Source organism: Lactuca saligna, chromosome 1 (assembly GCF_052625555.1).
Source record: "Lactuca saligna cultivar CGN05327 chromosome 1, ASM5262555v1, whole genome shotgun sequence".
NCBI lineage: Eukaryota > Viridiplantae > Streptophyta > Magnoliopsida > Asterales > Asteraceae > Lactuca > Lactuca saligna.
Window position 1 is genome coordinate 2,985,353 of NC_136417.1, and position 134,450 is coordinate 3,119,802.

The window sequence follows — 134,450 nt, forward strand, 5'->3', positions numbered from 1 at the left end:
CCTACATGATAGCAATGTTAGACGTGATGCGTGACAAGATGGATTAAGGCAAACAAAGGCGTATTATGTCTCAAAAAAATTTCAAAGTATATTGTAATTTTTTATTTCGAATCGGCTATGAAACAATTGAGGGGTTTTTTTTTCTTTTTTTTTTTATAATTTGCATTTTGATATTATCGGGTGATACAACACTTTTAAAACTTAATATATTTTATATAAATCTATAATCATTTGATTTCTTTATATATATATATATATATATATATATATATATATATATATATATATATATATATATATATATATATATATCTTAAATACTACTAAAAGAGAAACTTTATGATATCATTTTAAATAATCTGCACCATTGATTGTATTTCAATCTTATTTTTTTCACCAATTGCTGACATCATCTTCCACGTATGGAATGTATTTAATTTCAATAAATGTTTTCCAATCATAAATCAATAACTTACATTCGTTGAAATGAAATATATTTAATTCCAATAAAAGATTTCCATATTTTACATCTTGAATTTTCAGTTATGAAGATTTTAATATGATCAATTTTAAAAATATATTACTAACAAAACATTTCAATCAAAGCCTTAATATCAACCATTAATATAAATCCGTTTATATTAGTAAACCAGTAATATAAAATCTTTTTTTATTAGGAAATCATTAATACCGAAAAATCATATTCAAATTATCACATACATATACGATTCATCATTGAATCTGCGACTCACATTTATTTTCAATCGTTTGTTTTCTTCAAACATTTTCCTACAACATCGTTAATATTGCTTGTAACTTCCATTATCATTCTCTGCTATCAACATTCGCTCTTGTGCTAAAAGGTCAGTACCTTCTTTCGCTTTTTATATTTTTTCGATCATTTTTTGTTCCTATATCAAATGTATGTATTCATAGATTTCGATTTTCTTTGTCACAAATTAGATGAAATCAGTTAACTACTTTTCTGAAAATTTTCAAATAAACATGAAAATGTATTATGTACCTTTAACAAAACAAAAATTAACTATCCTGGGAACTGACATTAATTACGAAAATGTTACATTTATATATTAGAAATGATTATGATTTTTTTTTAATTTTTATGTCATAAGAATCCGGTTAATTTTGGCATGATTTTAAAATATCATTGAAATTATTATGTTTTTATATATCATATCAACCTACTTTTTTATCTTCGTATAGTAACAATAAAATTTATTAATTTACACAACAAATATAGATATTTCAAATTTTGTAATGTTATTATACCTTACAAAATACAACTTCTTCCAAAATAAATTTTCGTCGGTAATTCCATCCATAATTTCAACAAATTAAAATTTTTATTTTCTTTATATAAATTTTTTTTTTTCTCCAAAAGTATATCAAACATTTATGTTTTGGATAATACTGCGCTATTATAATTATTATTTTCCAAAAGTATATCCGTTTAATGAGGAATTTGATATAATAAAGGAAGTGAATGTTAATTAAAAGGAGATATATATTTCATAATTATTACATGAGTTTATTAAAAAAATTAATATCAAGGTGTAAACATTAAACATTTTTAAAGTGAAATTTCAGAATACATACAAACGATAATGTTGTACAATGAAATATAAAATTGAATAGACTGGAAAAAAAAAAAAAAAAAAAAAAAAAAAACACTATTAAAGCAATCAATCTTGAAAATACCATATTTATGAAATATTATAAAGTAAGATTAAAATTATAAGATATTAAGGGATTTGTAAAAAGTACATTTAGTAAAAGCGTTACGGTTATTAGAAAAAATAAGACCGTTAAGATTAGTGAAAATACAATATATAAACTAAATTATCACAATAGTAATGAAATGTCATTATTTGATATTTCATATAATTGACAGATATATCAAATTAAATTGATATACTAAAATTATTCAAAGTTGTGCCAAAACTAATGCAAAATTTTTGCGAACACTAAATAAATAAAACAAACATAAAAGCTAGCATTTATATTTATAATCAATTTAAAATATACCAATCATGATTTAGAAAAGAATCTCCATTGATGATATACTAAAATTAAATCTATATAACATTTAACATTTTATAAATTATATTACATAACTTTATTTGAATAAATGAAAAAGTTTTTAATATTTAATGTAATAGAAAAAACGGTATATTGATTGTTAATATATGTTTAATTTAGGTAACATTATTATGCAATGAACGTCTAATTAAAATGTTTATAATTATATAAATATCATAACTATATAAGACGAGGAAAATCGTTCAACTAATAAAACAAAAAATGATGTCTATAAATAGATCTTTCAATGATTATATATATTTATCGTTTTCAATGTATTTTCTACATATTTCAATAATACCAATAACCATATATATTTTTTATAATCATTATACAATATTTATAAACGATTATATGTTTTTTATGCGTTTCCCGCGTTTAACGCGGGGTATAATCTAATATATATATATATATATATATATATATATATATATATATATATATATATAGAGAGAGAGAGAGAGAGAGAGAGAGAGAGTTAGGTTCAAATGTATTTAGCAAGTATTGTGTGCCTAAATGCACCAATGAGAATTCAGGAATTAATAAATCATTAAATAAATTAAAAAGGGTATAATGGTAAACTTGGTTTATCTAATTATGGTAAAAGATATTTCAATTAATCTCTCCTTAAGTAGTTAAACCCTACCAAACTAACATCCCTTTATCAGTCGGCCGTCGATCACAAAATCATCTCGTCTCAAAATAATTTCTCGAGAATTTCTTGTAGGAGAATGGAAGTTTTAATCGAAGATTTACGATGGAGAAGACAGTGGTGTATGGCAGGGAGCCACCCTTGAAGCCTTAAACCCGACAGGAAAACGAGTAGGGGATGAGAGAACTTGGTGGTGGTCGATGATTCTATGGGTGTTTGGTTGTTGTTGATTTACAGAAAGAACGAGGGAGGAAGGATTTGCAGCCAACATCTCCAATGAGGGTGGTTTGGCAGTGAGGATCGACGGGAAGTAAGGGAAAGGGTCTTCGGTCTTTGACTGGCCGCAGGAGGTGTTATCATTCGTCAATCAAGGGGTGTTTGGCTGGTTTACCGGTCGTCGATCATCAATCAGGTAAAAAAATTCTTTTTTCTTATTTGATGTTTAATAGAAATCATTGGGATGTTTGGGTTTTCCTGGAAAATTGATATAATGAAGGGGATATGGGTTTGAGTTTTGAAGGAAATCCATGGGTGTTTTGATTGGGTGTTTGAGCTTTGGTGTTTTGACAGGGAAAATGAAAGAGAAGCAATGAAGGTGTGATGTCCCATTTTCTTGATTGATTTGTCAAGAACAACACCGTGTTCTTGACTGGAACGTGATACTCAGAAGAAGAAATAAGGTAACTGGATGTTGCTTCTTTAGTGATTCATTGACTGTTAATCAAAAGGAAACACATGTTGAAACATAATAAAAGTTAATTTAAAACTCAATCAGGTGTCTTATTTTCTTTATTGATTACAATATTCTATTATCTGAGATTTAATCAGTGTGCTTCGATTTTATTGCAATTGGATGGTTTTGTTAGGACCAAATTAACAGTTGCCCTAAAAGTGTTTGATGAAATGCCAAAGAGAAATATTACCGTATTGATCGCTCAACATGCCATGGCTTCAAATTGTATTCATGGTTAGTGATTGAATTTTTATCGAATGTTTATCGATTCTGCATATCATCTCCATTGTTCTACTGATTTATGCATTTTTCACTTTGATATTTTTCCAATATAATGCATACGGTAACTGAATCTTGAATTCAAATTCTATCGGAATGGAATCAAGAATTCCAATTCTGTTGGAATGGAATATGGATATTTTTTATAGTTTTTATTCTCTTAGAAACCGAACAAAGGAGGTATAACCTCCTGTGTAACTCATTTACTTTGCAAACTTTATTAATTAAAATGAACCATCATCTATGAACTTTTCATCCAATTGCTTTTTGATTTTGATTTTAAAGCACGAATTCCAGTTCTGTTGGAATGGAATATGGATTAATTGTTTTATCCTATTTAATGCACTAAAATTTTTATTATTTTGAAAATTGATTATGTTTTCCTTGTGAATTTAGGTTTTGAAGATGTTGCCATTAATGTGGAAAATGAAGAAAACATGGAGAACGATATTTGTATTCTAACAGAATGTATTTTGTCAGAATTTATAAATTGTTTCTTAGCAATAATATTCTTTCGGAATAGAGTAGTGGTTTTGTTAGATTTTGATGGTTTTTTTCTTTTTCTTAACCATTTTTAGTTTTAATCTTTACGAATAAATGTAATCATTAAACCATTATTAGTCATAATTTTTTTAGAATGATTGTAATAACTGTTTATAGTATTTTTTTTCTTTACCGATGAATGTAAATAGTGATTCTTAAAAAATAAAATCCGTATTTTTTAGAAAATGTTATTCTAGATAATATGTTGTATAATTCTTTAAGCATGTTTAATATAAAAAATATATTAAATGAAACAATATTCTGCAAGAATAAAACCACAATAGTTTATTAGTTTATTCTTGACTTTTCTGTCATTCTGACAGAATAAAATCGGTTGTTATTAAAAGTAATACTAAAATTTGAATTAGAATTAATTTAAAAAAAATTCAGATTTTTTAAAAATAAGGGAATTAATGATCCCTTAAAATCCGAAAATTTCCTTTTTTAAAATAGGTTAATTGACCAAAATACCCTTTTGTTGAAATTTGTGTAATTATAGGATACATGATACCCTATTGTAATATTATAGACCATCAGATCATGATTGTTGATTCTATTCATCCGGTGGTCCAGATCTGTGCATTCTGGCACACAATACTTACTAGAAACAATATAACCTAACCCTATATATATATATATATATATATATATATATATATATATATATATATATATATATATATATATATATATATATATATATATATATATATATATATATATATATATATATATATATATTGTAACTCACAAATAGTATAAGTCATTAATCGTGTAACCTGATTTGGATTAGTGCATGAAAATAATGAATGACAACGATCATATGTGTACTTTATTAAAATGAAATAACATGATATAAAATAGTATTATTGCCATTTAATTTTTAATTATTTATAAAATATTCAATAATTATGTGATAAATTTTTTGACTATTTTTTTGAATAATTATTTGATGGCCTTTTTTAGTATTTTTGGAATTGTTATTTATTTTTTTGCAAAAAAAACATAAATATTTTGGGATAAATCTTTTTGGAAAAAAAAAAACATATTATTTACAGAATGCGTTTTCATCCTTGATTTAAAACGCGTTACGCTTATAAGAAATTCTTAGTTCTCATTCCTAGTTGATGTGGAATCAAGTGCAACTCACATTAAATTGTAACATTAAATTGTAACATTTGAAAAGAATATGTTTCCTTTTAGCCATTCGTAATTAAAAAAATGTGCATTTTGGTCATTAGGGTTAGTACGCAGGGCGCATCATGGGGTATGCTTAACGTACTAGCTGAGAAGCTAGTACGCGGGGCGTACCACATGTTACGCTTAGCGTACTAAGGCAGAAGTGGATCACGGGTTTGAGTCTCATAGGCAGGGCACACGAGGGTTAAGATGGGCATAGGAGGGGTTTAATGAAACCCTAATTTTTGGGTGTTGCACCCTATATATTCACCTTAATTCCTATGGTTTGGCCTCTTTATCAGCCTCCATTGTCCTAAAACCCTAATATTGAACCGTAATAGCATCTTTGAGTGTTCTTGAGCCTTGATCTTGATTTTTGGTGGTTTGTGCTCCTTGAAGTGATTGAAAAAGAAGTTGGAAGATTCATTCATTGGAGGGAAGCTTAGAGATCCAGATTTATCTCCATCTTTTGGTGACTTTTAAGGTATAAAGTCAATACGTTGTGAAACGTCCCACAAATATAGGCCAAAATTTTTATTTTTATTTAAGTAAAACAGTATTCCAGCATCATCCATAAATCCCAAATAAAACAAGTGTATCAAATATCATAAAATCATAGTGAAATATCAAATATCAAGTGCAGAATCCATGTGGTGTGTCCAATGTAGTCATCCCGAGCTCTTCCTATTGGAACTGGAAGTACCTGAAACATAAAATGAAAAATGTAAGCACAAAGCTTAATGAGCTCCCCAAACTACCCCATACCATATATAATAAATCACATAGTGGGTCTCCGCCCTACATCATGCCCAACCCGGCATCGGGCCCCGCACAACATCGACCCCCACTCGGTTTATAGATCTGTTATTCTCAGGCTTCGCCCACTACACATATAATCTATATCAATCATGCTAATACATATAATGATCATAAACACTAGCATATGTTCCATTCATCGGGCCTCTCCCGGCATCGAGCCCCACCGGGTATACATAGCAACACAAAACACATGCAAGGGTCATGCAGACCCCTAGCATCCTAACATAATCAATAAGGGATGACATTGGTGCCTTTGACCCACTAAACCCAGTAAGGAAACTCACCACGAATGTTGAATCTCACTGAAAGAAATCCTTAGCTGCTACCCTGACGACTCCCCGAGCTAAACAATCCAAACAGCACCCAATTAACAATTGGGTTCCAAACCGTAACCATAACCCAACCTTGGGGTAAATTGAACACCTAGTTTGATCCAAGACCAAGGCCCAAATCCACAATCTAAAAGGCCCAAATCCACAATCTAAAAGGCCCAAATCCAAATAGTCATCCACGACCCACTTGTGGCATAATTTTCCAAATTGGACCCAAACCCCTCATATGGGACTTACCATAAAGCCCAATAATTTCCTTAGTCCAAAAGCTTGATTTCATATGACCCAATAAGGCCGAAAGCAACAAGGTCTAAAGAAGTGGTCCAATCAAGGCCTAAAAGATACGAAGTCCGATAAAACTGAGTACGTGGGGCGTACTCAGCCGTATGCTAAGCGTACTTCTTGTATGGCTTGTACAATGTGCGTACTAACTTGTACGCCAACTTACTCCTCCATTAAGCCAAATTCTCATATTAAGCTCTTAATGGTTAAGCCCAAAGGCCCAAAACACAGGTTTGAGTTCCAAAGAGTATCTAGAACCATAAAGTCACTGATTTGGTGACTTTGCTTGCCCCAAAAGATCCCAACTTTGATTTATAACATTCTACTTTCATAAAAATGGCCATTACTCATGCATGAATGGATCAAAGCTTCAAAGGTGGCAACTTTATGAATCTAGGACCAAAGGAACACCAAGAGTGGCAACTCTAAGCTTCCGAAGTTATATTAAACCACAAGATCTCATCTATGGGACCAAAAAGGGTCCAAAACCTTAAACAAGAAGACCTAAGCTTCTAAACAACAAGATCAAAACTATATACCTTACACAAGCTAGAAATAAAGCAAATAATATGGATCTACAAGCTCCTCCTTGAACCACCACCTTGCTCCAACCTTCTCTTTCTTGAAAATGGGACAAAACACACCAAAATAGGCACTATAAGCTCAAAATGCAAGAGAGAAACTTAGGGTTTCGAATATGGTGCTTAAGGGTCTGAGAAGGCTGAGAAATAAGGGTTTCAAAAGCCATAAGGATGCTTAAATAATGCCCACACTTGAAAATTAGGGTTTTCATTAAGCCTTTCGTATGCCCCGTGTATGCATCCGGAACACCGACCAAGCCTTTGCATGAGTATGCTAAGTGTACCATTTGATACTCTCTGCGTACTCGTTTTAAAGCTTGTACGCTAAGCATACCTTGTGGTACGCCCCGCGTACAACTTAAAGGGCTAAAATGCATAAATAAATTCAATAAGGGCAAAAAGGGAAACTTACTAGGATTTAAGTTTTATAATTCTTCCCCACCTGAATCAGACTTCATCCTCAAACTGCGCTACCCAAACAAATCTGGATAGTGCTCTCTCATCGCACTCATGCCCCTTGCAGTGAAGCCACTTCACCTTCACTAGCTCTACAACCTTGTTCCTCAAGGTCGTTGTCTTCCAATCCAAAATCGCCACCGGTCTCTCAATATAATTTAGGCGGTCATCCACCTGAATATCCTCCAATGGAACCATTACGGAGTCATCCTCTAAACACTTCCACAGTTAGGAGAAGTGAAACGTACTATGAATCTGACTGAGCTCATCTGGAAGATCTAAGCGATAAGAAACCTGACCCACCTAATCCAAAACCCTGAAATATACATGGGACCCAACTTGCCCTACTTCCTGAACTGGATGACACCTTTTCAAAGCAACAATGAGCATCACTCAAGCACTATCTGCTTTGGAGTTGGGGGTCGTTGTTTTCACTCTCAAGATTTGGTGGCATTACCTCTATGGGATTTATTGTACTATTTACATGGATCACACCAGTTTTGTCTCATGAGACACATTTGTTTGTCATATTTAGTCATGTTAATTGTAGTTTTCCTTTATCTGGATGTCGGTGTTGTCATTGGAAGGCTTCATATTGGTGGTTTTTTTGAACTTTGGCTTTGACACAAATACATAAAAATTGCCAATTCACATATCACACAATCGCTTTAATAATTTCTCCATATGTGATCTAGACAAAACATAAATTTAAATATATTTCCCAATTTAGAAAGCTTGTGCCCAATAAAAGTATCAATCATTATTCCATGTTTTGCATAATTTTCCTATAACTCATTAATTTCAAGATGATTTGAGAGTCGTTACTTAGCTTCATTGTGAAATCCTCTGCAAATTGATTCATTTGAAATTCTCCATTGGATCCCTGTTTTTGGACTTGATAGCTTGAATACACCCTTCCTATTTTCCTATACATGTTCACCCATTCATTGTTGTTTGTCATGTTTCAAAAGAAAGGAAAAGAATCTCGTTAATGAACACGATCGAATACACTTGATCAAAATGTGTCATGCACTTTCCAATTGAAGTCGATTACATCAAGTCAAGAATCTGCTCCACTCACCCACGGTCCCCTGCACGTGATCCCCAATCGTTGTTAGCATGTAAATCGTATTACACACAATCCTGGTCATACATTTAACATTTCTTTTAGAATGGTTAACACGCATACCCACTAATCTACTTCTAAATCTACATATTTTGTCTCTAGCGAGACTTGAACTCTCAACCTTTGGATACTGATCATATTTCCATTAACTCTTGATACCGCTAGGCTTATGTCCGACATCTTAGTTAAGCATTTATATAATTCATTATAACCAAACGTTATTTCTTTTCAACTAGCATATCAGTTGGTATCAAATGGCCTGCGGCCAACAATATCAGGAGTAGACGAAAATATATGCATATGATGATCGATGAAATGTGTAGAAGCAAGGTTATGGGTACGTGGTTAACCATTCTTAGAAATAAAATAGCGTGTTTTGTCGTTTACTATAGATTTAGAAATCATATTGAAGGGATTCCCTATATATCATCCACACGTTTAGGATATTATATTGAAGATCTCGATAAACAAGCAGCGTTTTATTTCTGTGACATGGAAAAGATGGTGACAGAAACAAGAAGAATAAAAGATCCGTGCGGTGTATTTTAGTGTGACAGGAATAAAATATTAATAATATAAAACTTGAAGGGCCATGACAACAAAACGAAACAACGAAGAAACGAAGTCCACAAGAAAGAAGCCTACCTGTTCCTATAAAATTGGCATCTCGAGTGTTTGGTTTATTTTATCACCAAATCTCTCCCAACTCGTTATGCATAAACATTATTGAAGCCAGGTGTCGAGAGAGTATAAATTTGGTTAAAGAGTTTGTGAATAACTAGTGGCATTTTTTTATTATTAATTACCAAAGTGTATTATTAGTTATAAGGGTAAAAGTTATCTAATTCACCGTTTCATTCTCGTGCTTTCCTTCGATTGTATGGATTTTTATAATTATTAAATAAATAAATATTATTTTCAATCTAGAATAGATTATTCTTATTTTTTAATCTAGGAATTCTTTAGTATAATTATGTAAATTATATAAAAAGCATTGAATTTTTCGGAATGCGGTGTCTAAGATTATTTATTTAAAAATGTTTATGTTTTTAATAAAATGTTTATTAATTTATAAATGAAATTTTGTAAGAACAAAAATATTTGGAACTTATGCAATTTCAAAACGCAATAAATTAATAAATCAGTTTATAATGTTTGACACATATAAAATGACCAAAAACATCCTTTTATATTATTATATTTTTTGTCTTTTCATCTATAACAAGTTATATTTATCATTTGTAATAATATATTTAATAAAAAATTTATATCAAAACGTTAAAAAAGTTTTTTATATAACATACATTGTTTTAATATACATAAAGAACGGATGAAGTTGTTTACACATAAGGTTGGTGGATATGAACAACATATTATCACATGTTATCACACTAAAAAATCGTCATCTCACCAGCCATGCCAATATGGTGTTATAACACCAATTGAAATAATGTGCAACATGTTACAACACTTTATATTTTCCATGTCAATCATTTTTTTCTATTTCTTTTTTTACGATTTATTTATTTTATATTTTTCCAATTAGTCTTTATTTTCAATCACTATATTTGCGAAAAAAAATATCCAAATCTTCAAGGACCATTCCTGTAATTTGTAGGATTGTACTTTGTTTTTTCTTTTTATATTTTAATTTAAGAAAAACACTCAGGGTTGTTTTTGAAATTTGCAATCAACTTGTAAAACAATTCGGTGTGCCTAGGAAAATGTGGGTTGCCCTGTACTTGAATCTGCTATCTTCCCAACACGAAAAATACGATTTCACTTTCTGCCATTTTTAAGAATTTCAAGCTTGTTTTAAAACGGTCAAATGAGCCACAAGTTTCGAAAAAGTCCCGTTTTCCTTCGTTACCATCACAACACCTCGTAACATGATTGTAACGATCCAAAAATCAAGGGTAAAATTTTTATTTTTAACATGGCAAAAACATTGATATCATTTGTTTCAAACATTCCAAAACATTGTTAAGTAACACATTTATCAGAGTTCATCTCAAAATCATTTATTGCAAAAATCATGTGTATGTGCACTACGATCAATCTAAGCCCTTCATTTCCAAATCGATGATTTATGAAACAATAAACAAAACTATAAACACGAAGCTTAGTGAGTTTCCCAGAGCATACCCCACATAATCCACATAACCACATAAATCATATCAATCACATAGGTCATAACAATCATGTAAGGGAGCCATGGAAACCCTCCAAGGTCTTATACAAATAATCACATACATCATATCAACTACACAAACCATGCATATAAACATACAAGGAAGCCTTGGAAACCTTCCAAGGTCTTACACCAAGTGACACGTGAAACCTCCACGTGGTCTTTATTAGCCACCACTGGAACCCCCACGTAGTCTTGGCTAATCGTTGCGGGAACCTCCACACGGTCTATACTAATCATGGAAATATCATGAGCTAAACCAGTAAACATCTAGCAAAATCCTTAAGTCATGCATGGGGTAAAATGACCATTCTACCCCTGACCCAGTATGATCCAAAACTAAGGCCCAAACCCAAAGCAAAAGCCCAACACTATAATATCCATAAAACCATCAATGGCCCAATTTTCCAAATTGGCCCGCGAAGGCCCACAGCAACCTAGTCCAATAATTTGCCTAAATCGAGGCCCTCAAATGTGAAGTCCATTTCTATATTGGGCCACAAGGCCCAATAAGCCCAAATATTCCAATATTGGCCCAAGGTACATTCAGGCCTAACAATCAGCAAATCCAGGCCCAAAACCATTAGGGCCCAAAGGTCCGAAGTCTACTAAGGCCCAAGTCCTCTTGAGGGCATACGCCCAACATACCTCTTCTATACACTTAGTGTACTGGGCAAATAGACTGTACGCGCAACGTACTTAACGTCTAAACCCATAAAGTCACTAACTTGGCGACTTTGCATGCCCCAAATAAACCCAAACTCCAAAAATGGCATTCTACTTCCATAAAAGTGACCATAACTCATGCATGAACCCATTAAACCTTCAAGATGGGAACTTTCTGTCTTAGGGACTCAAATAGCACCAAGGGTGGCAACCCTAAGCCTAAGAATCGGATTTGACCCATAAAGCTTCATCCTTGGGACCAAAAAGGTCCAAAAACTCAACATAAGAAATCTTAAGGAGGTAACCACCACGTTTAAGACTTTACACCTCAAATGAGAGCCAAAAGTTGGTGTAGTTCTGGATCTAAAAGCTCTATCTTCTTCAATGAGTCTTCAAGAATGAGCACCTTCTTCAAAAGCACCAAAATATTCCTCTAATGGCTATCAAAGCTCCAAAATCACTCACATGAGGGCTAAGGGTCGATTTATAAGGTTTAGAGGGATGGAGGCTAAAGATATTAGGGTTAGGTTATGAGATAAGGAGCTTAAATAGGGTCTAAGACCCTAAAATAGGGTTCTGATTTGACTGGCGTACGCTCAACGTACATACAGTACGCCCAGCGTACTTCGAGGAACATTCTTGACCATCCTGGTCAGTACGCCCAACGTACTCCAAGGTACGCCCTATATACTACCTTCTTCACTAGTACGTCCCGCGTACGCTTTGTGTATGCCCCGTGTAATCGGCTAAACCTGAAAATCACGAAACTTTCGAAGGCCATTACTTCTTCGTTATAAACCCGATTCCAACGATCCTTATATCCACAGAAAGGTGATGAAAAGTCCTACACTTTTATCAACTCATACCTTTCTTAAGACCTTCCGAACAAAAGTCCATTTTCCACAAAAGCCCGAACTGACACTTTACCGAAATACCCCTAGGCTCTAAAACACGAACCGAACACCCGAATCACTTTTAGTACATCACCCGCACCCAAATGGGCCTAGATCTTACCTTTTCAAAAGCCCTAATCCTTATGGTGACCGATCTTCAGTCCACAGCCTCAGACTAGGAATCGATTCGGAACATGGTGTTACAATGACACCAAAAAAACACTGGGGCGAGGCAGTGTTCCATACTCATAACGCCGTTACCGGCTTGTCCACGTCACAAAAATATCGGTGTGTGTTGCCCATATCAGATAGCCTAAGGAAAATTCTTAGCCATTTAAGGTATATTTAATAGTTGGAAAGCTAATTGTTAACTTATAAGAGATGATGTTTGGTAAAAGTAGCTGATATGATAGTCAAATATTTAAATGACAAAAAAAAGTATATAGATTATTGAGTGTTATTATAAGTAATAAATGATATATACGAGAGAATTTTAAAAAACTCAATAAGTTAATTGAAACGCTAGTCTGAACATTTTTTTTAAAGCTAACTTATAAGCAATTTTTAAGTTGGCAAATATGACAATCTAGAAAGCTCAACAAAAATAAACTACATATGCCAAACATAGTGTTACATTTTTTTTAACAGAAAATACATACATACATATATATATATATATATATATATATATATATATATATATATATATATATATATATATATATATATATACTACTCATAAATTATTCAATCTATATTGACAATGAGACTCGAACCCTCGACTTCAATGAGGGAGAACAACACCGGATACTGCTGAGCTAGAAGCCTTTCGGTAGAAGCTAGCCAAACATATATTCCATTCTCTTTTAAATAAATGATGACTTGAAATAAATAGTTCATTATGTAGAAGCCATTTTAGAAATATGAGCTTACACTAAAATAAAAATAGAATATCCATTTATAAGGCAGGTATGGATTTTTTAAATAAATAGAAATCAGCTTATCAAACATTAAAATTGCTTATTAGTGATATAAACCTGCAATAAATTAATAAGCATTTTAAATAATTAATTAGCTTGTAAACATTTTAAATAAACAATCACAGATGCCCCTTATTATCCACTTATTGTTATTAAGAAATGATTTGGTACTCATTTTGCATAATAGTATGTGATACCAAATATGTGTTAAACTGTTAACGATTATGCAGTTCATGAATCAACATTATTCCATGAAAAAAAACGTTAAAAATACAATTCTTATTAAATAATATAATATACTTTAAGATAATTAATTACTCATCCTCTTTAATAAATGAAAATAATTTTGCCACATGTCACTTTTTCATTAACTTTGATACATGTCATTTTTTGGTATTTTTGAATAAATGTTTTTTCCATATGTCATTTTCTCATTGTTTATCTTTTTTTAATTAACACATCATATTTACACCTCAATTAATAATTGCCTTATTTAAAAATAACCATTAAATTACAATATTACAACTTATATATTATTGAATATGTTTCCTTTTAAATTTAAATTTTAAATTTTAAATTTCAAATTTAAATAAATTTTTATTTAAGCTTTCATATTTAATTTTTTTTGTTTTATCAAACCCGTATAACATACGGGTTTCACAACTAGTCCTCTTTAATAAATGAAAATAATTTTGTCACATGTCACTTTTTCATTAACTTTGACACATGTTATTTTTTGGTATTTTTGAATAAATGTTTTTTCCATATGTCATTTTCTCATTGTTTATCTTTTTTTAATTAACACATCATATTTACACCTCAATTAATAATTGCCTTATTTAAAAATAACCATTAAATTACAATATTACAACTTATATATTATTGAATATGTTTCCTTTTAAATTTAAATTTTAAATTTTAAATTTCAAATTTAAATAAATTTTTATTTAAGCTTTCATATTTAATTTTTTTGTTTTATCCAACCCGTATAACATACGGGTCTTACAACTAGTTTATAATATAACAACTTCATGCAATATAACACGGACATATGAATTTTCTTAGTATACATCAAAGTCACTCAATTTTGACAATGATTTATTTATAATCAATTTAACCTGCTATAAAATATCAAAATGATCACAGGAAAAAAAATATATCAAAAGTATATGAGTTTATTGGGATATTTTGATTCACGGTGATTAAACCAACAAAATACGAAATTATAATTGGTTTTATGTACTTTGTCCTGTATTAATATTGAATTACAAGTGAAAGTAACAATATAAATTAAATAAATAAATAAATAAACAGTTCCAAATGTTAATACTTTTTCGTAAGATTCGTGGAACCTCATGTAAGCCGATGGATGTACAAAAAGCTCACAATAATTTGAATTTATTTAAGGGTCATAAAAGTGAAAGAAACAGACTTAAACATGGTGAATTTAAGAGACGCTGATCTATAGTATTTTAGCCCGTTTAGATTTCATTTGAGCCCATTAAGCCTTGTAAATTATCCAGTCCATTAAAAGATATTATGGCCCATGTTATTCTTGATTTATAAATTATACATTTTATTTCTTAACCTGATCCAGTCCATTAAGATTTTATTTGAGCCCATTAAGCCTTGTAAATGATCCCGTCCATTAAAATATATTATGGCCCATGTTATTGTTGATTTATAAATTATACATTTTATTTCTTAAACTGCAATTATGATATTTTTTGGAAAATAAAACTAACACAAAAATTACAAGACAGACATCAACAACAACAAAGATTTAATAGTGCTCCAATCCAAAAGCTTATTATTTCTTTACTAAATCATTCTTCCACTTATAAGCTTTCTCCTTCATTTCCAACTACTCCATTAGTTTCTTATAGATCGCAATTAATTGTTAAATATATTGGATTTAATGACTATTTGATTATAAATTAAATAATTTTCTTATTTCTGTATTTTCAGAGATAAAGTATTATATAATAATCAATCACAATCAGAATTCTCATTAATTTATGATTATTGATAATGGAGGAGAAAATCGTCAACAATTATTAAACATTTTTTTGCAATCATACATAAAATAACTGTTAAAAGTTTTTGTAATATGCATATGAGTAAAGTAATACATTTATTATCTTATATTTTTTTGAACTGTACCTGACAATTTAGTATTCTCGTATTCAAAAGATCATCATTAGATCATCTTGATATTAATCATTTATCATCATTGATTTTTTCTTTTTAATAATTGACCTACACCGAAACATTTGGAAATTAATTCTACATTTTTTAACCGGTCAAAAAATAGAGAGCATATACTCGATATCCTATAAGGCTATAACCACAAGTTTAAAGTTGATAATTATCGACTTAAATACTTAAATCAAGCAAAAACAAAAAGTGTAGATTTGTTGATGTTTGATGCCATGAAAGTAAAGCGTCATTGGTTATATTGTCTATATCGATTGCAACATCTACTTACTCTGGTCCAATTCAATTTCATTCCTAAATATCTAAGTTTCTTCATCTTATAATAGCTTTTTTGTTTTATTTTATTATAGTACGGCATTATGACTAATTTAATTTTTAAATTATTGCCATATAGCATTTATAAATTCAAAATATTATAATAAGTTTTAAATATTTTTATTTTGATTAAAGTTATGAAAATAAATTATCTGCATGAATGGATATTAAAATATTTATTTTTATTTTGTATAAAAAGAATATATTGACTAGTGTGAGGATTGTTCTTTTGATATTTCACATATCATTCACAATGAAATAGGGATTATTCATAGTAAATGTTTGATGTACTAGTTAAAAAGCTAGCTGATAGATGAAAATGTAATTATTAAATAAAAAATTAGTTGATAGCTGATAAGCTAGCTGGAATATATAAAATTACATAAAATAACATTTAAGAATATTTGTTTCTATAATTAATTAAGGTGCATATTTGAAAAAAAAATTAGAAAAAACTTCTAAAACACTAGTTTAAGTAGTTTTTCAAAAAGTTAAATTATAAGCTATGTTTTGACTTGCCAATACGACAAAATAAAAAACTTGAAAAATAAACTAGTTTATCAGCTAATTGTGACGCGACAAACACAATCTAAACTAACATTTACAAATATGTTCTTTGTCGATAAAAAGAAAAAAAATACATATATATATATATATATATATATATATATATATATATATATATATATATATATATATATATATATATTGTTGTATGATGTGTGAACTTATGCTTTTGACTACAAATATCATTCATGATGCTAGATGGCATTGATATAAGAGATAAATTGATATGATTTTAATTTTTTAATGCAAAGGATAGAGTTTATAATTTATTTATTTCAACTACTTGTCATTGTTTATTAGTATAATCAAATACTTGCTTTAATTATTTCAAGATCTTATTTTATATTTTTGTTTGTCACCGTCAACACCGAATCACTATTACAACTATTATAATTAGTTATCACAACAATCGTTGTCAAATGTATTGTCATTTTCACTATTATCGTTTTTACCCATTTCCAAAGCAACTTACCGCAATCGCTAGAAATAATTATAATCATAAAGAATATAAGATAACTAGATCGTAATGAATCTAAAAATAACTCAAATCATTGATGAAACGGTTCAACATTCAATAATGGACATCAAAATTTTAGATCATTTTGATGTAAGATCAAAACAACAACATGAAGAATAGAAGCTCAAAACACTAAATACATGTTCCGCAAACTAGTTGAAAGCTATAAAGTGTAACTTTTATTTGTATATAAATGTTCGGCAAAATAACTAGTAGCTTTTAAAACATGTAAAATTACATAAAATGATATTTTTATAAAATATATAATTAAAAATATGATTAGGTCAATTTGTACAAATATAAGAGTTTTTTCTTAAAACGTTATTTAAAATAGTTTTTTAGATTTAATTTGGAGTTTTTGTGTAAACTAAAAGCTAGAAGTTTCTACTCCGAATTAAACTTTTTTTTTTCCGAGCTTCTCCTTAAAAACTAAAAGTTATAAGCTTCCAAAAACTATAATAAAAGAAATTGTCAACTGGTAGCGGGTAGCAGGTATATGGCAGCTGAAAGTTGTAACTTCTATTTGTTATATGAGTATTTTGCAAAAATAGTTGGAAGCTTTTGAAAGACAAAATTGCAAAAATGATTCATGTGGTTGTCTAAGATTATGTAATTTTGGTCAAAAAATGTTTTGTGGTGCAAAAGAGGTCAAATTTTTTTATACCTTTGGCGTTTTTGTCGAAAAATATTAACTTTAAAAGCTTAACCGTTAAGCTTTTAAAAATGACAATTTTACACTCAATGATTGTTTCTACAATCAAACTACGCCATTTATGCGTCTCTACTTTTTAATTTAATTCAAATATTGTACATTAATTCTTTTAATTAATTATTTTTTAATTTATTTTTATTGGATTACTTTTTTATTGTAATATTATATTTTAATTTCTTTTTTATTGCATTTTTAATCGTAAAATCGTACGATTCTACCTACATTTGAATATTGATCCCGATCTTATTAAACTCGTTTTCTGGTAGAATCTTCGTGGGATCGTAAAATCAAGTCGTACAATCATAAATTCGAGTCGTAGATTCGTTCCAATCCAAACATTTCCCCTATTTTTCTCATTTGAGCAATGTACTTTACCTTCCAACTTCAGATGAACATAACTTCTTCATATGTACTCCAATTTGAATGATCTTTATATCAATAAATTCGTATTCAATTCAACTACAACTTTATTTTATATTAATTCGGCTAAAAACTACTATATTTTTACTTTTAATGTCATAAACAAAGTTTTAAATATTTTAAAACTTATGTATACATCATTTATTAAGTTAGATTAGATTCGAAATGATATAATTAACTATCAGATCAATTACCACTAACTAATTGGCATTAGCATGCAAGTCTACCAGCTTCTACGATATATATATATATATATATATATATATATATATATATATATATATATATATATATATATATATATGTATATATGTATTTCTCCTAGCATTCTATCATGCAAAAAATCAGGAGATCCTTAGCCCTAAATAGCATGCGATTCACAGGTTCATAAATCAAGTCATATCAAATAACACATATGAGTATTTTTGGAAAACTTACTTGGGCTCAGCTGATTGCATGCATCATACCTTTTCTTATCTTAGAAAACTCTTTTCTTAAAATATTTTTCATTTTGAAAACTTTACCAATTCCTCAGTTTAAGTTCAGACACACCCGAAAGTATGTCTGAATCTCTCAAACCAATGATCTGATACCAACTTGTAACACCCTAAAAATCATGATATAAAAAAATTTGTTTTTAAATTAATGAATCGTTAATACATGTCTTTCCCACAAAATCAGAGTGATTAAGTTATAACAAAACATTGACAAATCATAGTACAGAAAGCGGAAACATGTGGTGTGTGCTCTGCAATCATCCCGAGCCCTTCCATTTGAGAACCAGATTACGTGAAACATAAATTGAAAACCGTAAGCACAAAGCTTAGTGAGTTCCCCAAAATATCACATAACATACAACCATAAAATATCATCCACATTGTATCATGCAACATGCATATAGTTGCCATGGGCTCCCCCATGGTCTTTACTAGGAATGTCATGGGCTCCCCCATGATCTTATATCCAAATGACTACGGGCTCCCCCATGGTCTTATATTTAAATGTCATGGGCTCCCCCATGGTCTTTCATGCAAGTATCACAGAGATAACTAGCATTCCATATAACAAGTAATGGGTCAACATTGGTGCCTTTGACCCATAGATATAGTGAGAAGACTCGCCTTACACTGCTGAATCACATAGACAAACCCCTGACTGTTGGCTAACAGATCCCCGAACTGAAAAATCAAAACAACACCCAATTAACAATTGGGTGCCAATGCATAACCATGAATCCATACTTAGGGTAAAAAGACTATTTTAACCCTAACCCAACTTGGTCCAAAACCAAGACCCAAACTCAATCTACGTAGGCCCCAAAGCCAAATAATCAATCAAGGCCCATATATGGCCCAATTTTCCAAATTAGGCCCAAACCCCTTACATGGGCCTTACCCTAAAGCCAATTCAATTTTACTAGTCCATACACTTGCTCTCAAATGGCTCAACGATAACCCAAACACCTAAGCCCAAAAGAAAGGCCCAACTCGGAGCCTAAACATGATTAGGGTTTTCACATAAAATGATGATTAGAGTTAAGTAAAAACACTTAACCCATTAAGTCCCTCGCTCTACTAGGTCAATCATACAATGTGGTCGGGCATAACTCATAATTCCAATATCACGATCCAACAATGCGGGTCCCGACAGGTCCAAAGCAAAAGTCTCCAAGATTAGGGTTTTCTAAACCCTAATTAGGGCTTTTAAGCCAAGCACATGCCAATTAGCTCCAAAAGGTAAGGGTGTTAACGGAGCGGTTCGGTTCGGATAGTAATAAAATTGTGAACCATCACCACGGGGTTGATACCTCATGTGCACTAATCGAAACCGAACGGAATTGGCAAAAAAACTGAACTGGACCATATAAAGGCCGGTAACCACGGTTAAATATAAAAATAAAATCTAATCAAATTACAAACTTCATTCCAACGATCTCTTTCTTAAAGTGTAAGTCCAAGAGTTATAAAAACATAATAAAGTTCAAATAACATACCTTATAATTGGTATAATAAATATAAAAATAAAAATACAAGAAAACTTCATGTAGAAGTGTAAAACTGGAATTGTCGATCATTATGTTTGCTTGGGATATGACTAAAGTTCAATGGAAATGAGAGTGTGTGTGTGTGTGTGTGTGTATATATATATATATATATATATATATATATATATAGAGAGAGAGAGAGAGAGAGAGAGACACACACACACACACATCAAGCGGTTCAGTTCGGTTATCCGCGAATACCTAAGTATCCAAACCAAAACTGACCAGTTGATATCTGATTTCTTCGGTTTCGTTTTTTTTTTTTTTTTTTTCAGTTCCAGTTTTTTTGGTTTCGGTTTTTTCGGTTTCGGAATAGCCGGTTCGGCTTGGATTTTTGGTTTTGCGGTTTTTTTGCACATCCTTACTAAAAGGTTAAGTTTTTAAGGTAACTAAAGCTTCACTAGGTCGAGCACCACCTACTGCCACCTCGGGTAATGGTGGTAGACTGTGGTTCACGGCTGCTGCTCAAGGGACAATTCCATTAACCAAACACACATGCAAGCTAAACATTATTAACACACACACACACAAAATCACACACACAACCACCTCCTCACGGTGGCTGGTGGCGGCAAAAAAAGAAGGAAGCTTAGTGGCAGCCACCATGGTTGGCTGCCATGGTGGTTCGCCTCACCTCCGGGCAACATAATCCTCCTCCAAATGCTTCATGGATTTTAGCAGCAACACACACATACATGACATGAGACCACAAGCTCTCAACCACCGACTAGGCTGCTGATGACACTGGAACAAATAGAAACGGCGACCAAGGGCCATCGGCGACAGCAAACAACGTACACGACGTCAAACACACCGAGAGGAATGAAGGAGATGAGAGAGGGTGGTCATCCCGGACTATTCACGATGTCACTATCAACGAACACAACCCATTCTTCGGCCTTCGGCAGTCATCCGGCTGCTTACGACGTCACCATCAACGAACACAACCCATTCTTCGGCCTTCGGCGGTCATCCGGCTGCTCACGACGTCATCAATAGCGGAACTATGGGGGTGGCGTTCATCGACAAAAGTAGCGGGTGATAAGGTGGCGGTCGAGCTCGGCAATGCAGCGATGGCTGAGCAGGCTCATAAGGTGGTGGCGACTGGAGAAAAATATGCTAAGGTTAGGGTTTGATATCCATTAAAATGATAGGGAAGGGCATCGAGTTTAATTCCCGTGTTCTCTTTCAAACATAAGCTCCATTTCCAAGTTTGGTCCCTCCCCATAATATATTTTTTTCCAGATTAACTCCCAAACGTAACAAAACCCCCTTCCTTCTGAATTTCTTTGCAAAACCACCTTGAAACTTATACTTTATCCCCAATATCCAAAATTACGACATTTAACTCCTCGAAGCCAACACCTTGCTAAACTATTATTGATTTTTAGCTACAGTAGTATAAAATAAAATATAATTTACATCTTGGGGTTTAGGGTTTATTATTTAATTACTTAATGTCAAACAGAATGTTACAGATTTACACTAGAAAATGGCCTGAAACGGGTAGACATCCTATGGGACATCTTTGACACCATGTAGGACGTCATTCACAAATCCGAGCGCTTCCGGAAATCACCATTCCAACATGAGACACCCCAATAATGCCTCGGCATCCTTGGTTATGTCTTTGACACCGTGTAGGATGCCGACAAGGTCTTTTCTTTTTCCTGCTCCGCAATCTACTTGGATGTTGACTTTTTTGACCTTGACGTCCTTCACGGTGTCATTAACACTTGGGGATGTCCTTCATCTTCCATGAACATTTTGGCGATGAAAATAATAGAATCAATGGAAACTCAAAACATGAAATTCATAGGAAATTGCCTCTGGTTTCCGAAACTTCTTGAATCAGGTCAATCAGAGCTCTAGAGTTTGAGATATGACCACAACATTAAGAGTGGTCAACTTTTACAGTGACATTTTCTTCGTTACTTTAGCAATTAGTCTTCGATGTTATTAGGTTCCTTTTTCTCCTTTTCCTTGTAGGTTATGCCCACTTTTAGATTGTATCATTACATGCACATAGTGTTGAACATTCTATCAAAGTAGTGCTATTATAGGTAATCACACATCAATTTAACAAATTTAATATGATTTATTGTGTTATAAAAATAAACTGTTTAGTTTCAGGAAACCAAATTAAATTGTCATTATCATGGGATTTATCTCTGCCTCAACCTTAGGTTTATGAATGAGATTTTTTTAATTCCTTTTAATGAATAATGGAAGTGGTGATATATGGATTTATCGAGAGCATATTCTTAAAAAGGGTAAAACAATATTTTTTTCAAACTGTTCAGGGACTAATACCACGAGAATTTATTGAATTTAGACCTTTCATGCAAGTTGAATTTTTTTTTTGGACTATATCCACAAGATTTTGAAAACCATAGTAACTAATTTTGCAGTTTTATAAAAAAAATATTACATCGAATTAAAAGAAACCAGAAACCACAAAGATCAAATCTCATAGTAGATAAACATATTGTTTAGTATGGCTGAAAGTGCTATGGGTGTGAACCATACTCATCAATTTAAATGGTTGAAAGTTCAAATCTCGTAGTAGATAAACATATCGTTTAGTAGTACATTTAAAATTGTATATGTGAGATGTTTAAAATAAAAAGAAAGTGGGAGAGAGGCCCTATTTTAATTTCTAAAAATTTTAAATATTAAACAAATGAAGAATCGGACAACAAATAAAAAAATATATAATAACTATTTGGGAACAAAGTCATAAAAATAATCAAATTCTAAACTAGTGTAAGTTGAAATGATTTTATATTGAATAAAAAAAACAGACAAGGATCATTGGAGTTTTCTCTATTCTTAAGTTAAATTGATGCTATTATTTCTATATTGTTTTACTGTTGTACACCATTTTGATTTAATAATAACATCAAATTAGTGTATAAAAATTAATTAAGAATATATATATTTCATAAAGTAAATATTAACAACTTAAAATAAAAATTTATATTTAATAATGGAATATATGAATAGCATAAATCAATTAACATAGAAACAAAACAAAATATTGGAGATGAAACTAAATCCTCACACAAGAATCCAAAATTGCACCGAATTTTCTGTTTTCCTATTTAAATTAGCACATAGTCATCCTCATAATAAATGTACAAAATTCTTTGCTGAAAACTTACCAAGCCCTACTCGAAAAGGGCCAGAAGCATTAGACGTCGACGAAAGTATCAAAAAAAACTACACGTATATATACGTCGTGTAGATATAGAGAGAGAAAGAAAGAAAGGAACCCATCTGGCAAAATCATTCCTTTTGAAGATCTTGATCGACAAAAAAAGAGGAGTCTGTTCTTGGTGTTGTGTGTGTAACTGGTGTCTTCATTGATTTCAGCAAAGTAAAATAGAAATATTATAGAGATGCAAAAAAAGAGATGGAGGAAGTTAGGGTTAATGCGGCGACTGCTAACGTGCGCAATAGCTTCAATTTCATTGGTGGCTTTGCTTTCTGCTCATTTGCATCTGTTCTTCCCTCCTTCACAAGTTTCTATGCTTCCTGATCCTTACAAGCTCCCAACGGTGATTTTTCTTTACCTGTTTCTGAATACGGGTTTTAAATCTTGAACTAGGGTTTTAGTTTTCGTGTTATATTTGTTGGTAAATAAATCAGTTTACTCTTCTTGAATTGATTCTAATTTAGTGGTAAGAATGTGATTATTTTTTTCAATAGCTTACTGCTCTAAACCAAGATTTGAAGATTCATCTTCTAAAAAGTAAAGTTTGAAGGTTTCTTTTGCTTGCAAATCTTTATTTTTTTCAAAACTTCAAACACTAAAAGTTTCTAAACTGGGCAAATCATTGCTAACGTTATGGGTATTTGGTTAATTTTTTCTTGTGATCAAATGGGGATTTTAAGGGTTTTCGTACCTTTTTTTAAATCTCTGTTTTTTGCTCTTTTGTTTTTGTGGGTATTACTCAAATCATTGAATGCGATTTTCACCGATCGTGATTCGTTTCTAAATCTGTTGCAACATGAATCTGGACACTAAAAAGTTATATTTCTTGATTTTTCTTCTGATTTTGATTTCTTAATGATCTTTTGTCATCTTATGATCACCGAAAGTACTATTTCTTGTAACTCTGTGTGTTTTTTTAATCGGATTTCAACTTAAAAATGTCTGATTTTGTTTGTAGCAACATGAAATTCGATACCAAAAGTTGAGCAAAGAGCGAAGCTGGATTCAACCCCATTTCTCAAAAGCTCCTCTCCCTGCTCTCAAGGTTAATGTGATTCACTCAACAGATAACTTTTATAATTTTCCAGTTTCTACCTTTTTATCTTTTAAATCCAATTAAAATCTTTCATCTACCATTTCACAAATGATCTCTCTCGAAATCATTGTACCCGAGTCATTAAGGAAGAGTCAATGCGTTTTTTGAGCCACTCTAACTTGAAAAATATCAAAAAAACATAAAAAAAAAATACCATTAAGTTTGAAAAAATGATCTTTCATGTTTTCACTCCTTTAGACTTGACAGTTGGATGGTGCCAACAGCTCATTGGACTCCCACAAGTTATGGAAGCCGCCACCTAATCGTGACTTTGCTCCTTGTGTTGATCCAAGTTCATCTTATATAGGTTAGCAACTCGCGATTTTGCTTCTTAAATTTATAAAAAAAAAATGATTTATTTTTATTTTATCATTTTATGATGTTATGTTAATAAATCTTACTTAGTTCCACAAGAAACTCGAGGCTACTTGCTTGTTCATACAAATGGTGGTCTCAATCAAATGCGTGCTGGGGTATGTTTTCTGTTCTTTCCTTATCAAATCATTGTACTTTTAAAATTTTCTTGTTTAAATTTGTAAACAAATCAATGAAAGTACATTAAATGTGACTTGTTTTCACAGATATGTGATATGGTAGCAGTTGCACGTATTATAAATGCAACACTTGTGGTTCCAGAGCTTGATAAACGCTCATTTTGGCAGGACACAAGGTACCATTTTTTATTTAAATAAATAAAATAATTGAAATTTGAAGTTTTGGGTTTCTTGATATAATAAAGTTTATATATGCAGCAACTTCTCAGATGTATTTGATGAAGATTATTTCATTACTTCATTGGCTGATGATGTGAAAATAATCAGAAAACTTCCAAAAGAATTGATGAGTGCTACTAGAGCTGTGAAGCACTTTAGAAGCTGGTCTGGGATTGATTACTATGAGCAAGAAATAGCAAGCTTGTGGGATGATTATCAGGTACAAAGTTATATATCATTTTGCAAAAAAATGATTAATTTGAAAATTGAATCAACCACTGTTTTTGTTTTTAATTGTGACAATTTCAAATTCCTATTTTTTTTTTTTAGGTTATTCGGGCAGCTAAATCTGATTCCAGACTAGCCAATAATAACCTTCCACCTGATATTCAGAAGCTACGTTGTCGTGCATGTTACAAAGCCCTACGTTTTTCACCTCGTATAGAAGCAATGGGAAAAGTAATTAAAAAAAATAATAATTTTATTTAAATTTTGAATCGTATGTTTTGTTTAATATATATCTAATAAGTTAAATGCATTGTTTGTAGTTGTTGGTGGATCGGATGCGAGCTTATGGACCTTACATTGCATTGCATTTGAGATACGAAAAGGACATGCTTGCTTTTAGTGGATGCACACATGATTTATCCATTGAAGAAGCTAATGAGCTTACTTCCATTAGGTAAAAAAAAAAACATATTTTACAGCAATAAATAAATAATATTTATCACGCACATTTGTTGACATTAAATGTAATGTTTTATTTTTTTTGGTAGAGAGAATACGTCGTATTGGAAAGTGAAAGACATTGATTCGATGGAACAAAGAGCAAAAGGGTATTGTCCATTGACTCCAAAAGAAGTTGGAATCTTCCTAAGAGCCCTTGGATTCCCTTCAACAACTCCTATATACATTGCTGCTGGAGAAATCTATGGTGGGGATTCACGTATGGAGGCTCTTCAATCCCGCTTTCCCACGTTAATGAGAAAGGTGTGTAGTTTGTAATAATTGTGGTGATTTGAATTTGAAGCAAAATTTATTCATATGTGTTTGTTTTTGAAGGAGAAACTGGCGAGTGTTGAGGAGCTTGATCCATTTATTGAGCATGCATCTCAAATGGCAGCTTTGGATTATATTGTTTCAGTGGAGAGTGATATTTTCATTCCCTCTTATTCTGGGAACATGGCAAGGGCTGTTGAAGGTCATAGGCGGTTTTTAGGCCACAGAAAAACTATTTCTCCTGACAGGTAAATCATTTAAATACTGACTCACATCCTTAACTTTTGCTATTAATGTTGTTTTACTAGCTTGTAATTGTTATTTATTTTTTTGGATCAGAAAACTTCTAGTTCGTATTTTTGATAAAATTAGTAATGGCACAATGAAAGAAGGCAAGAAACTTTCGAGCCGGATAATTGAGATCCATAAAAGACGGTATGCTCCTTGTCTCACAAGGGTTAAAATGGTGATCTAGTGATGTTTTTTTTTGATTTGATTTGGTTTTATCTTATTACTGGCAGGCAAGGGTCACCACGGAAGAGAAAAGGTCCAATCACAGGGACAAAGGGGACGGATAGATTTCGTTCAGAAGAGGCCTTTTATGTCAACCCTTTGCCTGACTGCTTGTGTCAAATGGAAATGGAATCAACAGAGAATGAAATCATCAAAAAGTCGTAAACATAATAAGCTCTTGTTGTTTTTGAGAAGCAGAGACTTTTTGGGTAAAATCACAGGCAATGTATATCCATATCCATCCTGCGGGAAAGTAGATAGGCTTTTAGAGGGGGATCAACAAAAATATGAGATTTGTGGAGATGGTTTATTGGGTGGGAGAAACAAAAGAAAGGGATACATTACTTGATATAGAATTAGTACTAGTGCTGGTCTTGTTAGAGTAGAGTTTTGTGTATTCTTCAACCCATTCTTAGACAATGTTATTAATAGAGTGCAATAAAAATTTGAGAAAGATAGAAGAAGAAAGTTATCACGTATAATCTTTCTTCTGTGCAACATTTCACAAATCCGCTAGGTTTCAAATTTAATCTAACTAATTATCTTATTAATTTCTGTAGACTGCAATTGGAGTATGGAGACGTTTCATGTATAAGTCGTGAATCATGATGTTACACCTTAGACTTGTACCTTTGATGCCACTTTCATCCACTTTAATGCTAATCAAATGCAATACAAGACAACGATAACATTACCCCGGTTCTATACTAAATAGGGTAAAGGGGATGTAGACAAGGAAACCACTTGCATAAAAGACCTTTGGCTAGAAAAAAGAATTTTGTAATCATAGATGTCTAGACTGTCCCACAGAGTGAAGGAAAGATCCCTTCGGCTAGAAAAAAGAAAATAAAAATAACAATTTTGCAATTTCATCTATGAAAGATCACTACATACAAAGCGTTGGCCCATGATGAATAAAAAGCGGTGTGAATCGGGGAAAATAAGTTGAAAAAACATAATACATCTGTACGAGAAGAGGGGTAGAGGGGTGAGGGTAAGCAAGAGAGCATGCATAAATACCCAAGTGGTAGAAACATTCACCCAAAGAAAACCTTTTACAATACTAGCTACACATGCTTAAAGTAAATAGGGAAGCAAAACTAGGTAAGGCCAAAGGGTGATGATGTTTTTACCTACCAAAATTTGGTGTTATATAGGATCACATGAGTGTTTTGCAATTCTTACCATTTTTTGCCTACCAATGGGTGTGTTGCCATCCTTGCCTACCAACTTTTTTTAATTAAAAAATATAATGCTTAAATCCCATGCAATGTATTTTATATGATGCACTCTTCAACCAACAACAGTGAACGACAATAGTGTGTAGATGGAGAGTGTTGATGTCAAAAAAAAAAAAAAAAAATCTAGTCAAGGGGTGGTGTTTACCGGCAAAGTAGTCCACGTCAGCATGCCATCAACAAAAACCCCATGACATCGTGTAAGCTAAGAGAGTGTCCGAGAGGCATAAACAAAGAAGAGGAATCTAAGACCTAAGCACATCAATAATACTCCATAACCCAAATTCTAAACCTCTCCAATTTCCTATCTTAGTCATATCCTCCGTAAGTCCTAACTTCTTCATGGCTGACCTAACACTATCTTCGCATTTCCTTCTCAACCTACATCTCCTCCTTACGTCAGACACTATAGTAGTCTAAACTCTCTTAACAAAACTGTAGTAGTCTAAACTCTCTTAACAACCGTTGTTTGTTGCCTCCTATTAAACATCATTGAACCACCCGAATTCCTAATTTTCGTGTTTGGTATCATGTCCAACAAATGACTTGCCACATGTCCACCGCAACATTCTCATTTCTTCAACCTTTATCTTCTTTTAATGTTTTTCTTTATCGGCCAACTTTCAGATCCATATAATAAAGCCAACCTAATGGACACCCTATAAAACTCACTTAAATTTCAATAGTACCTTCTTGTCGCACATAACTCCTATTGTTGCCCTCCACTTTAACCGGTCACCTTTCTAGGGTGTGTAACATCGTCCTCCACCCCATTCCTTACGGATCATAAACCAACCACTTGAAACTCTCATTTGGGCATAAAACCTAGTCATTGAGGCACACTTTTATTCCATCATTGTTTTGCTCCTTGCTAAAATTGTACCATTAGACATAAACCTAAACCCTAAAGGTCTCAATAATCCCTTTGAAAATGCACATTTAAATGTCCAATTCCTAATAACCAACATTTTAGTTATTGTACAAAAAAAAAAAGAGAGCATGATAGAAAGATCAATAAACACCACAATGCTAAACAAACGATTAATCTCCAAAATATCATCCAGCAACATGAATCTCAAGAACAATAGAACTTGATACTAGCACTAAGGAGGTACAAACTAGAAAGCTTAATATCAAACATAACATAACATCTAGATTTAGATTTAAGCAACACAAACATAAATGAGAAGACAAATCAAGCCCTCTCCCCTCTGATACGCCTAGCAAGCTGAATGTCTTTGGGCATGATGGTAACACGCTTGGCATGAATTGCACACAGGTTGGTGTCCTCAAACAGTCCCACAAGGTAAGCTTCTGCTGCCTCTTGGAGTGCCAGCACTGCATGGCTTTGGAAACGCAGATCTGTCTGCAAATCCCAAAAATAGCAACACACTTTAAGAATCAATCACCAACAATTTTCATATCTTTAAGATTGTGTTGTGTTATAACAGTTAATATTACAATGTGAACTACTAACCTTGAAATCCTGAGCAATCTCACGAACAAGCCTCTGGAAAGGCAGTTTCCTGATTAAAAGTTCAGTACTTTTCTGATACTTGCGGATTTCACTGCATCATAATACCATTCAATCAAACATCATCAATCAACAGTAGATAAGATTGGGTGAAATGAACTTAAAAAGGTACAAACCGAAGGGCAACAGTTCCAGGTCTGTATCTATGAGGCTTCTTCACACCTCCAGTTGTTGGAGCAGACTTGCGAGCAGCCTAATATGCCACAATATCAAAATCATAACTTTGTTTTAGAACTAATTAAGATCTCTGTTTCTCAATTCTCATCAAGCAACTGGGACCCACAATGTAGAAATTTCAAATGGTAAAAAAGGGTGGATTAGGAAAAAAAAAAAAAAAAAAAAGTGAGAGAATGATACCTTGGTTGCGAGTTGCTTCCTAGGGGCCTTTCCTCCAGTAGACTTACGAGCAGTTTGCTTAGTACGAGCCATCTACAATAATTGTAATAGTTGTTTAAAAGACAATCAGAAACCAAATACACAAGAAAATCAAAATCAGAATAAGAAAATATGTTGATTGAAGATTTGAAGATGATGATAGCTTTGGTAATTTCATATTTCTGTTCTTGAAATCTGAATTTTTTCCTAAATAATCATCTAATCGAAATTACAGTAAATTCTTCAACTAACCCTAAAAAAACTGAAGCCGCAATAATATGTTTAAAGGCACATGCAAGCACCCCCCATACCCATTAATCCGTTCGTCATATTTTGCACTAAACTGAAGAATTTTAAAATCTTTTACAAGCTGCTGACAATTACATTATAATTATTCCATAGGATAACACCCTCAAAAGGTATATGCAAACACAGAAAAATTGGGGACGAAGGGGATGAGCAACATAAATTCAATTAGGGCTTTACAAGGTGTACGACTACACGAAGCAAACTAATTCATGCTTAAATCAAACAATACGCCAACACGCGAATCACTTTCTCCAACCATTACCAGCCTAATATCAAATTGATCAAGGAAAGATTTGGGGAACCCCTAATCAAAACACAAGAGCGAAATAAACAGAAACATGGAAAATCGTTATATCCTAAACCCTAATTTGTAAGACAAGCAGATCGAATATTATACGAGAAATATAGAGAGATGCATACCTTTCACCAGTTATTATCCCCAAAAGCTTCACAATATTTGGTACAATTTCTCTATTCCCTGCAAGATCCTTGTATTTATAGAGCTTTTCCTTGGAGGGGACTGGATAGATCCGATTCGGAAATATTATTGGGTTTGGATCTTTTTTAAATACGAAACCAAACGAATTATTGTGTGTATTTATTTTTGGATCTTTTTGCCCTGTCTTTTTTTTACTGGTCAGCATTTTGTAGTTTTTGTTTCTTTTTCCCTGTGTTTTTCTCTTTGGTAATGGTTTGCTTTTATAAAATTTCCGCCGTTTAAAAAGATATTGTTTAAAACATTTAATAAACTACAGTGGATTTATAGATTATCTTATATTTAGATTTTTCTTTGAAGTTTCTAATAATTAAGACCTGGAATTTGTCAATCGTTAAAAAAAAAAATTCTAAGTTCTAGCTTTAAATAAAAAAGAAATTTTTGATATATATATATATATATATATATATATATATATATATATATATATATATATATATATATATATATATATATATATATATATATAAAATAAAATCCCTACAATTTAAAATATTTAAAATTATAATCTATGATAATTTACAAAAAAAAATGTAAATTAAATTTAGCGAACTTGAAAAAAAAATAGTATCCATAGGATTAAAATCGGGATCTTACGTAAGATCATTTTTGGGTTTGTAAAATCGGGAGTGAAATCCTAAGATCCTATAAAATAAAATATAATTTTAACTTATAATTTTAAAACATAAAAATATTAATATTCAGTATTTCATTCAAAAATTATAAAAACTTCAAAACATTAGTTACAGCTCACAACACAAAATGATAAGATGTAAACTAATAAAAAAGGTAAAAGATATAAAATGGTAAATTCATTTTTTTCAAAATAAATAAATAAATAAAAGGAAGTTAGGTTCAAATCAGATCCCGATTCTATGATCCTTCGACCCTACCCCACATGTGATTCGTATACGACCCAACTCATTTTCCTTACCTATGATCGTAGTACGATCAAATTGCGATTTTGACAGCCTTACATAGGATTGTAATGTTAGCTTTTTGAAATAGACCAATTTTGTAAGATCATTCGGAGTATCCACCACTAACGTGATGGGTGTCGCTTCATCACCACACACAACCACTAAAAGGTTGGTAATACCACCATTATAGCCCTCTTATTTTTTTGATTATATATATATATATATATATATATATATATATATATATATATATATATATATATATATATAGAGAGAGAGAGAGAGAGAGAGAGAGAGAAAGAAACTCATTGGTTGTAATGGTTCGTCCTCCCCACCATAATTTATAACGACCATTAACCATCACTAACCATTGGGGTGGTGTTCACATTTGTGGTTCGTAGCCAACTGGACCACACTCTCCTTCGTTATATGTATACCAATTGGTCTAAAAACAAAATTGAGGGGCACTTTAAAAAATGATAAATAAAGGCTAAGTTATAAAGATGTAAAACTTTTTGGTATTTTCCCCATGTTATCCATGCCAAGGGACGTGGAAAGCTTCCATGTCAACAAACAACACCGCTACAAAACCACCAACGTGGTGGCCGATATACTCTCATTGTGAAGAAGAGAAAAAAAGAAGAAAAAGAAGAATAAAGGTGATTGGGTGTGGTTTGCCTTGGTGTTTACAACGACTCATAACGACTGACGGTAGGATGCGGGTGGTTTGCACGCTTATGATGACCTTATCACTTGGCCAAGAGCCCGAGTCGTGAATGGTATACCCTCTGATATAATATTTTGTGTTAATATGTTATTATTAACATTAAAACATAATAAAAATCTATCAAAGTTATTCAATATTTTAAATAACTTTGATAGATAATTACTTTCTCAGACGTTAAATGATAAAATAAATATTTTATGTTAAATGATAAAATAAATATTTTATGTTAATATGTTATTGTTTTGTTTTTTAAATTAATATAATTGATCATGTGGACAAATACATGTATGTTATCATTTTGTAAGTTTTTAGTTTATTACAGAAAGAAAAAAGTACATTGTTATTAATAGTAAAGCTTTATGTATTACAATTTACAATAAAAAACGGAAGTTACTATATTATGTAATTTCCATAGAGTAAATTACAAATTTCACAATTTTTTTTTTTAATGTGTAGGTCTATTCTATACATCTTATTTGCAACAACCGATGTATTTTTTATGAAAGTGTTTATCAATTATATGCTATTAAGATGAAGTTTTAAAAAATGCTTGAATAAACCTATGTGATATTAAATCAATAAATTGTTTTTGAATAGGTAGAAAATTTTGTTTATATACATAAAATGACTATTGTCAAACAGGTTGGATCAGGTGAGAATACACTTTTTTGATATGACAAGTGGATCGGAAATGACGCACTGAAAGATGTATTTCCAGAGCCCTTCAAACTTGAAAGGCATAAACGATGTAAAATTGAAGAGAGAGTGCAAATTGGAGCTCTAAATTGGGACTGGCGAACTTCCACTTCGCTGGCTAGACATGACAATGAAATCAACAGATTATCTTCAATGCTTAGAACCTTCCAACCGACTTCTAGACAAGATACATGGGTTTGTGGAATTTCGAGTGACGGGAATTACTATTGGACATCTTGAGAATGTTTTTTTGATAAACCTCTGATTACATCTAATGAAACCATTATCAATTGGACCCATGATGTTCCTGTCAAGGTCATGTGCTTTATTTGGAGAGCGGATCTTAATCGTATACCGACGGCTTGTGCCTTAGTCTTACTCAGACGGGGAATCACGATAAATTCTATCACTTGCGGATATTGTGAAACTGAAGATGAAGACGGAGATCATATATTTTTTCGTTGCCCTTACACACCCGCTCTGTGGAATTGGATATACGGATGGGTCAACATGCATACCCCAGATATCTCAAATGTTGGAGAACTATTGGATTTTGTATACAATTGGGGTAACTGTCGATCACAAAGGGAGAATGTGGTGGTATGGCACATTGTGGTGGTCATGGAAAGCACTATGTGATAGAGTATTCAAGAACAAACGGATACCTCCAATGAAAGTGGTTGATTGGTGTATGTGTCCTACTCGTGTAACATGAGACCCAAACAGGAGATTGTAAAACTTGTTATTTTTCTTTGTTTGTTCTGGCTTCTCATCTAGCTACTTGCTTTGTTAGCTGCTTTTTGTTGTTTTTTTTCTTATTTATAATATTATTTGTCGATTATAAAAAAAAACATAAAATGACTGACATAAGTAAAAGAGTAATTAACATGTGTGCATGCACTTGTCATGAAAAATACATGAGGTGTCGATCCATAAGGTTTTTAGGATTGTAACAAACTAACAATGGTAAAATGGTAAATTAGTTTCTATGCATAACAAACAATTTCTAATAGTAGGAAACCTTATCAAATAATAGTTAAAAAAACAATATGACATTTTTATTTTATATAATCCAAAAAACTTAGATATTTGATTTTTGTAGAATATTTATGTTTTTACATAAACCTCTTTTCATTTTATATCCAACATGGATGGAAATCGCAACAATAAAATTATCTAAGGACGGTCGCAAAAATAAAAAAAAATTGTTAATGTAATTTCAATAATTACTTTTATTACAAATTGGTCCACGTGGATTCGGGTCGGATAAATTCTGTTAATGATCCGGGACATGTCACTAATAAGATCACAGAGCCACAGAGGTAGGACTAGAAAATTCCCGATGGATAGGATAAAATCCACGCACACCCATCCACTTGGATTGCGCATAATAATCTCAAATTCAAACAGACCAAGAGCTCGAAGAAGAAATCAGCAACAATGGGGTTGATTTCCTTCCTCTCAACACTCCCAACTTTGCTTCCAGTAGCTCCATTACCCTCCTACAGTTCCTCCAGATGCCCAATTCATTCTGTAAGTACAGTACTTGAATAATCATCACTCCATTATTGTGTGTTGATATGATGGTTTCCTGACTTAATTCCATGAACAGGGTACCATTAGTTGTAAAATTGACGATGCTGGTAGCCATGAGATTAATGGTGTTCGAAGGAGGGACGTTCTTAACTGCTTTGGGGCTGCCGTTAGCATGGTGATTATGCTTCTCTTTTACTCCCCTTTCGGTTTTTACTTTCCATTATCGATCAACCCTCGATTTCACTAATTCTAATAATCTTAGCAACTGATTACACAAAATCAATGTACGTTAATGCAATAACTACAGTAATCATAAAAGTAATTCCAACCTTCTTAATCTCATAACTCAAAGCTACAATAATACAATGGGAAAAATACGATGTTAATTAAGATATGAAGAAACTTAAAACTTATAGTTCTTTGATGAATTTGAGTGATATGATCATTGAGTTTCCGCCAGTTGTTCTCTCTTCATAGGAATTGGTGGCAAGCTCCAGCCCAATCTCGAGCCCATTCATTGAGGCAGCTAATGCTGCTGATTTGATACAAAGAAGACAACGTTCAGACTTTCAATGTAAGCTCTTCAATTGCTTTTGTTTTAACTCATGCTTTACAATATGATTGTTAAAAAAATTTGAAATCTTGAAAACTCAATTTTGAAAAGTTCAAACTGCAAGCAATAACACAGTATATACCTACTATAGCAACGATAACCAGTTAATTAATCCATTTTTTTAAACTTTGCTGATGTGGATGCCAAGTCACAATTACATATCAACTACATTTATGTGAATTACAGTTTACAAACACCAGTAATTATATTTACAAATACTTGAACTTGAACTTTTTCTTTTTTTATTTTGCAGCAAGTATAAAGATGACCCTCTATAAAGCCATTAAGGTAAACCATGAAGTTTATATTTCTGTTATAAGATATTAAGATAAAGAAATGTAAGCACATTGAGTATTGATATTTCCTGCATTTTACCCTTTACAATTTCCCTTTTGGAGAAATCTGAATTGTTGTTTGAATTTCAGGCAAATCCAGAGCTGATTTCACCCCTCTTAACATTAGCACTTAATGATTCTATGACATATGATAAGGTCTGAATCATAACATTTAATTGTTACACTTTAGCTTACTTAATGAGAGTTGTTTTATTAGTTAAAATTAATTTCTTTATTGTTAAGCTTTTAGCCAACAAAAACTGGAGGCCCCAATGGATCCATACGCTTCAGGTACTTCCCATCTCCCACATGTTACAAAGCTCTTAAAATGTTTGAATTTATACTTTGTGTGTGTGTGTGTGTGTGAAGCTCTGAGATTGAGAGACCAGAAAACAAAGGACTTTCTGGTGCTTTATCAATGGTGGAAGAAGCAAAAAAAGAGATCGATTCTTACTCTAAAGGTGGACCAATTTCATACTCCGATCTCATCCAATTAGCAGGTTTGATGTTTAGGAAAAATGAATGAGGGCAAATCTGTAAAATATCAAGTCTTGATGGTTTGAATTTAATGTAGCTCAAAGTGCTGTTAAATCAACATTTTTGGCATCGGCCATTAGAAAATGTGGTGGTAATGAAGAAAAGGGGAACTTGTTATACTCTGCTTACGGATCAAATGGACAGGTTTTTCTTTTTCCCTACATTAATAAATAAATCTAATCTATTCTTTATTATTAGTATTATTTTATTCAAAAAATATATATCTTTAAATTTTACAGTGGGGATTATTCGATAGAAATTTTGGAAGGTCAGATGCTCAAGAACCCGACCCGGAAGGAAGAGTACCCAATTGGGCAACCGCAAGTGTTCAAGAAATGAAAGACAAATTCATAGCCATTGGTTTAGGTCCTCGACAGGTGGCTGAATTTTTTTTAGATTCTTTTTAAAGGATGATTTTTTTTTTTTTTTTTAACTAAAAAAAAAGTGTTAATTACAAAAACTATATTACAGCTAGCAGTGATGTCAGCATTCTTGGGCCCTGACCAATTAGCAACGGAAGCCAAATTAGCAACGGATCCAGACGTTGTTAAATGGGTTGAGAAATATCAACGAAGCAGAGAGACAGTCTCAGAGACTGACTATGAGGTTAATTAGCACAAAATATTAAAATTAAAATGCCTTCAAGGTTACCAAAGGGCTTGTAGCCCAGCGGTATCCGGTGTTGCCCTCCCTACTTGAGGTTGAGGGTTCAAGTCCCGTCGTGGACATAGGTGAATTTAAGGTGTAGTTTAGGAGTAGGTTAAATTTGCTGTTTCAAAAAAAAAAAAAAAAAAAAGCCTTCAAGGTTGAAAAACGAAAAATCATTTATTATAAAAATGGGTAAATTATCAAATATGACGGAAATGGAATCATTGATTTTGTTGTTGTTTTTTTTACAGGTGGATTTGATTACGGCTCTTACAAAAATGAGTGGTTTGGGTCAAAACATCAATTATGAGGCGTATTCGTATGCTGTTCCGAAGATTGATTTCAAAAAACTTAAGTTGTGAAAAGTTTGATATGAATTATGGTATCATGAAATGAGCAATAAAATCGGTTTTTGTTATCGGCATAACATACATTGTTGTTTTGTGCATGTAACACTATTCTTTATACTTTTATACTTTCATATTCGTATATAGAATTTTATGAGTTGTAAACTTATATTGCCACAATGATGTAAAATACATTATGTATTTCTGTTTTGATTTATCAAGTAACATGAATGATTGGTTTTTTAAGATGATTTGTTTATACAAATTTCATTAATTTAATTATCATCGTACAATGAGTGAAATGACAAATAGATAACAGGCTACGCTACTAAGTCTTTTTGTATGGTAAAACTAATTATTTTAAAGACTATGTCTATAGATCTAGGGGTTTAAAATTGCTATCTATGATCCGTTGTACTGGAAAACCGCGTTCTATCGAGTCGTCATGTGGAGATGCACTTTCATATCTTGGACAATTTTACGAAAATGGCACTTGCCAATGTATTATGGGATTTTTTTTTTTTTTTTTTTTTTTTTTGGGGGGGGGGGGGGGGTGTCTTTAGTAGTAAAATTGCTAAGGTCAAAATCCAGAAGCTTGTTACGAAGAGAAGCCAATACACAATCATAATCAGAATCAATACCATATATGTTGCTATCCTGTAATATATAGTCTTGCAATACCCCAAATTGGGTCCTTGAGGCGACAAAAACATATGAGGTAGCCTCTACTGTTGAGTATAAACCCAAACCACCAAACCTAACAGGTAAGGAAGCAATTCGCCATTGTATGTCGACAAAGAACGGGCACCACAAACCACAATGTCCTCAATTGCCCCACACAACCCATTGTAAAAGAATATTGCCGCCTCCTCCATATGTAGGGGTTGGCACGTACTCAGCCTAAAGAAAAGCTTAGCAATCCCAATACAAGACCGAAGCAGAAGGAGCTCACTCTGGGGTCAGACAATTGTGGAAAAAGGCACAATAAATTCACAAAATTTCCAGCTCTCTTTATGGCCACATGTTGCTTCCATTCATCCCATGTATGGGTTGTTTGTAAGTATTTTGGAATAATGCACCCAAGTATATTATGGGTCATCAAGAGTATTATTTAAGTTTGCTAATGTAGCTACGTAATGAACGCACCATTGATGGGTTTTACATACAATAATGCAAATAAATCATTATATACTTAAGGGTACATGCAACCTGTTAAATCTAGTCACAACTGTATTGAAGTAGCGTTCTATTAAACAACAAGAACCCTATAACCCTAGGTAATTTCGAAATTTATAGAAGAAAACATACCTCTTGATTGTTGCAGTAGGCAATCAAACAATCCTTCTTGTAGTTGCTTGGAAACTAGTACCAGATTTCTTGTGCCTCTGATGGTTCACACCTAACCCTAACAATAAGAAGGCTTAAGAGAGAGGAAAGGGGATGATTGAATTTCTGACTATCTTTTGTAAAGGAGGAGTGACCGAAAATCTAAGGCTAAGGGTCCTTTATATAGTGTAACTTGGAAACCCTAGATAACTCTAGTTTGAATAAAATAATATTAATTCAAATTGTTAATTATGTAACTTCCTATTTATCTGTAAGGAATATTCTAGATGTCATGGAATACCCTAATAACCTTCCACCCCTTCCAAGGAAGGTTCTGAAACCTCTCTTGTTCAACTATTGAGCAATTACACTTTAACCCTTACATTTTTAATTAATCCAATTAATCCCAAAATTAGTTCTAATTAATTCTTAATTAAATAATACTATTTCTAATTAATATAATATTTTCATAACATATTAATAAATTAATTTGTTGTTATTTCTTAATCATATAATAAATCAATAAATCATTCTCTCTCTCTCTCTCTCTCTCTCTCTTTCTAAAAGTCATCCTATTCAAATTACTAGGTTTGAGAGCAACCCAAAAGGACTTTGCTAATAATTCAAGCATATACTAATTCATTTATTGGCTTAGACACCCGATCAAACAATCTCCCACTTGGATAAGTCTATAAATGTAATTACCAGGATAACTTCTAAATTAGACAACAAAGAGTGCTTCCATAGCAACTGGCGAACTTTGAGCTAAACATACATTGGTCCTAAGATAAGTGATCAAATATTAATTCATTCTACTAGATATCATACAGATATGAGACATGGATTAAAATCAATCTCATTGTCCAAGTTTTGTTTCCTGATTTCTTGATTTGTGATGACGACATAAGACTTCAAATTGAACACATCAATCGAGTCCTGGCTGGGCCCAACACTATAAGTCAACACCAAATCACCAAGGGGGCCCAAAGATATTGCTTTTCCCATTACACAAAAGGAACGAATAAACTTTGGCTCATATGCTTCTATCTTTTACTTATCAAATTATACATGACACTGTGTTTTATAACACCATGTCAGTGATGCATTTTCGCAATACCAATGCACAACCGACTCGTAAATTACAACTCATATATCTCCGTTTCAAGAATATAAGATATTATCATCTTAGAATTATTTGTGATATAATCCATGAAGTAATTCCCTGAGCGTGGGTTTATCCAACACTTAAATATCTGTTTATAAGTACCCATGAATGTTGTAGCAATAAAATTGCTATGTCTAACCACCTTAGATAATCTACAATCCATTTCATGTCAGTCTTAATTCACTAGTTACTTCCCAAAGTATGAATGACTGTGGAATTTGAACAATTAAATTATCAAGAAGTAAAACATGCAAAATGAAACACAAGAATAAATAATTGACAAAGATAGTAAACAAACTCATACATAATCTCTATTATTTAATCAACAAAAATCAATTACATGTATTTTGTTACAAGTTTCAAACTAATCATCTAACTACTAAAACTAATATCATCTCTCAAACCAATGCTCCTAGCATGCTGATTATGCTTAATCCTACTTAGAGCATTTGTGAGAGGATCTGAATGATTCTCTTCCAACGAAACTCTCTTCACTATGAGATGACCACTCTATGTTTGATATAATGGTACCTTTTATCGATGTGTCTTGACTTTCCATGGTCTCTTGGTTCTTTAGTGAAAGCAACTGCACCGTCATTATTACAGAAAAGCTCCATAGGCTCCTGAATGGTTGGAATTACTCCAAGATCTCCGATAAAGTTATTCATCCAAACCGGTTCCTTTGATGCATCACTTTCCACTATGTACTCTGATTCGCACATAGAATCAACCACTGTATCTTGCTTGGAACTTTTCCGAGTAACTGCTCCACCATTTAATGTGAACACCCAACTAGATTGATAACAAAAGTTGTCTCTGTCTGTTTGAAAGCTAGCATCATTATACCCAATCACTCTCAACATATCACTGCCTCCAAAGACTAGAATCGTATCCTTTGTCCTTTGCAAATACTTGAGAATGTTCTTAACTTCTATCCAATGAGCTCTGCCAGGATTTCCCTGATAGCGACTAGCCATGCTTAAAGCAAAGGATACATCAGGGCGAGTACATGTCATAGCGTGCATGATCGATCCTACAGCCAAAGCATAAGGGACTTGACTCATATCAACTATCTCTTAATCCGCACTGGGCTTTGAGTCTTATTCAATTTGGCATTGCTCTGAATAGGTAGCTCTCGTTTCTTGGAATTTTCCATACTAACCCATTTTAGTACCTTGTCCAAGTATGTACTTTGGCTAAGTTTAATCAGTCTTTTCTTTCTGTCTCTCAAAATTATTATCCCGAGAATATAGACAACCTCTCCTAGATCCTTCATATCAAAACACTTTCCAAGCTAATATTTTACTTCTTGCAAGGTTCGAACGTCGTTTCCTATAAGTAGTATGTCATCAACATACAATACTAGAAAAGTTACTATACTCCCATTAGCCTTGACATACACACATGACTCATCTTCACTTCTAGAGAAACTAAACTCTTTGAATTTCTCATGTAAGCAAAGATTCCAGCTGCGAGATGCTTGTTTCAATCCATAAATGGATTTTTCAAGCTTACACACTCTATTGGGAAACCTTGCATTAACAAAACCATCTGAAGCTAAACGAAAGACTCTTATTTAACTTGGTTAAATCATCTTTGTTTTCCTTACTTTAGTGTTAGTGTTAGCGTCATTAGTTGATAGTTAGTTAGTTTGGTAAATTAAGTTTAAGTCTTGCAAAACTAGAGAAAAACTCTTTTCAAATTTATTACTAATTAGTTAGTAGTAGATAAAAATAGCTAAAACACTGTTCCTTGTGTTCGATACATGTCTAGAATGCTATACTATCTTCAACAAGATACACTGCCTGGGGGAATAATTAGTCATGTTAGTAGGATTAACTAGTGCATATTATTTATGCATACATAACAACATATTATGGAGTTATAATTGACAATGTGAATTTTTATACATTTATAAAATTGAAGCATAGCTTGTGTTGATAAGAAATTGAAACTAGTCCAAGACCTTCATTCCAATAGTTGAAATCTTCTGCAAGGTTTTCAATGAACCATTTTCAATTCTCTTTGTTTTCCGCACATATAACAACCCAACCAATTGGGAATAGTCCATTATTACCATCCCTACCCCCATCACAAAGCAACTCCTCTTGGCAAAAACTTTCAAGGAAACATCCATCCAAATTAATGATCCTTCTTCACATTCCCCTCCATCCTTGTTTCACTCCATCAAAGCATATGTAAATCTTGTTGAAGTAAGTCTTGCATTGCATCGACATAAATTTTAACCATCGAGCCAAGATTATATCTTTTAATCTCCTCACCATATGAACACATTCTAGAGTAATTTTCTGCAATTATGCCTTCAACTAGAGTCATAACATACTTCTTGGCTCTTCTACACTGACTCATACTAACATCAATGCCAAAGGTGTTTCTGACCTCCTCTTTTAACAATATCACACTCATCTTTTGATTGTTCACGAATTCTTGAGTAAAATGGGTACCTATCCATTTAAAAGTGACAATGGAACCTAATTTGAAATTCTTGGCACAATTATCGTCACCTATGAGAGACTTTCTTTGGAAGGACTTATCATTAGTCATCCATGAACACCAAACCCTAAAAGTACATTTTCCTTCACAACATTTGGCTAACAACCGTCTACTATCATTTTTAACAAAACATAATTCGCAACAACATAATTACATAGCACGTGTTTCAATTGTTTAGGACTCTCAAACCTCATACCTAACACTGGTACCTGCTCCTTCCAGTGTAGATGTTCATTGAAAATGTTTGGCAAGTCAGGATCAATATATTCATTGTCATCCTTATCTTTATCAACAAGCTTAACTACACTTGGGTTAGCACCCATGTCTAATTGTGTACCCTTATCATGTTTGATAACATGAGGCCTTCTATTGTCATCTGCAACACCCATAAAAGTCATGCTAAATTTAAACATTTTTTAAAACATTTCAAAACCAATGATTATTACAAAACTTGTTTTCAAAATAGTATAATGTCAGAGTATCCCATAATCAAATCATAAAATCATGAAATATGATGAGTTGTACAATTACACCTTCTCCTTCCCGCGATTATCAGAAGTACCTAAAACAATAAGCGATAAACGTAAGCTCAAAGGCTTAGTGAGTTTCCCCCAAAATACCAACGCCATAAAGCATATCAATAACATAATAAGCCTTCAGCCTGACTGGACTGCCTCGCAATCCTTTAGCCTATCTGGACTGCTCTCCGAGCCTTTGGCACATCTGGACCGCCTCGCAGGGCCTACAAACTACCCGGACCGCTCGCCGGGCCTTCGGCCTAACTGAACCCCTTTGCAGGGCCTTCAGTTTATCCGGACCGCCCTGGGTATGTTGGCCTTCAGCACACAGCATGACCACCTCAACCCAACCCCAAACAAACAAACATGTGCACATAAATATCATACGCTAACATATATAACAGTCAAACTGATCTAACAATTATAACACCATCCTAACTACCAGGATGCAGACCTAATAGATCAATAAGCATAGTACCATCCTATCTACCAAGATGCAGAACTAACATATCACTAATCCTATCAAACAGTATGCATAATGAGCCTTCATCCTGACTAGACTGCCTCGCAGGCCTTCAACCTATCTGGACCGCTCTCCAACCTTTGGCACGTCTAGACCGCCTTGCAGGGCCTACACCCTATCTGAACCGCTTTTCACTTGAGTGGACCGCCTTGTAGGCCTTCAGTCTATCCAGAACGCCCTGCGTATGTTGGCCTTCAGCACAAAGCAGGACCGCCTCAACCCAAACATACACATACATATGCCAACATACTCATAACACATAATCAATCAACAAACAAGCACATATAATACAAATCATAACAACATACTATAACCAGGATAACAATCCAAAGGGCTGACCTTGGTGCCTTAGACCTTGTCGATATAGTGAGGAGAACTTATCTTACACGGCTGAAGTCCCGCGGATAAAACTCCAGCTGATGGTTGACAGATTCCCGAACTTTCAACATCAAACAATACCTAATTAATAATTGGGTTCCAAACCCAAGGTCCAACACACACTCTAAAATCCCAAAAGTCAAGTAATGGGCCAAAGCCTAACATATGGCTCAATTTTCCAAATTGGGCCCAGACCTCTACATGGTCTTTCCTTAAGGCCCATCCATTTATTCTAGTCCAAACTCTTGGTATTTCAATGGCCCAATATCTCATAATCATCAAGGCCCACTTATGGCCCACCACCCAATTTTCCAAATTGGGCCCAAGTCCTTCACATAGGCCTTATCCTAAAGCCCATCCAATATTTTAGTCCATTTACTTGTGCTTGGATCACCCATCAATAGCCCAATCACCAAAACCCAATAGAAAGGCCCAACTCAAGGCCCAAGTGAAATTAGGGTTTTCACATGAAATGACGATTAGGGTTAAGTGTTACTACTTAACCCATTAAGTCCAATATTGCCTTATGTTAAATGCAAATGATTATTAATTAATATTTTAAGTTTAGTAAATAATTCCAGTGTGGGTGTCGATCAATCCCCAAAATTAGGGTTTCATAACATTATGGTTTTCCAACCCAAATACTAGCCCATTAGTCAAATGGTTAGGCTTTTAGGTCAATTAGGGCTTCATTGGGCCCATTAGGGTTAAGCAAGTTGGGCACCACCCACTACCACCTCGGGTAGTGGTGGTCAGTGGCGGCTCACGGCGGCGGCGGCCACCGTGAGGTGGTGGTTATGATTTTTGGCTAAAAATATCTAAGCATCCCAAAATAACAATCACACACACACACAAAAGCATACATCCACCCAAGGCGGTGACGGGTTGTTTTCTTTGATTATTCCGGCCGTACAATACATTGTACACCAAAATATCCGAATAAACACATACACCTAAAATAACACATCTAAAATAACGCACACCTAAAATAACGCACAGAGACATAACCAACCTATAGCGGTAGGCGGTGGTAGCAACCAACCCACGGTGGTGCTGGTGGCTCTCTTGTAATTTCCAGCCAAATAACCACACAACCTTGACTGAAACACACCCAAAGACACACACACGTGCCCGGAACAGTAATACCACCACCCACCTAGGGGCGTACGGTGATGGATGTGGCTGAGCTTAGCGGCAACATCATCAGTTAACGATAACAGGTGAATAGGGATGAGAGAGACTCAACCACAACCACAGCGGCCTCCGCTGTCATCGGCCTTCAATCTATAAGGCTGAGTGATGACGGTGGCAACAAACATGAAGAGATCAACTTCAGGTTGGAAGGAAAACGAGGGCATTCGTTGGAGTCCACAGCGAACAACATCAAACTGGATGCCGACATTGGCGGCGACTTTGTCTTCAATTTTTGGGCACAGCGGCGGTGGTAATGCAGCAGTGGAAGGAGGTGGCGGCAACGACTGAAAATGTGTTGGTGACGGCTGGAGATAGGTGAGATGAGGGTGGCGGCTGGTACTAGGGTTAGAGTTTGTTGGGGAACGACAAGTTATAAACCCCGACTCACATGAAACATCTTCCCATATTGACACGACGTCCTCTTTCCCCTTTTCCTTTCATATTAAGTCCCAAAGTTACCATGCAATCCTTGCTTGACAAATTCTTTTCAACTTAGGTACATAATTTACCCTTTTAGCCCTAACCATCCAAAATCCCTTCAAATTAAGTCCAATATTTACTCTTTAACCCCTGCTTCCATAAATTCTTTTATATTAAGTCCAAATGATACCAAATATCCCCTCCTATACAAAACCTTTTCAAAATAAGTCCCAAAATTACACTTTAAGCCCCAGAGATTCAAATCTTGTTGTTTGTCTCCCCGAAACCAACACCCCTTTAATTATTATTTGATTTTGGCTTCAATAACATAAAATAATAATAAAAATTACATCTCGAGGTTCCGGGTTTACTTTTTAATTATAAAATCGTTTCTTATCATTCCTTACACGTCGGACAACTTGAACTACATGGCCACAATCTCAAGCATAACTATAGCCTTCCCAAGGCAATCAAAACTAACCCTAACAGGGTTTTTGTAACACCCCCTCTGGCACGTATCACAATATTGTCCGCTTTGGGCCACTCGGCACGAGGACTTCCCAGGGGGGTTACCCATCCCGGTACTACTCCCGCCCGAGCACGCTTAACTACAGAGTTCTTATGGGATCTGCTGCCCTCACGACTTTAAAATGCGTTGTGATAGGGAAGGTATCCACACCCCTTATAAGGAATGCTTAGTTCTCCTTCCCAGCCGATGTGGGATCAGATCTAACCCACTTTCACCCCCCATTATAGGGTTCGACGTCCCCGTCGAACACATCGACCCGTGCCCTGGCTCTGATACCATTTGTAACACCCCCCTATGGCACGTATCACAATATTGTCCGCTTTGGGCCACTCGGCACGAGGACTTCCCAGGGGGTCACCTATCTCGGTACTACTCCCGCCCGAGCACGCTTAACTGCAGAGTTCTTATGGGATCTACTGCCCTCACGGCTTTAAAACGCGTTGTGATAGGGAAGGTATCCACACCCCTTATAAGGAATGCTTAGTTCTCCTTCCCAGCCGATGTGGGATCAGATCTAACCCACTTTCACCCCCCATTATAAGGTGGGTTGCACCTGATCTTACATCGGCTGGGAAGGAGAACTAAGCATTCCTTATAAGGGGTGTGGATACCTTCCTTGTCACAATGTGTTTTAAAGCCGTGAGGGCAGCAGATCCCATAAGAACTCTGCAATTAAGCGTGCTCGGGCGGGAGTAGTACCGGGATGGGTGACCCCCTGGGAAGTCCTCGTGCCGAGTGGCCCAAAGCGGACAATATTGTGATACGTGCCAGAGGGGGGTGTTACAAATGGTATCAGAGCTGGGGCACGGGTCGATGTGTTCGACAGGGACGTCGAACCCTATAATGGGGGGTGAAGGTGGGTTGCACCTGATCCTACATCGGCTGGGAAGGAGAACTAAGCATTTCTTATAAGGGGTGTGGATACCTTCCTTGTCACAACGCGTTTTAAAGCCGTGAGGGCAACAGACCCCATAAGAACTCTGCAGTTAAGCGTGCTCGGGCGGGAGTAGTACCGGAATGGGTGACCCCCTGGGAAGTCCTTGTGCCGAGTGGCCAAAAGCGGACAATATTGTGATACGTGCCAGAGGGGGGTGTTACAAATGGTATCAGAGCTGGGGCACGGGTCGATGTGTTCGACAGGGACATCGAACCCTATAATGGGGGGTGAAGGTGGGTTGCACCTGATCCTACATCGGCTGGGAAGGAGAACTAAGCATTCCTTATAAGGGGTGTGGATACCTTCCTTGTCACAACGCGTTTTAAAGCCGTGAGGGCAGCAGATCCCATAAGAACTCTGCAGTTAAGCGTGCTCGGGCGGGAGTAGTACCGGGATGGGTGACCCCCTGGGAAGTCCTCGTGCCGAGTGGCCCAAAGCGGACAATATTGTGATACGTGCCAGAGGGGGGTGTTACAGTTTTAAAACCTAGTGATAAACAAATTTCTTGAAATATGATTACGTTTACTCAATCCGAAATCTGAACTCTCGAGGTGGTCTGTCTGGCTACTTGACAAACCACCCACACTGAATCATTGCTGAATTCATTGCACTTATCTCCCAACTGGCTACTCAACTTCTGATTATCTGGTGTTTATACTAGAAGACAAAGTCACATACCAAATTTCCCTGCAATACACATATACTTGACAGAAAACTCATCCGGAATACCGAATATCTTCCCGGTTGTTGAACCAACGAGCAATCTTACATTCGCTCCGTGCAACCTCCGGAGGAAACTTTGACTAGAAAAAAGTGCCCTAGCTATATCGCCAATCATAGCTCCATCAATCCTTCTGATCCATCCGATCATAATAGCTTGATGACATGTCGCCATCGAATCAAATACGAAATGTGAACGCTCCCAGAATACCATAGTCTTACATCATGCCCGGTCCCCAACGACCTACCGTTTCCTGATCCTAATGATGCTGTGGTCTACCCGCAATCTTACAAACTGGCCAATCCTGACCTAATCATCTGATAGAATTCATGAATGCTATTGTTACCCTCGTAGTCTCACAACACTTTCACCCTAACACAACCGCATCCCGATGCCTTACCCCTAAGCTATCAATGCGAAACGCACACAAAGTCGAGCACACACTGGGTCAAACGTCCAAACTGAACTCAATTTATGACTGGAACCCCCCAACCTGGTTTCCCTAATTTCCACTATCATGCCCCAGGAAGACACGATTCACATGTTGGGGAGTTTCGTTGAACTCCCAACTCACACAACCCTCAAGCCAAACAGCCACTTGGGCCACCTTCCTCCCTGGCTGGAATGCAACACTCATCCCAATTTCAAAATCGCTCCTGCTTCTGAATTCCGGGACAATTCTCCCCCACTTAGATTCGACTAAGTCTTCATAATGCATGAAAATTAGAGAATTCCCAATCATTCTCACTCCCCAACAATATATCCGATGACAACCGATTCTTTCCAACTAGTGTTCCATTAATAGCCAATCCCAAATGATCACTCACTTCTAGGAACTAAATGAACACTTCCTGAATCCCAGTGAAACCGATAGTCCCTAATGTTTGATTGATCCCACACTCAAATCTTGAGGGCCAGAAGATAAATGCTCCAACTAATATCTCAGCTACGAGCTACTTTCCTTGGATTTTCTCAAGGTACTCTAAACAAATCTCCCGCCCTCGGGCTCTAGAAATTATATCATTTAGGGTCGTCCACAGCTAAACTACAGTAGTTGAAACAACCTCTGCGCCAATGCAATGGTTCGAGAAAAAGAAATCGATTTTTGAGATATGCATGTGCCCAGAAGACTTCACGAACTGCAAACCCAAATCCTTTAATGGAAGCGGGGGAGTCATTGCTCTAATGCAATGGTTCGAGAAAACGAAATCGATTTTTGAGTAAGAAAGTAGAGATATACATATGGGGACTATCCCCTCAGATTCAAGGGAATGTATTGGCTTTGAACCTTATTACTTTCAATAGTGCCATGGAGTCCGCCAAGGCGTGATGACCCCCGTTCCTGAGCCAACCAAAGGGGGTGACTATAAGCGAAAGTCTTGGAGCAAGAAAAAGGGACAGCCAACACAAGAGCCCTTGAAGAAACAACAGATTGTTGATGTTCACGCTGCCCTTGCCGCTCCAACACCAGTATGACAATATGTTGTGATTTGCCCAAAATGCAACGAGTGCAACTTTCATCACTATGGATCCTGCCGAGAGTTACACTGTAAAAATTGCAACAAGAAGGGGCACACTGTCCGTTTCTGTAGCGCACATGCACAACTAATCACCCAGGTCCCCAACGTTGGTATGAGTCAGTGTGGTGAAATGGGACACTTCAAGAGGGATTGTCCGATAGAAAGGAATGCTGGTGAAGATGGAAGGGTACTGATGATCACTGCAGGAGAGACTCTCCCGGAACCACCTATAAATAGCGGTACGCTTCCAAAGAAAAATACTTCAAGCCTAAAATCTTTACTAAAAACTGGTGCCAATTATATCGTAATTATAAATTGCTTCCTCATCCGAACAAATCACATTATTTATATAAAAACAAAGGATCCTATGATGGCTTAGTGTAAACGTTAGGGTCATATATAATTAAGATTCTAACATGCTTAGAATGTGTGATTCCGCCTTATTTTCTGTTTTTTGTTTGGTTATGGACTTAGGGCAGAATCACTCATTCGACTGTCTTTTCAATCTTAATTATATACGACTAGTTTACACCTAGCGATCATATTACCCACGTCTACTTGTATTTTCGCAACAAAAAAAACAAAGTAATTACTAACAGGTTTAGACTCTTTAAAATGAAAATTCTAACAAAATAAGAAAACATGATAGAAATCAACAAGTTTAATCAAAATGAAAAAAAAAAACTATGAAGCCTTGGGCATGCAAACCAGATATTAAAACAAAAAAAAAAAAAGCTTAAAATCAATAAAAGAATACATAGAAAAAAAAGTCTTAATATGAAAATATTAATCAAAATAAAAAAAAACTTAAAAAAAAAAATTTAAGTCTTAGGCTTTCAAACCAAATATTAAAAAAAATCTCAAAAAAAAAAAAAAAAAGGAATTCATAATCATAAAAAAAATCTCAAAATAAAAATCTCAAAATAAAGAAAACAGACTCTTAACCGTTATGGTCTTCATCTTTTTATAAATCCTTAGGCATGCAAACCAAATATTAACAAGTTTACTCTTTAAAACGAAAATTTAATAAAAATAAGAAAACTTGATAAAAATCAACATGGTTATTCAGCATGGAAAAAGCTTTAAACACTTAGGCATGCAATTCAGCATGGAAAAAGCTTTAAACACTTAGGCATGCAATTCAGCATGGAAAAAGCTTTAAACACTTAAGCATGCAAACCAAATATTAAAGTAAAAAAAATCCAAGAATCGATAAAATAATACATAATCGTACGAAGCAAAGTCTTAACCGTTAGAATCATCATGTTCTTGCTTAATAAGCTCAATTTTGAAACGTATTACCCTCACCCTCTTTTCTTAGCAACCAAAAGACCAAACTAACGACTAATAGGTTTAGACTTGTTAAAATGAAAATATTAATCAAAACTAGAGTGGTTTCCCGTGCGTTGCACGGGACGGAAGGTGTTCATTTTGTCAAATGAAATATGTTGTTTGCATTGATATCCATAGTTTCTATTATGTGTAAATCGCCATCTATCGGATGAGCAAAAATGCAATGTAAGTCATGATAGTAAAAGAAGTACAATGCTATATTTGAATAGATTTTCAAAAACAATGAAAACACAGTCTACAACAAATGTAGAAAGAACATTCTATTGATGCCAAAAAAAAAAAAAAAATCATCTTTTGACCAATTTACTAATCAACTTGCATCAGCTCCTTTTACCCCAGTAGAAACATCATATGTTCTTCCTTTGTCCAGGGAACTCCTGCAATTCCATAAACAACCATCTTATACTGGTATCACTAATAATAACAATACGAATAATGTAACTCGTACGACTTAAAAGAACAAACTCAAAAATAAACAATTTTGATTAAAATTATGGCTTGTTCTGTTATGTTTCCGATTTTTCTGTAAGAATTTTGTACATATCATCATGTCATCGTATTTATAAAAAATAAAAATCATAAAATAACTGATGAAAAATAGATAAAAAATCACCTGTGGTTGCGAATGCCCAACATACTTGCATTAATCGAACTGGCATGAGTATTTTAAAATAATGGGATCCATCTAAGGATCCAACATATAACACCTTCCAAAAAACATCAGGGGCTTAATACCTATTTTTTTTTTTTTTATAAAAAACAAAACTACAATGGTTTAATCTATGTAAGAAATAATAAGTAATTTCTATTACAGTCCATTAACACCAACCTAAGAACCTTCATACATGCATCAAATAATTAAAAGAAACTGAAAAAGAATGGAAAACAATAAATTATGGAATCCATTACTAAATAACTTTTTATGAGATCATACGAACATTTGAAAACCAATGATGAACAAAAATGATATTAACAACCTGTAACTTACCCATTCACACCATCAATGAAAAGAAATAGATTTGCCAAAGATACAGGAGCCAGCTTATGTGGAAAAAGAGCTGGATTGAAAATGGAAATAACCAAGGGGTAATCTTGTAATTATTTTTGGATTTTTTTATTTAAGTTCCCATTTCAGCAAGTGTGTCTTGCTATTATTCTTTTATCTAGTAATAAGAAATAAAAAAACAAAAAAAATACATACATCACATTCCCATCGGAATTAATGATTTTGTCTGTAGGTTGACTGTGAAAAAATAAGATTTTTTATGCTTACTTCCCATCCGCCTCATAATTGCTATTTGAATTTGTAGCCAAAAAAAAAAGATGTAACTAGAGGACAACCCACACCCACCACTTGTGCCCTGTAAAAAAAAAGTTATCAATAGGGGTATTTTAGTGATTTCATTCAAATGGAGTTTCTGTATTTGGATTGCACTTACTTAGCAGCAGGAGGATAAGAACGGTTAACTTTGTTATAAGACAACTTCCATTCCTGATTCTACAATCAAAACATCAACAGTTTCTTTTCCAACGCACTCAGGAATTATGTATTTTTCTTTTTTATTTAAGTTATTTATGATTAAAAAACAATAAAAACCTACTTGAAACTTACTGCAGCTGGGACTCTTCCTAATTAAACCAAATTTGTTAAAACAATAATTCATATGTTTTATATTTATTGTTAGAGAAAAGAATCTTACAATATATATTCCAAGTGATGTTAAACCTCCAAGGCTTTCATAAGAATGTTACACCCTTTACAAATGAAAATAGAAGCAAATCAGTTAGATTTTTCAACCTACAATGTATGAATTAGAATTTAAATGGTATGACATACCTGTGTATATATATGGTGGACATTTTCTCTTCTCAGGAGGTGGTTTGTACTCCAGAGGAGGTGGTGGCTCAAAAAGATTTAACAGATTATTTCAAACACCCCAAAATAAGTCAGCAAAGTTGAAAAAAATTAGATATGAGGTTAAATTACAAACCTGGAAACTTGAGTAGCATTAGCTGCATGAACAGGCAGGTATAGAATTGCAGCTTCTTCATTGTTTGACTTTTTAAACTCGTGTAAATTAATGAAAAGAAATTAAATGGAAGAGTGACCTTAGTAGGAAGAGAAGTGATTTAGGATTTAATGGATATTGTGGTAAGCAACGTTTTTGTTGAGATAAAAATCCATCTCAAATCGTGGTTGCTGGATCTTTTTCAATTAATGGTAATACTTAACTTGATCGTAAGCCAGAAGGTCGACCTTGGCATCGTCTACTACAACAGCGAAAGTCGAATGAGAAACAGGAGAAGAAGAGTGGATAAGAATGGAGAGGCGTTTCATCGGTGTACGGATTAACCCCAGACGTGAAGAGGCACTAATCAAATCTGATTAAGCAGAAACACGTCTCCACGAAGATTATAAAAAATGGCAAAATATACCCCTACAAAAAAGAGGCCAATAACAAATGCAACTACAGGGACCAAAATAGACAAATAACCTCCACTTTACTCTTAAAATTTTTCAGAATCTTAATATATATATAATAATAATTCTTGCTTATAAAAAACTAACTATAAAATAAAGTCTTAGATGTTATATTCATCACGTTTTTGTTTGTTAAGCTCAATTCTGAATCAGATTACCCACGCCTTATTGTATTTTCGCAACCAAAAAAACAAACTAATGACTAACAAGGTTAGACTCTTTAAAATGAAAATTCTAACAAAAATAAGAAAACATGGAAAAAGTCTAACATGTTTAATCAAATTGAAAAAAAGCTATAAAGCCTTAGGCATGCAAACCAAATATTAAAATAAAAAAAATCTTAGAATCGATAAAAGAATACAATATTAAAAAAAACAATTAAGCCTTGGGCTAACAAACCAAATATTAAAAAAAAATTCAAACTCGAAAAACCAACGAATTCAAAATTATAAAAAACAAACTAAAAAATAAAGAAAATAAAGACTTAACCGTTATAGTCATCATGGTTTTGTTTGTGAAGATCAATTCTGAATCTGATTACCAACGCCTTCTTGTATTTTCGCAACCAAAAAAACAAAATAACGACTAACAGGTTTAAACTCTTTAAAATGAAAATTCTAACAAAAATAAGAAAACATGGCAAAAATCAACATGTTTAATCAAAATGAAAAAAATAAGAAAACATGGCAAAAATCAACATGTTTAATCAAAATGAAAAAAATCTATCAAGCCCTAGGAATGCAAACCAGATATTTAAAAAAAAAAACACTTAGAATCAATAACAGAATACATAATTATAAGAAAACAAAGTCTTAAGTTAAAATCATCATGTTATTGGTCGTTAAGCTCAATTTTGAAACTTATTACCCTCACCCTCTTATATTTTAGCAACCAAAAGAACAAACTAATGACTAATAGATTTAAAATTGTTAAAATGAAAATATTAATCAAAATAATAAAACTTAAAAAAAAAAAAAAAAGCATTTAAGCCTTGGGCTTACAATCCAAATATTAAAAAAGTCTCAAATCGGAAAAAAAAAAGAATTCACAATTATAAAAAAATATCTAAATAAAGAAAAAAAGTCTTAACCGTTACAGTCATCATGTTTTTATTTGTTAAGCTCAATTCTGAATCTGATTACCCACGCCTTCTTGTACTTTGGAAACCAAAAATCTATAAACCCTTAGGCATGCAAACCAAATATTAAAAGGTTTAGACTCTTTCTTTAAAACGAAATTTTAATAAAAAATAAGAAAAATTGAAAAAAATCAACATGGTTAATCAACATGCAAAATCAAATATTAAAGTAAAAAAATCTCAAAATCGATAAAATAATACATAATCATAAGAAACAAAGACTTAACCCTTAGAACATCATGTTCTTGCTTGTTAAGCTCAATTCTGAAACTTATTACCCTCACCCTCTATTATTTTAGCAACCAAAAGAACAAACTAATGACTAATAGGTTTAGACTTTTTAAAATGAAAATCTAAAAAAATAATAATTAAAAAAAAACACTTTAAAAAAAAGCATTTAAGACTTGGGCTTACAAACCGAGTATTAAAAAAAACATAAAATCAAAAAAAAAAAAAAAAAAATCTTACTTATGAAAATCTATCTATAAAATAAAGAAAATAAAGTCTTAGCCGTTGTAGTCATTATGTTTTTATTTGTTAAGCTCGATTCTGAATCAGATTACCTACGCCTTCTTGTATTTTCGCAACAAAAAACAAACAAACTAATGACTAACAGATTTAGACTCTTTAAAACGAAAATTTAATAAAAATAAGAAAACTTCATGAAAATCAACATGTTTAATCAACATGGAAAAAGCTATAAACACTTAGGCATGCGGACCATATATTAAAAAAAAATTCTCAGAATCGGTAAAATAATACATAATCATAAGAAACAAAGTCTTACTCGTTAGAATCATCATGTTCTTGCTTGTTAAGCTCATTTCTAAACTTATTACCCTCACCTTGTATTTCAGCAACCAAAAGAACAAACAAATGACTAATAGGTTTAGACTTGTTAAAATGAAAATAGTAATCAAAATAATAAAACTTAAAAAAAAAAAAAAAAAAAAAAAAAAAACAAAGCATTTTACCCATAGGCTATAACAAACCAAATATTAAAAAAATCGAAAAACAAAAGAATTCATAGTTATAAAACACTAACTAAAAAATAAAGAAAAAAGAGTCTTAGCCGTTATAGTCATCATGTTTTTGTTTGTTGAGCTCAATTCTGAATCTGATTATCCATGACATCTTGTATTTTCGCTAAAAAAAAAAAACAATGACTAACAGGTTTAGACTCTTTAAAACGAAAATTTAAAAAAATAAGAAAACTTGATAAAAATCAACATGGAAAAGGCTATAAACACTTGACATGAAAACCAAAATATTAAATATGTTAGAATCGATAAAAAAAATACATAATCATATGAAACAAAGTCTTAACCGTTACATAATCAATAAAAAAGTATCTCAGAATTTTGCTTGTTAAGCTCAATTCTGACAATTATTACCCTCACCCTCTTTATTTTAGCAACCAAAAGAACAAACTAATGACTAACCGGGTTTAGACTTGTTAAAATGAAAATAATAATTAAAATAACAAAACTTAAAAAAGAAAGCATTTAAGCCTTGGGCAAACAAACCAAATATTACAAAACCTCAAACTCGATAAACAAAAGAAATTAAAATTATAAAAAACAAACTATAAAATAAAGAAAATAAAGTTTTAACCGTTATAGTCAAAATGTTTTTATTTGTTAAGCTCAATTATGAATCCGATTACCCACGCCTTCTTGTATTTTCGCAACCAAAAAAACAAACAAATGACTAATAGGTTTATACTCTTTAAAACGTAAATTTAATAAAAATAAGATAACTTGATAAAAATCAACATTTTAATCAACATTGAAAAAGCTATAAACAAAATATTAAAATAAAAATATCTAAGAATCGATAAAAAAAAATACATAATCATATGAAACAAAGTCTTAACCGTTACAATCATCATGTTCTTGCTTGTTAAGCTCAATTCTGAAAATTATTACCCTCACCCTCTTTATTTTAGCAACCAAAAGAACAAACTAATGAGTAACATGTTTAGACTTGTTAAAATGAAAATAATAGTTAAAATAATAAAACTTAAAAAAGAAAGCATTTAAGCCTTGGGCTAACAAAACAAATATTACAAAACCTCAAACTCGATAAATAAAAGAAATTAAAATTATAAAAAACAAACTATAAAATAAAGAAAATAAAGTTTTAACCTTCATAGTCATCATGTTTTTATTTGTTAAGCTCAATTCTGAATCCGATTAACCACACCTTTTTGTATTTTCGCAACCAAAAAAACAAACAAATGACTAATAGGTTTATACTCTTTAAAACGTAAATTTAATAAAAATAAGATAACTTGATAAAAATCAACATGTTTAATCAATATTGAAAAAGCTAAAAACAAAATATTAAAATAAAAAAATATCTCACAATCGATAAAAAAAAATACATAATCATATGAAACAAAGTCTTAACCGTTACAATCATAATGTTCTTGCTTGTTAAGCTCAATTCTGGAAATTATTACCCTCACCCTCTTTATTTTAGCAACCAAAAGAACAAACTAATGACTAACGGGTTTAGACTTGTTAAAATGAAAATAATAATTAAAATAACAAAACTTAAAAAAGAAAGCATTTAAGCCTTGGGCTAACAAACCAAATATTACAAAACCTCAAACTCGATAAACAAAAGAAATTAAAATTATAAAAAAACAAACTATAAAAATAAAGAAAACAAAGTTTTAACCGATATAGTCATCATGTTTTTATTTGTTAAGCTCAATTCTGAATCCGATTACCCACGCCTTCTTGTATTTTCGCAACCAAAAAAACAAACAAATGACTAATAGGTTTATACTCTTTAAAACATAAATATAATAAAAATAAGATAAGTTGATAAAAATCAACATGTTTAATCAACATTGAAAAAGCTATAAACAAAATATTAAAATAAAAATATCTAAGAATCGATAAAAAAAAAAAATACATAATCATATGAAACAAAGTCTTAACCATTACAATCATCATGTTCTTGCTTGTTAAGCTCAATTCTGGAAATTATTACCCTCACCCTTTTTATTTTAGCAACCAAAAGAACAAACTAATGACTAACGGGTTTAGACTTGTTAAAATGAAAATAATAATTAAAATAACAAAACTTAAAAAAGAAAGCATTTAAGCCTTGGGCTAACAAACCAAATATTACAAAACCTCAAACCCGATAAACAAAAGAAATTAAAATTATAAAAAACAAACTATAAAATAAAGAAAATATAGTTTTAACCGTTATAGTCATCATGTTTTTATTTGTTAAGCTCAATTCTGAATCCGATTACCCACGCCTTCTTGTATTTTCGCAACCAAAAAAACAAACAAATGACTAATAGGTTTATACTCTTTAACACGTAAATTTAATAAAAATAAGATAACTTGATAAAAATCAACATGTTTAATCAACATTGAAAAAGCTAAAAACAAAATATTAAAATAAAAAAATATCTCACAATCGATAAAAAAAAATACATAATCATATGAAACAAAGTCTTAACCATTACAATCATCATGTTCTTGCTTGTTAAGCTCAATTCTGAAAATTATTACCCTCACCCTCTTTATTTTAGCAACCAAAAGAACAAACTAATGAGTAACATGTTTAGACTTGTTAAAATGAAAATAATAATTAAAATAAAAAAACTTAAAAAAGAAAGCATTTAAGCCTTGGACTAACAAACCAAATATTACAAAACCTCAAACTCGATAAACAAAAGAAATTAAAATTATAAAAAACAAACTATAAAATAAAGAAAATAAAGTTTTAACCGTTATAGTCATCATGTTTTTATTTGTTAAGCTCAATTCTGAATCCGATTACCCACGCCTTCTTGTATTTTCGCAACCAAAAAAACAAACAAATGACTAATAGGTTTATACTCTTTAAAACGTAAATTTAATAAAAATAAGATAACTTGATAAAAATCAACATGTTTAATCAATATTGAAAAAGCTAAAAACAAAATATTAAAATAAAAAAATATCTCACAATCGATAAAAAAAAATACATAATCATATGAAACAAAGTCTTAACCGTTACAATCATAATGTTCTTGCTTGTTAAGCTCAATTCTGGAAATTATTACCCTCACCCTCTTTATTTTAGCAACCAAAAGAACAAACTAATGACTAACGGGTTTAGACTTGTTAAAATGAAAATAATAATTAAAATAACAAAACTTAAAAAAGAAAGCATTTAAGCCTTGGGCTAACAAACCAAATATTACAAAACCTCAAACTCGATAAACAAAAGAAATTAAAATTATAAAAAAACAAACTATAAAAATAAAGAAAACAAAGTTTTAACCGATATAGTCATCATGTTTTTATTTGTTAAGCTCAATTCTGAATCCGATTACCCACGTCTTCTTGTATTTTCGCAACCAAAAAAACAAACAAATGAATAATAGGTTTATACTCTTTGAAACGTAAATTTAATAAATATAAGATAACTTGATAAAAATCAACATGTTTAATCAACATTGAAAAAGCTATAAACAAAATATTAAAATAAAAATATCTAAGAATCGATAAAAAAAATACATAAGCATATGAAACAAAGTCTTAACCGTTACAATCATCATGTTCTTGCTTGTTAAGCTCAATTCTGAAAATTATTACCCTCACAATCTTTATTTTAGCAACCAAAAGAACAAACTAATGAGTAACATGTTTAGACTTGTTAAAATGAAAATAATAATTAAAATAAAAAAACTTAAAAAAGAAAGCATTTAAGCCTTGGACTAACAAACCAAATATTACAAAACCTCAAACTCGATAAACAAAAGAAATTAAAATTATAAAAAACAAACTATAAAATAAAGAAAATAAAGTTTTAACCGTTATAGTCATCATGTTTTTATTTGTTAAGCTCAATTCTGAATCCGATTACCCACGCCTTCTTGTATTTTCGCAACCAAAAAAACAAACAAATGACTAATAGGTTTATACTCTTTAAAACGTAAATTTAATAAAAATAAGATAACTTGATAAAAATCAACATGTTTAATCAATATTGAAAAAGCTAAAAACAAAATATTAAAATAAAAAAATATCTCACAATCGATAAAAAAAAATACATAATCATATGAAACAAAGTCTTAACCGTTACAATCATAATGTTCTTGCTTGTTAAGCTCAATTCTGGAAATTATTACCCTCACCCTCTTTATTTTAGCAACCAAAAGAACAAACTAATGACTAACGGGTTTAGACTTGTTAAAATGAAAATAATAATTAAAATAACAAAACTTAAAAAAGAAAGCATTTAAGCCTTGGGCTAACAAACCAAATATTACAAAACCTCAAACTCGATAAACAAAAGAAATTAAAATTATAAAAAAACAAACTATAAAAATAAAGAAAACAAAGTTTTAACCGATATAGTCATCATGTTTTTATTTGTTAAGCTCAATTCTGAATCCGATTACCCACGTCTTCTTGTATTTTCGCAACCAAAAAAACAAACAAATGAATAATAGGTTTATACTCTTTAAAACGTAAATTTAATAAATATAAGATAACTTGATAAAAATCAACATGTTTAATCAACATTGAAAAAGCTATAAACAAAATATTAAAATAAAAATATCTAAGAATCGATAAAAAAAATACATAAGCATATGAAACAAAGTCTTAACCGTTACAATCATCATGTTCTTGCTTGTTAAGCTCAATTCTGAAAATTATTACCCTCACAATCTTTATTTTAGCAACCAAAAGAACAAACTAATGAGTAACATGTTTAGACTTGTTAAAATGAAAATAATAATTAAAATAAAAAAACTTAAAAAAGAAAGCATTTAAGCCTTGGACTAACAAACCAAATATTACAAAACCTCAAACTCGATAAACAAAAGAAATTAAAATTATAAAAAACAAACTATAAAATAAAGAAAATAAAGTTTTAACCGTTATAGTCATCATGTTTTTATTTGTTAAGCTCAATTCTGAATCCGATTACCCACGCCTTCTTGTATTTTCGCAACCAAAAAAACAAACAAATGACTAATAGGTTTATACTCTTTAAAACGTAAATTTAATAAAAATAAGATAACTTGATAAAAATCAACATGTTTAATCAATATTGAAAAAGCTAAAAACAAAATATTAAAATAAAAAAATATCTCACAATCGATAAAAAAAAATACATAATCATATGAAACAAAGTCTTAACCGTTACAATCATAATGTTCTTGCTTGTTAAGCTCAATTCTGGAAATTATTACCCTCACCCTCTTTATTTTAGCAACCAAAAGAACAAACTAATGACTAACGGGTTTAGACTTGTTAAAATGAAAATAATAATTAAAATAACAAAACTTAAAAAAGAAAGCATTTAAGCCTTGGGCTAACAAACCAAATATTACAAAACCTCAAACTCGATAAACAAAAGAAATTAAAATTATAAAAAAACAAACTATAAAAATAAAGAAAACAAAGTTTTAACCGATATAGTCATCATGTTTTTATTTGTTAAGCTCAATTCTGAATCCGATTACCCACGTCTTCTTGTATTTTCGCAACCAAAAAAACAAACAAATGAATAATAGGTTTATACTCTTTAAAACGTAAATTTAATAAATATAAGATAACTTGATAAAAATCAACATGTTTAATCAACATTGAAAAAGCTATAAACAAAATATTAAAATAAAAATATCTAAGAATCGATAAAAAAAATACATAAGCATATGAAACAAAGTCTTAACCGTTACAATCATCATGTTCTTGCTTGTTAAGCTCAATTCTGAAAATTATTACCCTCACAATCTTTATTTTAGCAACCAAAAGAACAAACTAATGAGTAACATGTTTAGACTTGTTAAAATGAAAATAATAATTAAAATAAAAAAACTTAAAAAAGAAAGCATTTAAGCCTTGGACTAACAAACCAAATATTACAAAATCTCAAACTCGATAAACAAAAGAAATTAAAATTATAAAAAACAAACTATAAAATAAAGAAAATAAAGTTTTAACCGTTATAGTCATCATGTTTTTATTTGTTAAGCTCAATTCTGAATCCGATTACCCACGCCTTCTTGTATTTTCGCAACCAAAAAAACAAACAAATGACTAATAGGTTTATACTCTTTAAAACGTAAATTTAATAAAAATAAGATAACTTGATAAAAATCAACATGTTTAATCAATATTGAAAAAGCTAAAAACAAAATATTAAAATAAAAAAATATCTCACAATCGATAAAAAAAAATACATAATCATATGAAACAAAGTCTTAACCGTTACAATCATAATGTTCTTGCTTGTTAAGCTCAATTCTGGAAATTATTACCCTCACCCTCTTTATTTTAGCAACCAAAAGAACAAACTAATGACTAACGGGTTTAGACTTGTTAAAATGAAAATAATAATTAAAATAACAAAACTTAAAAAAGAAAGCATTTAAGCCTTGGGCTAACAAACCAAATATTACAAAACCTCAAACTCGATAAACAAAAGAAATTAAAATTATAAAAAAACAAACTATAAAAATAAAGAAAACAAAGTTTTAACCGATATAGTCATCATGTTTTTATTTGTTAAGCTCAATTCTGAATCCGATTACCCACGTCTTCTTGTATTTTCGCAACCAAAAAAACAAACAAATGAATAATAGGTTTATACTCTTTAAAACGTAAATTTAATAAATATAAGATAACTTGATAAAAATCAACATGTTTAATCAACATTGAAAAAGCTATAAACAAAATATTAAAATAAAAATATCTAAGAATCGATAAAAAAAATACATAAGCATATGAAACAAAGTCTTAACCGTTACAATCATCATGTTCTTGCTTGTTAAGCTCAATTCTGAAAATTATTACCCTCACAATCTTTATTTTAGCAACCAAAAGAACAAACTAATGAGTAACATGTTTAGACTTGTTAAAATGAAAATAATAATTAAAATAAAAAAACTTAAAAAAGAAAGCATTTAAGCCTTGGACTAACAAACCAAATATTACAAAACCTCAAACTCGATAAACAAAAGAAATTAAAATTATAAAAAACAAACTATAAAATAAAGGAAATAAAGTTTTAACCGTTATAGTCATCATGTTTTTATTTGTTAAGCTCAATTCTGAATCCGATTACCCACGCCTTCTTGTATTTTCGCAACCAAAAAAACAAACAAATGACTAATAGGTTTATACTCTTTAAAACGTAAATTTAATAAAAATAAGATAACTTGATAAAAATCAACATGTTTAATCAATATTGAAAAAGCTAAAAACAAAATATTAAAATAAAAAAATATCTCACAATCGATAAAAAAAAATACATAATCATATGAAACAAAGTCTTAACCGTTACAATCATAATGTTCTTGCTTGTTAAGCTCAATTCTGGAAATTATTACCCTCACCCTCTTTATTTTAGCAACCAAAAGAACAAACTAATGACTAACGGGTTTAGACTTGTTAAAATGAAAATAATAATTAAAATAACAAAACTTAAAAAAGAAAGCATTTAAGCCTTGGGCTAACAAACCAAATATTACAAAACCTCAAACTCGATAAACAAAAGAAATTAAAATTATAAAAAAACAAACTATAAAAATAAAGAAAACATAGTTTTAACCGATATAGTCATCATGTTTTTATTTGTTAAGCTCAATTCTGAATCCGATTACCCACGTCTTCTTGTATTTTCGCAACCAAAAAAACAAACAAATGAATAATAGGTTTATACTCTTTAAAACGTAAATTTAATAAATATAACATAACTTGATAAAAATCAACATGTTTAATCAACATTGAAAAAGCTATAAACAAAATATTAAAATAAAAATATCTAAGAATCGATAAAAAAAATACATAAGCATATGAAACAAAGTCTTAACCGTTACAATCATCATGTTCTTGCTTGTTAAGCTCAATTCTGAAAATTATTACCCTCACAATCTTTATTTTAGCAACCAAAAGAACAAACTAATGAGTAACATGTTTAGACTTGTTAAAATGAAAATAATAATTAAAATAACAAAACTTAAAAAAGAAAGCATTTAAGCCTTGGACTAACAAACCAAATATTACAAAACCTCAAACTCGATAAACAAAAGAAATTAAAATTATAAAAAACAAACTATAAAATAAAGAAAATAAAGTTTTAACCGTTATAGTCATCATGTTTTTATTTGTTAAGCTCAATTCTGAATCCGATTACCCATGCCTTCTTGTATTTTCGCAACCAAAAAAACAAACAAATGACTAATAGGTTTATACTCTTTAAAACGTAAATTTAATAAAAATAAGATAACTTGATAAAAATCAACATGTTTAATCAATATTGAAAAAGCTAAAAACAAAATATTAAAATAAAAAAATATCTCACAATCGATAAAAAAAAATACATAATCATATGAAACAAAGTCTTAACCGTTACAATCATAATGTTCTTGCTTGTTAAGCTCAATTCTGGAAATTATTACCCTCACCCTCTTTATTTTAGCAACCAAAAGAACAAACTAATGACTAACGGGTTTAGACTTGTTAAAATGAAAATAATAATTAAAATAACAAAACTTAAAAAAGAAAGCATTTAAGCCTTGGGCTAATCAAATATTACAAAACCTCAAACTCGATAAACAAAAGAAATTAAAATTATAAAAAAACAAACTATAAAATAAAGAAAATATATTTTTAACCGTTATAGTCATCATATTTTTATTTGTTAAGCTCACTTCTGAATCCGATTACCCACGCCTTCTTGTATTTTCGCAACCAAAAAAACAAACAAATGACTAATAGGTTTATACTCTTTAAAACATAAATATAATAAAAATAAGATAACCTGATAAAAATCAACATTGAAAAAGCTATAAACAAAATATTAAAATAAAAATATCTCATAATCGATAAAAAAAAAATACATAATCATATGAAACAAAGTCTTAACCGTTACAATCATCATATTCTTGGTTGTTAAGCTCAATTCTGAAAATTATTACCCTCACCCTCTTTATTTTAGCAACCAAAAGAACAAATTAATGAGTAACATGTTTAGACTTGTTAAAATGAAAATAATAGTTAAAATAACAAAACTTAAAAAAGAAAGCATTTAAGCTTTGGGCTAACAAACCAAATATTACAAAACCTCAAACTCGATAAACAAAAGAAATTAAAATTATAAAAAAAGAACTATAAAATAAAGAAAATAAAATTTTAACCGTTATAGTCATCATGTTTTTATTTGTTAAGCTCAATTCTGAATCCGATTACCCACGCCTTCTTGTATTTTCGCAACCAAAAAAACAAACAAATGACTAATAGGTTTATACTCTTTAAAACGTAAATTTAATAAAAATAAGATAACTTGATGAAAATCAACATGTTTAATCAACATTGAATAAGCTATAAACAAAATATTAAAATAAAAATATCACAGAATCGATAAAAAAATACATAATCATATGAAACAAAGTCTTAACCGTTACAATCATCATGTTCTTGCTTGTTAAGCTCAATTCTGAAACTTATTACCCTCACCCTCTTTTATTTTAGCAACCAAAAGAACAAACTAATGACTAACGGATTTAGACTTGTTAAAATGAAAATAATAATTAAAATAACAAAACTTAAAAAAGAAAGCATTTAAGCCTTGGACTAACAAACCAAATATTACAAAACCTCAAACTCGATAAACAAAAGAAATTAAAATTATGAAAAACAAACTATAAAATAAAGAAAATAAAGTTTTAACCGTTATAGTCATCATGTTTTTATTTGTTAAGCTCAATTCTGAATCTGATTACCCACGCCTTCTTGTACTTTGGAAACCAAAAATCTATAAACTGCAAACCAAATATTAAAAGGTTTAGACTCTTTCTTTAAAACGAAATTTTAATAAAAAATAAGAAAAATTGAAAAAAATCAACATGGTTAATCAACATGCAAAATCAAATATTAAAGTAAAAAAATCTCAAAATCGATAAAATAATACATAATCATAAGAAACAAAGACTTAACCCTTAGAACATCATGTTCTTGCTTGTTAAGGTCAATTCTGAAACTTATTACCCTCACCCTCTATTATTTTAGCAACCAAAAGAACAAACTAATGACTAATAGGTTTAGACTTTTTAAAATGAAAATCTAAAAAAATAATAATTAAAAAAAAACACTTTAAAAAAAAGCATTTAAGACTTGGGCTTACAAACCGAGTATTAAAAAAAACATAAAATCAAAAAAAAAAAAAAAAAAAAAAAAAATCTTACTTATGAAAATCTATCTATAAAATAAAGAAAATAAAGTCTTAGCCGTTGTAGTCATTATGTTTTTATTTGTTAAGCTCGATTCTGAATCAGATTACCTACGCCTTCTTGTATTTTCGCAACAAAAAACAAACAAACTAATGACTAACAGATTTAGACTCTTTAAAACGAAAATTTAATAAAAATAAGAAAACTTCATGAAAATCAACATGTTTAATCAACATGGAAAAAGCTATAAACACTTAGGCATGCGGACCATATATTAAAAAAAAATACTCAGAATTGGTAAAATAATACATAATCATAAGAAACAAAGTCTTACTCGTTAGAATCATCATGTTCTTGCTTGTTAAGCTCATTTCTAAACTTATTACCCTCACCTTGTATTTCAGCAACCAAAAGAACAACCAAATGACTAATAGGTTTAGACTTGTTAAAATGAAAATAGTAATCAAAATAATAAAACTTAAAAAAAAAATAAAAATAAAAAAAAAAGCATTTTACCCATAGGCTATAACAAACCAAATATTAAAAAAATCGAAAAACAAAAGAATTCATAGTTATAAAACACTAACTAAAAAATAAAGAAAAAAGAGTCTTAGCCGTTATAGTCATCATGTTTTTGTTTGTTGAGCTCAATTCTGAATCTGATTATCCATGACATCTTGTATTTTCGCTAAAAAAAAAAAAACAATGACTAACAGGTTTAGACTCTTTAAAACGAAAATTTAAAAAAATAAGAAAACTTGATAAAAATCAACATGTTTAATCAACATGGAAAAGGCTATAAACACTTGACATGAAAACCAAAATATTAAATATGTTAGAATCGATAAAAAAAATACATAATCATATGAAACAAAGTCTTAACCGTTACATAATCAATAAAAAAGTATCTCAGAATTTTGCTTGTTAAGCTCAATTCTGACAATTATTACCCTCACCCTCTTTATTTTAGCAACCAAAAGAACAAACTAATGACTAACCGGGTTTAGACTTGTTAAAATGAAAATAATAATTAAAATAACAAAACTTAAAAAAGAAAGCATTTAAGCCTTGGGCAAACAAACCAAATATTACAAAACCTCAAACTCGATAAACAAAAGAAATTAAAATTATAAAAAACAAACTATAAAATAAAGAAAATAAAGTTTTAACCGTTATAGTCATCATGTTTTTATTTGTTAAGCTCAATTCTGAATCCGATTACCCACGCCTTCTTGTATTTTCGCAACCAAAAAAACAAACAAATGACTAATAGGTTTATACTCTTTAAAACGTAAATTTAATAAAAATAAGATAACTTGATAAAAATCAACATTTTAATCAACATTGAAAAAGCTATAAACAAAATATTAAAATAAAAATATCTAAGAATCGATAAAAAAAAATACATAATCACATGAAACAAAGTCTTAACCGTTACAATCATCATGTTCTTGCTTGTTAAGCTCAATTCTGAAAATTATTACCCTCACCCTCTTTATTTTAGCAACCAAAAGAACAAACTAATGAGTAACATGTTTAGACTTGTTAAAATGAAAATAATAATTAAAATAACAAAACTTAAAAAAGAAAGAATTTAAGCCTTCGGCTAACAAACCAAATATTACAAAACCTCAAACTCGATAAACAAACGAAATTAAAATTATAAAAAACAAACTATAAAATAAAGAAAATAAAGTTTTAACCGTTATAGTCATCATGTTTTTATTTGTTAAGCTCAATTCTGAATCCGATTACCCATGCCTTCTTGTATTTTCGCAACCAAAAAAACAAACAAATGACTAATAGGTTTATACTCTTTAACACGTAAATTTAATAAAAATAAGATAACTTGATAAAAATCAACATGTTTAATCAACATTGAAAAAGATATAAACAAAATATTAAAATAAAAATATCTCAGAATCGATAAAAAAAAAATACAAAATCATATGAAACAAAGTCTTAACCGTTACAATCATCATGTTCTTGCTTGTTAAGCTCAATTCTGGAAATTATTACCCTCACCCTTTTTATTTTAGCAACCAAAAGAACAAACTAATGACTAACGGGTTTAGACTTGTTAAAATGAAAATAATAATTAAAATAACAAAACTTAAAAAATAATAATTAAAATAACAAAACTTAAAAAAAAGAGCATTTAAGCCTTGGGCTAACATACCAAATATTACAAAACCTCAAACTCGATAAACAAAATGAATTAAAATTATAAAAAACAAACTATAAAATAAAGAAAATATAGTTTTAACCGTTATAGTCATCATGTTTTTATTTGTTAAGCTCAATTCTGAATCCGATTACCCACGCCTTCTTGTATTTTCGGAACCAAAAAAACAAACAAATGACTAATAGGTTCATATTCTTTAAAACATAAATATAATAAAAATAAGATAACTTAATAAAAATCAACATGTTTAATCAACATTGAAAAAGCTATAAACAAAATATTAAAATAAAAATATCTAAGAATCGATAAAAAAAAAAATACATAATCATATGAAACAAAGTCTTAACCGTTACAATCTTCATGTTCTTGCTTGTTAAGCTCAATTCTGAAAATTATTACCCTCACCCTCTTTATTTTAGCAACCAAAAGAACAAACTAATGAGTAACATGTTTAGACTTGTTAAAATGAAAATAATAGTTAAAATAATAAAACTTACAAAAGAAAGCATTTAAGCCTTGGGCTAACAAAACAAATATTACAAAACCTCAAACTCGATAAATAAAAGAAATTAAAATTATAAAAAACAAACTATAAAATAAAGAAAATAAAGTTTTAACCTTCATAGTCATCATGTTTTTATTTGTTAAGCTCAATTCTGAATCCGATTAACCACACCTTTTTGTATTTTCGCAACCAAAAAAACAAACAAATGACTAATAGGTTTATACTCTTTAAAACGTAAATTTAATAAAAATAAGATAACTTGATAAAAATCAACATGTTTAATCAACATTGAAAAAGCTATAAACAAAATATTAAAATAAAAATATCTCAGTATCGATAAAAAAAATAGATAATCATACGAAACAAAGTCTTAACCGTTACAATCATCATGATCTTGCTTGTTAAGCTCAATTCTGAAACTTATTACCCTCACCCTCTTTATTTTAGCAACCAAAAGAACAAACTAATGACTAACGGGTTTAGACTTGTTAAAATGAAAATAATAATTAAAATAAGAAAACTTAAAAACGTAAGCATTTAAGCCTTGGGCTAACAAACCAAATATTACAAAACCTCAAACTCGATAAACAAAAAAAATTAAAATTATAAAAAACAAACTATAAAATAAAGAAAATAAAGTTTTAACCGTTATAGTCATCATGTTTTTATTTGTTAAGCTCAATTCTGAATCCGATTACCCACGCCTTCTTGTATTTTCGCAACCAAAAAAACAAACAAATGACTAATAGGTTTATACTCTTTAAAACATAAATATAATAAAAATAAGATAAGTTGATAAAAATCAACATGTTTAATCAACATTGAAAAAGCTATAAACAAAATATTAAAATAAAAATATCTAAGAATCGATAAAAAAAAAAATACATAATCATATGAAACAAAGTCTTAACCATTACAATCATCATGTTCTTGCTTGTTAAGCTCAATTCTGGAAATTATTACCCTCACCCTTTTTATTTTAGCAACCAAAAGAACAAACTAATGACTAACGGGTTTAGACTTGTTAAAATGAAAATAATAATTAAAATAACAAAACTTAAAAAAGAAAGCATTTAAGCCTTGGGCTAACAAACCAAATATTACAAAACCTCAAACCCGATAAACAAAAGAAATTAAAATTATAAAAAACAAACTATAAAATAAAGAAAATATAGTTTTAACCGTTATAGTCATCATGTTTTTATTTGTTAAGCTCAATTCTGAATCCGATTACCCACGCCTTCTTGTATTTTCGCAACCAAAAAAACAAACAAATGACTAATAGGTTTATACTCTTTAACACGTAAATTTAATAAAAATAAGATAACTTGATAAAAATCAACATGTTTAATCAACATTGAAAAAGCTAAAAACAAAATATTAAAATAAAAAAATATCTCACAATCGATAAAAAAAAATACATAATCATATGAAACAAAGTCTTAACCATTACAATCATCATGTTCTTGCTTGTTAAGCTCAATTCTGAAAATTATTACCCTCACCCTCTTTATTTTAGCAACCAAAAGAACAAACTAATGAGTAACATGTTTAGACTTGTTAAAATGAAAATAATAGTTAAAATAATAAAACTTAAAAAAAAGAGCATTTAAGCCTTGGGCTAACATACCAAATATTACAAAACCTCAAACTCGATAAACAAAATGAATTAAAATTATAAAAAACAAACTATAAAATAAAGAAAATATAGTTTTAACCGTTATAGTCATCATGTTTTTATTTGTTAAGCTCAATTCTGAATCCGATTAACCACACCTTTTTGTATTTTCGCAACAAAAAAAACAAACAAATGACTAATAGGTTTATACTCTTTAAAACGTAAATTTAATAAAAATAAGATAACTTGATAAAAATCAACATGTTTAATCATCATTGAAAAAGCTATAAACAAAATATTAAAATAAAAATATCTAAGAATCGATAAAAAAAAAAAAATACATAATCATATTAAACAAAGTCTTAACCGTTACAATCATCATGTTCTTGCTTGTTAAGCTCAATTTTGAAAATTATTACACTCACCCTCTTTATTTTAGCAACCAAAAGAACAAACTAATGAGTAACATGTTTAGACTTGTTAAAATGAAAATAATAATTAAAATAAAAAAACTTAAAAAAGAAAGCATTTAAGCCTTGGGCTAACAAACCAAATATTAAAAAAACCTCAAACCCGATAAACAAAAGAAATTAAAATTATAAAAAACAAACTATAAAATAAAGAAAATAAAGTTTTAACCGTTATAGTCATCATGTTTTTATTTGTTAAGATCTATTCTGAATCCGATTACCCACGCCTTCTTGTATTTTCGCAACCAAAAAAACAAACAAATGACTAATAGGTTTATACTCTTTAAAACGTAAATTTAATAAAAATAAGATAACTTGATAAAAATCAACATGTTTAATCAATATTGAAAAAGCTAAAAACAAAATATTAAAATAAAAAAATATCTCACAATCGATAAAAAAAAATACATAATCATATGAAACAAAGTCTTAACCGTTACAATCATCATGTTCTTGCTTGTTAAGCTCAATTCTGGAAATTATTACCCTCACCCTCTTTATTTTAGCAACCAAAAGAACAAACTAATGAGTAACATGTTTAGACTTGTTAAAATGAAAATAATAGTTAAAATAATAAAACTTAAAAAAGAAAGCATTTAAGCCTTGGGCTAACAAACCAAATATTACAAAACCTCAAACTCGATAAACAAAAGAAATTAAAATTATAAAAAAACAAACTATAAAAATAAAGAAAACAAAGTTTTAACCGATATAGTCATCATGTTTTTATTTGTTAAGCTCAATTCTGAATCCGATTACCCACGTCTTCTTGTATTTTCGCAACCAAAAAAACAAACAAATGAATAATAGGTTTATACTCTTTAAAACGAAAATTTAATAAATATAAGATAACTTGATAAAAATCAACATGTTTAATCAACATTGAAAAAGCTATAAACAAAATATTAAAATAAAAATATCTAAGAATCGATAAAAAAAATACATAAGCATATGAAACAAAGTCTTAACCGTTACAATCATCATGTTCTTGCTTGTTAAGCTCAATTCTGAAAATTATTACCCTCACAATCTTTATTTTAGCAACCAAAAGAACAAACTAATGAGTAACATGTTTAGACTTGTTAAAATGAAAATAATAATTAAAATAACAAAACTTAAAAAAGAAAGCATTTAAGCCTTGGGCTAACAAACCAAATATTACAAAACCTCAAACGCGATAAACAAAAGAAATTAAAATTATAAAAAACAAACTATAAAATAAAGAAAATAAAGTTTTAACCGTTATAGTCATCATGTTTTTATTTGTTAAGCTCAATTCTGAATCCGATTACCCACGCCTTCTTGTATTTTCGCAACCAAAAAAACAAACAAATGACTAATAGGTTTATACTCTTTAAAACGTAAATTTAATAAAAATAAGATAAGTTGATAAAAATCAACATGTTTAATCATCATTGAAAAAGCTATAAACAAAATATTAAAATAAAAAAATATCTCACAATCGATAAAAAAAAAAATACATAATCATATTAAACAAAGTCTTAACCGTTACAATCATAATGTTCTTGCTTGTTAAGCTCAATTCTGGTAATTATTACCCTCACCCTCTTTATTTTAGCAACCAAAAGAACAAACTAATGACTAACGGGTTTAGACTTGTTAAAATGAAAATAATAATTAAAATAACAAAACTTAAAAAACAAAGCATTTAAGCCTTGGGCTAACAAACCAAATATTACAAAACCTCAAACTCGATAAACAAAAGAAATTAAAATTATAAAAAAACAAACTATAAAAATAAAGAAAACAAAGTTTTAACCGATATAGTCATCATGTTTTTATTTGTTAAGCTCAATTCTGAATCCGATTACCCACGTCTTCTTGTATTTTCGCAACCAAAAAAACAAACAAATGAATAATAGGTTTATACTCTTTAAAACGTAAATTTAATAAATATAAGATAACTTGATAAAAATCAACATGTTTAATCAATATTGAAAAAGCTAAAAACAAAATATTAAAATAAAAAAAATATCTAAGAATCGATAAAAAAAATACATAAGCATATGAAACAAAGTCTTAACCGTTACAATCATCATGTTCTTGCTTGTTAAGCTCAATTCTGAAAATTATTACCCTCACAATCTTTATTTTAGCAACCAAAAGAACAAACTAATGAGTAACATGTTTAGACTTGTTAAAATGAAAATAATAATTAAAATAACAAAACTTAAAAAAGAAAGCATTTAAGCCTTGGACTAACAAACCAAATATTACAAAACCTCAAACTCGATAAACAAAAGAAATTAAAATTATAAAAAACAAACTATAAAATAAAGAAAATAAAGTTTTAACCGTTATAGTCATCATGTTTTTATTTGTTAAGCTCAATTCTGAATCCGATTACCCATGCCTTCTTGTATTTTCGCAACCAAAAAAACAAACAAATGACTAATAGGTTTATACTCTTTAAAACGTAAATTTAATAAAAATAAGATAACTTGATAAAAATCAACATGTTTAATCAATATTGAAAAAGCTAAAAACAAAATATTAAAATAAAAAAATATCTCACAATCGATAAAAAAAAATACATAATCATATGAAACAAAGTCTTAACCGTTACAATCATAATGTTCTTGCTTGTTAAGCTCAATTCTGGAAATTATTACCCTCACCCTCTTTATTTTAGCAACCAAAAGAACAAACTAATGACTAACGGGTTTAGACTTGTTAAAATGAAAATAATAATTAAAATAACAAAACTTAAAAAAGAAAGCATTTAAGCCTTGGGCTAACAATCAAATATTACAAAACCTCAAACTCGATAAACAAAAGAAATTAAAATTATAAAAAAACAAACTATAAAATAAAGAAAATATATTTTTAACCCTTATAGTCATCATGTTTTTATTTGTTAAGCTCACTTCTGAATCCGATTACCCACGCCTTCTTGTATTTTCGCAACCAAAAAAACAAACAAATGACTAATAGGTTTGTACTCTTTAAAACATAAATATAATAAAAATAAGATAACCTGATAAAAATCAACATTGAAAAAGCTATAAACAAAATATTAAAATAAAAATATCTCATAATCGATAAAAAAAAAATACATAATCATATGAAACAAAGTCTTAACCGTTACAATCATCATATTCTTGGTTGTTAAGCTCAATTCTAAAAATTATTACCCTCACCCTATTTATTTTAGCAACCAAAAGAACAAACTAATGAGTAACATGTTTAGACTTGTTAAAATGAAAATAATAGTTAAAATAACAAAACTTAAAAAAGAAAGCATTTAAGCCTTGGGCTAACAAACCAAATATTACAAAACCTCAAACTCGATAAACAAAAGAAATTAAAATTATAAAAAAAGAACTATAAAATAAAGAAAATAAAATTTTAACCGTTATAGTCATCATGTTTTTATTTGTTAAGCTCAATTCTGAATCCGATTACCCACACCTTCTTGTATTTTCGCAACCAAAAAAACAAACAAATGACTAATAGGTTTATACTCTTTAAAACGTAAATTTAATAAAAATAAGATAACTTGATGAAAATCAACATGTTTAATCAACATTGAATAAGCTATAAACAAAATATTAAAATAAAAATATCACAGAATCGATAAAAAAATACATAATCATATGAAACAAAGTCTTAACCGTTACAATCATCATGTTCTTGCTTGTTAAGCTCAATTCTGAAACTTATTACCCTCACCCTCTTTTATTTTAGCAACCAAAAGAACAAACTAATGACTAACAGGTTTAGACTTGTTAAAATGAAAATAATAATTAAAATAACAAAACTTAAAAAAGAAAGCATTTAAGCCTTGGGCTAACAAACCAAATATTACAAAACCTCAAACTCGATAAACAAAAGAAATTAAAATTTTAAAAAAACAAACTATAAAAATAAAGAAAATAAAGTTTTAACCGTTATAGTCATCATGTTTTTATTTGTTAAGCTCAATTCTGAATCCGATTACCCACGCCTTCTTGTATTTTCGCAACCAAAAAAACAAACAAATGACTAATAGGTTTATACTCTTTAAAACGTAAATTTAATAAATATAAGATAACTTGATAAAAATCAACATGTTTAATCAACATTGAAAAAGCTATAAACAAAATATTAAAATAAAAATATCACAGAATTGATAAAAAAATACATAAGCATATGAAACAAAGTCTTAACCGTTACAATCATCATGTTCTTGCTTGTTAAGCTCAATTCTGAAAATTATTACCCTCACAATCTTTATTTTAGCAACCAAAAGAACAAACTAATGAGTAACATGTTTAGACTTGTTAAAATGAAAATAATAATTAAAATAACAAAACTTAAAAAAGAAAGCATTTAAGCCTTGGGCTAACAAACCAAATATTACAAAACCTCAAACTCGATAAACAAAAGAAATTAAAATTATAAAAAACAAACTATAAAATAAAGAAAATAAAGTTTTAACCGTTATAGTCGTCATGTTTTTATTTGTTAAGCTCAATTCTGAATCCGATTACCCACGCCTTCTTGTATTTGCGCAACCAAAAAAACAAACAAATGACTAATAGGTTTATACTCTTTAAAACGTAAATTTAATAAAAATAAGATAACTTGATAAAAATCAACATGCTTAATCAACATTGGAAAAGCTATAAACGAAATATTAAAATAAAAATATCACAGAATCGATAAAAAAATACATAATCATATGAAACAAAGTCTTAACCGTTACTATCATCATGTTCTTGGTTGTTAAGCTCAATTCTGAAACTTATTACCCTCACCCTCTTTTATTTTAGCAACCAAAAGAACAAACTAATGACTAATAGGTTTAGACTTGTTACTATGAAAATATTAATCAAAATAATAAAACTTAAAAAAAAAAAAAAAAAAAGCATTTAAACCTTGGTCTAACAAACCAAATAATAAAAAAATCTCAAACTCGAAAAACAAAAGAAATCAAAATTATAAAAAAACTAACTAAAAAATAAATATAATCAAGTCTTTTAGCTGTTTTAATCAGCATGTTCTTCCTTGTTAAGCTCAATTTTGAAACTGATTATAAAAAACTAATTAATGACTAAGAAGTTCAAACTCGTTAAAATGAAAATGTTAATAAAAATAACAAAACTTGTTAAAAATCAACAACTTTAATATTCAAAAAAAATCTTCAAATGGGTTTACAACTACATTATTAAAATTGAAATTGTAAAAATTGTAATTAAAAATAAAAAATAAAAAAAAGTATTCCATTAAGTCCTCAAGAAGGTGCAAAATTAAATCAACAGAAAACTCTTGCAATGAACCAAACTCATTAAAATTGTTAAATAAAATGAAGATTAAACCGTTCTAAAAAAGGGCCCAAATATGTTTTAAACAAATCCATTAAAATGAAAGAAATAGATGTTAAGATTCTTTCCATTATCCCTAAAATCAATTTAACAAAATCACCGAATCCGTATCTGCTAACAAACAAATTAAATATTCCAAGAAATCAATGGCGCATCAAAAACGTAATCTCTAATTTAAATGATTTTAAGAAATCCTTAGTATCAAGAACTTCAAAATTCAAATTACCAGAATTTGGCACGATAAATGAAATCAATTAAACAAAACGTGTATTGAAATAAAGATATAACGAAGGAGCTCTAGATATTTTTTTCGCATTAAATCCCTAACAGGAACTTCCTAAACCCTAAATTCTGGAATCGCATCAAGAATTTTGTGGGGAAACATGAAACAATCAAACCTTTCAACAAATAATTTCAAGATATAAAGGCTGGTATTTAACAGATAGTTCCAATTATGAATGGGTATTCCACAATCCAATTCATCATTATCATAATGAAGCAAGAGATTAGGAAGAACTTACCTGTTGTTTCCATAGCAACAAGAATGGAATCGCTTGATACTGCCATGGCCGTCGACTTACTTCCTCCCTGCTTCCCACTCTGTGTGACTCTTCTTTTTTGAGTAAACTTTGTGAAGATTTTCCAGAATCACAAAAAGAAAATTGGGGGAATTAGATACTAAAATCGCATAAAAACACGAAATAAACAGACGATTCCCATAAACTATTTCAAGAACATTGGGTATTTAGTTCATGATCTGTATTCGACTATCGATTGTATCACACTCAAAATTAACTATAATAATAGGAAAAATTACCTCTAAAAACTCTGGGCTGTTTCGTTTGACAGAGGCAGGCGGTGATACGAAGTCGGTGGGAAAACAGTTGGCCATTCAAATTTCAAGCACGTAATCGAGATGTTGTCTGTGAAATTCTCGACGTGGGAGAAGAAACTGAACGTCGCTGTGATGATACTGATGTCCAGGCGGAGGATGTTTTTGTTTGAGCCGGTGAAGTGGTGAAGTTCTTGCTGGAGATGAAGGCGAGCGTGATGGATGAGTAAGGGTTTATTTCAGGTTTGACCGTTGGAGCCTTGGAGGCGACGTGACTTTTGAGTTTCTATTTAATAAAATAATAATATTTAGAATAACGGTGTCATTTATTGCGATATTGGTCAAATCTTTTAGCCAATGGTCAATGCTGAAACTTATTTCAGAATGTTTTTAATTTTTTTTTTTTATTGTATTGTTTGTTATCCATGTGAAGAAAATAATAATAATAATAATAAACTACGAATTAAAAATAATATATAATTGATTAAAGGCACATTTAAGATGAAAAGAACAATTGTATATTCAATTTTCAGAATAAGTTTTTATTAACTTGAATCATGTTATAAATCTAGAATCAAATAAGATATCATTTACGTAAAAACAAAAATCGACTTGGCAATCAACTCAATATGAACTTATATTCGGTTCTCAAATTTCATCTTTAGATCAAATATTTAGTATAAATGTTTTAATGAATTAATGTAATGTCCTAATAAACATACAAGGTGCATTTAAATATTGCATTTTAGTTGAAAGTGAATCAATTAAGATGTAACATTTTTTTTATAAATGACATCAACTCCATCTGGAGTAATCGATAGAATCAATGTAGTAGAACTCAGGCAAGTCAAGCTAAGTATGCGATAAGTTAGTCGACCTTAGCCCTTCATCTAGACCAGTTAGTCGAACTTAGCCCTTCAAGTTAAATACACGACCGGTTTATTTATTTTTATTTTTTTATGAGGAACCCGAAACAATAACAAAATATTCTGTGTTATGAGTCATGGATTTTGACTGAAATAGAAATTGTAATTTCTTAGATTATTCCAAATCAGATTTTGTGTTGTAACATGCTATAGAGTCGAAATTACACATATTAGAAAATACATACACATAATTCTTGTTATATCTATTGATATTCTAACATAAATTCAAAAAGTACTTTGAAGTCCTTTGCCTCTCTGAGTGGAAATGATCCAATCGTAAGTAATGCATTTGTGAGTAGAAAATGATTGGTTTGTATAATTATTGTATTGAGTTTTTTGGTAAAAATTGCAAAACAAATAATAATAATAATAATAATAAATAAATAAAACAAACATACATCGCCGGATAAAAAAAAATATTCCTATAACTTCATTTATATATTTTTTTGAAGTATATGATATCCACAATCTCTATAATCTTCTATTGATCCTACATAATAAAAGCAAAACATCATTTTTATGGAAGAATAACAAATATAAAATTTATATGTCCACCTAAAAACATCGGGGTGGTGGCGCAGTTGGCTAGCGCGTAGGTCTCATAGCTAATATTGAGTTATCCTGAGGTCGAGAGTTCGAGCCTCTCTCACCCCACTAATTTTTTCATACTCTCATGGAAACTATTTATTTACATTTAAAACTTTAGTAATTCTTTTTGGTTTTACAAAACAGCAACAAGTTATCGTTGTTCATAAATTTTATACAAGCGGACACATGGTTTAGACCCACTCATTTGGTTGTAATTTTATCATAACACAATGTATTATTTTTTTGGCCCAAAAAAAATATTACATTGTAGCTTATTAATTTGTAGAGTTTTACAATTCCTTTGAACAACGAAACTATGTAGGATTCCAATATGTAGCAATTCTTTTAGACTGTTTAATTTACGAGTGATCATCGTTAGCAACAAACAAACAGCCAACTAAACCATAATAAACTAACAAACAAGTCCTTGAACAAACAACCATAAACACTGCATAAACACCTTGAGAATTATTATTGTAATACATTTAAAAAATATTGTTATAACTTCTATCGATACCTTCCCTTATGGGATTTCCTATTATAACGCACACCCCTATAATTAAAATATCATTTCCTTTTTTAAAATATCGACTTTAAAGGATTTGATTATCAACAAATTTTCAAGATCTAATTTTAATGGGATTCCTATTATAACACAAACCCCTATAATTAAAATATCATTTACTTTTTTAAAATATCGACTTCGATTATCAACAAATTTTCAAGATCTAATTTTAATGGGATTCCTATTATAACACACACCCCTATAATTAAAATATCATTTCCTTTTTTAAAATATCGACTTTGATTATCAACAAATTTTCAAGATCTAATTTTAATGGGATTCCTATTATAACACACACCCCTATAATTAAAATATCGTTTCCTTTTTTAAAATATCGACTTTAAAGCATTTGATTATCAACAAAATTTCAAGATCTATTTTTAAAAACTGTGCCAAAAAGCTTCGGTAGAACATATTACAAATGCATCCATACACAAAAAGTAAAAGATTTAAAATTCATTCAGAATACTTAGAACATTAAGCGAATGAAACTAAATTTAAAACATGACAAAAAAGAATCTCATAAGAATTAAAAAGGGAGAAATTAGAAGCCAAATGCAACCGGATTCTCCTAATAAAATTAGAAACAAAGACAAGAATCTTAACATCAGCCTGCAAATACTCACTGCTGTTGTTGTTCTTCACTTTGCTTTGGAGCTGCTTCCTTAATCTCATCAGCTCCATCCTCCTGCATCAAAACAAAACCAATTCAAATATCAAAATTGTAAAGATTCATAAAAACAATTGGATAATGTAAAGAGAAGGTGTATTACACCTGCATATCAGAGGTCCAAAGAGTGAGGTTATCACGGAGGAGTTGCATGATCAAAGTGCTATCTTTGTAGGATTCTTCACCCAATGTGTCCAACTCAGCGATTGCTTCATCAAAGGCCTGGAAAAGGGAATTTTAGAGTGAAAGAAGCTGAAAGGATCTTCATGATTCAACATATGAAGTTTTAAAGCTCATACGCATACCTGTTTAGCAAGGTTACAAGCTCGATCTGGAGAGTTCAAAATCTCATAATAAAACACAGAGAAATTGAGAGCCAGTCCAAGGCGAATCGGGTGTGTTGGGGCAAGTTCGGTGTTCGCAATATCCTAAAAATTCAATTTAGATGATTAAATCAACTCAACAAAATCATTGAATCTGTTTCCAAATCTACAAAGCACTCAACAAATTCAAAAAGAAGAAATTAACCTGAGCGGATTTGTACGCAGTGAGAGTGCTCTCGGCCGCCTCTTTACGTTCACCGCCGGTTTTAAACTCAGCAAGGTAACGATGATAATCTCCCTTCATTTTAAGATAAAACACCTTTGAATCGCCTGAAGATGCCGAAGGAATGAGTCTCGAGTCAAGCAGCTTCAAAATACCGTCGCATATTTTCGAGAGCTCCGCCTCGATCTTCGATCTGTAGTCCTTGATCACAGTCACGTGATCCTCATTACCACGCGACTCCTCTTTCTGCTCGATTGACGAGATGATACGCCAGGAAGCACGCCGAGCGCCGATCACATTCTTGTAGGCAACGGAAAGGAGATTCCGTTCTTCGACGGTGAGTTCATCGGTGACTTTCTCCATGAATTCAACCATTTCGTCGTACCGTTCCGCCTGTTCTGCGAGCTTGGCCATGTAGACATTCTGGTCACGCGCCGACAACGCCATTTTTCCGATGAGCGATAGATAATCAGAGAGATCTGGTGAGGGTTTGAATTGAATTTAGGGAGAGAATGGGAAAGGGAGAGAGATTATTGAGGGAAAAAGCAGAGGATGAGAGAGATTAGTGGAGAAAAAAGGGCTTTTCTTGAACAACGGTTAACCATATTAGGAGCATGCTATAATCACTTGTACTTTACATTATAGCTTTTGTACCATTTAAATACTCAGGATCTCGGGTATATAAAATAGCAATACAACGTAATCGATAAACAAAATATTTTTTCTCATTATATTATTATCTTTGGTTGACTCGAAAAATCAGAATTGGTGTATCTTCCATGACAAGGGTTTTGTTGGTTTTAGGGAATAAGTAATTATCTTTTTATCTTGTTATATTGCGAAAAAAAATTTCACACAATTAATTAACTAATGAATTTTTTAGAAAGAATTTTCATATATACCCTGTTAAACCTCAAAATATCATATTTGTTCAGCTTAATTTTTTAATATCATATTTACCCTTCATAAACCTTCAAAATATCATATTTACCCAAATCCTTTTTTATAATGTTTTTAATATTTTATAATCATTTTTTATAACTTAAAATTATTATAATAATTAAAAATTTTAACGATATTATTCTTAATTCTATGATAATAGAATATAAACTTCTAAATTGTTAGTATGTCGTCTTCTTGACAAACAAAAATATTCATCTTCAACTCTCTCTATGGAATGTATATTTTGATTGTTTAGTTTTTTTGTTGATTATGTTGTAGATGAAGGATATATTAGATATTACCATTGCTATTTTGATTTTTAAAAAGTGCATATACGATATTTTGATATTTAAGAAGGACATATATGATATTATGATGTTTAAAAAGGACATATATGATATTTTTGGTAAATATGATATTTAGAAATTTTATGAAGGGTAAATATGATATTTAGAAATTAAGTTGGGTAAATATGATATTTTGATGTTTAAGAATGGTATATATGAAATTCTCCCAACTTTTTAAAATGTTCGTATATAATTATTATAACCGACTATAAAAAAAGAAAAACAAAAAAATTGTATGTATATGAACAAAACAAAAGAATAATTACATAGATAAGTCTTTTTTTCCAAAATCAATAGATTCAATTAAATTTTTTTAAAATCAATATTTATGTCCATTTAAATTAGTCATGTTAATAGCCATTTTTGAAAGCATAATTATCATATATATATATATATATATATATATATATATATATATATATATATATATATATATATATATATATATATATATATATATATATATATGAGAGGGTTCAAACGAAAATGCAAATAATTTGTAAAAACGCGAAAACATGAAAAACCTATATGATTCTGCCACCTCAACATTATCTTTTTGGACAATAATTTATCAAAATTTTGAAATACATAATGATAATCGATAATAAATTTTATTATGAAAACGTGAATTTAAAAATGGCTAAAGACGTGAAAAAAAAAGTAATTATTAAAAACGTTTTTAAATCTATATTATCATAATACAGTCAAATGTAAACTTATTATCTTTAATTTATTGCTAATATGTTTTCGCATGAACCTTGTTCTATATATATATATATATATATATATATATATATATATATATATATATATATATATATATATATATATATATATATATATATATATATATAGAGAGAGAGAGAGAGAGAGAGAGGGAGAGGAAGAACCTTGTTGAAGATGATATTCTTTTTTAATTTATTGGTCTGATCTCCCATACTTTTAGTCTCTAGTAAATTTTAATTTTTATATTATATTTTAAACAATAAAATTTTATAAAATGACGATGTACTTTTACCTCTCAAATCTAGAGTTTTTTTCTTTTACTAAAATATTGTATTTTAAAAAGATATTTACTAAAATGATATAATTTTAAAGAAATTTATCATTTATGTTAAATTATATACCAAATCAAAATTAGAAGATAAAAAAAAGTGTGTAACACCGTAAAATTTAAGATAATTTTTTGCATTTTTAAAACACATTTTCCAAACACATTTATTAACAAAATCTCATTGTATCATATCTTCGTTTCACAAAAACATTTCCCAAAATCAAAATACATAAAATCCCATGCGTGTGTACGAATCATGTCGGCGCCTTCCTGTGATCATCACTAGTACCTGAAACACATAACACGTAACATTGTAAGCATAAAGTTTAGTGAGTTCCCCAAAATACCATACATAACACATACTAGCCACTCGTGGCTATAACTCTGTGGGCCCTTGGGCCCTAACTCTATAGACCCTCTGGTCCTAGCTCTGTGAACCTTCCGGTTCTAACTCTGATATACTCTGATATACACATGGCATAAATCTCATAGAAATAATGCAGTGCAATACATCACATAAATAGCATATAATAACTCTGTCACATAACTCTATTTACCACTCAAGATAAAATATAGTGAGAAGACTCACCTCAGATGTCTCGGTAAATCTCTGACTCGGTAGAAATATGATCTAGCCTCCGCCTAATCACATAAAGTAAATACTCTCATAAATATAACTCTCGGGACTAGACTCAACTGTAACGCCCGCAGATCCGGGCTAGTCAATTTAGAGGCAATATGGGTTGAAAATGACTTTTCGACAAAAGATTATTTAGAATAAATAATCTTAACCAAATTGTAGAATATGTCACAAGGTTTCCGTACATATAAAGAATGCCGAAATCCGAGTTATAACGAAGAAGTTATGGCCCGTCGAAGTTTTACGGCAAAACCGGCACGGCACCGGGAAGCGTAAATAGTGAATTTACGATAGAGCGAGATTTATCCTTAGCAATCTAAACCAAAGTCGTAGAATATGTTAAACTAAGAGCGTCGATAAAAAGAACACCCAAATCTGACTTCGTATGAGGAAGTTATGATTTTTCTAAGATTCGGCTTAGCAGTGCACGACCCGAAACTCGAATTTTAGTTCGAGCGGTTTTTGGCTTACGTGACCTAAATGAGAGTTCAAGATCTCATTAATAGGAACTCAACAGTAAAAATACAGACGAAAACGGAGTCGGTATGAAGGAGTTACGAATTCTTCGCGGTCATTTAACAGTCTAAACGCCTCGTACTGTTAAATTTAAGATCGGTCGAGAATTAGCCGACGGAGTCAAAATGAAAGTTGTAGATATTATTTTTACCTACGCGTGCATATAAAGAACGTCAAAAACAGAGGTCGTATGTGAAAGTTACGGATTTTAGAAGTCGGAAGTGTGCTATGCGAAAATGGGTGATGTGGCACAATCTTGGCCATTGCTTTCTCCCCAAGTCTTGCCACTAGATGGTGACATGTGGCACCAAGTTCAGCCATTTTCACCCTATAAATACCACCTCTCCCACCCTCATTTTCTTCACACCTTTCCCATTCTTTCTTCTCTTTACTCTCTCTCTAGAACCTCTCTCTAGCCCCGAAATCCCCCGAAAAGCCTAGGGAACCTCCCTAGCACGAGGCGGAAGCCCCGGAGTGCTCGACGGCTCCGAGAAGAAGAGCTTTTCGGCTCGGAAATGCTGCTCCAAGCAAAGCCTGGTTTTCTATAAAACCCGTTGTAAGTGAGCTACGCCTACGCTATTTTTAATATAGTTTTTATTTAATTATATTAACGTTATTAAGAACATATAATAAATACTTGGGCTATTATTATGGGTTATATAAGTATTTTTTTAACGCTTATATAATAGTAATAATAGCTAGACTATTAATTAGTCTCGGCGAATAATAGACTAAAATCTATTGGTGATAATACTAGGTTTCGTCGAAAGAAATTATTTTAAAGTAAACGAAGCGCTGTCCGAGTACCGAGTCACCACCTTCTCAGGTGAGTGCATGGTCCCTTTCATCTTACACATAGATATGAAGTATTTATTATATAATTTACGTGTTGTGAGTGCATGGTCCCTTTCATCTTACACATAGATATGAAGTATTTATTATATAATTTACGTGTTGTGAGTGCATAGTCTCTTTCATCTTACACATAGATATGAAGTATTTTATATAAACTACGTGCTATGTGTGCATATTATCTGAATACTTGCTGTCTATGCTGGATGAACGTTTTATACATGTTTTAAAGGATTTAAACTGTATACGTATTTTATATATACGAATATGTTGGGTATGATGATGGGTAGATAAATGATGATAGATAGAAGATGATGTGAGTATACATTCGCAGCTATAGACTTAGTGCCTATGGGACAAACACCGGTAGCTATGGACTTAGTACCTGTTAGACGTTGGTAGCTATGGATTTAGTACCTGTTGAACATTGGTAGCTATGGACTTAGTACCTATTAGATAAAGACTGGTAGCTATGGATTTAGTACCCGATGAATAGACTATAGCAGCTATGGAATTAGTGCTTTATGAACGAACATTGGCAGCTATGGATTTAGTGCCAGTCCTAGAACCCTGGAAGTAAGGGACTTCGGAATAAACGAATGAAGAATAGATGACTCTTAGGATAAATCCTTAAAGAGTAAAAAAAAAGATAACGGGGATGGGTAATTGGGTTGATTCTTTGATTGAGCATAATAATTATATTATTGTGGGTTGAAAACCCTATGTACTCACCAGGTTTCCCAACCTGACCCACTCAGTTTATTTATATCACAGGTGTTGATACGAAGTCACTTTACACTGAGAGATTTAAAGAGATGTAGATCACTAGTGTAAATACATGTAAGTTCTGTTTATGCTTATGTTTCTGTATTAACGATGACATCCCAAACGTTTTAAATGAATAAAAATACGTTTCTTCGAAAATGTTTTAATAACGTATTTATCGTGTTTTTCTGGGAACAAATTCCGCAACCTTTTTATAAAATGAAGTACTCTGATTTTTATAAAGCATAAACAAAATCGGTCTTTTCTGGCCGTGAAAATGGGGATGTCACATCAACCCTCTCTTGGCACCCTCAGAAGGGTAAAAGACCATTTTACCCCTCTTTTGGCTCAAAGGACCCATTGTTGACCAAACCCTAAAAGTCAACGGTCAAACTTTGACCCCACTCGTCGAGTGCACTTGGGCGACTCGACGAGTCTACACGTATCCACTAACTCTCTAGTCTCGCTTAGCACGTCGAGTCCCTCCCCTTGCTTGATGAGTCACACCTGGCATGAATCGCGGGGCCACCCCGACTTAACTCGCAGAGTCTCAAGATCAAATCGGCGAGTTCCGCCTTGAACTCCAGTCCTCTAATCCCTCTCTAACTCACTGAGTTATTCCCCCAACTCAGCAAGTCTACTCACTGAGTGATTTACGGAAAACCCTAACCTTACTCGTCGAGTCTGCCCTTGGACTCGGCGAGTTCATGCCATGCACAAACTCAATTGACCTCCTGAGGTAAGATCTGTTCCTTTAATCCATATATCTGACCTTCCCAAGCCTGATAAACACATAAAGCTCGAATCTTGACACTCATGGGACGTCTAGGAGGTTTCACTTGGTGATTTAGCCCCACAATAACATCCTAAGCTCAACACCTCCATAACTCAACATAAAGCAAGCTGAGATAAGCTCTTTATACCACTATGGGTCCAGATCCGAAGTCTCAAAGCGAATAAGGGCCATATTTCACAATTTCTTCCATTAATGGACATGAAAACTCTACATCTATGGATTCCTTCAACAAAACAGATAAAGGGGCGATATAGTACCTCAAAGATGAAGTCTTTTGCTCAAAATCCACAGATGCACCATGTGACATCCCCAAAATCTCAGCCCGAAAAGACCGATTTCATTTATGCTTTTTAAAATAATTTTCAGAGTAAATCCTTTTAATTTTAAAAGAGATGCGGAATTTGTTCCCAAAAACAAAACATGATAAAATAGATATTTATCAAAACATTTCATAAAGAAATATGATTTCATTTCATAATCAAAAGTCGGGATGTCATGTTCCGATACAGATCATAAAGCATAAACGATAGCATTACAAGTCATTCGATAAATATATACATATATAGACTTGTAAACAAAACAACTTGATGTTCGCCCATCTTAAGCTCTTGCGCCACTTCCTGTAAAATAAATCAACTGAGTGGGTCAGGCTTGGGAGCCTGGTGAGCATATAGGGTTTTCAAACCACAATAAATAATTAAATTAATTATTATCAACCAACAATAACCCAGTTACCCATTCCCGTTATTCTCACTTTATGTCCCTAAACTAAGTAACACAAGGGACCTAGTCTAAGAATATTTCATCGGGGCGACTACACATGCTTCGGGGGTTTCTCAGCAATATAAGTCAAATAAGGCAACCATGGGGGGGATGGAATACAGCGAATGAACACCCAAGTTCATTAACACCTACAGGTTATGAGCCTGCTAGCGTTCCACTGGACTGTCTAGAAAAGTCTGTGGTCGTCATCTAAATTCCGCTAGATGACTGGATCAAAACAACATCGAGGCCTCTCATCTGTTTATTACACACCAATTATCTACCCATATTCTACCCAACATATTAGTAGATAAAATATACATTTTTATACGTAGTTTCAAAACCTGTATAGCATGCTCAATCAAAATATTTTTCACATAACAGATGAGGCACACACACATAACACGTATTTCATAGAGAAATAATCAGATCTATAAGATAGAAGAGAGTGAATATACACTCACACGTATAACAACCAAATATATACACATAACACGTATTTTATAGGAAATACTTCATAATATTGCGTTGGAATGAAAATAACTACACACTCACTTGATCAGAAGATGATCGGGCAGGACTACGGCTTGCAGAAGAGGTGTTTCTCCGTAGATTTGGAAGATCTTCACAAAACCGGGCTCCTCGCGGGCAGCGTTTCGGCTCGGGAATAACGCTCTTCGGGATTCTCGGGGCTTCGGATCTTGCTTCGGGGCTCGGGAATATTACCGGGGCTTCGGGGTATAAACGGCACGCAAAACGAGGCAAAACTTAGAGAGAGAGAAGAGTTTGAACAAGAGAAAATGGCTTAATTCGAGTTCTATTTATAGGTTGCTGGGTCTGGGATTACGCGGGGCGTAATCTCAAATTACGCGGGGCGTACTCATTACGCGGGGCGTACTTTGATGTCACTGCGTGCGTCGACTGGTGGCACTCGAGTATTGGTCAGACAAGTTGCATCCGACTGAGTACGCGGGGCGTAATTGACTTGTCAATTTTCTAAATTGCGTAACTTTCGTATACGAGCTCCATTTTCGACGTTCTTTATATCCACGCGAAGGTCAGACCATACTCTACAACTTTCATGTAGACTCCGTCGGCTAATTTTGACTTCTATTTTTATTATTTATTTTTAGAATGCCGGGACAGAAAAACTTCGTTATAAATTCATAACTTCTTCGTCTGACGTCCGTTCTCGCCAAAATTTTCATCGTTTCGCTACTAACAACGAGATCTTCGATTCTCATTTAGATTGTTTCGGCTAAAAACCACTCGATCTCAAATCGAGTATTCGGGCTGCATACTGCCACGTCGAAACTTCAGAAAATCATAACTTCCTCATACGAAGTCAGATTTGGGCGTTCCTTTTATGCACGCTCTCGATTTAACGAAATCTACGACTTTCGTTTAGATTGTTAAGGCTAAATATCGCTCTATCTTAAATTCATATTTTACATCGCTCGGCGTCGTACCGGTTCTGTCTCGAAACTTCGACAGGTCATAACTTCTTCGTTATAACTCGGATTTTGGCATTCCTTATATCTCCAGAATCCTTGTTTCAACCACTACAACTTTATGCAAAGATGTCGGGCTTATCTCACACTTTAATTTTGATGCTTATTTTATTCTTAATTCATTAAATTATAAAAATCAAGAAAATAAACACATAAATCACATAATTCACATAATTCACAAATAATACATTTTTATTATTTCAAATTTAGTTACAAAGGTTAACCTAGACTATTACATTGCTAAAAATGGCAAGCCCAGAAACACAGGCGTTACACACCACCTTCTTGGTCTCCTCTAAGCTGGAAACACCTCCTTCTTGCAAGAATCAACCACAAAGATCAAGAAATGGCTCCTTTCCTCTCACAATCGCGCTAGCTCTTTTAGGGTTTCTCTCTGGGGTTTGGTAGCCGCAAATGACGGCCCTAAGGGCCTTTAAATAGGTACCAAACCCGGGAAATTAGGGTTTCATTAAATAGCGTGGTTATGCCGAGTGCACTCATGGACTCGCCGAGTCCAGTCATGAACCCGGATGGGAATCTGCGACCCTACTCGGCGAGTCTAAGCACCAACTCGCCTAGTCCTTCCACAAACTCCAAAATAAATGAATAAAATAATATACCTGGGAATCCGGATGTTAAAATTCTCCCCCACTAGAATCAAACTTCGCCCTCGAAGTCTCACTCTGCAAACAACTCTGGATGATGCTCACACATCTCGCGCTTCAGCTCCCAAGTCAGCTCCGACCCTTTCCGATGTTGCCACTGGACCTACACCAGAGGCACTTCCTTATTCCTCAGAACCTTGATCTTCCGATCCCTAATTGCCATTGGTCTCTCAACATAGTTCAGGCTCACATCCACCTAAATATCCTCTAATGGTACCACTGTCGACTCGTCGGCTATACACTTTCTCAGCTGCGACACGTGGAAGGTGTCATGAATCTGACCCAACTCTGCAGGTAGCTCCAAACGGTAGGCTACCCTGCCTACTCTCGTGATCACCCTGAAAGGACCAATATATCGGGGCCCCAACTTGCCCATCTTCCTGAATCGGATCACTCCTTTCCAAGGAGAGACCTTCAGGATCACAAAGTCGCCGACCTGAAACTCGAGCTCGGACCGGTGCCTGTCCGCATAACTCTTCTGACGACTCTGAGCGGTCAACAACCTCTATCTGACCTGTTGTATCTGCTCAGTCGTCCGAAGCACGATCTCTGTACTACCCATCACACGTTGCCCTACCTCTCCCCAACAAATAGGGGTCCGACACCTCCTTCTATACAACAGCTCAAAGGGTGGCATACCAATGCTCGAATCATGGTTGTTGTTGTAGGAAAACTCTGCCAAGGGTAAATACGTGTCCCAACTCCCGTTGAAATTCAAAACACATGCTTGGAGCATGTCCTCGAGCGTCTGAATCGTACGCTCGCTCTGCCCGTCAGTCTGTGGGTGATATGCAGTACTAAAATGCAGCCTCGTACCCAATTCCTCATGAAATTTCTTCCAGAATCTGGAAGTGAAATGCACATCTTGATCTGAGACGATCGAGATCGGCACTCCATGCCCCGATACCACCTCCCTCACGTACATCTTTGCCAACCTCTCTGCGGAAGAGCTCTCACTGATAGCAAGGAAATGAGCGCTCTTCGTCAACCTATCTACAATCACCCAAATTGCATCGATGCCCCCCGCAGTCCTCGGAAATATGGTGATAAAATCCATAGTAATCTGTTCCCGCTTCCACTCGGGAACCTCTAACGGCTGCAACTTACCATGCGGTCTCTGGTGCTCGGCCTTAACCCTAAGACAGGTTAGGCACCTCTCAACAAACCACGCGACGTCCCTCCTCATACAGGGCCACCAATACTCCCTCTTCAGGTCCAAATACATCTTAGTGGCCCCAGGATGGATCGAGAACTTTGATCGATGTGCCTCTTTCATCAAAATGGTACGTGTCCCGCCCACAAACAGTACCTAAATCCGACCCTGAAATGTCATAAGCCCCCGACTATCAGTAACGAACTCTGATACCTGCCTGATAACTCACTCCCTCTTCTGGTTTTCTGGTCTCACAGCCTCAGCCTGGGCCCCTTGAATGGTGTCCAACACCGGAGTCATTACTGTCAATCTCATGCAAACATCCCGTATCGGGGCGCTTTCCGCCCTACGGCACAGGGCATCGGCTACTACGTTAGCCTTACTCGGGTGGTACAGGATCTCGCAATCATAATCCTTTACCACGTCCAACCATCTCCTCTGTCGCATATTCAGGTTGGGCTGATCCATCAAGTACTTCAGGCTCTTGTGATATGTGTATATGGTACACTGAACCCCATACAGATAGTGACGCCAGATCTTGAGGGCGAACACTACCGCTCCCAACTCTAGATCGTGGGTGGGATACCTCGTCTCATGAGGCTTTAGCTGCCTCAATGCATATGCTATCACGTGCCCCCTCTGCATAAGCACTGCTCCCAACCCTGATATCGACGCGTCACAATATACCACGAAGTCCTCCATTACCTCCGGAAGGGCTAACACCGGTGCTTCGCATAGTCTCTGGCAAAGTGTCTCGAAGGAGGCCTGCTGCTCTGGGCCCCATGAAAAAGCAACACCCTTCTGGGTCAACTTGGTGAGTGGCACGGCGATCTTGGAGAAATCCCTGATAAATCTCTGGTAATAGCCTGCCAATCCTAGGAAATTCCTAATCTCTGTAGGTGACCTTGGCACCTCCCAACTCATCACCACCTCAATCTTATTCGGATCGACCAACATCCTTTTCTGGTTAACGAGATGCCCTAGGAACTGGACCTATCATAACCAGAAATCACGCTTGGAGAATTTGGCATAAAGCCTCTCTGATCTCATAACTACGAGGATCTCTCTCAAATGTTCCTCATGCTGCTCTCTGGATCTCGAATACACTAATATGTTGTCAATGAGCACGATCACCGAGCGATCCAACATCGGCCTACACACTTTGTTCATGAGATCCATGAACACCATCGGTGCATTGGATGTCAAAACCGTCTTCCTTAATGGAAAACTGGATGAGGATGTTTACATGAGTCAGCCAGAGGGTTTTGTCAGTACAGAGTAACCTAATAAAGTGTGTAATCTTGAGAAACCCATCTATGGATTGAAACAAGCACCTCGCAGATGGAATCTTTATTTCGATGAGAAAGTCAAAGAGTTTGGCTTTTCAAGGAGTGAAGATGAATCTTGTGTATATGTCAAGGCTAGGGGGAGTATTGTTAGCTTTTTGGTATTATATGTAGATGACATACTACTCATAGAAAATGACATCCCAACTCTACAGGAAGTGAAATCCTGGCTTGGGAAGTGTTTCGCTATGAAGGACCTTGGAGAAGCTGCATATATCCTAGGGATAAGGATTTTGAGAGACAGGAGTAAAAGACTAATTGGACTTAGTCAGAGTACCTACTTAGAGAAGGTGTTGAATAGGTTCAACATGCAGAATTCCAAAAAAGGAGAGTTACCGATCCAGAGTAATGCCAGACTGAGTAAGACTCGGAGCCCAAGTACAGAGGTTGAGATAGCAGAGATGAGTCGAGTACCATATGCTTCCGCTGTAGGCTCGATCATGTATGATATGACTTGTACTCGTCCTGATGTGGCCTTTGCATTAAGCATGGTTAGCAGATATTAGGGGAACCCTAACAAGGCTCACTGGACTGTGGTAAAGAACATTCTCAAGTACCTATGGATGACTAAATACTGGGTCCTTACCCTCGGTGAGAGTGATGACTTGAGAGTATTAGGGTATAACGATGCTAGCAGGAGATAGTGGTTGGTTCAACTTGCGAATCAGAGTATATAGCGGTAAGAGAGGCAACAAAGGAGGCTATATGACTAAAGAACTTCATTGGAGACCTTGGAGATGTACCAGCTATAAAGGAGCCTATCGAGATTTTTTGTGATAGTGAAAGTACAGTTGCCTTAGCCAAGGAACCGAGGGATCACGGGAGATCCATATACATCGACGGAAAATACCATTTCATCAGACATCGAATAGAAGAAGGACTCCTCATGGCAAAGAGGGTATCATCGGATGAGAACCCAGTAGATTCCCTCACGAATGGACTGGGTAGGGTTAAGCATCTCCAGCATGCGAGGCGTATAGGGCTGAAGGATGATATTGTTGGAATAGTGTCTAAGGCTGTAACTATATTAGGCAAGTATTTGATCCGGTTGTGCATGGTCCTTTTGGGTTGCCTTCACCATAGCAACTTGATGGATGATTTGTTAAAATAGAGTAAATATTATAAGGAATAATATATGGTTATTTGATTAATATAAGTCATAGATTAATTGGAATTAATTTGGTGACTTAAAGAGATTAATTAAATAAAGGGGTATAAACTGTCAATTGTTTGATAGTTAAACTTTAGACTATAAATCCATTGGGATATGCTTTGGACGAATTCTATGAGATATAGGATAGCTAAAATCGTCCAAAGGCTTATCTATGGAATGGATTTGGATAGCCTTAAGAGAAGATTATCCAATTAGGGTTTAGGTTGTAACCCTTAAGGAGTCTACAAGTATAAATAGACCCTAGGGGTGAGGGAATTCGACACACCATCAAAAGTAGAGATACTCTGGCCGAATTCCTCCTCCTCTCTCCTAAATCATCTTGCTTGCTATTGGTGTTTGTAAGCCATTAGAGGAGTGACATTTGTGACTCTAGAAGCTCCAAGACAACAAGATCAACAAGGAACTCAAAGGTATGATTCTAGATCTGTTTCAATGTTGTTATTTAACCTAATTAGCCATTAGAAGTCTTGGATTCAAAGCATGTTTAATTAGAAAGCCTAGATCCAAGCATTAGGGTTTTGCATGCGCACATAGGAAAGTTCTTATGGCTAAAACCCATCAGATATTAGTTTTAGTAGTTAGATAGCTTTGAAATGTGTAAAGTGTAATTGACATTTGATGATGAATAAAAGTTGTTGTTTATTTATGAGTAAAGTGTTGCTATCTTTTGTCAATAGTTTACTATTGTTTCATTTTGCATGTTTTGACTTCTAGAATAATTATGTTATGTTATATCATATTATTCAAATTCTCCACAGTCGATCATATGTTGGAAGTAGATATGAATCAAGACTGTCATGTAGTTGGTTGTTGATGTCTAAGATGTTGGACATAGCAAAGTGTTGCTACAACACTCATTAGTGCTCATAAGTTATGAGTATTGGATTTAACCCACGCTCACTTGTATCACTTCATAGAATTTATCTCGAGTGATCGTGAGACAGTAATATCATATAAGTTTTCAGACCTAGAGATATGACTTGTTTCCTATGAGTTGTTTATACATTGATTGTATGAAAACGCATTGGTAACTCGATGTTATAAAACGTGTCTTTGTGTATGATTCAACAAGTAGTAGAACAAGCATATGAGTCGCAGTTTATTTGTTCCTTCTTGGATTAGAAGCGATATCTAGGCCCCTCGATGATTTTGTTTTGAACCATGTATCAAGCCTAGTCAGAACTAATTTGATGTGTTCAATTAAGTTCTACGTCAAACAAATCGAAAATCGGGAAACAAACTGCTGGACAATAAGTAAGACATTCTTCCATGTATTTGTCCAATTGATATCTAGAACAGAGGATTATATGATCACTTATCTTAAATGACGTATCATCATCATCTTAGTTCCGAGAGACCTAGAAAGATCTACGATTGTTGATCGGCACCTGATGTCATTCTTGCAGTTATAGTTATTAGACTTATCCAAGTGGGAGACTGTTGGATTAGGTGTCTAAGTTCATAACTATTTCTGGAATGTACTTGACCCGATTAGCATGGTCTATTTGGGTTTCATGGCATTACAACACTTGGATAGACTAAATGAGAGAAAGGACACTTAAGGATTATTAATATATTATAAGCTCTAATATATTAATAATATTATTTAATTAGTACTGATCAAAGAATTAATTTGGAATTAATTAAGTGATCAAAAAGAGACTAATTAAATATATGGGGTTGATTGTGTAAATAATCTATTCTTGTATAGTGGGCCAATGATCCATGGTTTGTATGGATTGGACTAAAACCTATAAGGTGCTCCATGGACATTCCATGGAGGTTACTAACCCATGGATCATGGAATATGGAAAGCCATTACAATTAGGGTTTACATGGTGTAACCGTATTTGTGCCACAACTATATAAAGACCCCTAGACTAGCAAAATCGACACTTGTACAAGCAAGAAAGAGGGATATCCAATTTTTGAGGTGTTTGTGAACTTCTCTCAAGGTTATTCCAAGTGTTGTGGTGTTGTGTGAGACATTTGAGGCATCACACTTGAGGTGCTAGGCTCACAAGGTTCTCAAGGAATCCAAACAACAAAAAGGTATGTTCTATAGGTCCAGTCAAGCATCGGATTGGAATGCCAACATACTATAGGTCCAGTCAACGATCGGGTTGGAATACCCAAAACCCAATCAACCATCGGGTTGGAATGCCAATATATTATGGGACCAATCATCCTCGGGATGGAATACCCTTAGGCCCAATCAACCATCGGGTTGGAATACACCTAGCTTATTGGTTCACGTACAAAGCAGTAAAGCCTACGCCACCAACCAAATATGTGCATATATAATAGATAAACATATAATCAATCTACAGACAGTCAGGCAGATATACAAATCACTAAGCATAGCATCATCCTATCTAGCAGGATATAAATCATGATAACATACTATCACATAACAAGATATCTAATCCAATGGGCCGGCCTTGGCGCCTTTTGATGGCTTTTGTATACTACAACATCCTATGGTGCACATACAACCATAAATACCTTGGATCTATGTTTTCACAAATTATATATGCAAATGGTTTCCAAGGCATTAAACCTATAACTAGCATGCATTTGACATAAACCATATAAGATACTAGTTAGGGTGACATACCTTTTATGTAGCTTGAAGTCTTAATGTATTTGGCCTTAAGAGCTTAGCCCCAATAGTGTGGAAGCCTCAAATGAACTTACAACACATCATGTCCAAAGGATGAAACTTGAGAGAGCATTCATACACACCAAAACTGTCCATATCCTCCAAGAATACATTAGTCGTGATTTTGGCTATGAAGTAACATATATATATATATATATATATATATATATATATATGTGGAATTCCAAAGATCATGGGTTAATCCAAACCCATACCCATGGTTCATGTGGCCCAACTCTTTATGTACCCATACATAAACTTGGTCCAACATGGATCATAATCCCAACACATATAAATATAACTGATTACCATAATTAGTCCCCATAGATTTAATTAGTCTCTTTTGATCACTAAATTAATTCCAAATTAATTATTGATCAATACTAATTAAAACATATGATTTCATATTAATATATTAGAACTTATAATATATTAATAAATCATACATAACCTTCTCTCAAGAGTCTATCCTAACAAATTTTCTTGATGATATGCAACCCAAACCATGATACTATCAGGTCGAGTATATACCAATAATAGTTATGAGCTTAGACATTTAATCCAACAGTATCCCACTTGGATAAGTCTAAAACTATTATCGCAAATATCACTCCAAAATCCCGACTAGCAATCGTAGCTCTTAAAAGTTGTTGTCGAACTCTGACCTAGTCAATGAAGTGTCCATTAGATAAGGGATCATATATTCCTCCATTCTAGATACCATATGGACTGAGACATGGATTATAATCATTCTATCTGTCCATTTTTTGTTTCCCGATTTCCGATTTATGACGACTTACTAATTGAATAAATTCAAATTAGTCCAGGCCCGGCTGAACACTTACGTTTGTCATCACTAAATCATCCAGGGGACCACAGATATCGGTTTTATCCCTCCAAGGGTAAAAGGAATGGATAAACTTCGACTCATATTCTTATACTAACTACTTGTTGAATCATACACAAAGGCACGTTTTATAACATGAAGTTACTGTTGCATTTTCGTACAATCAATGTACAACCAACTCATAGTCAACAACTCATATCTCTAGGTTTGAAGAATATAAGATATTATCATCTCATGATCACTCCTGATAAAATCCATGAATTGAGTCAAATGACCGTGGGTTTAATCCAATACTCGAATTTCATTCTAGGAGCACTCACGAATGTTGCAAAAAAAATTTCTATGTCTAAACACTTTAGACATCTACAAGCCCAATTCATGACAGTCTTGATTCATACATACTTCTAAAGTATGATCGATTGTGGAGAGTTTGAATAACCTAGTTATTCGGGAAGTCAAAACATGAAAAGTGAAACACAAGAATAATCGAATCCAATACGGTCTAAGAACTTATGAATATAAATAAAACACCTTTTATTTATCACCATATTGATTACACATTATTCATTGTATAATGTTTTAAATTATCAACCTAATACTTAAATTAAAACAATAGACATGCCATGCTCCAAGCACGCACACTATGTTTGTCCAAACAATAGTTATGCCATACTCCAAGTATACACACTATGTTTGTCTATGATCATTTCTTTGTGAAATAGACCAATTGAACATGATTCCATTGATGATTATTTCACAATCCCAAATCCTTACCGCAAATGTAAGAATACAAGATTCTTTGCCATTTATTGAAATCTGTTAGATTCTAAACTTCTATGCATTGATCCTCTTGTAATGACTATGCACAAAAGTCACAAAGACTTGGCAACAGACATTTACAAAGTATTCCAATAGAGAGCAATTCCATGGAAACGAAGTCTCAAATTCAAAGTACATTCCTTTGAACATCCTTCTTGCATTAATTTTCTAATCTTACACAGATTTAATTAATAACTTCCACTTATGGAAACATTTCCATATTACATTCTGACTATCATTTCTGAACAAGAGTTGCCTCCTTTTAGAATATGTCAATATGGTCCTTCAAAAATTAACACTATACTTCCCATTTTCCATGAGCAACCAATCTTTGGTAAACCTCAGATTGTCCTCGATAATTGTTTAATCCTTTTAGTCATACCCAGTTCTAGTACTTTTTCCCTCTTAATGCCCCAGGCATTTGTAAAAATTTAGAATAGATGAATATTAAAACACATGTAATCGATCCTATATCTGAAGCATATGGGGCACGACTCATGATGTCTCACATAAAGACATGATACTAGACTAGTCTTTTGCTATAACATTTCTTTACTATTTTCCATGTTCTCATAATTCAGATTATGAAAAGGGATGCCATAATCATAATCGAATTTTAGAACGCAAATAATGTAATCATGACTAAATATGTAATCATAACTAAATTTGATTAAAATCTCACAATCTAAGCTTTTAGATTTGAAATGAAGTATAATTTCCTCTCCCTTAATTATAGCAAAACAACTTTTCAAACGTTGCAAAGTACATTTTGCAAATTGAAACTTTTGTTTTCTATAATTAACATTGCTAACTCGCAACACCTAACATAATAATCATGTTCCCACTAACATCGACTATTATCATTGCTACCATTGCTTTCTACTAGTTATGCAAAAAACTGAGAACTCATAAAACTCACATTCATAGTCAACTTTTAACTGGAATGGACATAGAAACAAGAATATGTCAACACGATAGGCTAAAAACCTCAAGTCGTGTGCTAGTGATAAATAACAACTATATTCTTGATTAGTTCTTGAAACTTTTCAAGATCTTTAAGACTCCCACTGACCTATTGACATATAAGATTCTCTTATCAAGAACCATTCCTTGAAAAAACATATATTCAAGAGTTATTGCGGATTCTTATCAAGATAAACACTTCACTCAATTGGTCTTAGTTGGTCTTTATTTTATCCAAAACATCACAACTTACCAATTTCAAATGTACAAGAGTAAGAAAACATTTTACTCTACATTTGACAAGTGTTATGAACCTTTCTTAAGATTATGTCACTCGAGTTACAATCTTGGAGTATTATTCTAAGACTCAATTTTGGAGCGAAGTATGATTCATCTTTTGATTTAACCATTTCAACAATTCACAATTCCTCTTCTTAGTCACACAAATGCACTAAGATGTTCTTAGAGGATCAATTGTGATATGGTTTCATAATCATGAAACAAGATACTCAAGTATTCTCCCATCTTTTCAGATTTGAGAAACTTTTATCTTTCTGCCTAATTTGATTCTTCTTATTCGTCCTGCCATACATTGAAACTTTTCCAATGTTTCAGAATTACACTTAAACTTAAGTATAACCATATTCACTAAACTTTAGTAAATAATGACGAATAGCCTTATCGATCTTTATGGTGGAACTGAACAACGCACAACCAAGTGTACCCGATCTTATAGTCCTTCACTTGACTCACATATACATGTGAACAAGGAATTAGTCTTAATTTCCCAAAGATGAAAATTCTCATTCATCACACAAGTTGCATGATTCCAAGTTTCTATCCAACTGAAACTTGGGTGATGAGAATCTTTTCTTATTTGGTAAATTTTGAAACTACACAAACGAAAGAATCAAATCCATTTCCTAATATTGCTATCAATGAAATCATATAAACAACAATTGTTCACAAATGCCATTGTAAGGATACTTAAAATAAATAAAATCAAAAATTTTCTTTTATTTTAAAACTTGCGGAAAAACTTATCCTTACAATGCAAATTCATATGAAAACTATGTTGTTATCTATTCCTAAGCAATCTATCATAACTCTTAAGTAGAAACTCAAAATTCTGATCCTCACGATCAGAATCAGCTTACTCTTCCTTTAAGCTTCCTTTCTTCGATCCTACAAAACATCAAAATGTGACCTAGTCACATCATGTAATAAGAATCTCAAAATAGGAACTTAATTGAGTTAGATAGTGGACTTTGCCTGAAGTAGGGTTAAACATTTTGACATTACCATCCTTATGATCTTTCAGGTAAATAGGGCAGCTTCGCAACCAATACCCCTTCTCTTCGCAAAAGAAACATATGAACTCTTTAGGAATGGTACACGGGACAATCTTAGACTTGGCCTTTCTCTTTACCATTTATTCACATGACTTAACCATGGCTGATCCCTTTCCATTAGGAAGATAAAGCTTTTCTAGACTTCTAATGTTACCATTGTTAATGTCCATGGAAGTTTGGAAAGTAGATCTTCCAATCAAAATTGCTTTACCAGTGCTTTAAATCATTGTTGATTCAGCAGAAGCAAGAAAATAGGTAAGATCAATAAGGGTCATGTCGTGATCTGTCATCAGGGAGTGACTGAAGACAAGTCAACAACCAGCTACCTCGAGACTTCGACACCTAACTCTCCGAGCCTGTCAATATGTAACTTCATCTCCAATATGTAAGCACATATAGACTTTTCTTGCCAATAGGGATTGAGTGAACTTGAAATTTTCAAGAACTTGTGGGTTAGGGTGAATGATTGGAGGAGGTGGAGGAAGTGATATATGATTTCCATGATCCAATCGCGGGACATCATCTTCATTAGGAAAGCTTATTCCAAGAGATTTGGGAAGATCATAGTTGTCTGAACCAAACATCTACAATGGGAGAAATTCAAGTTAGTTAATTTAAGTCCTCAATATAACACCCAATAAATATTAAGGCTAGGACCTAACACAATATTGTTTAACTTGGATGAGGGATGTCGTAATCTAATGTGACAATCGTCAATCTTGAGTCAAGTCAAGTCATCAAGTCAAGACCGGTCAACTCGATTAAACCTTGTGTATTAGGGTTTGTGTTATGTTCATACTGTATAACTTGCTATATTAATGGGAAAACATCACTTGAGAAAGTCTTGTGTTAAAAATTTCCTAAACCCTAGTTCTAATCAATGAACTAGACCGATAAAACAATGTTGCATACTCATCGGGAGTGTGTAAGATCCTTAAACAAGGCTTAATAGGGTTCACGAACCATGCATTTCGATGCCGGACACTCACAACTATCCCACATGGAACCTCTCTCAATCGTTTCCACACTATCTCTCTCTATGTCAAACCTCTCCCAAATCTCTCCAAGTATGCGAAATCTCTCTCAAATATTTCTCTGTATTAGAAATCTCTCCAAGAATGTCAAATCTCTCCCAAATCCCTCTAAGTATGTGAAAACTATCGCAAATACCTCTTTGTATGAGAAATCTCTCCAAGAATGTCAAATCTCTCCCAAATCTCTCCAAGTATGCGAAATCTCTCTCAAATATCTCTCTGTATTAGAAATCTCTCCAAGAATGTCAAATCTCTCCCAAATCCCTCTAAGTATGTGAAAACTCTCGCAAATATCTCTTTGTATGAGAAATCTCTCCAAGAAGGTCAAATCTCTCCCAAATCTCTCCAAGTGTGAGAAACCTCTCCCGAATCTCTCTCAAATAGTTCCCGTAACTTTTTAGAATCATTCGGGTCATTCTGATGCTTAACCGTGTCAAAAACAGCTTAAAACGGGGTGAAAACGAGAAAAATAGACATTAGGAACCGAAACCAAGAGAGAAGCTTCTTAGGACCCGAAGGTCCTCTTAGGGACTGAGAGCAAGAGGAGCCGAACCGAACCCTCCTGAGCCGAACCGAACCGAACCCTCCTGAGCCGAACCGAACCCGAAGGTACTGTTCACCACTAACCAAAACCGAACCCTGCTCAAGAGGAACCGAACCGAAGGTACTGTTCACTAACCCAACCGAAGGTACTGTTCACTATTGTTCACTACAGTCCGTTCAGTTCTGACATTCTCGCCTCTTATTCCCGAACCGAACCCCACCCTCGCTACTGACCCTTCGGACCGGACCCTCGCCCATCACTTCTCGCATCTGACTCGCGCCTTTCGCTTCCGACTCCAACCTCAGCATGGACCGAGCCTCGGCCTAGGGACCGAACCTCGGCCTAGGACCGAGAGGTCTCGCTGGGAACTCATTTTCTTCCCGGTTTTCGCATAGTTTTGCATTTAAGGCCCGTTTTTAATTATTTTAACGCGGATTTTCACCCAAAATCATATTTTAACATAATAAACCCTAAATGTTCTCAATTTAATCATTTTTTTCATAAAAATCCTTATTTAAATAATAAGAACAAGTGGGTAAAGTACAAAGAGGTGGAGTGTTGACTTTGCTTTACTTTATGACACAAGCAACCACTCCCACACCCACTCTATGACCAGCCACACCTCCCCACCTTACTTAGGTCACATCAATGTCCTTTCCACTCAATCATCACTCCTCCCCACGTTTTTGGAGAGCTGAATATTCACCCTCTCTCCTCATTTCCCTAATTTCCTCTCTTTTCACCAAAAAGAGCAAACTCTTTTCTCTCTCAATTTCCCTCTCTAGAACTCGAGATTTGAGGGCTGATATTTGGATTTTCCTCCACATTTGGTAAGAATGATCCATTCTCTTTATGATTATCTCAATTATTTCCACTCAAATCATGGATATCTTAGACAAACTCTCTCATAATTGTGTTAGATCTTCGAATCTTCAAGTGATTCTTCAAGTGTTCTTGGGTTGAACACTTATCTTCTTCAACACTTACCTACTGAAATCACTTAAGGTGAGTTCATACCCCTACATTTTCATGTTTTCTCAAGTTTTCAGGGGGGGGGGGGGAATACAAGTTAAAACACTAAGAACATAATTAAATTTTTCTAACAGCCTTCATCAGAAAAGTTCAACTCCATTCACGGACTGTTTTGGGCATCTTAAACATTTTTTTTTTCAAAACTGTACAAGGTGCAAATAGTTCAAGTTTGTAGTTTTAAAATGACTACTTGCACATCTCCATACGATTTTTCTACAATTTATGGTGATTTTTACAAAACTGCCTATCATTTCAAACAACAATCCGGACCAGTCTGTGATTATGGACATTTTCAACCAAGTTGGAGGTCATGAAAAATCGTGATAAAAATTATGAGTAAACTATACACATTTTGTGAACTCTCAGAATTTACGGATCTAGTTTTCGACTTTGTATGATTTTTCTATGATTTTTCCAAAACTGGGCAGAATTGCTAAAGTTAGCCAACAGCATGTAAATATCATAACACTTTGTAATATGTTGAGCAAAGTGTATAATCATAAGTTCTAATATTTGAATGTGTTTCCTTGTTAGTTTATCATTGTGAACTGAAACTAAGTCATTCATATTAAATATTATTCATTCATTTAGAACACGTATTATGTAACTATAAAAAGTATAGTTGGATAAATTCACAACACTAATACATTTCCATAAAAAGAATCCATACATATTATATACATTTTAGATAAACTATAATAGGTATAGTTTATGATACATCACTCAACACACTCGTACAAAAAGGGTACATTCATACAAGAAAGATTTATATCCACACACATTTCACGTAAACTTGTTAACCTATATTGTGAGACTCTCTCTCCCCGTATGTCCGAGTGCGGGATATAATTCCTGGTAGTTATAATCAAAATCTCCTTGAGGGAGAACGTGATACTTGTATATAGATCTATATTGGGTTTGACACCCCACACCTTGCTGCTAGCTACAGTGGGACCTGCAGGTCTACGGGTGACAAATGTCATTTCATTTTCGCGACGCCTGAGAAACGTTGTGGCAGGTTTACATAGTCACAGTATGATTATAGCGACTCACCTAGGGAGATAACAATTCATAAAGTTTACGGGGTTTCATAAAACCGAAGTAGGTTTTAGGTTGATAAAGAAATTTACTTTCCATATCATTTTAAACTCACGACATTTCTACTAAGAAATGATGATTTCTTATACATTTTAGTCTTTGGTTATAAGGCTACATTTTTCGGATTTCAAGGAAAATATCGGATTTTTCTGACACAAACGCGACATTTACATGTGATAGACTTCTACTAAGTTTATTAATAAAAGCTTATGAACTCACCAACTTTTGTGTTGACACTTTTCAAACAACTCGTATTCTCAGGAAAACACTAAACAGGTAATCAAGTGCTTTTGAGGATGGGACGTTAAGACGTCAAATTTTTCATATTTTGTCAACATATTGTAATTGATTTTGAAACATGTAATTCATACAAGTGATGTAACTTTTTCAATTATATATATGTTGGTTGTGTTTGCTTAAATTACTATTGAAATTGTGGTTATGATACTATACATGAAGTCCTCCACCCCCGGACGTTTCCGCCATCCTTGGTTTGGGGGTGTGACAGATTGGTATCAGAGCACGGTTTATAGCGAATTAAGTATGTCAAACCACATAAGATATACAAACTATAAACACATTTGGGACTAAAGGTCTCTGATTCTTAAAATGCTTTAACGAGTTGTACTTTTAGAAAACAAATAATTTCTTGTTTTAAAGTATACTTACATGCATTCTATTCTAGCATGGTGTCATATCTTAGGAGAACATAAATTAAAAGAGGAGGAGTCGAACATTATTAGTACGCCTTAGCATGTGTAATCAGTTCTGGGAGGGATATAGCCTGATCAACTATATCCGTCCAAGAAGTAACTTACGCACACTAAGGAATAGTCGTAATAAGCGACGAATCTGATAACCTAATTACACTCCATAAAGAACACGCTAAGAACCAAATATAAACATCTAAAAATACTATAGGAGTATTTGTACGTTTCTATAATGCCCGATTATTATTTTCCGATATGTGCTTCTTAACCCCATTTCTCGTGCAGACGACATGGCAGGATTTCACATACCCGGGGACCCCTATTTTCCCAATCAGGGAAACGCAGGATGGATCGATGATGAGCCCGAGGAGGATCCCGAAGAGGATCCCGAGGAGGATCCCGAAGAGGATCCCGAGGAGGAGCCCGAGGAGGAAGACGAACAAGAAGAAGAAGAGGAAGACGACCAAGAAGAAGATGAAGACGAAGAGGAAGAAGAGGAAGGTGATGAGATAGTCATGTTTGGGAACGAAGCGGAGGAACCACCAGAAGTATTCAACCCTCCCTACATCGCGAGGGTACCCGCGCACCGTTTTGGATACAACGGACCTGAACCCCCTTGGGTAACAACGATCGAAAGATGGAGCCGACAACAACGCTAGCGGTCACCATATGGCTACCAACGAGGTTACTATGATCTCACTCATGGTGGACCGGCTGACAGAGCTCTCCCCGTCACGATACAACGAATAGCAAGTATGGATGATCGTGGTAGGACGACGACCGATCAGGTCCGGGAGTTAAGTGCCATCGTACAGTCTACTACTGATCGCACCAGAGACCTGGAACGAGACTCCCGCCACAGAGACCAACTCATCCAAGACCTTCTCGCAGCTCAAGCAGAAACAAGAGAGTATCGGGAAAGATACATGGCTCTCGAAGAGAGAATGGTTGCAGCCGAACGCAGATTGGCGGAACTACAGGGCGCATCGACATCATCGCAGCCTCCGTCAAAGAAGGGTCGCAGTGATTAGAACTCATTACTATTCTCATGTTTTGGTAGTAAAATTTTAGGAGTACGCGTTGGTGTTACTCTTTGTATGTAGGTCGACCCTGCGACTATGTGATCACACTATTCAAAGGGTTTTTGTAATGCCAAAAAAAAACTATCTTTTGTAACGATGTAATGTAGACCCTTATGAGGTTAAACTTTTCCCTCTAAATGTTATGTACTAAAAGTTATCAATGAAATTTGGCATGTATTTTATTTATTGAATATTTGGCACTATACATCATAACCTGATCACACAAACAGTTTACAAATAATAAAGTTTTGATAAAATACAAGAGGGATGAAACCAGTAACACTCGACTCGTTATCACTATTGAAGTCTTACCGACTGGTCATTTTTTTTTTATGACAGAACCATGCCACCAAGGAAAAGACCAAGGCCTTCCAACAACACAGTGCCGCCTCCACCACCACCTCCGCAGTTTGATCCTGCAATGTTCCAGGCTGCAGTAACGGCAGCCGTGGCGGCAGCAATGTCGCAAATGGGGACCAATGGTTCTGGTGGTTCTGGATCAGGAGCTACCAATTCCATTCATGGGGACAGCACGGGGCGTACGAGGGAGTGCTCTTACAAAGACTTCACAAATGGAAAACCCGACCCTTTCAATGGAAGTGGGGGCGTTATCACGCTGGTGCAATGGTTCGAAAGGACCGAGGCAGTTTTTGAAATCTGCGCTTGTCCCGAAGCGAGCAAGGTCAAGTATGCGGCATTCACTTTCACTGGAAAAGCACTTACTTGGTGGAATGGCCGAGTTAAATCACTTACTCCCGCAATAGCTAACGCAATCAGCTGGGAGGATTTGAAAGCCCTAATGTTAAAGGAATACTGCCCGAGGGGCGAAATACAAAAACTTGAAGAAGAACTTTGGAACCTCAGAATGACAGGCACTGATCTTGAAACTTATACTGCCTGTTTCAATGACTTAGCACTCCTCTGCCCAACAATGGTCACTCCAGAAGAGAAGAAGGTGGAACGATATCTCTGGGGGCTGTCATCCCAGATTCAAGATAGTGTATTGGCCTCGAAACCCACTACCTTTGAGAGTGCCAAGGAATTGGCACAACAACTCATAGATCACAGGGCTAACCGTGGTACCGTGATAACCACCACCGACCGAACAAAAGGAGGGAACAACAAAAGGAGGTTCTGGGGCAATAAAAAGAAACAACCAATTCAGGACCCCGCCAAAAAGCAACAGATTGTTGCTGTTCGTGCCGCCACTACTGCTGTCGCTCCAGCGTCGCCGAAACAGTATACGGGAACTCTTCCCAAGTGCAACAAGTGTAACTACCACCATAACGGTGCTTGTCGAGAGTTACACTGCAATAACTGCAACAAGAAGGGGCACACCGCACGATTCTGTAGAGCGACTACCCAACCCGCCGCACAAGTCGCTACGACCGCCAACACTGGAGCAAGCCAAACCTGCTATTGATGTGGTGAAACAGGACACTGATGGGTTTTGAGCATTCTAACACTTCCTAAGTGTACATGCAACCCTAATAACCTTGGATCTATGTTTGTCTAATTGTCATGCAAAGTTGAATTCCAAGGTTATATTCCTATCTAGCATACATGGGGAACAATTTTAACATAAAGTATAGATAGAATAACTTACCTTGTTGTTGCTTGTGTTCCTTGAAACCTTGTGAGCCTAGAACCCCAAGTGTGATGCCTCAAATGCTTCACACAACACCAAATGCTCTTGGAAGAACTTATGAGAGAATACTCACTTCTTCAAAAACGGCCAAGCCTTCTTATTTCTTAGTGTAGCCGATTTTGGGTGGAGAATATGTTACTTATATAGTGTTGACACATCTAGGGTTAAACCCTAATGTGTCATGACTTTTCATTTCCATGACCCATGGGTTTGTAACTCCCATGGAGCATCCATGGAGCATCTTATGGGTGGAACCCAACTTGATAGTCCATGGAGCCTTTTAGCCCACTATACAAGATATGGATGATTTACATAATCAACCCATATATTTAATTAGTTATCTTTTGATCACTTAATTAATTCTAAATTAATTCTTGATCAAACTAATCAAATAATATTATTAATATATTAAAACTTATAATATATTAATAATCTCCAAGTGTTATTTCTCTCATTTAGTCTATCCAATTGCATGGTGCCATGCAACCCAAATGGACCATGCCGGGTCGGGTCAAGTACATACCAGAAATAGTTATGGACTTAGACACCTTATCCAACAGTCTCCCACTTGGATAAGTCTAATAACTATTACTGCAAGTATGACTTCAGGAACCGATCGACAATCGTAGCTCTTTTCAAGGTTTCTCGAAACTGAGAAGATGATGGTACGCCATTTAAGATAAGTGATCATATAATCCTCTGTTCTAGATATCAGTCGGACAAATACATGGAACAATGTCTTACTTATTGTCCAACATTTGTTTCCCGATTTCCGATTTGTTTGACAAAGAACTTCATTGAACACATCAATTTAGTTCTGACCGGGCCCGGTACATAGGTCAAAACAAAATCATCGAGGGGCCCAGATATCAGCTTCTAAACCAAGAAGGAACAGATAAACTTCGACTCATATGTTTGTTCTACTACTCATTGAATTACACACAAGAGCGCGATTTTATAACATCTAGTTACCAATGCGTTTTTCGTACAATTAATGCATAACCAACTTGTAAGTAACAAATCATATCTCTAGGTTTAAAGATTTATATGATATTACCGTCTCACGATCACTCGAGATAGAATTCCATGAAGTGATTCCAGTGAGCGTGGGTTGAGTCCAATGCTCAGAACTTATGAGCACTCATGATTGTTGTAGCCTTGTCCCAGACCTCTACAACCAAACATGACAGTCTTGATTCATACCTACTTCCGACATATGACCGACTGTGGAGGTTTGAATAATATGTTATACCAAACAAAATTATTCTGGAAGTCAAAACATGCAAAAGAAATATAGTAAACGATTGACAAGAGATAGCAACACTTTACTCATAAATAAAACACTTTTATTCATCATCAAATGTCAATTACACTTTACAAATTTCGAGATTATCTAACTACTAAATCTAATATCATCCTTCAGCCCTATGCTCCGAGCATGCTGGAGATGCTTAACCCGAGTCAGTCCCTTCGTGAGGGGATCTGCCGGATTCTCATCTGATGATACCCTCTTTGCCACGAGGAGTCCTTCTTCGATCCGATGTCTGATGAAATGGTATTTTCTGTCGATGTGTCTGGATCTCCCGTGATCCCTTGGTTCCTTGGCTAAGGCAACAGCACTTTCACTATCACAGAAAATTTCCATTGGCTCTTTAATAGCTGGTACAACTCCAAGGTCTCCAATGAAGTTCCTCAGCCATAAAGCCTCCTTTGCCGCCTCGCTAGTTGCAATATACTCTGATTCACAAGTAGAATCTTCCACTGTCTCTTGCTTGGAACTCTTCCAAGAAATTGCTCCTCCATTTAGGGTAAAGACCCAGCCCGACTGAGAGCGGAAGTTATCCCTATCAGTCTGGAAGCTAGCATCATTATACCCTACAACTCTCAAGTCATCACTCCCACCGAGGGTAAGGACCCAGTCCTTAGTCCTTCGTAGGTACTTGAGAATGTTCTTTACCGCAGTCCAGTGTACCTTGCCAGGGTTCCCCTGAAACCTGCTAACCATGCTCAAAGCAAAGGCTACATCAGGTCGAGTACACGTCATAGCATACATGATCGAACCTACAGCCGAAGCATAAGGTACTCGACTCATTTATGCTATCTCAGCCTCAGTGCTAGGGCTTTGTGTCTTACTCAACTTGGCACTACTCTGGATGGGCAACTCTCCTTTCTTGGAGTCTTGCATTCTGAATCTCTTCAGAACCTTATCCAAGTAGGTACTTTGACTAAGTCCAATTAGTCTTTTACTCCGATCTCTCAAGATCCTTATCCCCAAAATATAGGCAGCTTCACCAAGGTCCTTCATAGCGAAACACTTTCCAAGCCAGGACTTTACTTCCTGCAGGGTTGGAATGTCGTTTCCTATGAGTAGTATGTCATCCACATACAATACCAAAAAGCTAACTATACTCCCACTAGCCTTGACATATACACAAGATTCATCTTCACTCCTAGAAAAGCCAAATTCCTTGACCTTTTCATCAAAGCAAAGATTCCATCTGCGAGGTGCTTGCTTTAATCCATAAATGGATTTCTCAAGCTTACACACTCTATTAGGGTACTTGTTGCTGACAAAACCCTCTGGATGACTCATGTAAACATCTTCAGCCAACTTCCCATTAAGGAAAGCGGTTTTGACATCCATTTGCCAAATTTCATAGTCATGAAATGCGGCTATGGCTAACAGAACCCGAATAGACTTAATCTTGGCTACCGGAGAAAAGGTCTCATCATAATCCACTCCAGGAATTTGAGAGAAGCCCTTTGCAACCAGTCTAGCCTTATAAGTGTGTACTTTACCATCCATGTCGGTCTTCTTCTTGAAGACCCATTTGCACCCTACAGTCTTTCGACCTGGTACATTCTCAACCAAGTTCCAAACTTGATTGTCATACATGGATTGTATCTCGCTATCCATAGCCTCTTTCCATTTGGCAGACTCGGGGCCTGCCATGGCTTCCTCGTAGCTGTTAGGGTCATCTTGACTTACTAGTGTCTCATCACTAATAAGTGTCTCACCTTCTGCAGTAATATGGAATCCATAGTAATGCTCATGTGCATTCCTAACTCTCGTGGAACGCATCAGAGGTACAGATTCGTCAATTGGCTCAACAGGAGTTTCCTCCTCAAGTTGAGGGCTAGAGTTTGAAGTTCCTTCACCACTTGACTCTTGAATTTCTTCAAGATCAACTTGCCTCCCACTGTCTCCTTGGCTTATAAACCCTCTTTCTCGAAAGACTCCTCTCCTTGCTACAAAGACCACATTGTCACTAGGTCTGTAGAAGAGGTAACCAAAGGATTGCTGTGGGTAGCCGATGAAAATACACCTCTCGCTTCGGGGTTCGAGCTTATCATGAGTCTCGCGTCTCACGAAATCCTCGCAACCCTAAATCTTGATGTGGTCTAGTTTAGGTACTTTACCAGTCCACATCTCGTGAGGAGTTTTGGCAACTTTCTTTGTAGGGACTAGATTAAGGATATGGGCGGCAGTCTCTAAGGCATACCCCCAGAATGAGATTGGTAGCGAAGCTCGACTCATCATGGAACGAACCATGTCCAACAAGGTTCGATTATGCCTCTCAGCCACACCATTCAACTGCGGTGTCCTGGGAGGTGTCAATTGTGAGACAATCCCACATTCCTTTAGATAGTCGAGGAACTCTGAACTAAGATACTCACCACCTCGATCGGATCGAAGCATCTTAATGTTCCTGCCCAATTGATTCTCGACTTCCTGTTTAAATTCCTTAAACTTCTCGAAAGTCTCTGACTTATGCTTGATTAAGTAGACATATCCATATCTACTGTAATCATCAGTAAAAGTCAAATAATAACGATTAGCATCTCTTGTGGCATGTTTGAATGGTCCACACACATCCGTGTGTATAAGGTCCAACAAACCTTCACCCCTTTCACACGAGCTTGTGAAGGGTGACTTTGTCATTTTTCCAAGTAAGCATGATTCGCAACTATCATTTGACTCTAGGTCAAACGACTCCAAGACTCCATCCTTTTGGAGTTGGCCTATGCGTTTCTTGCTTATATGTCCAAGACGACAATGCCATAATGATGCTTTATCCAAGTTATTATTATTAGTAGAATCAATACACAAAACATTATTTCCTAAGTTATCTACAATAGATACAGCTTCATACACACAATCACAAGGTAATGCTTTAAAATAAAGTACATTATTAAAGAAAGCATTAATCGAACCAACTTCATTATCAAACGAAAAGGTGAAACCTTGTTTGTACAATGCATGAAAGGAAATAATATTTCTTGCCATTTCTGGCGAATAACAACATTTATTCAAATCTAAATTTAATCCACTACTTAGCGATAAAGTATAAACTCCAATCTTGGTGACAGGTGTAACTTTCCTATTTCCCATGATTAAGTTTATTCTTCCTTGCTCCACATTCTCACTTCTTCCTAGTCCCTGCAAGTCACAACAAATATGAATACCGCAACCGGTATCAAGGACCCAAGATTTCGAATGGGGTGAGTTATTAGAAATGATAGTGTAAATACATGCATGGTTGGGTTTGACTTTCCCATCTTTTACATCCTGCTGGTACTTTGGGCAGTTTCGCTTCCAATGAGCTTTTTCATGGCAATAGAAGCATTCATCCTCTTTTGGGTCAGAAGAAGGAGTAATGAAACCTTTCTTGGTTCCACTTGAAGAAGATCCATCAAGGGTCCGAGCCTTGGTACCCTTCAAAGATCTCTTTCTCTTCCTCCCTCGACTTTGCCCGATTGCCAAGACCGGAGTTGAGTCTGGAGTAGGAGTGATAGCAACCGACTTCCCCTTAAGACCTGTTTCTGCGGTCTTGAGAAGTCCCTGAAGTTTGCTGAGGGTGACCTCTTCCTTGTTCATGTGATATGTCATGCGGAATTGATCATAGCACGATGGTAAGGAGTGCAAAATGATATCTATTGCAAGCTCCTCAGGGAAGTTCACATTAAGCTTCAGCAAACGATCCACATACCTTTGCATTTTCTGCATGTGGCTCGTGACGGACTCTCCGTCCTTCATCATGGTTGTTATCATGGAGCAGATGACTTCGTACCTCTCTTGTCGTGCACTTTGATGGTATATTTCCATCAAATCTTGGTGCATTTCATAAGGGTAGAAGTCTTCATAAGACTTTTGGAGTTCAGCTGTCATGGTGGCCAACATGATGCAAGCCACCTTGGTTGCATCTCTTTCATGAGTATGAAAGTCAGCGATCTCCTGGGGAGTTGCAGTGGACTCGTCAATTTCCTTAAGCTCCTTGTCAAGGACATATTCTTTGTCCTCGTAGCGGGTAATCATCCTGATGTTTCTGATCCACTTATTGAAGTTGGATCCATCAAAGGTGACTTTCCCACACAGACTCATAAGAGTAAAGGAGCCATTAGGATTCGAACCAGAAGCATTATTTGAAGACATCTGAAAAAGAAGAACAAGTTTAGTTTAGATTTAAGAGAGTCCTTAATAAAACACCCAAATGCAATATTAAGGCTAGGATCCAATCACAATATAATATAACTTAGAAGAGGTATACCGTAATCTAAGCTATACCATATTTGAAAGGTAGGTGAATGACGATTCACCAATTTCCACCACGAAAACCGAAATATTAGATATTTAGTTTTTATTGGTTTTAGAAATTCCTAGATTCCTTGAGATCCAATGAACTTTTCAAAGGCATGTTTCAATCTCGAGAGTGCCCTCCAAGTTTTGTGACTGGGATGCCGAGGATCACAAAACCAGGTGTGAAGTAACCATGCAAATCACTTGGTACCCTTAAAGTTTATCACTCAATCGATGTGCCGGTAAACCACACACGCTCCACCGATACTATAATAAACTTTAAGTCACCCTCTACCTACCTTGTTAAGTCCAAGTTAGTGTGCCGGTTAACCACACACGCTCCACCAACGACTTAGACAAAGTGTAAAGTGTAATTTCATGGATTAGCACCTTATTCACATTTTTCCTAAAGTAACTAAGATTGGGAATTTAATAAACATTTAGTTACTTTATTATATTCATCATACTTTGAATGAGAATTATAAGTCCTTGTCTTACCCGTTCGGCTAACGACCCTCCACCAGTCAAGCAAGCGGTGGGTGAGAATATTCACCCATTAAGTCACCATTTTATAGGCAACAACCTTATACCCACCTTATAGACCGGTTTCGTGAATGAGGCGTACTAGCGGTAAGACGACTTTATTCTTATACATATATATATAATTATTAAATTATCATAATATAAGTATAAGGGTTGAATTTTAACTTTTAAAATTCTAAGGGTTGGAACTTAAAGTTTTAACTTAACTTTACTTGTTCCAAAACTTGAGGGCAAGTTTTGTAACTTTCAAAACTTTTCATTTCTCTTTTCATTTCTTGTAACTTATGAGTTTAATAGAGTAATAAAATGAAGACTCTTCATTTTTCTAACTCTTGTGTTTTCTTAATGGTTTTAACTCAAGTGTGACTCTTGGTTTTCCATAACTTAAGGATAAGTTATGGACTCCATTAAAACACATTATGACCAAGAATTAAACTACCAAATAGGTTACAAATAATTCCTATGATCATCTAAAACATCATAAGAACAAGAACATGAATATGAACACAATAAAAAATTACATAAAACTTTGTAATTTTGATAACTAGTTGTTGTAAATGAATTAGCAAAGACATTACACCACCAAAAACAAGTTTTTTCAATTACCAAAACAGTTTAGGGTAATGTTTCTAATTCATTTTCCAGCAACTGAATCAAAATTCTGCACTCATTCGACCCTACTCGCCGAGTGCATAAACTGACTCGCCGAGTTGGTTGAAGATACTCATGGACTCGACGAGTCCCCCCTATAGACTCGACGAGTCCATTCGCAGACAGCAAAATTTCCGATTCTGTTTTCAACTTTTAAGCACAAATAAGAACAAACAAGCCTAGGCTCTGATACCACTGATGGGTTTTGAGCATTCTAACACTTCCTAAGTGTACATGCAACCCTAATAACCTTGGATCTATGTTTGTCTAATTGTTATGCAAAGTTGAATTCCAAGGTTATATTCCTATCTAGCATACATGGGGAACAATTTTAACATAAAGTATAGATAGAATAACTTACCTTGTTGTTGCTTGTGTTCTTTGAAACCTTGTGAGCCTAGCACCCCAAGTGTGATGCCTCAAATGCTTCACACAACACCAAATGCTCTTGGAAGAACTTATGAGAGAATACTCACTTCTTCAAAAACGGCCAAGCCCTCTTATTTCTTAGTGTAACCGATTTTGGGTGGAGAATATGTTACTTATATAGTGTTGACACATCTAGGGTTAAACCCTAATGTGTCATGACTCTTCATTTCCATGACCCATGGGTTTGTAACTCCCATGGAGCATCCTATGGGTGGAACCCAACTTGATAGTCCATGGAGCCTTTTAGCCCACTATACAAGATATGGATGATTTACATAATCAACCCATATATTTAATTAGTTATCTTTTGATCACTTAATTAATTCTAAATTAATTCTTGATCAAACTAATCAAATAATATTATTAATATATTAGAACTTATAATATATTAATAATCTCCAAGTGTTATTTCTCTCATTTAGTCTATCCAATTGCATGGTGCCATGCAACCCAAATGGACCATGCCGGGTCGGGTCAAGTACATACCAGAAATAGTTATGGACTTAGACACCTTATCCAACAGACACTTCAGGAGGAACTGCCCCAAGGCACGAGCCCCTAATGATGGGGGTGTAGGGAGAGTCCTAACTTTAGGGCAGGGAGAAGCAGTCAAGGATCCCTCTGTGGTTACTGGTACGTTCCTCCTCAATAAATCTTATGCATGCGTACTTTTCGATAGTGGGGCAGAAAGAAGTTTCATAAGTCACCAATTCAAACATATACTTAAGCAAAATTCTCAACCACTAGAAGATTCTTACATCGTAGAAATGGCAAATGGAAAGGTTGAGCGCGCTAATGATATTTACATAGGGTGTACTCTCACTCTAGACAACCATTTGTTCTAAACTGACCTTATGCTGGTCACCATAAAAAGCTTCGATATAATCATTGGTATGGATTGGTTAAGCCTTCATCGTGCCGACATTCTATGTTACGAAAGGTCCGTCCGCCTCAATCTGCCGAATGGCAACGTTCTCACCGTTTATGGCAATAAACCTAGTGCGAACCTACAAATCATATCTTGTGTTAAAACCCAAAAGTACCTCCGAAAGCAATACCATGCTTTCTTAGCCCACATCGTAGACAAGAAACAGGAGGTGAAGGACATCAAAGAAATTCCAGAAGTATGCAACTTCCCTGATGTTTTCCCAGACGATTTGCCTGGTGTACCACTCGCACGACAAGTCGAATTTCGGATCGACTTAATCCCAGGAGCTACCCCCGTCGCCAGGGCTCCATATCGCTTAGCACCAGCAGAAATGCAAGAACTATCCAGCCAACTGAATGAACTATTGAGCAAAGGGTTCATCAGGCCAAGCTTCTCGCCCTGGGGAGCACCAGTCTTATTTGTAAAGAAGAAGGATGGGTCTTTTCGCATGTGCATAGACTATCGAGAACTAAACAAACTCACTATCAAGAACCGTTATCCCCTACCCCGAATAGATGACCTCTTCGACCAGCTCCAAGGAGCCAGCTACTTTTCAAAAATCGACCTGAGGTCGGGTTATCATCAACTACGAGTTCAGGAAGAGGATATCCCCAAGACGGCATTCAGAACTCGTTATGGGCACTATGAGTTTGTAGTAATGCCATTCGGGTTAACTAACGCGCCTACGGTGTTCATGGATTTGATGAATCGAGTGTGTCGACCCTTCTTGGATAAATTCGTCATCGTATTCATCGATGATATCTTGGTCTATTCGAGGAGCGAAGAAGAGCACAGAAAACACCTACGACTAGTTCTGGAGATTTTAAGAACCGAGAAGCTTTACGCCAAATTCTCAAAGTGTGAATTTTGGCTCCGTGAAGTAGGATTCCTTGGCCACGTAGTAAGCAAAGAAGGAATACATGTGGACCCCTCAAAGATCAAAGCAATCGAAGATTGGTCAACACCTGCAACGCCAACAGAAATCCAACAGTTTTTAGGACTCGCAGGCTACTATCGAAGATTCATACAAAATTTCTCCAAGATCGCTAAGCCTCTCACCACCTTGACTCAGAAAGGTGTGGTGTTCGAATGGGAAGATAAACAAGAAGCCACCTTCCAGACACTAAAGCAATCCCTATGCAGCGCACCGGTCTTGTCTCTTCCAGAAGGAACCAATGATTTTGTGGTGTATTGCGATGCTTCGAATCAAGGCCTCGGTTGTGTGCTCATGCAAAGGGGAAAAGTTATCGCTTATGCATCAAGGCAACTGAAGACACATGAAGTTAATTACACAACCCACGACCTTGAACTGGGAGCGGTGGTGTTCGCCCTGAAGATCTGGAGGCACTATCTCTACGACACCAAGTGCACCATCTTCACTGATCACAAAAGTCTTCAGCACATTCTCAATCAGAAAGAACTTAACATGCGCCAAAGAAGATGGTTGGAATTACTGAATGACTACGAATGTGAAATTCGTTACCACCCAGGCAAGGCCAATGTAGTAGCCGATGCCTTAAGCAGGAAAGAATACTCGGGTCGCCGAGTAAAATCCCTAGCCATGACCATCCACTCCCAACTAGCCACCCAGATCAAGGATGCCCAATTAGAAGCCTTGAAACCAGAAAACGTGGCAAGCGAAGCACTAAGGGGGATGGATAAGAACTTGGAAGTCAAAGGGGATGGAACTCGTTATCTCATGAATCGAATCTGGACACCGAAGTTCGGTGGGTACCGAGATGTTGTAATGAACGAGGCCCACAAGACTCGATACTCCATTCACCCTGGGTCAGATAAGATGTATCTAGACCTCAAAAGGTTATTCTGGTGGCCAAACATGAAGGCTGAAATTGCTACTTATGTGAGCAAGTGCCTCACTTGTGCCAAGGTCAAGGTGGAATATCAGAAGCCATCAGGACTACTTCAACAACCGGATATACCCGAGTGGAAGTGGGAGCGAATAACCATGGACTTCATAACCAAACTGCCTAAGACATCAGGTGGGATGGATACCATATGGGTGGTTGTGGACAGATTGACCAAGTCCGCGCACTTCCTGCCAATAAAGGAAACAGACAAGATGGAAAAGTTAACCAGGACGTACATTAAAGAGATCGTGCGACTACATGGTGTACCAACATCCATTATCTCTGATCGAGATAGTAGATTCACCTCGCGTTTCTGGCAGTCCCTACAGAAGTCTCTGGGAACCAGGCTAGACATGAGTACGGCCTACCATCCACAAACTGACGGACAAAGCGAGAGAACCATCCATACGTTGGAAGACATGCTGAGAGCCTGTGTGATAGACTTTGGTAAGGCATGGGATACCCATCTACCGCTTATCGAATTCTCTTATAATAACAGTTATCACACTAGCATTGGAGTCGCTCCATTCGAAGCTCTCTACGGTCGTAAGTGTAGATCACCACTGTGTTGGGCCGAAGTTGGAGATACTCAGCTAGCCAGAGGGCAAGTCCCTGATAGCACCCTTACTGGGCCTGAAATCATAAGGGAAACCACAGAAAAGATCATTCAAATTCGGGAAAGACTAAAAGCGTCTCGTGATCGACAAAAGAGTTACGCGGATAAGCGACGCAAACCTTTAGAATTACAGGTCGGAGACTGGGTACTACTTAAAGTTTCCCCCTGGAAGGGGATGATACGTTTCGGTAAACGGGGGAAACTAAACCCAAGGTACATCGGTCCGTTCGAAATCCTTGCTAGGATTGATCCTGTGGCGTACAAACTCCGACTACCACAAGAACTTAGTAATGTGCACCCTACCTTCCACGTATCCAACTTAAAGAAGTGTCTGTCTGACGAGACACTCGTAGTACCACTCGAAGAAATCGAAGTTAATGAAAATCTCCACTTTGTGGAGGAACCCGTCGAGATCATGGATCGAGAGATCAAGAGAACAAAACAAAGTCGCATTCCCATAGTGAAGGTTCGTTGGAACGCGAAACGAGGGCCTGAGTTTACCTGGGAACGTGAAGATCAAATGAAGCAAAAGTATCCACATCTTTTCCCAAACCCTTGAAGTTCCCAGCCGAATTTAAATTTCGGGATGAAATTTCCTCTAACGGGGGGATGATGTGACAATCGTCAATCTTGAGTCAAGTCAAGTCATCAAGTCAAGACCGGTCAACTCGATTAAACCTTGTGTATTAGGTTTTGTGTTATGTTCATACTGTATAACTTGCTATATTAATGGGAAAACATCACTTGAGAAAGTCTTGTGTTAAAAATTTCCTAAACCCTAGTTCTAATCAATGAACTAGACCGATAAAACAATGTTGCATACTCATCGGGAGTGTGTAAGATCCTTAAACAAGGATTAATAGGGTTCACGAACCATGCATTTCGATGCCGGACACTCACAACTATCCCACATGGAACCTCTCTCAATCGTTTCCACACTATCTCTCTCTATGTCAAACCTCTCCCAAATCTCTCCAAGTATGCGAAATCTCTCTCAAATATCTCTCTGTATTAGAAATCTCTCCAAGAATGTCAAATCTCTCCCAAATCCCTCTAAGTATGTGAAAACTCTCGCTAATACCTCTTTGTATGAGAAATCTCTCCAAGAATGTCAAATCTCTCCCAAATCTCTCCAAGTATGCGAAATCTCTCTCAAATATCTCTCTGTATTAGAAATCTCTCCAAGAATGTCAAATCTCTCCCAAATCCCTCTAAGTATGTGAAAACTCTCGCAAATATCTCTTTGTATGAGAAATCTCTCCAAGAAGGTCAAATCTCTCCCAAATCTCTCCAAGTGTGAGAAACCTCTCCCGAATCTCTCTCAAATAGTTCCCGTAACTTTTTAGAATCATTCGGGTCATTCCGACGCTTAACCGTGTCAAAAACAGCTTAAAACGGGGTGAAAACGAGAAAAATAGACATTAGGAACCGAAACCAAGAGAGAAGCTTCTTAGGACCCGAAGGTCCTCTTAGGGACTGAGAGCAAGAGGAGCCGAACCGAACCCTCCTGAGCCGAACCGAACCCGAAGGTACTGTTCACCACTAACCAAAACCGAACCCTGCTCAAGAGGAACCGAACCGAAGGTACTGTTCACTAACCGAACCGAAGGTACTGTTCACTACTGTTCACTACAGTCCGTTCGGTTCTGACATTCTCGCCTCTTATTCCCGAACCGAACCCCACCCTCGCTACTGACCCTTCGGATCGGACCCTCGCCCATCACTTCTCGCATCTGACTCGCGCCTTTCGCTTCCGACTCCAACCTCAGCATGGACCGAGCCTCGGCCTAGGGACCGAACCTCGGCCTAGGACCGAGAGGTCTCGCTGGGAACTCATTTTCTTCCCGGTTTTCGCATAGTTTTGCATTTAAGGCCCGTTTTTAATTATTTTAACGCGGGATTTTCACCCAAAATCATATTTTAACATAATAAACCCTAAATGTTCTCAATTTAATCATTTTTTTCATAAAAATCCTTATTTAAATAATAAGAACAAGTGGGTAAAGTACAAAGAGGTGGAGTGTTGACTTTGCTTTACTTTATGACACAAGCAACCACTCCCACACCCACTCTATGACCAGCCACACCTCCCCACCTTACTTAGGTCACATCAATGTCCTTTCCACTCAATCATCACTCCTCCCCACGTTTTTGGAGAGCTGAATATTCACCCTCTCTCCTCATTTCCCTCATTTCCTCTCTTTTCACCAAAAAGAGCAAACTCTTTTCTCTCTCAATTTCCCTCTCTAGAACTCGAGATTTGAGGGCTGATCTTTGGATTTTCCTCCACATTTGGTAAGAATGATCCATTCTCTTTATGATTATCTCAATTATTTCCACTCAAATCATGGATATCTTAGACAAACTCTCTCATAATTGTGTTAGATCTTCGAATCTTCAAGTGATTCTTCAAGTGTTCTTGGGTTGAACACTTATCTTCTTCAACACTTACCTACTGAAATCACTTAAGGTGAGTTCATACCCCTACATTTTCATGTTTTCTCAAGTTTTCAGGGGGGGAATACAAGTTAAAACACTAAGAACATAATTAAAATTTTCTAACAGCCTTCATCAGAAAAGTTCAACTCCATTCACGGACTGTTTTGGGCATCTTAAACATTTTTGTTTTCAAAACTGTACAAGGTGCAAATAGTTCAAGTTTGTAGCTTTAAAATGACTACTTGCACATCTCCATAAGAGTTTTCTACAATTTATGGTGATTTTTACAAAACTGCCTATCATTTCAAACAACAATCCGGACCAGTCTGTGATTATGGACATTTTCACCCAAGTTGGAGGTCATTAAAAATCGTGATAAAAATTATGAGTAAACTATACACATTTTGTGAACTCTCAGAATTTACGGATCTAGTTTTCGACTTTGTATGATTTTTCTATGATTTTTCCAAAACTGGGCAGAATTGCTAAAGTTAGCCAACAGCATGTAAATATCATAACACTTTGTAATATGTTGAGCAAAGTGTATAATCATAAGTTCTAATATTTGAATGTGTTTCCTTGTTAGTTTATCATTGTGAACTGAAACTAAGTCATTCATATTAAATATTATTCATTCATTTAGAACACGTATTATGTAACTATAAAAAGTATAGTTGGATAAATTCACAACACTAATACATTTCCATAAAAAGAATCCATACATATTATATACATTTTAGATAAACTATAATAGGTATAGTTTATGATACATCACTCAACACACTCGTACAAAAAGGGTACATTCATACAAGAAAGATTTATATCCACACACATTTCACGTAAACTTGTTAACCTATATTGTGAGACTCTCTCTCCCCGTACGTCCGAGTGCGGGATATAATTCCTGGTAGTTATAATCAAAATCTCCTTGAGGGAGAACGTGATACTTGTATATAGATCTATATTGGGTTTGACACCCCACACCTTGCTGCTAGCTACAGTGGGACCTGCAGGTCTACGGGTGACAAATGTCATTTCATTTTCGCGACACCTGAGAAACGTTGTGGCAGGTTTACATAGTCACAGTATGATTATAGCGACTCACCTAGGGAGATAACAATTCATAAAGTTTACGGGGTTTCATAAAACCGAAGTAGGTTTTAGGTTGATAAAGAAATTTACTTTCCATATCATTTTAAACTCACGACATTTCTACTAAGAAATGATGATTTCTTATACATTTTAGTCTTTGGTTATAAGGCTACATTTTTCGGATTTCAAGGAAAATATCGGATTTTTCTGACACAAACGCGACATTTACATGTGATAGACTTCTACTAAGTTTATTAATAAAAGCTTATGAACTCACCAACTTTTGTGTTGACACTTTTCAAACAACTCGTATTCTCAGGAAAACACTAAACAGGTAATCAAGTGCTTTTGAGGATGGGACGTTAAGACGTCAAATTTTTCATATTTTGTCAACATATTGTAATTGATTTTGAAACATGTAATTCATACAAGTGATGTAACTTTTTCAATTATATATATGTTGGTTGTGTTTGCTTAAATTACTATTGAAATTGTGGTTATGATACTATACATGAAGTCCTCCACCCCCGGACGTTTCCGCCATCCTTGGTTTGGGGGTGTGACATCTAAGCTATAAAATATTTGAAGGTAGGTAAATGATGATTTACCAATTTCCACCACGAAAAATGAAAAAGGAATTTTAGGTCTTAAGTGAATTGAAACTCCTAGATCCTTTGATATTCATTGATCTATTCAATGGCATGTTTAAATCGCGATTGTGCCCTCTCAAGTTTGTAACTGGTATGTCGAGGATCACAAACAAGGTGTGAATAACCATGTAAATTGACTTGGAACACTTTATTTTTATCACCTAATCGATGTACCGGTTACCCACACGCATTCCACCAATCTATGATAAACATTAAGTTACCCTTTGTCACTCTTACTAGTCCATGTTAGTGTGTCGGTTACCCACACATGCTCCACCAACGACTTGGTTATGTACAAAGTGTAATTTCATGGGTTAGCACCAAATTCACATTTTCCTAAAGTAACTAAGATTGGGAATTTAATAAGGTTTAGTTACTTTATATTTATCATTATACTTTAATGAAAGGAGAATTAATGTCATGTCAAACCCGTTCGGCTAACGACCCTCCACCAGTCAAGGAAGCGGTGGGTAAGAGTGGACACCGATTAAACTGCCATTTTATAGGCAGTAACCTTATACCCTCCTTATAGACCGGCTTCGTGAATGAGGCCTACTAACGGTAAGACTGACTTTGTTCTTATACATATATATATATATATATATATATATAACTATTACCTATTAATATTTATAATAGTATAAGGGTTGAATTTTAACTTTTAAAATTATAAGGGTTGAACTTGAAATTAAAGTAGTCATGGGGGGAAACTTTACAAATTCCAAAACCTGAGGGCATGTTTTGAACAATTCAAAAACGTTAGGTTTCCATAACCTATGAGTTTAAAGTAGTTTTAATGAAAAAACTCTTCAAGTTCCATAACTTGAGGACAAGTTATGAAAGATTTTAAAGCATTTAAAAATGAGACTCTTCATTTTCATAACTTATGGAAATCTTATGAGTTTTAAAAATCATAAATGATACTTTTCATATAAATTGAGGACAAGTTACAAAAACACATTTTGTGAACAACTTTTAGATCAATTTGGATCGAAAACAAATAATCACATATATTTTCTATTAATCTAAACTAACTCATAATAACAAGATAATTCATATCATCAATCTTCAAGAATTAGCATGAACATATAAACTAATACAAATCTTGAAATTATGACAATTATCTTTGAAATTGGATTAACATGATCATTACCACATCAAAAACAGGTTTATAAGTTCAAAAACAGTTTAGGGTAATGATCCTAGTCCAATTCCATCCTTAAAAGTCGAAAATCTACCCTCTGGAGCACTAACTCGTCGAGTGCAGGAACCAACTCAGTGAGTTGGTAGAGTTTACTCTTGGACTCGGCGTGTCCCCCAGTGGACTCAGCGAGTCCACAGTCCAGAAAGCCAAATTTTTTGATTTTCAAGCTATTGCATCAAGTATAATGGAAAACCAAGCCTAGTCTCTGATACCACTGATGGGTTTTGTATACTACAACATCATATGGTGCATATACAACCTTAAATACCTTGGATCTATGTTTTCACAAATTATACATGCAAATGGTTTCCAAGGCATTAAACCTATAACTAGCATGCGTTTGACATAAACCATATAAGATACTAGTTAGGGTGACATACCTTTTATGTAGCTTAAAGTCTTGATGTATATGGCCTTAAGAGCTTATCCCTAATAGTGTGGAATCCTCAAATGAAGTCACAACACATCATGGAAAAAGGATGAAACTTGAGAGAGAATTCATACACACCAAAACCGTCCATATCCTCTAAGAATACATTAGTCGTGATTTTGGCTATGAAGTAACATATTTATATGTGGAATTCCAAAGGTCATGGGTTAACCCAAACCCATACCCATAGATTTATGATCCATGGTTCATGTGGCCCAACTCTTTCTGTATCCATACATAAACTTGGTCCAACATGGATCATAAACCCAACACATATAAATAAAACTAATTACCATAATTAGTCCCCATAGATTTAATTAGTCTCTTTTGTTCACTAAATTAATTCCAAATTAATTATTGATCAATACTAATTAAAACATATGATTTCATATTAATATATTAGAGCTTATAATATATTAATAAATCATACATAACCTTCTCTCAAGAGTCTATCCTAACAAATTGTTCTGATGATATGCAACCCAAATGGACCTTGCTACTATCGGGTTGAGTATATACCAATATTAGTTATGGGCTTAGACATCTAATCCAACACCTTTGACCCGCAAATATAGTGAGGAAAACTCACCTCACAAACTGGACAAAAGTTGATGAGGTCTCGACTCCGAATCTCAGCTCTAATCGACACCTATTCCAACCAAATGACCAATCTCAATTAAAATACCAAAATACCCTTAAGGTCAAACTTGCTCAAAGTCAAAGTCGAAATAGTCAAATCAATTGAGTCAACTCAGAGTGAGTATGCGGGGTGTACTCCCTATGTACATTGGGCGTACTCGTATGTTGACCGCTATCGGGGTGGTTGACCTCGTATGCTGGGTGTACTCCAAGTACGCGGGACGTACTACCAGAAGTCCCAAAAACTCAATAAGTGCTTAATGGCTTAAGCACTCATGTGCATTTTTCAGATCCATGGCTAAAATACCCTCAAGAGTCATAAAAGTTTCCAACTTTATGACTTTTCATGTCCATTAAGTGCTTAACTCATCTTCTTAATCCATTAAAACCTTCTAAATGATGCATGGAGCAAAACCAACCACTTGGAATCCATTTTTATGACTCACGACCTTTCCAAGGGCTTGAAAGGACAACTTAGCGGGTCAAGAACATGTTGTGTTCATGAATTATCATTTTGGGACCAAAAAGTGACTTAAGAGAGCAAAAACCTAGATCTACAAGATGAAGTGGAAAAGATGTAAGCTTTATACCTTCACGATATTGCAAACCAAGAAGAAATCTCAGATCCAAAGTGTTCTCAACTCCAAGATCTTATCACCACCTTCTTCTCTTTTCAAAACCACTCCAAAACTCTCTTAAAGGCTCAAGTTTTTCTCTCACTTGCTCTATGGTTGCTTGAGGGTCAAAATCACTGAAGGAGCCTAGATAAGAAGAGGATACGAGTCCATAAGGTTGCTTAAATATAAGCCAAAGCCCTAAAATTAGGGTTTGCATGAAATCCACGTACGCCTTGTGTACGAAGTGTACGCCCAACATACTAAGGTGTGCCTTAGTATGTTTAGTGTACACATACGTACGCACGACGTACTCATCCCATCCCAACTTTTGCCAAAATGTCACTTTGGGCCCCTTTTCACTCTTTCTTTCTTTAGGGACCAAAAATGCAACATAATAAAATTATAGAGTCCAAACTTAGAAGTTCCTTAATATCAGGATGTTACACCAGTCTGATGACTGATTGGGCCAAGGGTATTCCAGTCCGATAACTAAGTGGACCCATTGTATATCGACATTCCAACCTGGGGTATTCCATCCCGATGATGATTGGAACCGGAGATTGACTGGGCCTGGGGTATTCCAACTTAATGGTTGATTGGACCCGACATGATTGATTGTATATGTTATCTGTTTGTGTGGTGGTACTTTGGGGGAATTCACTAAGCTTCGTGCTTACAGTTTCAGTTTTATTGTTTCAGGTACTTCAGATGATTTAGGCAAGACGAAGGTGTGACCGTACACATCCTTGGTTTTCTGACTGATTGGATCTTGGGAGACTCTGATTTTAAATAATGTTTTGGAAACGATGGTTTTGTAAACATTTCTTTAGTAAATGGGATGTTTTGAAAAGTTTAAATTTGTTGTAACTTTTGGGATATTACAAACACCTCATGCACAATTATTTTGATGAGTAAACGATTTTTCAAGGCTATTTTTTCTAACAACGATTCCGTATGCACAAACATTTGTTTTAGCGTATAGTCAATGACATCACACAAGCGTGTCCATATTTCCCAACAACGTGCATATGCTAGAGGTACAATATGTTTTACTCCCTTACAAAAATTCACAACTGCATTTCGTCAGCTAACATGTGTCACTCCCTTGATGCACTATATGAGAATCTTAGGATGTACACACATATTGCATAAGAAAGCCTTTATAAAATTTACAAGTGTGTCATGAGATTGGATGGTCCACAATATTTGTGTAAACCTACTTATAGTGACGTCTAACAATTATATGGTTATCATGCAAATATGCATAGATTCCATGGAATGTTAGGATTCCTAGATTGCCTCCACTGGGAACGGCACAACTGCTCGAATGCATATCAAGGGTCAATACACCCAAGGTGATCATGATTGAGGAGAATAAAATGACTTATATAATGTATACTTGTATCATATTACATAATGTAATTCTTGAAGATGAAGAAAATGCAATATGTGAGTATAAAAGAGACGAGATTGTTTTGTTGATACAAGTATGTGAGGTTGGAAGCGAATAGTACTTGACAAGAAGATAAATAATTCGTAATGTTGAGATCCATCATGATCTTTGCAGATACTTGAAGAAAATACATTTAGACGTTGACCACATCGATCTTAACGCATAACCGATCGATGCTTAAGAATGCCAATTTTCGAATGAAGACGTCATTTGGATTATAGTAGCTTTGATGTCTTAATTTTTTTTATATGTTTAAGTATTTATGTTTGTACCTTTTTGTTTTTTATGTTTTGAAGTTTGTAAGGTTGTAAGACTTTAAGTTATTTATTATTATTATTATTATTATAGCAATTAAATTTATTTTAAAAAATTTTAAATTTTAGTTTATAAAAAATTTGTCAACCCACCATTTGTAAATAGCAAGATATTGAAGAGGTATGTCAAATATGACGTCACACTTATGTGGCTAGAAAACTAATACGGAAAAAGTGGTATCACCACTCCTTCTACCCTTACTTGACTATGTTTAAGTTTTGGTGGGCACTCATGCCCCCAAATACCCTGGCCCGAGAAACAAAAAAATATTAATTTAATATATGAAAGGGCTTTTGACATTAAAGTCTTCAAGTATGACAAATTTTATTGGTTTTTTTTCATGTAACGATTTTTTGTTTGTTAATATCCAAATTTTGGCACATTTTTTTTTTCATTTTTGCCTTTGTTACAAACATTTTATGTTTTTACTCTAAGTATTTTTTTTCAAATTTGCAAAAATAATCCTTAAGTTTACCAAAAAAAAAAAAAAAAAACTATATTTTTACCCTGCGTATGTTTTTCAAATTTGACAGTAAAATCCTTAAGTTTGTTAAATTTTATCGGTTTTGTCTCTGGAAACTTGTTATTACATGTAACAAGGGCATAAGTGAAAAAAAACTTTAATAACTTTTGGACATTAACAAACAAAAAATCATCATAGAGATAAATTTCACAAAATTTGCAAAACACTATTACTATTACTATTACGATTACGATTACAACCATAAGAGCGTGTTTTACTGTTTTGACATTCTTTTTTTTTGTACAAAAAAAAAAACAAAAAACACAATATTTGTCTAAACAAGATCTCATATGTTAGGGTTTTTAATATGATTATATTTATATATACAACAAAGATAACTTCGATGATGCAGTTATGTAAGCCAATAGCCATTGACTCTATTGTCTCTACATTTTAAATAGGTTGACCAAATATAAGTTGTATGTTGATGTAACGCTTGCAGATCTGGGCTAGTCAATTTAGATACGATAAGCGTTGAAAATGACTTTCTGATGGAAGATTATTCAGAAGGAGTAATCTTAACTAAGTTGTAGTAGTCGTGACAAGGATTCCGAATATATAAAGAATGCCGAAATCTGAGTTATAAGAAGAAGTTATGACCTGTCGAAGTTTCGCGACAAAATCGGCACGACACAACACGACATAAATAATGAATTTACGATAGAGCGATATTTGGCCTTAGCGATCTAATTGAAAGTCGTAGAATACGTTAAACTGAGAGTGTGCATAAAAAGAACGTCTAAATTTGACTTCGTATGAGGAAGTTATGGTTTTTCGAAGTTTCGACTTAGCGGTATGCAACCCAAAGTTCGAATATGAGATCGAGTGGTTTCTAGACGAAACGATCTAAATGAGGATCGAAGATCTCGTCGATAGTAGTCCAACGGTAAAAAGACAGATGAAAACGGATGTCGGATGAAGAAGTTATGAATTTTTAACGGACTTCTCCTGTCCCGGCCTATTAAAAATATAATAATAAAAATAAAGTTAAAATTAGCCGACGAAGACCAAGGTGGTATTTGTTTTTTCTAAGGCAAAATGTCTGCAGTCTGCAGACCACATCTGTAAACCTCTGCAACCGAAGAGGTGAACCAAACGTCTGCAGTCTGAAATAAGAAGACTGTTTGTTTTTTAACATCTGCAGGCTATTAAAATAAACTAAAATCTAAATAAACCAATTTTTTTAAACTACAAAGTGATTTTTTTTATATTTTTATGACTTTGTTATAAATAATTAACAAATATAAATCAACTTTTATGTATTATTGTATAAAAAGTGAAAATAAAAATGGTATAAATTAATGTATATATTTGATAAACACTAACAATTTTTGTCGCAAAGTTATACCTAAACATTATAATTAGAAATCAACGAATTTGATACATAAATTGATGAAAATAAACTTCGTTTTTTTCAATTAAATCAAATTAAAACGTGTCATAAATATTTTTCAAAGAAATTAACGATACTGTATTAAATAATGTTTTATAAAATTTGGCATAAAAATATAAGAATATATATATATATATATATATATATATATATATATATATATATATATTCAACGACCATTATTGTAATAAATTTTTATTTATAAATTTGTCAAATATATCATGTTTGTGTTGTCGATTTTTTTAAAGTATTGTAATTCTTTTTTTTCAAATTGTTTATCACTAATAAAGTTGGAATAAATAAAAATTCAAAAAAAACAAAGGAAAAATAAATATATATGTGTTTTTTTAGACTAGAAGATGTCTGAAGATGTTAGAAGACTCTGATCCAAATCTACGCCAAGAAGAGGACGCGCAAACATTTTTAGGTCTGCAGTCTTCAAAAAAACAAACAGTCTACAAAGGTTAATGTTTGCGCGTGGTCTGCACCGCGCAGACAGAAGAGGCCAAGAAAATCTGCGGAGAAAAAACAAATACCACCTAAATGAAAGTTGTAGAGCATAGTCTCACCTACACGTGGATATAAAGAACGTAAAAAATGGAGCTCGTATGCGAAAGATACAAATTTTAGAGGTTTGGAAATGCGGAGTACGCCCAACGTACTCATGGTTCATGGTCTGGGTTGGGGCACGTCGCCCTACTCCATCACTCGAGTGCCTCGGGTCCGAAGCCATGACACATCCAGTCCGATCCACTTACTACGCCCAACGTACATGTTGACGAGCCAGTACGCCCAACATACTCGATGTACGCCCAACGTACTGCTTGTAAAGGGAGTACACCTAGCATACTCTGATGTTACGCCTAACATAAGTACATGGGTCGGCCCTATAAATAGAACTCGAGGGCTGCCGATTTCTTTTGCCAATTTACCATTCTTCACCCCTTTTTCTTCCTTCTACTTGGCAAGAAATACCCACGAAGCCCCGGTATCATCCCGACACCTGAAGCAAGTCCCGAAGATCCCCAGAAATAGAGTTGTCAAGCCGAAACTCTGCCCGCGAGAAGCCTGGTTTTTGGAAGATATCCCGATTTCATAGAAGGTTATTATTCTAAGAGCCGTAGTGTTGTCCGAGCATTGTCTTATCAAGTGAGTGCATAGTCCCTTTCATGAACATGATTTTAATACAAGTATTGTTTGAATGTATTAAATATATGTTTTGTGTGAATTATTTGAATATGTCGGAATTATGTGTTAAAGAACCTACCTGATTTTTTTATAATAACTTAGGTTAAAGAGTATACCTAAGGTTTGTTATAATGGTTATGGGGTAGTATCTCTTTACGAGTACGAGCGAAATATATACGGAGAATAGAACTTTAAAATATGTCATTGATCTGGAAGCATGGATTAGACTTAGTTAATTGTCATTAGTCCGAGAGTATGGATTAAGACTTAGTCAGTTGTCATTAATCCGGGAGTATGGATTAAGGCATAGTCAGTTGTCATTAATCTAGGAGTATCGACAAGACATAGAATTTGTCATTAGTTTGGGAGTATGGATTTAGACATGGACCAATTGTCCCTTATCCGGGAGTATGGAATGGGAACAATTATGGACTCGAGAACATGGATTAGATCCGGGAGTAAGAGTTAGAAATTGAGGTCCAGGGGTATGGATAGTCTCGTTGAGAGGATTGACGGGGTAAGGTAAGAGTTGGTTATATATAGAGAAAATTTTATATTGTGTGAATTCTAAATTATATACATATGTTATAAGATTGTGGGATTGAAATCCCTATGTACTCACCAGGTTTACCAAACCTGACCCACTCAGTTTTCTTTGTATCACAGGTAGTGGCGCAAGAGCATAAGTTGGTTGACATGACAAGAGATTTTGGATTATAGATCAGTAGTTATAAATAACTATTGTAAGGTCTATTTTATACTGTTTATGCTTTTGGTCTGTATAGGAACATGACATCCCGAGATTTTCTTATTTAAAGAAAATACATTGCTTTAAAGAAATGTTTTGATAAATTCTTATCACATTTTGTTTTGGGAACAAATTATGCAACAATTTTCTTTAAACGATTACTATGATTTTAAAACAAAGCATAAACAAATCGGTCTTTTCTGGCTGTGAAATTTGGGGATGTCACAGTTGGTATCAGAGCATTAGTTTAAGTGAACTAGGAATTTGTAGGATTTATAGACTTAAACTTAGAATGCTAAGTGATGATCATGAGATGAGTGTCTACCATATTTTAGACACGAGCACTAGCATATTTTAGGAGAGATGTCTAAAATGCTTTTATGTGCTAGATGCTATATGTTTGCCATATATGAAATTGTTTATTCAGATCTATGGTCTGTTGCCTACCGGATCTGGAAACCTTATGTGTTTAGGATCCTAAGCGTACGACTACGATGTTATAACTATCATGTAAACATTTCAGAGTGATAAGGATTATTTGAAAATCTATCGTGAATGAGGATCTAAGTTCACCTTATTCGGTGTATAGATCAAAAATGGCAAGAACCAGAAGTGGAGCTAGAAACGCAAACGAAAACAGAAATCAACCATATGTGATTGAGCAAGTAACTGTTGTAGCAACATCACCTGAACAATCACAATGGCTGGAGTGCGAGCCATGATTCAAGCCATGACGGCTGAACAAAGGGAGGAAATGATACAATTGTTGCTTAACAACAGGATTGAACCTTCAATACCTGTTGAACAACCGGAATTAAATAATGGTCACTCAGAGGAGGGAAATTACAGTAGATCTGTTGGTCAGACTGAACTGCTGGTGGATAGGAGGAATAATCAAGAGGAAGGAGTTGAGAGAAATGGATGCAAGTACAAAGATTTTATGACTTGCAAGCCATCAACTTTCATTGGAAAAGAAGATCCCATCGTAGTAATAGATTGGATCTCAGAAATGGAATTAGCCTTTATGACATGTGGTTGCAAAGGCAAGTTACAAACCATATTGGAAGTGCGTCAGTTCAGGGGTGGCGCTATTCGCTGGTGGAACACTCTAGGGAAGACCCTAATCCCTAACGAGCCACTGCAACTGACTTGGGCAGAGAACAAAATCTGCTAGAGTTGGAGAACAAAATTCTGATATTGAAGAAAGACAACATGTCAGTTGATGAATACACTAATGCCTTCACAGACAAGATGGAGTTTGCTTTGCGCATCGTTCCAGACGAGCTGACAAAAGTTGATTGGTACGCAAAGGGACTCCCATGGGCGTATGCGGTGCCAATGCGTTAGACACTTACTCTAGAGGCAACTATCTGGGCTGCCAAGTCTGTTGAATATATGATTAAGGGAAGAATCGCCAGCAAGGTTGAAATTGGCGAGAAAAGAAAGTTTGAAGGATCCTCAAGGTTTGATGAGAAGAGAAAATCTTCGAAGTCTGGTTCGAAGAAGAAGCACAATGGTGTGATAAGTACAAGAGGAAGCAAATTAGGATATGCTCTAAAGAAATGACCCGCTTCAAATGCGGGAAGACTGGTCATTATGCCAGCGAATGCACAAACAAAAGAGAAGCCTTCTTTAAGTGTGGTAAAGAAGGACATTTCAAGCAAAACTGCCCAAGAAGGGAAGAGATTACAAAGCCAAATGTGCTACCACAGCCAAAGGAAAGAGCATTTTAAATGATCATTGATGAAGTAGATGACAACGCGAGGAATCATGGATCAGGACTTTATATCCAAAGATCAAGTTATGAAGTAGAAGTGTGAATAGTAACTTATAGTGTAGTCTATTAGAGGCATAGTATAGAGTGAACTTGAACTTTTATGTAATAGTTTCAAGAAAATAATATAAAGCCTAGTTTTGTTATCTAATATGTTAGATGATTGTGTGATTTTCTAATGAGGTGACTTGGATTGACTGTGGGACAATACTTGTGACGAGTATGAGTAGGTGTGAATGGTAGTAGATGCCTATACTACTAGAACCACAAGACTCACACTTGGATCAGGGAAAGTCACAAGGTTACCAAGAAGCTAGTAATTGAAATTGTTTTGTTCAAAGTATGTCATTACCATTGTTTCGGTAATAACTAGTAAGATGGTTGTTATTCCGACCCTAGTGGTCATATCAAATTAAGTTTGACTACGATGAGTTTGTTACGTGGTTCATAGAACCAAGTTCGATGTAACATCTAACTTAAGTCAGAAGATTGAAATCAATGTGATTGATGACATCACGCTCATTGTTAAGGAAGCTTGTAGCTAGAAATGCTACATGAAAAAATGTGATTATATCACATTAGAATATGAAGGAATATATATTCCATTATGGAATTTGACTCTAACAAACTTGAGTCTAAGCGTTGTTACATACGATGAGAGATCATTAGAGCATGATTCATCGATCTGTTACAATTGATAAAGGAAAGTACTTATCCCATGAAGAAGAAGGAGTCCTCAATAAGGATTTATTTTTAACTCGAAGGTTACGATTGAAAGTCCAACATAGTACGAAGAGCAGATGCAGGATTGAGCACTACCTGCTATCGAGAAGTCCAAGAGTTAGATACTCTCTCGAGGAAACATAGAAGTTACAGTCATTAACTAGGATGAAGAGATAAAGTATGGAATCATTATACAAGTCCTATTTCGTTGATGATTCCGGGACGCAATCATCATAAGGGGGAGATAATTGTAACGCCCGCAGATCCGGGCTAGTCAATTTAGAGACGATAAGCGTTGAAAATGACTTTCTGATGGAAGATTATTTAGAAGGAGTAATCTTAACTAAGTTGTAGTAGTCGTGACAAGGATTCTGAATATATAAAGAATGCCGAAATCTGAGTTATAAGAAGAAGTTATGCCCTGTCGAAGTTTCGCGACAAAATCGGCACGACACAACACGACATAAATTGTGAATTTACGATAGAGCGATATTTGGCCTTAGTGATCTAAACGGAAGTCGTAGAATACGTTAAACCGAGAGTGTGCATAAAAAGAACGTCTAAATTTGACTTCGTATGAGGAAGTTATGGTTTTTCGAAGTTTCGACTTAGCGGTATGCAACCCAAAGTTCGAATATGAGATCGAGTGGTTTCTAGACGAAACGATCTAAACGAGGATCGAAGATATCGTCGATAGTAGTCCAACGGTAAAAAGACAGATGAAAACGGATCTCAAATGAAGAAGTTATGAATTTTTAACGGATTTTTCCTGTCCTGACCTGGTAAAAATATAATAATAATAATTAATCAAAATTAGCCGACGGAGTCCAAGGTGGTATTTTTTTTCTGAGGCAAAATGTCAGCAGTCTGCAGACCACATCTGTAAACCTCTGCAACAGAAGAGGTGGACCAAACGTCTGCAGTCTGAAATAAGAAGATTGTTTGTTTTTTAACATCTGCAGTCTATTAAAATAAACTAAAATCTAAATAAACCGATTTTTTTTAAACTACAAAGTGATTTTTTAATATATTTATGACTTTGTTATAAATAATTAACAAATCTAAATCAACTTTTATGTATTATTGTATAAAAAGTGAAAATAAAAATGGTATTAATTAACGTATATATTTGATAAAAACTAACAATTTTGATCGCAAAGTTATACCTAAACATTGTAATTAGAAATCAAAGAATTTGATACATAAATGGATGAAAATAAACTTCGTTTTTATCAATTAAATCAATTAAAAAATGTCATAAATATTTTTCAAAGAACTTGAAGATACTGTATTAAATAATATTTTATAAAATTTGGCATAAGAATATATATATATATATATATATATATATATATATATATATATATATATATATATATATATATTCAACGACCATTATTATAATAAATTTTTATTTATAAATTTGTCAAATATATCATGTTTGTGTTGTCGATTTTTTTTAAGTATTGTAATTTTTTTTTCAAATTGTTTATCACTAATAAAGTCGGAATAAATATAAATTCAAAAAAAAAAACAACAGAAAAACAATGATATATGTGTTTTTTTAGACTAGAAGATGTCTAGAGATATTAGAAGACTCTGATCCACATCTGCGCCAAGAAGAGGAAGCGCAAACATTTTTAGGTCTGAAGTCTTCATAAAAACAAATAGTTTGCGAAGGCTAATGTCTGCGTGTGGTCTGCGCCGCGCAGACAGAGGAGGCCAAGAAAATATGGAGTTCGTATGTGAACGATACGAATTTTAGAAGTTTGGAAATGCAAAGTATGCCCAGCGCACTCATGGTTCATGGTCTGGGTTGGGCGACGTCGCCCTACTCCATCACTCGAGTGCCTCGGGTCCGAAGCCATGATGCATCCGGTCTGATCCACTTAGTACCCCCAACATCCTTGGAGAGTACGCCCAGCGTACATGTCGACGAGCCAGTACGCCCAGCCTACTGCTTGTAGAGGGAGTACGCCCAACGTACTCTGAAGTTACACCCATCGTAATCGTAAGGATCAACCCCTATAAATAGAATTCGAGGGCTGCTGATTTCTTTTGCTAATTTACCATTCTCCACCCCTTTTCTTCCTTCTACTTGGCAAGAAATACCCCTCGAAGCCCAGGTATCATCCCGACACCCGAAGTAAGTTCCGAAGCCCCAAAGATCCCGAGAAATAAAGTTGTCAAGCCGAAACTCTGCCTCCGAGAAGCCCGATTTTTGGAAGATATCCCGGTTTCATCGAAGATTATTATTTTAAGAGTCGTAGTGCTGTCCGAGCATCGTCTTATCAAGTGAGTGCATAGTCCCTTTCATGAACATGATTTTAATACAAGTATTGTTTGAATGTATTAAATATATGTTTTGTGTAAGTTATTTAATGATGTCAGAATTATGTGTTAAAGAACATACCTGATTTTTTTATGTTAACTTAGGTTAAAGAGTGAACCTAAGGTTTATTATAATGGATATGGGGTAGTATCTCTTTACGAGTGCAAGCGAGATATATACGGAGACTAGAACTTTAAAATATATCATTGATCAAGAAGTAGGGATGTCAATGGGGGCAAACGGGGCGGGGAGTGCATCTCCCGCTCCCACCCCCGAAATTTCCCTGTTCCCCCGCCCCCGCCCCCGATTGATTTTGGGCTACTTTTTTTGGGCTAAAAGAAGTTGTTATTTAGGCTAAAATAAGTTATTTTTTAGGTAACAAATAATTATTTATAGCAGA

General features: G+C 33.9%; 4 protein-coding genes, 2 long non-coding RNA genes and 1 other non-coding gene across 13 annotated transcripts; 3 read left to right on the forward strand and 4 right to left on the reverse strand.

The window, feature by feature from the left end:
• Window positions 1–23,747: 23,747 nt before the first annotated feature.
• Window positions 23,748–27,693, forward strand: LOC145028700 (O-fucosyltransferase 7-like). 6 transcript variants are annotated; one of them, XM_078977483.1, is made up of 12 exons: window positions 23,748–24,164; window positions 24,780–24,866; window positions 25,125–25,224; window positions 25,323–25,390; window positions 25,499–25,587; window positions 25,670–25,850; window positions 25,961–26,089; window positions 26,179–26,312; window positions 26,407–26,620; window positions 26,693–26,877; window positions 26,969–27,064; window positions 27,151–27,693. In XM_078977483.1, the coding sequence occupies exons 1-12, from the start codon at window positions 24,006–24,008 to the stop codon at window positions 27,305–27,307; spliced, it is 1,599 nt and encodes a 532-aa protein (XP_078833609.1). In that variant the 5' UTR covers window positions 23,748–24,005; the 3' UTR covers window positions 27,308–27,693. The 6 variants fall into 6 exon arrangements, with proteins under 6 accessions (XP_078833609.1, XP_078833656.1, XP_078833705.1 ...); XM_078977530.1 differs by having other exon boundaries at window positions 25,739–25,850; XM_078977579.1 differs by lacking the exon at window positions 24,780–24,866.
• Window positions 27,694–29,395: 1,702 nt separating this feature from the next.
• Window positions 29,396–31,155, reverse strand: LOC145029163 (histone H3.3). The gene is made up of 5 exons (XM_078977800.1): window positions 31,019–31,155; window positions 30,272–30,343; window positions 30,031–30,107; window positions 29,858–29,948; window positions 29,396–29,746 (listed from the first exon to the last, which is right to left on the reverse strand). The coding sequence occupies exons 2-5, from the start codon at window positions 30,341–30,343 to the stop codon at window positions 29,576–29,578; spliced, it is 411 nt and encodes a 136-aa protein (XP_078833926.1). The 5' UTR covers window positions 31,019–31,155; the 3' UTR covers window positions 29,396–29,575.
• Window positions 31,156–34,804: 3,649 nt separating this feature from the next.
• TL29 (ascorbate peroxidase 4) lies at window positions 34,805–37,699 on the forward strand. Its single transcript, XM_078977881.1, has 11 exons — window positions 34,805–34,970; window positions 35,050–35,148; window positions 35,451–35,547; window positions 35,840–35,874; window positions 36,012–36,077; window positions 36,172–36,212; window positions 36,291–36,421; window positions 36,496–36,602; window positions 36,698–36,835; window positions 36,930–37,064; window positions 37,358–37,699. Exons 1-11 carry the CDS (start codon window positions 34,878–34,880, stop codon window positions 37,466–37,468), a joined length of 1,053 nt encoding a protein of 350 aa, XP_078834007.1. The 5' UTR covers window positions 34,805–34,877; the 3' UTR covers window positions 37,469–37,699.
• A 13,031-nt stretch (window positions 37,700–50,730) lies between these two features.
• Window positions 50,731–52,999, reverse strand: LOC145029376 (uncharacterized). Of its 2 annotated transcripts, XR_013676549.1 has the most exons (5): window positions 52,389–52,999; window positions 51,991–52,306; window positions 51,825–51,912; window positions 51,165–51,714; window positions 50,731–50,928 (listed from the first exon to the last, which is right to left on the reverse strand). It is a non-coding gene; the product is annotated as an uncharacterized LOC145029376 (long non-coding RNA). The 2 variants fall into 2 exon arrangements; XR_013676522.1 differs by having other exon boundaries at window positions 51,165–51,912.
• An 11,606-nt stretch (window positions 53,000–64,605) lies between these two features.
• On the reverse strand, window positions 64,606–76,568 carry LOC145029543 (uncharacterized). Its single transcript, XR_013676565.1, has 3 exons — window positions 76,294–76,568; window positions 75,998–76,103; window positions 64,606–64,963 (listed from the first exon to the last, which is right to left on the reverse strand). It is a non-coding gene; the product is annotated as an uncharacterized LOC145029543 (long non-coding RNA).
• A 1,232-nt stretch (window positions 76,569–77,800) lies between these two features.
• On the forward strand, window positions 77,801–77,888 carry TRNAM-CAU (transfer RNA methionine (anticodon CAU)). Its single transcript is given in 2 exon segments — window positions 77,801–77,838; window positions 77,853–77,888. It is a non-coding gene; the product is annotated as a tRNA-Met (tRNA).
• A 900-nt stretch (window positions 77,889–78,788) lies between these two features.
• On the reverse strand, window positions 78,789–80,205 carry LOC145029476 (14-3-3-like protein). The gene is made up of 4 exons (XM_078978016.1): window positions 79,586–80,205; window positions 79,363–79,485; window positions 79,163–79,279; window positions 78,789–79,075 (listed from the first exon to the last, which is right to left on the reverse strand). Exons 1-4 carry the CDS (start codon window positions 80,048–80,050, stop codon window positions 79,010–79,012), a joined length of 771 nt encoding a protein of 256 aa, XP_078834142.1. The 5' UTR covers window positions 80,051–80,205; the 3' UTR covers window positions 78,789–79,009.
• Window positions 80,206–134,450: the final 54,245 nt, after the last annotated feature.

Coding starts and splice junctions, on each gene's coding strand:
- LOC145029476 (XM_078978016.1), bottom strand. CDS start 80,050: ATGGCGTTGTCGGCGCGTGACCAGAATGTCTACATGGCCAAGCTCGCA. Junction 79,486..79,585: donor CTGCGTACAAATCCGCTCAG/GTTAATTTCTTC, acceptor TTGAATTTTTAG/GATATTGCGAACACCGAACT. Junction 79,280..79,362: donor CTTGTAACCTTGCTAAACAG/GTATGCGTATGA, acceptor TCCCTTTTCCAG/GCCTTTGATGAAGCAATCGC.
- LOC145029163 (XM_078977800.1), bottom strand. CDS start 30,343: ATGGCTCGTACTAAGCAAACTGCTCGTAAGTCTACTGGAGGAAAGGCC. Junction 30,108..30,271: donor GGAAGCAACTCGCAACCAAG/GTATCATTCTCT, acceptor GTGGCATATTAG/GCTGCTCGCAAGTCTGCTCC. Junction 29,747..29,857: donor AGATTGCTCAGGATTTCAAG/GTTAGTAGTTCA, acceptor TGGGATTTGCAG/ACAGATCTGCGTTTCCAAAG.
- TL29 (XM_078977881.1), top strand. CDS start 34,878: ATGGGGTTGATTTCCTTCCTCTCAACACTCCCAACTTTGCTTCCAGTA. Junction 36,213..36,290: donor AATGGATCCATACGCTTCAG/GTACTTCCCATC, acceptor GTGTGTGTGAAG/CTCTGAGATTGAGAGACCAG. Junction 36,422..36,495: donor CGATCTCATCCAATTAGCAG/GTTTGATGTTTA, acceptor AATTTAATGTAG/CTCAAAGTGCTGTTAAATCA.
- LOC145028700 (XM_078977483.1), top strand. CDS start 24,006: ATGCAAAAAAAGAGATGGAGGAAGTTAGGGTTAATGCGGCGACTGCTA. Junction 25,391..25,498: donor TCAATCAAATGCGTGCTGGG/GTATGTTTTCTG, acceptor TTGTTTTCACAG/ATATGTGATATGGTAGCAGT. Junction 25,851..25,960: donor GCTTGTGGGATGATTATCAG/GTACAAAGTTAT, acceptor TTTTTTTTTTAG/GTTATTCGGGCAGCTAAATC.